This window comes from Pecten maximus, chromosome 12, assembly GCF_902652985.1.
Source record: "Pecten maximus chromosome 12, xPecMax1.1, whole genome shotgun sequence".
Classification (NCBI taxonomy): Eukaryota; Metazoa; Mollusca; class Bivalvia; order Pectinida; family Pectinidae; genus Pecten; species Pecten maximus.
Window position 1 is genome coordinate 10,732,515 of NC_047026.1, and position 144,179 is coordinate 10,876,693.

Sequence of the window (144,179 nt, forward strand, 5' to 3'; positions counted from 1 at the left end):
TCAATTTATGTCCAATACCAACCTCAGCGATATGGGTTTATGGCTTGTTGATCGTTACGATGTATATTGCCAAACGGCGGGACCCTTGCTGTCCTGTCAGTACTCTAGCTAACACAAGTTAATTTGAAATATTTATATTACAGGAGTTAAATTATCAAAAAGCTTAAATGTTTGGAGGTAATCGTGTAAAGTATGTAAAAATCATAACATCCTATTCTTGTTTTTAACAGATCATAATTAGTCTTTTTTTCGTCAATGAAGAATCTTTTATTCTTACATATCAATTGTGTTACTGCTACTAGTGGCATGTTAATCCATTGACAGTCGTAACCAGAATTTTGTTATGAAGTAATTATCACAAAACTAACTGACCGTGTCAATCCATCGGAGGATTCGGTTGGCCTGGCCACCTGGGGTACCTGTAATACACAAGACAAAAGCTAGACCGACTCCTCTCTCCCCGGGCCTTAGGGCATCCTAACAAACAGGTGTTGGTACCTGTAATACACAAGACAAATGGCCTTAGGGCATCCTATAGACAGGTGTTGGTACCTGTAATACACAAGACAAATGGCCTTAGGGCATCCTAACAGACAGGTGTTGGTACCAGTAATACACAAGACAAATGGCCTTAGGGCATCCTATAGACAGGTGTTGGTACCTGTAATACACAAGACAAATGGCCTTAGGGCATCCTAACAGACAGGTGTTGGTACCTGTAATACACAAGACAAATGGCCTTAGGGCATCCTATAGACAGGTGTTGGTACCTGTAATACACAAGACAAAAGCTTGACTGACTCCTCTCTCCCCGGGCCTTAGGGCATCCTGACAGGTACACCTCCGTCGTGTACTTTGGTTTGGTTCATTCGATTTTAACCACATGTTAACGTCCTATTTGCCAACCAGGGCCATTTAAGGATGTGCCAAGTTTTGGAGGTGGAGGAAAGCCTGAGTACCTGGAGAAAAAACCACCGGCCAACGATCAGTACCTGGCAACTGTCCCACGTAGGTTTTGATATTTTGTTTTTTAATTGCTACACGACTTTTAAGAACATTTACGACGACATGTCAAGATTGTGATTAATCAACATTTCAGAGCATCTTACGATCGATTTTTATCCAACTTCAGTTTCATAATAAAAGAAGTTATTGGTACCTTTGGTAATTTTACAAATCTTGTACAAAATAAAGGCAAATCATATCGGTATATGTCAGTTTCAATAAGATTTGTAACAACTTGTGTCTGTAGCTTTATCAACATCATCATACAGTAGCTACAATTCTACAAATGCTTCTGAATTTCCCTCTCGGCCGGCCTGTGTGCTGTGCTGTCGTGGTTGGGGTTGTCACCAAATGAACAATGGAAATATGATGGAAAAGTGATATTGATGGTAGGTCAGAACAGGAGCAAAACAGTCACACAGTAACATTGCTGCGCATGGCAGAAAGGCTGCTTATCTCCTCAATCGTAAGGTAAAGAAGTTTATCTTGAAGGAAAATAGTAAATTATTCATTTTGAATTATGGTTGTGAAGTCTGGGGCTTCAACACAGCGCCACATATTGAAAAGCTGTTTTGGGTGTGAAAAAAGCTGTTAATAGTTCTATGGTTTATTTTGAATTTGATCGTTTTCCATATTATATACAGCGAAAGGTTTTTATTGTTAAATACGGGCTATCATTGTTGAAGACCGATAATTGTATACTGAGGTTTTTTTTATAAGGAATTAGAAGAACTTCATGAAAAAAAGAAAAAAAAAAAAAAGTCAAATTGTAAGGCAAACTGGATTTTTTTTATTTGAAACATGATTTTAATTCGTTTTGGTGACGTATGGTTCGCACAGCTTGTGTTCAATGAAAAATATTTTTGTTGCTGTATAAACAACGGATACATGATATTTTTATACAAGAATTGAGAAATAATTTAGAAAATTCTTCAAAATGTAGTATATATAAACATATTGTTGACCAGTTTGTTACACAGGTCTATCTTAGCAAGCCACTGACTTTGAAATTAAAACATATATTAGCTTTCCTAGGTTGGGTGCACATTCTCTGAACGTTGATACTGGTAGATAGTATCCCTAGGTCTGAAAGGCTATGTACTCTGTGTAAGTAATGAAATTGAAGATGAAACTCATTTTATATTGTTGCGTCCAACTTTTTCCAAATAAAGAGTTAAAATATATCCATCCATAATTTTACCGTCGACCATCGGTTTACAAAATTACGGAACTGTTCTCTAGCAATACTGTTAAAGCTTTAAGGAATTTTGGAGGTAATTAATTCATGTTACGGCTAAGAGGAAATTTCTTTTAAATAGTTAGATACTGTTCATATCTGTCATCTTTATAACGTTTTTTATTGTTTGTCTTGTTGATCACAAGTAAAGGATGCTTGTAAAAAACTTAAGAAGCTCAAGATATAAAAACGAACAGCTTATTTGGTATCTTTTATCATGAATATCAAGAGAACATTATTTCCCCTACTTTACAAGACGTTGTTTTTGTATATTACTTACGGCTTATTTGTATATGATTTGTTTTTTTCTTACGATGACGTCATATTAGTATGACGCATTGAGCTGTATCTTTTTTTTCGGCATAGCCGTATAAGAATCTTTTGTCCCCGGAAATGACGCGACAAGGTGGCGTTACTGGTCAAGATGAAGTATGTGATTGGTCAATGTAGTGGTAACAAAATGCAGATGTGCAGTTAAAAGCGGAACAAAGTTAAGATTGAATGCAGGCTGAATAAGTGGATGCATCTTTTCAAATGACACATTAATAAAATTATATTCCTGATTGAAATGCAGTCGTATTCAGGCGCGTAGCTGTCTATACGCAAATACGCAGTTGCGTACACATCAGTTTTCAACAACAACAAAAAACAAACAAACAAAACAAAGAAAGAAAAAACTCTGTTATTTATATGAGCTTATCTATACACAAACTATGAATGCCGTCCCTAGGCGATGGTTCTAGTCAAACCCACTAATTGATATAACTAGTCATTACGTGGTAGGGAACGCAATCAATCGGTCGGTTAAAGTCGGACAAAGAAAAATCCGAAGACCTGTTTCTTTGGAAGAAATTTGAGCTCGTCCCACAGGAACCATCAGCATCAGAAACAAGTCAAAATGGTACACCTGATGTAACAAAGCTCCCTGGTGGTTGTCAGAATTGCAAAATGCTTACGCTAACATTTAAGAGCATTCAGGACATAAAAGATCAAAGCTTAATTTATGCATTTTATATACGTGTACAAAATTTGCAAGATATATGTATATATGAGAGGTTGAAGCAAATTCTAAATAGAAAACAAAACATAGTTTTGATATCCAACGGTTACACAAAATATGGGGAAAATGAAAATAAATCCAAATGATTTCAAAATTAATTGTCAAATAAAAAATATGCCAGATATATATACTAATATAGAATTAAAAACTTAATATAGACTTAAAAGTGTTTCGATAAGTTTAAAATGAACTTTGTTACAAAAACGTTAAGTCCTAAACATAGAAAACGTAAATTAAAAGAAAAAAATAGAATAATTTAATAATATTTTTTTGTAACTTTACTCTACTAAATGATTATTAACTTGATTCTGGTTTGGCGTCCTCCACCTCTCTTGTCTTGATCAATCAGTCTATTTGGTATTGTACCTTCAAAATAGAGCAAATTATTTTCTGAATTCTCCTAATTTTCTTCTGTTTATCTCTCCTACCATTCCCTTTTACAATACATATTTATGAAACTTGTAGAAAAAAATAATCTGACACTTTCCCAATTAAGAAAAGTAAAATAAGCGCCTATATCATCTATTGTTAAACATACATGTAGTGAATGAGCGAATAGTGAAAATTGGAGATAATATCTCATTTACATATTTAAATTGCTCATTTGAATATGATTTAAAATTTGGACATAGTAACATTTAATTTTGTTTTGGGGTCTGATCTAGCCCCCCATCCTCCCTTTGGTGCCATTCCTATTCCTATAAAGGACTACTTACAACCGGAAACAAGGGTGAAGTTTGATTTACATATTTGTTACTGTTAATCTTAAAATGAATAATAAAACATTAATAAAGGTCCGGAGTTATATATGCGCATAGAGTACAAAATTCACTATTGGAATTTTCTTCACTACATGACAGTTGGTAAGATGCAGAAATTAATCAATACTTTTAAGGAAATCGTTTGCTTTCAAACGTTAGGTGGACGTTACTATACGTATGCTTAGGAATGTTATTGAATATAATGAAACACAGCTTTCTGAACGCAGATAGACACAGAAATCTAAATTTTAAATGTACAAATTTTGATATTTTATATGATCCTTTTGTCTGATCTTCAATGAAATTAATGTATTTTTAAATCATTAGGTTTGCACACCAACGCTGTCACGAGTGTTTTGCCTTATATATGAAGACTGCTAAATAGTGGGATTAACGTCTCCAAACGAGACCAAGTGTGGTTTTCCTGGCTTGCTATTGAATGACGTTTTTATCTGTAAATATTGAATAAAATTTTATGAAACAAAAAAAAAAAAAAAAAAAAAGGCTGGGCCAATTTCTCTACTGAATGTTGATTACAAAATTTTATCGAAGGTTATAACTAATAGATTAAGTAAGGTTATAGACAAGCTGGTCGGTATTGATCAAACTTGTGCTGTTAAAGGAAGGTCTATTTTTGATAACTGTCATTTATTACGTAATATTGTTGATTATGTTAATCAGAAAGACTTGAAGTGCTCATTTATATCCCTAGACCAAGAGAAAGCGTTTGACAGAGTAAATTATAAGTTTTTATTTAAGGTTCTAAATGCATTTAATTTTGGCCCTGATTTCATCAAATGGGTAAGTATTCTATACAATGAGGTAGTTTCCTCTGTTATTGTTAATGGGTTTATCTCTGAACCTTTTTCCATCACTGGTGGGGTAAGACAAGGCTGTAGTTTGTCTCCCCTTTTGTACATTCTGGTTTTGGAACCCTTCGCTAAAAAAGTTCGTGATGACCCCGACATTATTGGTATTAAACTTCCGGGTTCCGCTGAGTCTGCAAAAAATTCCCTTTATGCTGACGATAGTACTGGCATTTGCTGCACCCATTCATCTATTCAAAAACTATTCTTCTGGTGTGATTTGTACGGGAAGGCGTCGGGGGCTAAATTGAATAGGCTAAAATCTAAGGGAATTTGGTTGGGGAAGTGGAAATCTCGTTCTGATCATCCTTTTAGCATAAGCTGGATAGAGAAGCATACAATTTGTGGAGGTTTTGGTAGGTAATAATATTACCCCTGACGAGATTTGGCAGCCGGTTTTCAAGGACCTTAGATTGATGGAAAATGCGAAATTTATCTTTGAAACAAAAATCAATTATTATAAAGGTCCTTGCGTGCAGTAAAATTTGGTATGTTGGTACTATTGTCACAATGCCTAGGCATTATTTGGCACTTTATCAGAGAACGCTGTTTAGATTTCTGTGGAATTCCAGGGCGGAGCCACTTGCGCGCTCCGTAGCTTATGGTTATCCTGCTAGTGGTGGACTCTCTATTGTTAATATTGATGTAAAACTACAAGCTATTCGGCTGAGGCACTGTCAAAAATTTGTTTGTGAACAGTCTGAAGCCAAGTGGAGATTTTTTACTATGTATTGGCTCTCTATTCAGTTTCGTGATTTTTATTCTTTTGATAATAATTTCCCTCATAACCGATGATGATGAGGAGTAAGATGATGATAAAGATGATGATTCTGATATGATGATGATGATGATGTTTGATTATGTATGATGATGATGATGATGATGATGATGATGAATCATGAGTATAGCTACTGTGGGTGTAAGAGTGAGAATGTGTGTGCATATATGTTTCAAATGTTTTGTATTTATGAAAAAAATCTTGAAAAATAAAAAAATTCAAAAAAAAAAAATAATTTCCCTCATAGTGAGTGGTGTCCCCCTTTTTATACTTGTATGTATGAACTGTTCAAAAAGTATAAAACGGATTTTCCGGATAGTAATTTTGAGTTATCGTCGACTAAAGATTTTTATTTACAAATATTGTCTGGCATTGTTAAGGCACCACGTGTTATTAGACTTTTTCCATTAGTTGACTTCAAGTCTGTTTTTCTGAATGTATGCAACAAGTTTTTGGATACCCGCTCTAGAGATGTAGTTTTTAAAATTGTTCGTGAAATATTACCTGTTAATTTTTGCATGTACAAATTTGGTGTGGATGCGTCGAAAAATTGTACATTTTGTGATGGTTTTGAAACCATTTCGCACTTATTTTATGAATGCTCCTTTATTCAACCTTTAGTTGCATTAGTTAATTCTTGGGTACACCAGATTTCAGATGGAAAGGTCCCTACTGATTCAGAGCTTTGGCGTTTTCATGCCCCTGTGGGTCTCACTCTAAAAGTAAAGTCTCTTGTTCTGTATTTAATGGCAGAATCCCTATCATCGATTTTGTTTATCCGTTGTTCCAAGAAATTGTACCAAAAGTCACCTACTTCTAATTCTCTTGTCTGCCATTTTCTTTACAACATCTGTATGCGTATGCAATCTGATTTTTCCCGTTTTCCCCAGATGATTTTCTCTGAGTACTGGTGTACTACAAATATATTTTGCTCCATCCAAGAGGGTAAACTGGTATCCGATCTGTTTCTTTTATAATTACATCGATGGTTTTGTGCTTCATTCATTTATTTAAAATGGGTTTTTTTAAATGAGTTATGTATTGAAAATAATTACAATGTTGATTCCATATTACTTTTCAATTATTGAATGACGTTTTTATCTGTAAATATTGAATAAAATTTTATGAAACTTAAAAAAAGCCTGGGTTGTCACATGAACACAGTTCCCTGGTAGTTAATCTTCTGAACTCTGACCCCTTTCTGAGAGAGTGTCCTGGGCTCGGCTATAACCGGAACAAGGACATTAATCCTCGTCAATCAACCCCTATCCGAGTGTAATGATAATTGTTATAATTCCAACTTTTAACTTAACTCTAGAACACTTGTTATGACCACCGGTACAGTTGAGATATTCATTTAAATCAAATTCAATTCGACTTAAACATAGTTTTCGGAATTTCGGAGATTGTGTGTGGAGTTATCAGAAACAAGACTAGGGAGTAGAGTGTTAAGGTAGCTAGGAGTAAAGTGATTATGTATTTTGTAAAACAGTAGTAGTTTTCTACGAGAACGACGCTGGGATAAAGGTTCCAAATCCGTTCAGTATAAAGAGATTGTCTACTGGCATAAGAGGGTAGAACAGTGGCAATGCGGCCAGCTTCTAGTTGTAATTTTTCTAATCTATCAGCGGCGGCTAAAGAACAGCCACCACAAAGTTCACAACAGTATTCAAGGACAGGAAGAACGAAAGATCTATATATTCTATTCAGTGTTCAAAGGGGTGTTTACAAAATTTTAAACGAAAGGTTCTAATAGTTTAAGAAAGGGGTTATAGAAAAAGGGGTCGGTATTGATAAAAATTGTCTTTTAAAAGAAGGTCTATTTTTGAAAACTGTCATTTATACGTAATATTGTTGATTAGTTAATCGAAGACTTGAAGTGCTCTTTTATACCCCTAACCAAGAGAAAGCTTTTGACAGAGTAATTTAAGTTTTTATTTAAGGTTCTAAATGCATTTAATTTTGGGGCCCTGATTTCATCAAATGGTAAGTATTTCTATACAATGAGGTAGTTTCCTCTGTTATTGTTAATGGTTTATCTCTGAACCTTTTTAATCCTGGTGGGGTAGGACAAGGCTGTAGTTTGTCTCCCCTTTTGTACATTCTGTTTTGGAACCCTTCGCTAAAAAAGTTCGTGATGACCCCGACATTATTGGTATTAAACTTCCGGGTTCCGCTGAGTCTGCAAAAAATTCCCTTTATGCTGACGATAGTACTGGCATTTGCTGCACCCATTCATCTATTCAAAAACTATTCTTCTGGTGTGATTTGTACGGGAAGGCGTCGGGGGCTAAATTGAATAGGCTAAAATCTAAGGGAATTTGGTTGGGGAAGTGGAAATCTCGTTCTGATCATCCTTTTAGCATAAGCTGGATAGAGAAGCATACAATTTGTGGAGGTTTTGGTAGGTAATAATATTACCCCTGACGAGATTTGGCAGCCGGTTTTCAAGGACCTTAGATTGATGGAAAATGCGAAATTTATCTTTGAAACAAAAATCAATTATTTAAAGGTCCTGGCGTGCAGTAAAATTTGGTATGTTGGTACTATTGTCACAATGCCTAGGCATTATTTGGCACTTTATCAGAGAACGCTGTTTAGATTTCTGTGGAATTCCAGGGCGGAGCCACTTGCGCGCTCCGTAGCTTATGGTTATCCTGCTAGTGGTGGACTCTCTATTGTTAATATTAATGTAAAACTACAAGCTATTCGGCTGAGGCACTGTCAAAAATTTGTCTGTGAACAGTCTGAAGCCAAGTGGAGATTTTTTACTATGTATTGGCTCTCTATTCAGTTTCGTGATTTTTATTCTTTTGATAATAATTTCCCTCATAGTGAGTGGTGTCCCCCTTTTTATACTTGTATGTATGAACTGTTCAAAAAGTATAAAACGGATTTTCCGGATAGTAATTTTGAGTTATCGTCGACTAAAGATTTTTATTTACAAATATTGTCTGGCATTGTTAAGGCACCACGTGTTATTAGACTTTTTCCATTAGTCGACTTCAAGTCTGTTTTTCTGAATGTATGCAACAAGTTTTTGGATACCCGCTCTAGGGATGTAGTTTTTAAAATTGTTCATGAAATATTACCTGTTAATTTTCGCATGTACAAATTTGGTGTCGATGCGTCGAAAAATTGTACATTTTGTGATGGTTTTGAAACCACTTCGCACTTATTTTATGAATGCTCCTTTATTCAACCTTTAGTTGCATTAGTTAATTCTTGGGTACACCAGATTTCAGATGGAAAGGTCCCTACTGATTCAGAGCTTTGGCGTTTTCATGCCCCTGTGGGTCTCACTCTAAAAGTAAAGTCTCTTGTTCTGTATTTAATGGCAGAATCCCTATCATCGATTTGGTTTATCCGTTGTTCCAAGAAATTGTACCAAAAGTCACCTACTTCTAATTCTCTTGTCTGCCATTTTCTTAACAACATCTGTATGCGTATGCAATCTGATTTTTCCCGTTTTCCCCAGATGATTTTCTCTGAGTACTGGTGTACTACAAATATATTTTGCTCCATCCAAGAGGGTAAACTGGTATCCGATCTGTTTCTTCTATAATTACATCGATGGTTTTGTGCTTCATTTATTTATTTAAAATGTTTTTTTTTGTTTTTTTTTAAAGGAGTTATGTATTGAAAATAATTACAATGTTGATTCCATATTACTTTTCAATTATTGAATGACGTTTTTATCTGTAAATATTGAATAAAATTTTATGAAACTTAAAAAAAGCCAGGGTTGTCACATGAACACAGTTCTGGTAGTTAATCTTCTGAACTCTGACCCTTATCTGAGAGACTGTCCTAGGCTCGGCTATAACCGGAACAAGGACATTAATCCTCGTCAATCAACCCCTATCCGAGTGTAATGATAATCGTTATAATTCCAACTTTTAACTTAACTCTAGAACACTTGTTATGACCACCGGTACAGTTGAAAGATTCATTTAAATCAAATTCAATTCGACTTAAACATAGTTTTCGGAATTTCTGAGATTGTGTGTGGAGTTATCAGAAACAAGACTAGGGAGTAGAGTGTTAAGGTAGCTAGGAGTAAAGTGATTATGTATTTTGTAAAACAGTAGTAGTTTTCTACGAGAACGACGCTGGGATAAAGGTTCCAAATCCGTTCAGTATAAAGAGATTGTCTACTGGCATAAGAGGGTAGAACAGTGGCAATGCGGCCAGCTTCTAGTTGTAATTTTTCTAATCTATCAGCGGCGGCTAAAGAACAGCCACCACAAAGTTCACAACAGTATTCAAGGACAGGAAGAACGAAAGATCTATATATTCTATTCAGTGTTGTTCTATTTAGTGTATATTTTAGTTTACGGAGGACACCTAATTGTTTAACTACAGTTTTACTTATATTTTCAATATGAGAGCTCCATTTACAATTAGAATCGATGTTTACTCCCAGATGCTTATGACAGTTTACAAAATCAATATGGACACCATTGAATCTAATATCAATTACATAATCTAATTCAGTATTAGAGAAAAGTAACGCCTCAGTTTTAGCCGGATTAAACTTGACCAACCACTTATCAGCCCAAGATTGTATTTTTTATTAATATTTTGTTCAATACGATGAGGGGATTTATCCGAGTATAATGAAAGGTACAACATTTAAATAAATCTTTCGCTATCAACAATACAATTTTGAACATGTTTACAATAGGCTGCGTTTGATTGTATATCTAAGGAATTATCTCCATATAATATGGATTTTTTTAACTCGTTAAAAATATGACGTACCAAAACAGACCCCCCCCCCCCCCCCCCCCCCCCCCCCACCACCACCACCACACCCTTGCCCGCCCCTCCCGTCTCAGGGACACAGTTTTGGTTTAATTAATGGTTTTTATTTCATTTTGTCGTGCCGAATTTTTTTTAATATTTCAAATAAACTCTATAAAGTGTATTTCTAAAATAGAAAATCAGTTAACAATTGACGTAAGTGTCGTTTTAAACATAATGACCTATTTATTATACATATACGTCACAAAACGTGTTTAGATTTCACGTGTTATATACATGTATTATAATTTTTTGTTGTTGTAAAAAAAAGCATGTTAGGTAACAATTGACGTATGTGTCGTTTTAAATAAAATGACATATTGCTATAAGTTTATAGACGTCAGATGATGTATTATTGGAAATGGCTGTGAAACAAGTCTCAACAGAGTAATTATCAACTAAGTTGGAATTATTCTGGCGTTTGATCGACCTTTTATAACGGCTTGACGTCCATTATGCCGGATATAATCATTTGCAGGAAGACTAAACTTCGCATTAATCGTGATAAATTGAATGTGATGATCAACTCGATGATTTACCCTATTTAAACAGTTCTAAATTGTTATGTACTAGTAACAGCTGAACACATGTATAGGACGATGGTCGATTCCAATTTCCAATAGTATTTTTTTCGTAAACATTTTACATAAATTTACATAAATTGGACATAGAATAAAATGGAACTCGTCTTCTACAAAATCCTGGTTACATTGAGTGCATAATCTGTTGGAAAATAAACGAAATTTGGATTTAGATCAGTTTTTATAAAAATCGGTTTTGTAAAATAGTGCTGCGGAGTAAAAAAATCTATCAAAAATGTATACAAGTTATATTTAGATGAACTTTCAACAAACTTATTCCGTCTTTGTATACATTTATCAAAGACGGAATAAGTTTGTTGAAAGTTCATCTAAATGTAACATGTATAATTTTTGATAGATTTTTTTACTCTGCAGCACTATTTGACAACACTAAATTTTTAACTTGGCAACGCCACTTACGGATTTTGTGATAACAGTCCATCACATCTTCAAACACTGACTTTTATCAGGCTTTATTAATTTTAACCAGCACGTTCTGTATTTAATTTTCAGGATAATTTGCAATGATAAACGACCTAGTTCAGAGTATATGATATAAGATGCTGTACTCTTTTTAACATTTAGAATTGAGAAAAAAAATCAAGGTATATTGTTTCTATTTGGTAAGAAGGGTGAAACTCGAAATTTCATAAGTATAGGTAAATAGAAAACACGGTACACGTGTCTATACTTCATCCCTGCTGATTGGTTAGAGTTTTGTCACGTCACGTGATTATTTGTTTCAATCCCAAATAACAGAGTGCAAGATGGGTACTAGAGAAAAGCCCCCCCCCCCCCCCCCCCCCCCCCCCCCCCCCCATTTTATTACTTTACAAATTTGTTACTAACGCATAGCCCATAACTTAGTTGATAATGAAAAATAGAAATTATCAAATATTTTCACGAGAGCAAAAATTCTTCAGGGATGTTGAACGTGGTTAGAAACTTCGTTTTATTTATTTATTCATTTATTTATTTATTAAAGACTAAGCAGAGTAGTCTGACGACGAATGGGGTATTATATAGTTTTGTTTGATAGGGAGAACGAGACATTTGTTTTTCTAGTATGCTAGGGATAATTTTGTACAGATATAACATTATTATGTTTCTGCGAGTTTGAAGGGGTGACAATTTTAGGTTGTTTAGCATGGACCTGATGCTGTCTGTGTAGTTATGTAATGTATAACCCTTCTCTTTTTTAAGTTTCATAAAATTTTATTCAATATTTACAGATAAAAACGTCATATGACATTCTCCCAAGACGCCTTGTTTCACTGGACAGCCGGTAGCCCTGGTATAGTGTAATTACACCTAACAACAGGATGGACAATATCAATTCATTATAACTGTCTATTCAATAAATGAAAAGTAATATGGAATCAACATTGTAATTATTATCAATACATAACTCCTTTAAAAAACACAATTTATATAAATGAAGCACAAAACCATCGATGTAATTATAAAAGAAACAGATCGGATACCAGTTTACCCTCTTGGATGGCTGGATTGCTTCAATTTTTTTGGGGTAGATTTTTGACACGGGTCTCAGATTGTACAACAATATTCTAACTTTGTTCGTAGATATGTTTCATTTAAGCAAAGTCTTCAGTTTTTAATGATTCTGCGTGTAATGTTTTGGTGATATGCTTGTTTCATGAGAAATCAGATGACACGGTTGTGAGATCCAAATATTTTGCTGTTTCTGTGTGCTTGGGTTCTTGACAGTGTTGGCCTGTAGGCGTGATCATCCAGGACGTTTTTGGTTACGGTTAGGTAAGAAGGAGGGGTTATTTCCCTTGCCATACTACTTTTTCTTAAATATTATGATCAAAGAAAATAAAACATGCATATGTCAGAAATGAAGACAACACAACGACCTCCGCCCCCCCCCCCCCCCCCCCCCCAAATGAACACAATATAAAATACATTATGATGCTACAATGATCCGACCAACAAGGATTTTGTTCGTGTTTTTTTGTTTTTTTTTGTTTTTTGTTTTTTGTTTCGGTGAATATCCTTTTGCATTTTTCAATTATATGAAAACCTGAGACCTGAAGTAAATAACCTGAAAAACATACTGTTTTAACTACGGGGCAATTAATTTTCTAATGTTCATGTTCAAAATTTCACCAGACAATATAACTTCAATCCTAAAGGTGTTGCATAAAAAAGAAAGAAAAGAGAACTTCGATATTGAACAACGGCCAGGTTTTGTTCCTGGTGGTTCTACTTTGTTTATCATTAGAAAACAAACATGTGTAGTATCCATTGACATTAGATAGAGTTTGGTGTGATGCCGTAATGAAAAAAATATTACTTTATAGGCAAAAGAGAAAATACTCTATTCAGGTTGGTTCAATTGGTTGAAATACTTCAGAGGTATGAAGGTTTGATTTCTTGATATCAAGAATATGTCGATTAAAATTCTTGATATTAAAAAAAAATCATTATCTGATCCCCCCCCCCCCCCCCCCCAAAAAAAACAACAGCGTTTAGTTTTAACATATTTTATTGCATAAACGTTTACAAATGGACTGGGTACAAGTTACTACAACTTATTAGATCACTCTTTGGAGAGGGAGAGAGAAAGGGATGAGGAGAAACGGAAAGGGAAAAAAAGAAGGGAAGAGAATAAATCTAAATCTTTTTATTATTTGAATCTATTGCTAGTTTTGATGAAAGTATGGACATGCAAGAATATTTCTGAATTACATTCAAACGATAGATCTTCGTTACAGAATAAAAGTAAATCTAAATATATATAGAGAGAGGGTATTGAATTGTTTCCCGTTTAATACGTTTAATAAAACATATATTTCATGAGTAGGACAGAATATCGATATTTCACGAGTGTGAAGCACCAGTGAAAAATTTCAAAATATTCTGTCATACGAAATAACACAGAATTCCCGTCATATTCCAAATTATATTATGATAAAAACGTTTTTTTTCCGGAGAAGTCGTGACGCCTTCGGTTTTAACATTACAAAATCATTCATACCAATCTTTCCAATCTTTGTTCGAAAATGTATTTTTCAATCTTGTCTTTAGAATTCATGCTATTTAATGTGTTTTTGTGAAAAATAACAAAAGCGAACGTAGAAACAAAAATATGAATTGAACAACGTATCGAAACGAGAAATTACGAGAATACATGGGTGGTCTTCCAGCGGAAGCTACAGTGTTGATCAGTTTGGTATTTCATAGGCGAAAGACGGCCATAGACCGAGGTTTGGAATAATGAAACGCCACTAACATGACTCGGCTGGGATTTATTCATGTGACGGGATTTACAATAGAGTTAATCTTATTATCATAAGCAACCATGACCGTCTATCAAAGTGGATAGTAAGTGAATAACAGTGGAAAAATAGTTGGAAATCCGGTGTTTAGAACAGCCCGAATTTTGTAAATTATGGCGAACATGGAGGACCGTGAAAGTATTTACGGTTCCAATTATTCGCAATCGTCGGTTCCAGTGACACCTCCAGGATTAGAGGCGATATATACAGAATGTCGGAGACTTTATCCCGACCAACCTAACCCATTACAAGTGACGGCATTAGTAAAATACTGGTAAGTAGGCTTGTCTATGTGACATGCAAAAAGTTTGTGTATTGCAAGTAAGGTCTTTGTTGTATACACAAACACACTGCCTAGGCCTATCCCAGATTTTTGTATTTTGATCTAATAGTTGTCTATGCCTATGCCTGTGCAAATTAAATTAAGGTGTTAAAATACTATGCACATCGTAGTAGTCAATGTCAACAACTCATTCAAATGACATATATATTTAAATATATATTCTATAGATTTTTGTCGAAACTTGACTCTACTAACATTTTCCAACAATTCAACTTTGGTATGTAAGGTCGAGGTATTTCCACGAATCTCCGACTATGAAATTGTCTATGTGGAAAGTAGCCTCAGATCTAGACCAGACCATACCAAAAAAAGCCCTGTAGAAAATCTATTTCTACAAAAAGATTACCAAAAAAACAAAGAAAATACCAAGGAGACAAAATTATCCTAATCCTAGCCCTTCTTCGGAGAGAAAACAATGGGGGCAATTAACATCTCTGTCCAAACCTCAGGATAATTAATCCCAATAGAACTGAATGAACAATCTGAACAAATTAAAGAACTTAAAACAAATAAGAAGTTATAGACCTATATACTGTACCAAACTAGAATCCATATGAGAAAAAAAAATCTCACAAAATGTTGAAAAATATAAATGATTTAATAAGATAACATGTATGTACAGTCTATAATATATTTTGCTATATATAATGAATAAAAAATTCCAGACATGTTAAAAATAAGATTTTAAAACACTGTCAAAAAGACAACTCAGAGTAGGACCATAAAAATCTAAATGGTCTTCTTACTAACAATTAAAGCAAACAATATGGAAACCACTGTTTCCAGGTGGAAAATGCTAATCTCCCTCAACTTATATATAATTAACCCCAGTAACATACCTAGCCTGATATACCACTTATACACATACCCACACTTTGGGTATAAAAATTGCTTCCGTAAATCACAAATTAAATATTCCTTCAGTTCAATTCCAAGAAAACTGATTCAGAGCATTTTCCTGGTTACATATATATTCTGAAAACGTTCTTTAATAAGTCCTTACAGAATGCACATGGAAAAATTTCCACTGATTTACAACAAGCAAATGTCGTTCGCATTTTTAAAGGAAGGCAATAATAATATTAATATAACTTATAAGTTGGTTAAATATGTAATTGCCTGGCTAGCAAAGTCTATATTTACCTGTCTCTCTCACATGCATTTGTTACAAAATGTTTGAGGACATTAATTATTATTGTTGTTTCCAATATCCTAAATCACTTTGACAAACATAATACTATCTCGTCACGAACTCATCAGCAGTCTGCATAACAGTATCCAAACTGATGTGGTAAAATATCCTTAAGTTCCTTCAGGGCTTTTTCTCACTGGTTTGGGAAGGGTCCTTTTTGTGTCATTTTGGGAGGAAATTGGTGAATTGGGAAAGATTTTTTCAGGAGTAAACTGCAAATTTTCGGAATTTGGCGTAAAAATGAAATAATTCCAATTGGGAATGGGGCCCATTACCGGACCCAGAAAGCCCTCAGAAATAGCGCTAGCCCTGTCCTTATAAAAGGTATTTAACAAGGCGCCTTCCTGCAGTCTTATGAAACTAGTCTCATCAACTGCATGTAGTCAAAAGTACTCCTGCTTTCCTCCACCTCCCAAACCTGTCCATAAATGACCATGGCTGTTGATAGGACATTTAACAACATAAAATAAAAAGTTACGTATCAGAAACTTAAATATTGAGTCTCTGCATGGTTAAAGTCGTGCATCTTTTATTTGAATCATCAGAATGTATGTATATATTTTTGTAAAGAATGGTTGGTTTGATAAATTTAAAACAAACATGACCAGTTGTGTTTACGAAATTGCTAAATAATTAGTTCTGAACATGTCTGCTTTTGAATTATGTGTGATTTCACCCCTTTGGCATTTGCAAAATTACACATCCGACACTTATTGAGATACATGGATAGTGTTTTCACTGGACTCAAATGTAATGCTAATCATCATTGTGACCAGGCGACGATCCTTTCAACTTTACCGTGACACCTGGTGACTTGCCCTGAGCCTGGTGAGCATGAGGGCATGTTTACAGGTAACACACATTGGATGACATTACAAATTAGCATCTTGCACTTATCGCAGATTATACATTGTTGGGGCCAATTAAGTTGCAATTAGTGGTGTTCTGCACAAAGGATTTTCAAAAAAATGTGAAAAGCTAAATCTGGTTGTCACAATTGTGCTGCAATGATCACACATACAACCCATTATCCTAAAAATGTCTGTTGATAAAAGGGCCAACTGCGAGCTTTCAATTACCTGACCACTTAACATGTTTTTGAATTTCTTTTGTTTACACTCAGGACAGACTTGCGTTATATATTTTTTGTTATGTTAAAAGTCATGTATGGTGCACAAATTTCATGTTTAGTTTCACTTGATTCAGCAACAGGGTGTATGAGGCATAATGGGTTATATTTGAGAAATGCCCATAAAATGGTATTTCCTGAGAGAGATTTCCAGTTGAATGTCAGACCTTTGTTTGAGTACAGTTTGTAAAAGTTGAATATCTGTTTGTGAGTGCACATGCTGATACATATGCTGATCAGATGTAGTCAGAAGCAATATCATGTCGGTATGTGACGCCAGGAAAACAACATAACATGATGAAATATAAAGGGAGATTACTCTTATTTGTGTTATAAAAAAACCCAATAATGTGTTATTGTTTTGATTTTCATGGTAAGGTTATGTTTTATTCTTCCATGATCAATATGCTATTTATTATAATCTTTCACTGTAAAAAAGGTTTAAAATATATATATACGATTTCATTCATTACAAAATAGTTTTTTTTGAAAAGATGTTCAAATTTCTATATTTTGGTAAAATGAAAATGTTCCCCAAAATAAAATTCTTACTTGTAGGTTAAGTTTCTGAACTAAATAGGACTCTCAACGTAACCACTTGAGATTTAAAGAGAATTGTGGCAATTTTTCATCCTTATTTTGAAAGAGATGTTTTTTTTTGAAAAATTGCATGTTTTCTCGAAAAAATCCAGATATGCGAAAATTGGCATGGAAAGACATAAAAGTTTTTTGCAGCAAAGTAGATGGCTGTGCAAAGATCACTCGTGTCAATTTTCGGGACAATTGGTTCATTATTTCCTGATCGTGTCATATTCCCCGAGTAATTATCTAGATCTGTTCACAGACTGGAACCAACTTTGACATACATTATTGTATGTGTGACAATATCCTGATAAATTAGTTAATAGTTGAACCAAAATTAATCCTAAGTCGTGAGGTTTTTGTTTTCATATGTAGATCTTTCAATTCTATAATGCGTCCTTGCCCATTTTGAATCACAAGATTGATTCCGTTCTTTCCTTGATCTCTCTTGATTAGTCAACTAAATCAAGTAAAACTTGACTGATCAAAACACCTAAGCCTTATCATCATGAGAATCCACCATCTTTCCTTTTGATTTCTAAAAAACTTTCTTGTAATGCGCATCGGCAATCTCATTGTTTACAATTATCGAAAAGAGCAAGTATGTGAGTTAGAGTTAGGTCACAGGTTTTATGTGTTTTTTTAAAAAGTTTTTCAGCAATTTTTATTGCTAACTTTTGTTATAATACATATATAAATTTATAACAGAATTAAGTGTATAATTCTTAACATAATAACATATAATTACTCATCGTACAACAGGAGGTACTCTTTATATACCTGCAGCAAGTAGCCATTGCGTAGTGTTACATGTAGCCATAATATTTAGTTGAAGGAATGTTTTCCAACTACAAATTCCCTCTATCTTTAATTTACCCAAATTACCCAAACTCAAAATGTTAAGTGAGGTATGTAAAATAGTGCTAATTGAGAAAAGGTTAATTAGGTTTAAAATTTATATGCTAAAATAACTCTTTCCCAGAAATTTTGGTGGAGTGGACACAATTTTTTTTTTGGGGGGGGGGATTTAGTAATAAGGCATTGGCCTGGGATGGGGTCGTTTTGTGCACCCAGTTGTACAGACAGGAAAAACAGTACATATATATATACTGTAATGATACATTTTGTTGATACTGGGTTATTTTTTTTAAGTGGTGTATAACATTTAAATGTTATCAAACAAAATCCAATAACAAGTGATAAATGTAATGTAGTAAATAGTACTAACAGTGTATCAAATAAATTCTTATCCAGGGTTCATAATATACACATACATAGGGTATAAACTTTTTCTCCCCTGCATTGTAAGCAGATTCCATTAAAATGATCTGCTCAAGTAGCTGTGGTTAAGTGGTGGGTTCAGGGTTGGGGTGGGGGTTTGGACAACGCAGAGCTCCCCACTTTCTTGTCTTGATCTAGGAGTACTTAAAATGGATTGAGGAATGCCGACACACAATGGGCCGGTAACAGAGAGGTCTCCATAAGTGGAGCCTAGGAAGGTATTGTGGAGAATCATATTGATTGATCCCTGGAGAGACACCCTTCTGTGAATTACAAAGAAACCTATGGTGATTAAAATTGATACCTGTAAAATGGTAATAAAGCATTTAATTACGACGTGTTACTGGTGGACTAATGTTTTAACAATTAGATTTATTTTGTAATATATTCAGACTCTGATTTTACGACTCATTTCACAGATCTGAAATTATTGCTATGATTGTTAGCACTATTAGTATATATATACGTCAATGACATATCTATCCATCTGTCTTACAAATGAGACTTCCATTTTCTACGTATACCCTGACAGTTAAACATTATATACCACAGGTGGACAGGAAAGGTTATTAAACCAGTTTACCACTATAACAATGCTACATTGTTTTATACCTAGCATACTTTTCTGTTTGTTTTGGTTGCTATATGCTTATTTGTCAAGTACCAGTCGTTTATATTATGGGCGTGATTGTCTTGTTACATTATAAATTATATACAAGTGTACAAAAACAGGGTAACAGGATGTATATATTTAATTTGAGGTATTTCACTCCATTATCTACAGTAGGTATATATATTGTATTGTACTCATTGTTCAACATGTCATTGTCAGAGTAAAACATTCTGTCTACCATATATACAAATGCAACCGACCATTTTGTTTTAGAATTAGTGCTGGCAATAAACAGTTATATGTATGGCGTGTTAGACTTATTGGCTAGCCTACATATGACATGGGACTGTGTTATATAGTATTATATTGATAGGACAGTTGTCTTTATAATTAGGAGTTCTTGTACATGGGCTTGAAAGGTGGGTCCAAAATCCAAAAAAAATCTTCATGGCATAGGTAGAATCCATTATAATTCATGGATTGAAGAGTCTTTACAAAAATTTTGAATTTATATATGACCATAGGGTCTGATGTCCCCTTGTTAATAGGACGTTAAACAAAAACAAACAAAACAAACCCCTGGGGAGGGGGTGAAATTTGCTACATTCTATGTATGGAAATCATATTTTTGACCATCATTGGTTGATTTGCCATTGGTAATAATTCATGCTTGGTCATATAGTAATTATCAGTGTGGAGTGGCAGTTTGATAATCTTGGGTGCCAATAAGGGTCAAATTGACCAAAATTTCAAAAACAATTCATTTCAATACTAAATATGGTAGAATTAGATGCTGTACATATACATATACATGTAGATGGAAGGGTTTTAAAAGGAATTTTATATGAAAAAAAATGAATTTCATTATCTCTTGGTTCCACATCACCCCTGTGGACAGGGTGCATGAAATTACTGTGGTTTATGTCAGAAAATGTTACTTTTGGGTAAATTTTATTGATTTTCAATAAGAAATGATCCCGTCTTGATTGGAATTATAAACCTGAGATGACAGTTTGATACTTTAAACAAAAATTAAGCTTAGGCCCAGTGGCTGTGTGGTGGGGCAAAGTTGAACATGTCTGTTAGTGTTAAATACTGTACATGTGGTCTCCGGATCCCCAAATCCCTCAGATTTTGTGAATCATTCGCATCTTTGATACATAAGCATTATAATACAGTGTTATTTATCAGACCGTTTTAGTTTGCATGATTAGCCAAGTTGCTCCACAACATGTGAATGTTCTGAAACATAAATGAACTGGTTTTATATACCTACACATTTAAGCATTGGACTGCTTTCATTTGGAAGTTATGGGCTGATGAATGCCAACTGGACAAAGGCAAATTTAATGAAGTGCGTTAGCGCTTCATGTTGAATTTGCCTTGGTCCACCTGTACAGGTGGTGGGCAAGGCAATTTCAGGGTCTGTCTGTAGATCTAGATGATTATTGATGCTAATGAATTGTCCAGGTGTCAAATTTAGATATGGCCACTTATAATTATAATTAATTGAGTTAAGGTTGCTGCATACCCCATTACCGAAATAATTTAGGGCAGAAAAAGATATAACAACCAGGATTCAAGTTAGACCCATAATAAACAGGATATTTTTTTAATGTTTTTTTTCCATATTTTTCAATAGGAAAAAAATATTACATTGAAAAACTTATACAATAAGCTGGATATTATATAATATAAGTTTCAAACTAGAGGGAGATAATCTAGTATCAGAATTTAGCTGAGCAATTCTTAACAAAAAACTTATATTAGGGGCTGATGGCCAGTCTGTACTGAAACATGAATGCAGAGAATCGTTAGCTATAGTACTAGTGAGTACATGCGAGTTATGCAGGCCTATTGGGCCTCATGTGCACTGGTGGCACAGCACCATCTGAATAGAAGTTGCTTTGATGACAGAGAAAATTTTAAGTTTGTCTTTGACAATTAGAAGTCTTTTCAATGGACCAGTCAGGTGATTATATAAATATATATATATAGATATATATAGCAATGGAATGTAGTGTTATGTACAGGAAGAACCATGAAAGGAGAAATTTGATTAGCATGTGTGTTCATTGAGAGTTTTGTAGGGCAGCGATGCTATGTGGGAGATCGACCAGGAGAGCGACAGGATAATTACAGCCAGGGGGCCAATGCTCTATGAGGTGGTCTCTATCATTAACAACACAGTATATATGGCTATTGATAGTGAAACAGTTAAGGCAGAATTATTTTCTCACATGTTTGTAAGCCTCTCTTTGTGTGTGTGTGTTTTTATATACATGGTATAAAAAGTCGGAATAAATTTGATCATTTCATGTACTGAACCTGTAACAAGCAGATGTAAAATTGTAGTTTGGTGATGTTGCAATTGTCACATTGTCAACACTTCACTTTTAAAATTTTACATTTTTATCTGTTTCTCAAAAAGTATTATCATAAGCAGTCCAACTTAAACCAAACACAGTACCGGTATATTGTAAGAAGATCACATATAGTTGACATCTAAATATACCCTTAAGATACGAAATATCATCCAGGATGTGTTTAGAATCTGGAATTTGTGTTTAAGCTCAGTTCCAAAAAAAGGATCAGTGTTATTACATACAACCACATCTTGAATATTGTTGCATCTCAACACAACCTGCCTTAGATTTTGAGAAATATATACTGTATAAGATCTTTGTCTTATCAAATTGATTAAGTGATTTTTGGGGTAAAAATTTTGTATTTATAGATGAATTTTGAGAATTCCGTGATTTAAATTTTGATATTTGTTTTGCAATACAATATATATCAGTATATATATAGTCTCTTTAATCTGTACAGGGCACTTCAATACTATCAAGTGGTAGGTTTTCTGGTTATTTTTAGAAAAAATACTGAGAGATTTTCTTGAATTTTATTTTAGCATTTTGATTTAAACTAAATTCAAAATTATTGGGTAAAATATATACAATAAGTTCACACTGTGACTGCTAGTGATCAACAAACATACAGAGGTATGATTATGAGAAAACTTCCCATGTGGTACCCGGTTATAAGCTTTAACTATAAACAGCTGAAGTTTAATCTTTGGACAGAGATCAGAGCCACGCTCGACTTGGCAGATACACTGCAGCACTCATACCAAGACAGGTGAATGCTATCGGCTGCCATTGTTGGTCTGTCAGTAGGGGGTCTATAGGCGTTGCCTCACTGAGCCTCTCAATGAGTGTTGTTGACACTAGTGTATAGGGCCATAGGGGGTATCTCACTTACCTTAGGCCTAGACCTTGGGTGGGCGTAGAAGTCGGCTAAACATGGCAACTATCGGACACTACCAGGCATGTTTACTGGAATGCATTATACAATGTAATATATAAACATACAAGGGGAGACCCTCGCTGGCATTGTTGATGATCATAGTATTAATGTATTAGTGGGGGTAAGGATGGAGTGGTATTCAATATCTGTTTACATTTACATGTTATATTAAATACTCCTAGTAGTAGAGAAACATACATACTGTTGTGTGACAACCAAACTCTAATGTTAAAATTAGTATACCAGGATCTGGGTAAGTTATTGATCGCACAGGTGTAGGTTTTAATTACCACATACATTGTATATAGGAAAGTGTAAATCAATAGCTCATGATCACCTGCCCGATATTATGAATGACCCTGGGGTCTCACATTTCCCCCTGGGGAAGGGGTAAACTTTTTATAGTTTATATAGGGAAATCTTGTTTAGAATTATGTTTGGTATATATATAGCAGTTTGATGGTATGCTCAGGTTGGCCCTGAATGACCCTCACTCATGAGCTTACGGTGGTCCAATAAGGGCCATATATTCACCGAAATATTTGAGAAGTTATGTGACCGTTATGGCCCATGTTTTTTTTTTTTGTCATTGGAAATAAATCAATAACTGGATCCTGGTTAGAGTTATCATTATGGGATAGCAGTTTGATACATATTGGCCCTGATCAGGACTGACCCTCAGGGGTGGAAGGGCGGAACCAAAACGACTGAAATATTTCAGACTCTATGATCAGGTGACCTGGGCCAATGGGACTTTTTTGTGTTTATAAAGATAATATTACACCCTACCCTTCGCTTTAAATCACGCTTTCCGGTGATTTCCTTAAAACATGAATACATGTAGGCATACACACACCATTAGTATTGCAGTTTCTCTGTGTAATTTGGATTTTAGTTATCGGTAGTATAAATAAGTAATATTCTGATGATCAAAACAGACATTTTGTTCAACCTAAGCGGGTTGTGTGAACACAGTGACATTTCTGTTTGGCTGGCGATACTTTATTGGATCTCCTTTCGTTGTCATTTACGATTCAGCTGAAGATGTCGCCTGGATTATTATTATTTTGTTTTGATTGTTAATATGAATATTTGAAATGGGTGACACATGTACAATAGTCAAAAAGTTATATTTATCATTCATGTCATGTCGTTTTAAACATGTCAGTTTGAATAAATTTACTCTTAGGTCTTTGATGCTTGTAGTGAGTTGAGTGGGGTACCGGTTATGTAATTAGTGCAGCTGTTGGTGAGATGATTTTATGAAGATATATACTGTTCGTATACATGACATGCTCATGAGATATGTAAGTTAAAGGTAGGCCAGTGTTATCCAGGGTATTTGAGGGGGAAATCCAATTGTTCAAATTGGGAAAATTTTACATGAAAATTATATTGAAATTTTACATGTTAATAATTGTTCCATGAGTGTAATGCTTTCCATTGTTTTATAATGCAGTGCCAATTGTAACTTTATATTATGACACACTCCAAATTTGACCTTTAACAGTCCTTTTTTCTGATCTATGTTGTGTAATATTAATTGCTGTTACAGTTTTCGGTGCTTTTTGGATATTTTTATCATTGGCAGGATTGGGAATTTTCAATTTCTTTTTGGGTAAAAATAAGGCTAATATGCATTGGGAATGGTGTCGTTTGAGCACCCATGCCAGTTATATATAGGCAGGTTAAAACACTATGTACTCATTATGTAGCTAGTTACAAGCTATCTGATTTATTTTTTCAAATTCAAGAATTACTGGGATTGATCGTCAAAGAATTACAAGCCCCTGCCCACAAAAGGCCACCTTCATTTTCGCAAAATTATCAATTCAAAATAGTAAATTAAAAGTTATTGACAAAATCCCCTCTCCCTAACTTTAATACTAAACTTTTACACTAGGAGAGGGGGCTTACTTGAGGATAAATATGGCGCTTGATTCCATAAGATGCAATTAATGATGTACAAGTAAAAATTGGCATGTCTTTTATAGAAACTAATTTGAAAATTTTCACTTATGTTCTCAAAAATATGAGAATTACTTGTGATTTATGGAATCTTTCACTCGTAAATGTAGAATGTACATCAAAGTTGTTCATCCAAAAGAAAATATGGAGTCATTGGGTGTACATGGTACTAGCTATGGTACTTCATGAGTAGACTGTGACACATTTGACTAGATACATGCACATTTACCTTAGAGAAACCATGCTGGTATTTCAATTCTGACCCTAAATACCAGTACTCATATGGGTACTGTAAGTCTAAACCAAACAAAAACCATCTTACTAAATGTATAATATTTGTTTTTGTTTTCAGGCTGGGTGGTCCCGACCCTCTCGACTACATCAGTATGTATGCTCACCCAGGGGACGAGAACAGGGGAATCCCACCACACTGGCACTACATCAGCTATGGACTGTCCGATCTCCATGGTGATGGGAGAGTCCACGAGTAAGTATTTCCGAAAATAAAAGAGAAGAAGATTTTTACACTTGATGGCACTGTTTTACATGTTAATAATTTGTTAAGCTTTATATCAACGCAGAAGATATATACACTGCATTCGATATCCATCTTCATTCCAAAGTTTTATTTATTTTGCAGTGTTACCTCAAAAAACATCCATAAAAATGACTTAAAATTATGAAAAAGTCATAATATTCCCCTGATAATTGTGAATGATACTTGATACAATGATTGAATCTGTAGGCAGTGTGGTCTTTAATGGAGGGATCTAGATCGGCTGTGTGTGGCTGCCTGTGCCCTCTGCCTGGGTGGCCTGTGTCAATGGCCAGTCAGACAGCCATTAACATCAGCCAGGGGAACCTGTGCTACATGATGAATTATTGAAGAGAACTATAAAATGGCTAGGGTTGACATAAGCAAGTTTTCAGTTCAGAACTTGGCATTGATGGAATCTGTGCGGAATAATTTGACTTTTACTACTCGTATGCCCTAAAGGTGTTCAGTCATGGGTGGCTCTTTTTCGTTGCTCAGTAACACCTGTTTTAGAGCACTTTTACAGGTGTTATTTTTCTAACAGCTGATGTCATCACAAACTTTTGGGACTTTTTTTATACCATGTACCTAATATCTCATTGTTCAACTTTTCACTATTGACAATTATACTATTAATTTAAACTAAAATTGTTTATGTATCGTTATATATATTTGTGTATTTTGTCCCAAAAAATGGGACATACCATGATTTTTCTTCCTTGTTTTGCCATTTATTGTCCATTACATTCTCAAAAACGTGTAAATGATCAGTTAATTATTCACCATTGTAAATGATAGGTATTTCACCATTGTTAATGATGAGGTGATTCACCATTGTAAATGATAGGTAATTCACCATTGTTAATGATAAGGTAATTCACCATTGTTAATGATAGGTAATTCACCATTGTTAATGATAAGGTAATTCACCATTGTTAATGATAGGTAATTCACCATTGTTAATGATAAAGTAATTCACCATTGTTAATGAGGTAATTCACCATTGTTAATGATAGGTAATTCACCATTGTTAATGATAGGTAATTCACCATTGTTAATGATAAGGTAATTCACCATATTGTTAATGATAAGGTAATTCACCATTGTTAATGATAGGTAATTCACCATTGTTAATGATAGGTAATTCACCATTGTTAATGATAAGGTAATTCACCATATTGTTAATGATAAGGTAATTCACCATTGTTAATGATAAGGTAATTCACCATTGTTAATGTTAAATTAATTCACCATTGTTAATGAGGTAATTCACCATTGTTAATGAGGTAATTCACCATTGTTAAGGATAAGGTAATTTACCATTTTTAATGATAAGGTAATTCACCATTGTTAATGATAAAGTAATTCACCATTGTTAATGATAAAGTAATTCACCATTGTTAATGATAAGGTAATTCACCATTAATTCACCATTGTTAATGATAGGTAATTCACCATTGTTAATGATAAGGTAATTCACCATTGTTAATGATAAGGTAATTCACCATTGTTAATGTTAAATTAATTCACCATTGTTAATGATAAATTAATTCACCATTGTTAATGAGGTAATTCACCATTGATAATGAGGTAATTCACCATTGTTAATGATAAAGTAATTCACCATTGTTAATGATAAAGTAATTCACCATTAATTCACCATTGTTAATGATAGGTAATTCACCATTGTTAATGATAAGGTAATTCACCATTGTTAATGATAGGTAATTCACCATTGTTAATGATAGGTAATTCACCATTGTTAATGATAAGGTAATTCACCATATTGTTAATGATAAGGTAATTCACCATTGTTAATGATAGGTAATTCACCATTGTTAATGATAGGTATTTCACCATTATTAATGATAAAGTAATTATATATATATATATAACTCACCATTGTTAATGATAAGGTAATTCACCATTGTTAATGATAAGGTTATTCACCATTGTTAATGATAAGGTAATTCACCATTATTAATGATGAGGTAATTATATATATATATATATATAACTTACCATTGTTAATGATAAGGTAATTCACCATTGTTAATGATAAGGTAATTCACCATTGTTAATGAGGTAATTCACCATTGTTAATGATAAGGTAATTCACCATTGTTAATGATAGGTAATTCACCATTGTTAATGATAAGGTAATTCACCATATTGTTAATGATAAGGTAATTCACCATTGTTAATGATAGGTAATTCACCATTGTTAATGATAGGTAATTCACCATTGTTAATGATAGGTAATTCACCATTGTTAATGATAAGGTAATTCACCATATTGTTAATGATAAGGTAATTCACCATTGTTAATGATAGGTAATTCACCATTGTTAATGATAAGGTAATACACCATATTGTTAATGATCAGGTAATTCACCATTGTTAATGATAAGGTATTTCACCATTATTAATGATAAAGTAATTATATATATATATATAACTCACCATTGTTAATGATAAGGTAATTCACCATTGTTAATGATAAGGTTATTCACCATTGTTAATGATAAGGTAATTCACCATTATTAATGATGAGGTAATTATATATATATATATATAACTTACCATTGTTAATGATAAGGTAATTCACCATTGTTAATGTAACATCAGTGACTTAATATCTTTGGTCTTGTTTCAGTCATTCCTTCCGACTGAACGGTACAGAGGGACCAAGTGGATTTGGGTTCGAGTTAACTTTCAGACTAAAAAGAGAACCAGGGGAGACAAATCCACCAACATGGCCAGCTACATTAATGCAGGCATTATCACGATATGTCTTTCAAACAGGTAAATAATGATGTTTCTAGCTGCTATACTTATTCTGTTATTTCCCCTCGATTAGAAATTTAGAGATAAAGATTAACAAAATTTTATCAAGATATTCATTATTGCACAATCATGCATCAGTTTGACATGCATGGATGTACATTTTATACAGCTTTAGGATATATAAATTTCATATAGGTTTAGAATATCTACGTGTTATATAGGTTAGGATATGTACGTTTTATAGAGGTTTAGGATGTGTACATTTCATACAGGCTTAGGATATTAGGATATGTACATTTTATACAGGTTTAGGATAAGAGATGGCACTTGTCTTATATGTATGTATGTTTGTTTTATTGCAGAAAATGTTCTGTTTCGTGGGGACCACATTCCATGGCACATGCCGCTGGATGGCAGTGAGTCACGAATTCAACACATGTTGATGGCAGAAGATGCACAGCTGTTACCTATCACAACACCTTTAGGGTGTGTCAACTTTGTTCAGGTAACCATTCTTTATAAATGTACAGGTAACCATTCTCTATAACTAATCAGGTACCCATTCTCTATAACTATACAGGTAATTATTCTCTATAACTATACAGGTAACCATTCTCTATAACTATACAGATAACCATTCTATATAACTATACAGGTAACCATTCTGTATAACTATACAGGTAACCATTCTCTATAACTATACAGGTAACCATTCTCTATAACTATACAGGTAACCATTCTATATAACTATAAAGGTAACCATTCTATATAACTATACAGGTAACCATTCTATATAACTATATAATACAGGTAACCATTCTATATAACTATATAATACAGGTAACCATTCTATATAACTATACTGGTAACCATTCTGTATAACTATACAGGTAACCATTCTATATAACTATACAGGTAACCATTCTATATAACTATACTGGTAACCATTCTATATAACTATAATGGTAACCATTCTATATAACTATACAGGTAACCATTCTATATAACTATACAGGTAACCATTCTCTATAACTATACAGGTAACCATTCTATATAACTATATATATCATTCTATATAACTATACAGGTAACCATTCTCTATAACTATACAGGTAACCATTCTCTATAACTATACAGGTAACCATTCTATATAACTATACAGGTAACCATTCTCTATAACTATACAGGTAACCATTCTATATAACTATACAGGTAACCATTCTCTATAACTATACAGGTAACCATTCTATATAACTATACTGGTAACCATTCTAAATAACTATACTGGTAACCATTCTATATAACTATACAGGTAACCATTCTATATAACTATACAGGTAACCATTCTATATAACTATACAGGTAACCATTCTATATAACTATACTGGTAACCATTCTATATAACTATACAGGTAACCATTCTATATAACTATACAGGTAACCATTCTATATAACTATACAGGTAACCATTCTATATAACTATACAGGTAACCATTCTATATAACTATACAGGTAACCATTCTATATAACTATACAGGTAACCATTCTATATAACTATACAGGTAACCATTCTATATAACTATACAGGTAACCATTCTATATAACTATACAGGTAACCATTCTTTATAACTATATGTAACCATTCTATATAACTATACAGGTAACCATTCTATATAACTATACAGGTAACCATTCTATATAACTATACATGTAACCATTCTCTATAACTATACAGGTAACCATTCTATATAACTATACAGGTAACCATTCTATATAACTATACAGGTAACCATTCTATATAACTATACAGGTTACCATTCTATATAACTATATTCTGATATTCATCCTGACATCTGCCTATTTATTGGACAATAACACCATTATCTGATGTACTCCTATAAATTTGTATAATACCAGCAAATAGATCCTTATTTCTATCATAGTATTGTTATCTATTGGTCAAACATGTCTCTATTTCAACATGGGAGGCAGTCACAGTTGATTTAGCAATAATATTTGTGATTTTCTATACAGATTATTGGTGTGTGTGGGGAGGAATTGTGTGCTGCCCAGCACTGGACAGGCCCCGGAGTAATAGAACTCATCCGTTCCATACCATGGTAAGTAATAGTATCAACGATAGCAGAATTCATCTCCTCTGTAGCATCATCTTCAGACAACCTTATTAATCTGTTATTCCATTATGTGAAAAATTGTATTTGTAAAAAGACCTAACATGCTTATAAATTAGGTGCAAGCATCTCACGGAATATTAATTGTAGTACCAATCAAAAGTGAAGACGGCAGTAGTATATCACCGACATGGTTATAAATCCTGATCTCTGACATGCTTAAAAATCCATATTACTGACATGCTTAAAAATCCATATAGGTGACATGCTTAAAAATCCATATAGGTGACATGCTTGAAAATCCATATCACTGATGTGCTTATAAATCCTTATCACCGACATATTACAAATCCATATCACTGACATGCTGATGAGACCAACATTGTTAGGGATTTCTGATAGGAATTTTTTATAGGCCATTTATTGTTCAAGACAACAATGACAATGCAATCTACATATAACTATTGTATTGTAGTGCTGGTGGGCCCTGGCTGATCACAGACATGAGGAGAGGAGAGACGATATTTGAAATAGAGCCACACTTTCAGGTTAGTTAAAGTGCAGTCTGAAAATCTGTAACTTATATGGAACAAGCATACATATGAATTTGTTAATGGGTACTTATAATTACATACTATTAATTTTGATGACTTTTATTCTCAAATATGTAGATTTAGAATGTAAATTTAGTAAAGAATTTGAAATGCTTTCACTGTTCACATCATATAATACTAGGATCGTGTGGACACGGGTATAGAGACGGAAGGCTCCAACCTAAGTGGTGTCAACAGTCGGTGTTCATGGGAGGAGCCAGGCGACGGTGGAGATGACTTCTACAATGAAGATGAAAAGGAAAATCGCATGCTGGAAGAACGACGCAATAGTAACAACGAGGAACGCCCTCAGATATCAGACTTTGGTATGAATATCTGTATTTATGTAGGAGTATAACATTAAAACTAAAGTATTCTACAGATAACTGGTAAAGATTAATGTTAATGATGATCAGTAAATAAATAGGAATCTCTAAATATCTGAAAAACAGAATTTTAATCAGTGACATACAACACCCTCTGTACATTCGATCTGTCTATGAATTATTAACTGACCATCTGTGAGTTGTCTGGTTACATATTATTTATAATGGGCATTGTTTTTATGACAGATTCAGAACAGATCAAGGCAACTTTGAAACGTGGTCTAAATGGCTCCCGACCGGGACACTTCGCACGCAGGGAATTTGAATATGATAACGGGTAAGAATTTTTAAATCGTGGAGACAGAAGAGGTTTACCAGTTTCTTATTACACAATATTTCCATTTTTACTCAAATTACACACCAACTGGGATGTATTCTCTTGAAGTTTAAAAAATAACTTTTTAAAGGTGACTTTAAAGGGATATTATAAAGATTATACAAACATTTATAGAGATGTTCTTATGGAAATTGTAAACTTCAGTTTACCGTATAAACAAACATGATATTTGATTTGAGGAAAATCTTCATAGATCTAGCTAGATTGATTTACACACTTGTGTATTTACCTAACATTTTGTATAAAATCTATGATCACTTGAGCCTTCAGTTTCAAATACCCAGAAGGTCTGTCTGTATTTAGACAGTTCAATCAAATTTAATTGAATTACAATGTAATTTATTCCTCTTAGATATTTAGCTTTCCTCGACCTCCAGAACCAGGCTTGTCCTTAATGACACTCGCTGGTTATAAGACGTTAAATAAAATAAACCAAACAAAACCAAACTGACCTACATTTAGTGGGGGGACTACAATCAACCAAATTGTCACGTTTTTGAAGTGTTCCATGACATTGCTAAAAACATATTTTATTTGCAACAAAATTTCGAAGGTCTTCTGAACCTATTGATATTAAGTCCTGAAGTTTGTGGCTTATAAAGTTATTTGTTCTTTTCTTTGTCACAGTAATCGAATCCAGTCTCGGAAGCAGTCATTTGACAGTACAGCAAGTTCAGACGGCCCCGCAGATCTTCTCAGGACACGTTGTTTGGAATCTGTACATTTGAAGTTTAATTTAGAGGCAGGATCTCTACTGCCACTTGCCCTTAAAGGGCGACTCAAACATGGACGCCATTTTACTTTCATGAGTGCATTGAACGATACAGCAATAACACTAGTGTCAACAAGTGTGAACGGATCTATAGCTGATGAAAACCACCCCTTTGCAGCCCACGGACCCTGGCTACAGGTAGGAATCACTTCTGATGCTGTCCACTCAGCTCTGACCCCTGCGGTGGCCGAGTGGTTAAGGTGTCCCAACACTTTATCACTAGCCCTCCACCTCTGGGTTGCGAGTTCTAAACCTAAGTGGAGCAGTTGCCAGGTACTGATCATAGGCCGGTGGTTTTTCCCCAGGTACCCCGGGTTTCCTCCATCGCCAAAACCTGGCACGTCCTAAAATGACCCTGGCTGTTATAAGGACATTAAAAAAAATATAAATCTGAACCCCAACCACCACATACTTTCCATATTGTTAAAAGTTGATGGGCCTGTGAGATAGTGTGATCTATAATATTAAGAATTGATGGGCCTGTGAGATAGTGTAGCTGTAATTTTTGTTGTATTTTTACAGGTACTGTTAACAGACGACTTCCTCGACGAGATGATCTGTGATATAGAAGAGCTTTGTAACCCTGATGAGGTAAGGAAAGCACCGCCTCATTGTCATGTTGAACAATAATAACTGCTAGCGGTAACATCCAGCGTCAAAAGAAAATATAAACCTATTTCTACCTAGAATGCTATTTTCTCAACCTATTTCAACCTAGAATGCTGTTTTCTGATATTGGCCATTAGGGCTATTCCATTAAAATATCTACCTGACCCAAGGACTCCAAAATAAATCACTTCTATCCATGGTTGGATTTCCTTCCTATTTGATACTTCTATGTAATATATTAAATACATTCTATGGGTGGTACCCCTTAACAAAACCTGGAGTCCTGGGGTGGGATAGATGTTGTCCTGGAATAGCCCTTATGACTAAGTTTTGAGCCTCTTCTATAAATATGTCTTCAATATGGATAACAAATAATATTCTCTCTTCATTCAGATGTTGTGTCCAAAGACGTTCAGCTGGCCTGAAAGGAGGCTTTGTATCACAGTGCTTTCAGACGAGGTGTAGAACCCTCTGGTGTTGGACATGAACACAAACATTTGGTGTAACAGTATGTTGAGACCATGGTGGTGCAATCTCTCCTCGACTCCATTGTGTGTATATAGTAGTGATTGAAGAATTTCAGTCATATAGCACAAACATTGACGGAGCCATGTCCAGTGTTCTTGGTTCAGAAAGGTGTTTGGCAGGGCTGGTGAGATCCTGTTTAATTGTTTCCTGGGATTTTCTGTGGACTTCAGTGAACTTGAAGCTGTTAATCCGGAGATGGATTTATTTAACATGTTCCAGCATTCTGCTACACATGGATTATAAAGGTGTGGTGCCTATGTGTGAGATCTCACTTGTTTCAGGCCAGGACCTCAATTTTTAAAGAGTGTGACCTCACTCCATGCAGTTTGGTCAAGTACTTGACTTCAGACTTTCCAAATGTTCCCAGAGAGGACTATAGATTTGGTACCCCATTTGTAGAAACATGACGAGATTTGATGACAAGTGTCGTCAGCCAATCAGTTGATGGTGAAATCTTGTTATGTACTTTTCATATAAGGAACTTGTCAAAGGAACTGAGAGTATTGTATCCTCTCGCCCACCGCTTGGCCGCGGTGTTAAATTATGAGGTTGTACACTGTAGTAATATCTCATTAGGCCTTCAATGACATACAACAAGGTTTATTTGACCAGCTATAAATTACTTATAGTAGGAAACTTTCAAAATTCTTGTTGAGGTTAATTTCTTTAATTATATCTGGTATATTGACTGTCTACAGATCTGTTGACTCTTTGATTTTGAAGAGACTTAACTAACAAAATATGATCACAAATTTTTAAATTGTTTTTGGCAATACTCCAGTAATTTGATGATTATTTATTTATATTTTTCTCAAATATTGTAATTCAGTTCATGTGAGAGTAAAGGAATGAAACGGGGCCATTACACTTACAAATGATCAGGTTACCAAGGTCTTAGTTTGAGATTTACTCCCGCTTGTCTATTGGACGAATTTGATTTCAGTACATAACATAATGTTAATGTACTAAACTAAGTAATTTTGAAGATCTTTTATTATTTAAATTATATTTCAGCAGAAATGCTTGATCGTTATAACATAATGATGTGGATAAATGATCCCAGAAATTAAGTTATAATTTGTTATGCAGGGACATCATGTAATAAAATATGGGAAAACTTTCTACTTGACACATGAATAGTTTTTAGGGACATCATGTAATAAAATATGGGAAAACTTTCTACTTGACACATGAATAGTTTTTTGCCTCCATATATCAATTTCATTTTTCTCTGACTCTCTGATCATGACTGACTAATGGACGGTATACTGTCGAGCTTGTCCTAGAAAATACTTGCTCTAATATAGTCTTCTCTACAAGCTTTTGTTTGGCAGAGTGATCGTATATCGATAGTAGGGCGACGCCAATCAAGTTTAGAGCTTGAACAAGCTGCTTCTGTCTCTTCTTTCATGTCATTGGAACAATAGAACTATTTTTCTAACTATCTTTGGCTGTTTTCTATTCCACAATTGTTTTCTCTTAATTATTGTGATGCAGCTGTCTTTCCTTGTCACCATTTCTGGACAAAACTAAACTTCAAACTCAAAAGTTTATACCTGCCTCTTCATCAGGTCAAAGGTCATATCATTGTTACTCTAAATTTTCAAAGTTCAAGTGTACCACTCAAACCAACTTCACGCACTGGTCTTCAATCAAAAGGTCGAATGTCACCATTACTGAAAATGGCAAAACATGGACAAGTTCGATTTGAGAAGGATTTCCACAAATATTTGTACAATTGTTTTCAGGACCAATTCATTTATGATAGGGACAATCTTAAACTTACTTTTCATTTGATCAGAAACTTGCCATTTGCTTCAGCGGTGACTACTTTTTAAAACTCTATCGATGGACCCTGCAATCTGTTGTTAGTGGTGTGGAGAGGGGTCTACCTTACCATATTTTGTATGTGTAGTGGGTGTAAACATTACCATGTTTTAAATGGTGGTTTTAATAGATGTTGTCATAATAATATATAGTTATCAAAGGTTTACACGTATGTGTTCATGGAAGGTTTAAATACTTTGTTATTGGTTTGGACTGTTGGTGATTTTCATGAGTACACATGTACACATTGTATTCATAAATTTGCCTGATCAGTTTATTTAGATGTGTGTACTACTGTGGGTATGTAAACTAGTAGACACTTTCACACTCGTACTTGTGGAACATTTGTAATTATGAAATAAGTCGCGTCGTTCTGAGGGATTCTTTTTAGCTTGTAATAACATGGCATATAGTGCCAGCAAAGTTATGGTATGGAGCAGAAGTGGGCGTTCGTCGACTGCCCGTCTATCAACCTGTAACTTCTTCTAGAAAATTATAAGCAACTGGGTATTATATACAATTGTATATAATTATGATAATTAGGTGCAGTTATTCATAATCTTTTCATTGAAGTCGAAGACATGAAATTTCATGTGTGCGCCATCAAAGAAGCAAAACACCATACAAGATATGTAGTGCAAGTTGTGTTTCGGGATTTGTGATTTGTGTCTTGCACTGTAGATTTATGGTTAAAATATATACATGCTGGTCACAACTCTGACCAGTCATGAACTATCACACTCCCATTACAGCTGAGGATGCAGGGATTTTCTATTGATCTGGCAGTCTAGGTCTTCAACAGTTCATTATCTCTGCATACATACACTAAACATTTGATATCAACAAAAATTTTAATCTCTTAACAGTTACAGTAATTACAGGGTCGTGACTTGTGTACAGATTGACTCCATTACACAGACTGTAGTTGGGTGGTAATTATATAATTTTTGAAGATGAGGGACCTGGAGTAGGAGTGTGACAAGCTGAACATAATTAAGATATATGTTCTTTGGGTAGGGGGTGGGGTGGGGTGTCAAGGTGAACCTGATGATCATAAAGTGATTATGAGTGGTATATGGGTGTTTCACAAACCTAAGGTTGACAAACTGGACCTTTCAAATACAAACAGGACATGTACAAGCTATATACATATCTTAGGTTATATTCCAATGACATGGCAGTAATGATGTATAGGATATAGTTTTACTGGTGACATGATGAACTACTTGTGCACATTTCACAAGACATAAAGGTTTCTGCACACTTGTATGTGTATATATTATACAGGTCGTCATGGGCCGGTCTGGCCTATTCAACCTATGGGACAAAACAGATGTTTATCAGTTTAATTAAGATCTGTGAGTGATAATTAATTGGCACTGATTTTGATTGCCAAGATTGGAATGTACATGTATAAAGACTATTTCATGCAGTATATACATTGTTAATTTTTGATCAGCATGTGGTAGCCAAATTCAGCATTATTCATGGTCTTGCAATGTGACAAAGTGATAGTTCGGATGTTTTACTGTTAAATATATACAGTCCTCGTGCCATTTTTTCTATTTTATTAAGTACACTTTTGTTTAAACATTTATGTAGAAATCTTGGCAACACTAGTACTATGGGGAGTGATTCATAATATCTATGTACAAGTGGTGGTTGACTTTACATGTGTCTACATCGTGTTTCCTATTCAATGTCAATCATGTTGATAAAAGTTTGATCATGGCCAAGTGTCTTTGAAAAAAACAAAAAAAATGTATTAAATTTCTTTGTACCTAGGGTAAAGCAAATACTTTCTGTGTCGATTAGGTACCTACACTGTATTTGTTAGATTTTAAGTCTGATATAGATCACCTGAGACTCGGGTGACCTACTCTAATCGCCCTTTGTCCTCTGTCGTGCGTCATTTGTCCATAACAAGTTAAGATTGTCAACTTCTCAGAAACCCCTCAAACTAATTTCAGTGAAATTATGCTGAAACCTTCCATGGGCAAAGGTTAACCTAGATATGGTCCCCATCCCCCGCGGGCCTGAGGGGCGGGGCAAAACGGGGCAGAATTGACGTCTGATATTTCAAATATCCTCTTCTCAAGATCATCATAGAAGGAAGGGTCTTATATAAAGGTTCTTAATTTAGAATTTTCTTGACCCAGGGGAGTTTATATACTGTATAAGGAGATCACTTTTTTGAGCATTTGTTTATTTGCCATTGGAAATAATAATAAAAACTTGGTTAGAATTATCTGTATGAGATGGCAGTTTGATGATACAGCCATTATGTCGAGGTTAGCTCACCTGGCTGTAAGGACAGGAGCTCATGTCATGGTCCGTGGTCTGTCCATTTGTCAAATTTTCCTGAAAATTGCTACTAGTCATGAACCACTATGCAGATCAACCAAATTTGACAGGATCCAATAGAATTATGTATAGGAATTATTTTAAATCCTACTTCTCCTGTAGTAGTTAAAGGATTTGATCTAAAGCATCCCTGGGTGAAGGGGAACCAATTGTACAGTGGGTCTGGCCCAAGGGGCTTAAGGTGCGGGCCAAATGGGGAAAATATGGTAAATTCTTTTATATCCTTCTTTTGTAGGAATGTAGTGTTTCCCCATTTTCACTGCAATATCTGAGTGAGCTGTACAGGCCATCTGGGCCTGTTGTATATTTGCTCTGTTACTTTTGGACAAGCTGTTGTACAGTTATTGCAATGTTCTTTGTAAACTCTTTAAATTAAGAACAATATGAATTGTGATGCAGACTTAAACAGTTGGTTGGATTTCTGTTTATTATGTCGACCAAGTGTGGCTCAGTTTTTGTTGGACATGTAGCTGTGTATAATGGCTGCAACATAGAAAATGATTTAATAATCAGTCATTAATTTATAACTTTAATTTGTTAATCAGTCGGTAACAGATTAATTTATAACCCCAATTTGATAGCCAACTTATATTAATAAGCTCTCCCATTTTACAACTCATTTATTTATTGAATATGACTGAGAATTATATCTTTACCCTAAGTTTTTTTGCACATTGACATGTAGCTACATGGTCATGAGATAGAAGTTGTCTCAAAGCTGTCGGTCTAGGTAAGACTGCATTGTGTATACATTGTATCATATCATTCATCCTAGCTCATTTATATTTTTATCCTTCTCCCCTTCATCAGCATGACAAAGTCTGTGAGTGTAGCAGTTATATGCTGTGAATGTGAGCGAGTTTTGTCTGAGTGTGTTGTCCAAATGTTATGTATTCTGTTGGCTGAATGTTTGTCTTCAAATAAAAATTTGATACAACATTGTACATTATGCTTTAATTGTTTGTAACTGTAGGTTCATGCAAAATCCCAACAACTTGGATGAAATTTCTAGCAACATTTTGTCAGATGAATTTTGTTATAATATCCGTAAATAATTTCAGCTTATCAAAAAAATTCTCAGGCCATGAAAGGCAGGCCCACATGGGATAAAATCTGCTTCAACTGTATTAGCTAATTTAAATTGCCCTTTGTCCGTTGTCTGTCTATAAACCATGACCAATCCTTATTGCTGTATCGCTATTTCTTGAGAGGTGGTGGAAGAATATTTCTGGAACTTCATATATGTAGCTTCTCTGTTGTCCCTAATTTGGCCAATTCATTGATAGAGAAAATAATGGTAGATAGGCAACCCTCTGAAATGTTTTAAGTCACGAAGTCTCAAGTGACCTATTCTAATCACCTTTTGTCTGTTGCTGTCCGTCGTGCATTCGTAACAATTTACATTTTCAGCTTCTCAGAAATTTTGAACCAATTTCAGGGTAATTTTGCAGAAACCTCCCATGGCCAGAGGTCAGCCAAAATTGTGATATTTATGATCCCCATCCCCCCAGGGAAGTGAGGGGTGTGGCAAAAAGGGGTCAAATTAACCGCAATTTTCAAAAATCTTGTCCAAAACCAAGTAAGGTAGAATCAAATACTCTTCGAAGATGGAAGCTGGTCTTCAGGTGTATTTTATGACCCTTGGGGTGTCATTTTTCCTCCTGGCCATGGGAGGAGGGTAAACTTTACTATAGTTCAGGGAAATCAATTAAAATTTTTTCATCATTTGTTGGATTGCCATTGGAAATAATTCAACTTGTTTAGAATTATCAGCATGGGATGGCAGTTGGTATGCACATATTAGCCCTCACTGACTCCAAGGGGCTGATGGGCAGGACCAAAATGGGTCAAATGAACTTGAATTAAAAATCTTCTAAATACCCAGATATAGTAGAATCAAATACACTTTATAGATACAAGGGTCTTTAGGTGCTTTTACAAAATTGTGAATTTCATGACCTTGATTTCTTGTATTTCCTCCTTGAGAGGGGGTCAAATATACTGTAGTTTATATAGGGAAAATCACACTTTTGAGGATCATTTGTTGATTTGCTATTGGAAATAATTTTTCTCGGATTCAATAGCTACCCGTTACATATATTTGCCTACATATTCATACTTCATCACTTAAGCTTACCGGTATTTCGAAGCTTGTGACAAAATGACACCCATAATGCATAATGCATTTTCTCAATCCATAAGAACAGACTTGTGTACTACATATTTATTAAACTGCTATCTTTGAAAACACATTCTAAACTTCTCTCTTTGGGTGTCTTGGTTATTGAGAAGTCCATTTGAACATTTTGGCATATTTGACCCTAGCAGGACGACCCTCTGTTAGATATTGTTCGTACGTCTTCCAGAGCTATGTTATCCCAGTTAATTTTACCCTGGCCTGTGACCTTTAATTGAGGCCAACGCAATTCATTTGCTCAAACTGGGTAGCCCTTCATCAGTTTGTTCGAATTAATGACCTTGACCTACTTTAAAGATCAAAAGGGTTCTATGTGTTAAAATCTTTCAAGTGACAACTTATCATTAACCAAAAGACCCAGTTACCTGATATTGGGCTAATAGAAAGGCTACAAAATTCATTTAATGAATAAACCTATCCTGCTCCTTTACTTATTTGCATAAAGTGGTAATCAGCATATCATCTGCATAAATAGCCCAGATGAATTTCAAAGTTGGATTAGAAGCCTTCACCCAAGCATGCTACAGGTCCAATATCAAGTTTTTGGGCCTCTTGGTTATTGAGAAGAGGTTTGAATGAAAAAGTCGACAATGGACATGCTACTGACACCGGAGTGCGGCATTAGCTCTCTTAGCCCAGGTGAGCTAAAAATGGAACACAACACTTAATGTCACTAAATGTAGGATTTTTATTCTTGATTTAGCAATATCATTAGCAGTACTTTTCTCCCACAATTTCATGACAACATTTGTTAATATTTATTAACAACAGTTCTATTTTTGCAACATGATCTTCCGATGAGTTTGTATGATGTATAAGAATATGGTATAAAAGTGAATGCTAAGCGATGAAAAACGAAGATTAGAATGTTCTATGAAATGTTTTGGTTTGTTTTCCAAGGTAACATTTAATAACAATTATATTTCATTATGATCCTTGGGTTTATAATTACAGCTTCACCAAGACTTCTCATCAACACATACCCTATTAGACTTAATAAGCACACCTGTCTATCAGAGCACTCCCATCTTTTTTCAAGAAGCACTAATTAAAACATGTTAAAAGTTCCTTTCATCACTGACCTGCCAATACGATCTTCAGTCTTTTAACCAAAGACTTGGGATTATTTTTGTAACATGATCATGAGATATATGTAAATGAAAATGGTTATTCTTTCCACCTAGATTTCACATAGAAACTTTTCCCTGTACAGTTTTATTAAGGGGACCCCTTTCACGTTTTTGTAAGCACATGGTGTTGTGTCGAAAACGATAATGCTTAGTTACCTAAGCATGTTTTGACATAATTGTAGCAAATACATTTTCTTAAATATGAAAAATCTCGTACACTGTATATCTGTTCTAGATTTTTCTATCTTGTCCTGTCTGTCGGGCACATTTATTGAAGAATTTGGAGACATGATTCTGACACAGAAAGATTTCAGGACGGCCGGACAAACTTTTTTATGAGGGGTATAATAAAAGAGTTTTGTTTGAGAATGGGAAAAACCTTGGAGTCGAATCTTAACAGCTGTATACAGAAAATGATCAAATCTTTCCAGCTGTATGTATAGTGTGATGAAATCTCTCCAGCCATACACAATGTGATGAAATCTCTCCAGCCGTACACAATGTGATGAAATCTCTCCAGCCGTACACAATATGATGAAATCTCTCCAGCCATATACAATGTGATGAAATCTCTCAAGCCGTACACAATGAAATCTCTCCAGCCATACACAATGTGATGAAATCTCTCCAGCCATACACAATGTGATGAAATCTCTCCAGCCGTACACAATGTGATGAAATCTCTCCAGCACTATTTACACAATGTGATGAAATCTCTCCAGCCATACACAATGTGATGAAATCTCTCCAGCCATACACAATGTGATGAAATCTCTCCAGCCGTACACAATGTGATGAAATCTCTCCAGCACTATTTACACAATGTGATGAAATCTCTCCAGCTATACACAATGTGATGAAATCTCTCCAGCACTATTTACACAATGTGATGAAATCTCTCCAGCCATACACAATGTGATGAAATCTCTCCAGCTGTAGACACAAATTAGTGAAATCTCAAAAAGTCACTAGATTATAATTCCTGCAGGAAATATAAATGTTAGCACAACCATTCAAGTGTCACCCCTGTTCAGCGTTTGACCTTTTTGGTTGTATTGAACCGTGTGGGAGGTGGGGGTGAAGGAGGTCTCTGTCTTCTTGTTTCCCTCTGGATGGGTGGTGGTGAGAAGCGGTCAGGGGCAGTGTGTTTATTGCGTAGTCGTTGTGACATCATTGGAGGTGAGGGAGGACGCTGGCTCCTCAGTGCCCTGGTAGGTGGAATCGCCTCTTCCATATAAGGTGGTGAGACTACTCTTTGTCCTCTGGTCAAAGGCCTGGACGGTGGTGATGAAGGATGGTGACGTTTAGGAAGAGGGGGTGAATCTATGGCTGATGGGGAAACCTGTCCTCTACTCAAAGGTCTAGATGAAGGGGAGGGGGGTCTTTGTCCCCTAAGGGAGAGGTGGGGAGGGGAAGGAGACCTTGGTCCTCTGACAACCTGTCTTAAAGAGGGAGAAGACGGAGATGATGGCCCTCTAGTGACAGGATGGTTCCCTGGTGAGGGAGGTCCCCTTGTAGGTAAGTGCAGAGGTGGAGATGGTGACCTTTGGCCTCTCACAGGCCCCGGGGAGGGAGATGTGGCTCGACGTCCTCGAATTACATGATGGTGGGTAGGAGATACCGATAACTGAGACCTTCTGGTGGGAGATGGAGGATCGTCAAATGAACCTGACGAACTGGAAATGGTTTCAATGCAGTCATCAGGAGATATTGCCCTTTGAATGTGGCCCATAGGTCGTGATGTGGGTGATGGTGACATCTTGCTCCGTGCATGTGGTCTCTTTTGAGGAGGTGAGGGAGACCGGTAATGAGGAGGCGACTCCATACTTGGTCGTCGATAGGCTGGTGACCCTGACCTATAACCTGGTGACCCTGACCTATACACAGGCGACTCTGACCTTTGCCTAGAATAGCCAGGAAGCGGTGGAGTGTCCCGCCCCCGGTAGGGGTAGGGGTAAGGTGGAGACTCTGGCCGAGGTACCCGACGATGTGGAGGGGAGGTATTCTGCCAGCCGTGGGGAGGGGTATCCTCTTTAGAGAATTGGGAGTGGGGTGAGGTTGGTTTTTCAATTGGCATTTGGTGTTCAAATGTGTAAAAGTGTTTCTGTGGACTCTGGGGAGGCGATGTCCCTGATGATCCATCCATGGGAAAACCCCAGGACCCTGTACCATGCCATTGTCCCCTTCCCTGTGGGACTGCTCCTCCTCGTCCTGGGTGACCAGACCTTGTTGGATTTCCACCTCGAGCACGTCCTGGTCTGCAAAATAAGCACAAAAAGACACAATATCATAAAAATTGTCACACATGCCAACAAAATATATCATAGTTTACCAGCCAAATATTTTGAATCTAGGCCTCCAGAGAGCTTTAAGAGGCAATTTACATCAGCCCAAGTGAAAAATCTCAGCACCCATCACCTGAGATCACAAGAATACACCATTAGAATCATAATGGTATGATTAGAACATTGTGATAGGTCTATATTTAGGTTTTTAATGGGTAAAGACATGTTACAAATTCGAAACAACTGTATGACGTCATGTTGACAGTTCACTCATGTCATGTCGACATATTGTCTTGCACTGATGTAACATCAATATTCGATACATACAAGAGTAAACAGGATAAAAGGAAAATATTCATTCATCCCCTTGGGAGTGAGAGATGGGGGTCTCAGGGTAAGATTCTTAAGCTGCCTAACAATCTGTCTTACCACAAAAGGAAAGATTATATTAATCTTACAAATGATTGAGACAGGCGATATCCCTCATTCACAATACCTACCTTTTGCCTTGCTGTTGCACCCAGCGCTCTGCTTCACCAAAGTCAACATTGATCAGACTACTTTTAGCCAACCTAGCTGCCTCACCAAAGTCGACCATGTCAATTGGCATCTTCAGATTCTTCCGTTTTCTTCGCCCAAACTCATCTACAGATGACGACGAGGAGGAACCAGAAACTGATTTTTTGGTAGAGGATTGACTACTTCCTGAGTGTTGACTCCCAGATGAAGATGAAGAGTTTGACCTTGACCTTGACTTAGATTTTGTGTGTGACACCGAGGATGAAAACGAGGCTGATGAAGAGGAAATAGGACTAGTCTGTCCAATTAAAGAAACAGGTGAGTTCGATCTTGAACTTATTGGGCTTGTGTCCAATAACGACTTGGCTTTTTCAGATTTGGACACGTTAACCTGCGCTGGTGAAGAAGTATTACGTCGGGAACTACGAAAGGTCCGATGAGGTTTGTAAAGGTCAGATGTGTCATACCGCTTAGAACTCAATTTCTCTGTGTCTGTCAATCTACAAAAAACAAACATAAATAATAATGATGAATTTAGACGACAGATGTACCTGAAAGACAGCTATAATTGGAGAATACCCCATCTACATATAACATACAAAAAGAAGCATACTGAGTATTGCTGGACCAACACATGTCTCCTACCAGCCTTCACAGCTAAAACGTCCCCTGTGACCTTGAATATAAGTCAAAGTCATTCATTTTCAAAAAACTTTGATTGGTGTCACCCAAGGCACTTACAGATCATATATATACACATGTCTGTGTGAGACAAGTGAGGAGGAATGTCTGTGTGAGACAGGTGAGGAGGAATGTCTGTGTGAGACAGGTGAGGAGGAATGTCTGTGTGAGACAGGTGAGGAGGAATGTCTGTGTGAGACAAGTGAGGAGGAATGTCTGTGTGAGACAGGTGAGGAGGAATGTCTGTGTGAGACAGGTTAGGAGGAATGTCTGTGTGAGACAAGTGAGGAGGAATGTCTGTGTGAGACAGGTTAGGAGGAATGTCTGTGTGGGACAAGTGAGGAGGAATGTCTGTGTGAGACAAGTGAGGAGGAATGTCTGTGTGAGACAAGTGAGGAGGAATGTCTGTGTGAGACAGGTGAGGAGGAATGTCTGTGTGAGACAGGTGAGGAGGAATGTCTGTGTGAGACAGGTGAGGAAGAATGTCTGTGTGAGACAGGTGAGGAGGAATGTCTGTGTGAGACAGGTGAGGAGGAATGTCTGTGTGAGACAGGTGAGGAGGAATGTCTGTGTGGGACAGGTGAGGAGGAATGTCTGTGTGAGACAGGTGAGGAGGAATGTCTGTGTGGGACAGGTGAGGAGGAATGTCTGTGTGAGACAGGTGAGGAGGAATGTCTGTGTGAGACAGGTGAGGAGGAATGTCTGTGTGAGACAGGTTAGGAGGAATGTCTGTGTGAGACAGGTGAGGAGGAATGTCTGTGTGAGACAAGTGAGGTGGAATGTCTGTGTGGGACAAGTGAGGAGGAATGTCTGTGTGAGACAAGTGAGGAGGAATGTCTGTGTGAGACAAGTGAGGAGGAATGTCTGTGTGAGACAGGTGAGGAGGAATGTCTGTGTGAGACAGGTGAGGAGGAATGTCTGTGTGAGACAGGTGAGGAGGAATGTCTGTGAGACAGGTGAGGTGGAATGTCTGTGAGACAGATGAGGAGGAATGTCTGTGTGAGACAGGTGAGGAGGAATGTCTGTGTGAGACAAGTGAGGAGGAATGTCTGTGTGAGACAGGTGAGAAGGAATGTCTGTGTGAGACAGGTGAGGAGGAATGTCTGTGTGAGACAGGTGAGGAGGAATGTCTGTGTGAGACAGGTGAGAAGGAATGTCTGTGTGAGACAGATGAGAAGGAATGTCTGTGTGAGACAGGTGAGGAGGAATGTCTGTGTGAGACAGGTGAGGAGGAATGTCTGTGTGAGACAGGTGAGGAAGAATGTCTGTGTGAGACAGGTGAGGAGGAATGTGTGTGTGAGACAGGTGAGGAGGAATGTGTGTGTGAGACAAGTGAGGAGGAATGTCTGTGTGAGACAGGTGAGAAGGAATGTCTGTGTGAGACAGGTGAGGAGGAATGTCTGTGTGGGACAAGTGAGGAAGAATGTCTGTGTGAGACAGGTGAGGTGGAATGTGTGTGTGAGCCATGTGAGGAGGAATGTCTGTGTGAGACAGGTGAGAAGGAATGTCTGTGTGAGACAGGTGAGAAGGAATGTCTGTGTGGGACAGGTGAGGAGGAGTGTCTGTGTGAGCCAGGTGAGAAGGAATGTCTGTGTGAGACAGGTGAGAAGGAATGTCTGTGTGAGACAGGTGAGGAGGAATGTCTGTGTGAGACAAGTGAGAAGGAATGTCTGTGTGGGACAGGTGAGGAGGAATGTCTGTGTGAGACAGGTGAGAAGGAATGTCTGTGTGAGACAAGTGAGGGGGAATGTGTGCAAACAGGAAGAGGTAAAGAAAGTTTGTGGAGGATGTATTGATTAAGGATGATGTATGTGAACTAGGATGTTTGTCACAGTGTTTTGAGATTGAAAATTAACCAGGATAGCTAAAGTATGACAGTGATAATTACCCCACAGAAGGGCTAGAAGTTTGTAGTGATCATGACTGTTGTCAGTTAAGTCTACTATCACTCTTATCTATGGTCACCAATTGAAACGATTCTCAGTAACAACAGATCTATATATAGTCTACGATCTCATCAATAACACGATTCTGTTACTGTAACAACAGATCTATATATAGTCTACGATCTCAACAATTACACGATTCTGTTACTGTAACAACAGATCTATATATAGTCTACGATCTCAACAATTACACGATTCTGTTACTGTAACAACAGATCTATATATAGTCTACGATCTCAACAATTACACGATTCTGTTACTGTAACAACAGATCTATATATAGTCTACGATCTCATCAATAACACGATTCTGTTACTGTAACAACAGATCTATATATAGTCTACGATCTCAACAATTACACGATTCTGTTACTGTAACAACAGATCTATATATAGTCTACGATCTCAACAATTACACGATTCTGTTACTGTAACAACAGATCTATATATAGTCTACGATCTCATCAATAACATGATTCTGTTACTGTAACAACAGATCTATATATAGTCTACGATCTCAACAATTACACGATTCTGTTACTGTAACAACAGATCTATATATAGTCTACGATCTCATCAATAACACGATTCTGTTACTGTAACAACAGATCTATATATAGTCTGCGATCTCAACAATTACACGATTCTGTTACTGTAACAACAGATCTATATACAGTCTACGATCTCAACAATTACACGATTCTGTTACTGTAACAACAGATCTTTATATAGTCTACGATCTCAACAATTACACGATTCTGTTACTGTAACAACAGATCTTTATATAGTCTACGATCTCATCAATTACACGATACTGTTACTGTAACAACAGATCTATATATAGTCTACGATCTCAACAATTACACGATTCTGTTACTGTAACAACTGCTTCTTATCAAATTACGTTAAGTTAAATTTCTAATAATGGCTGATATGTGGCTCAAAGAAATTGTTAACACAGACGACAGACAACAGAGAGATGCACAGACGATTAGCACTACAGTATGACAAAAACTCATTTTGGTCCATCGGACCAGGTGAGCTAATAATTATGGATGCAGATTGACAAGCATGATATCACGACTGATAGTAATGTAACTTACTTGTTGCCTGCCACATCTTCAGTCTGAGATGGGGAACGTCGGACACGTCCACGCTTGCCTCTTGTTTCTGTGTCAACACTCGGCTGTCTGAAAGTTCATAAAAGCAGAGTAGTCTCGTTGTACACTATGTACTTAATAATATCTAGCAGTAATGACTTACTGAATTTTGACAACAAAGGGAGGTAATCTACCTTCACCAAGTTACAGTGAGAGACGGCCTAAACCTTTTAGGGTTTTCAACCCTATAGACTAAGGATGCTAATACAGTACTATCTGATAATATTTGTTGCTGTTATACCATGGAAATATCAAAAAATGACATTTTTTGTCAAACAGCGGGCCATAACTCAGCCAAATAACATCTGCGTCAAGGGGCCATGACTCAGCCAAATAACATCTGCGTCAAGGGGCCATAACTCAGCCAAATAACATATGCGTCAAGGGGCCATAGCTCAGGCAAATAACATCCGCGAAAAGTAAAAGTACTATCTGATAAGTGTTTTAGGAGCAGATATTGTTTACCAGGGTAGTTGATAGATGGTGGATTGTTCCACCAGATAAACTCCCTGGAAGCTAACAATTGTTGACCAATCAAGGACTATGACTAGTGATTGGAACCTGTTTCACTTTCAGAATTGACAATTGGAAACTCAAAATTGATCGATTATAATTGTTTTTCTAAATTTAGCACAGAAGTGCACTTTTGTATGAAATTTACAAACCTATTAAGCACATTTATTACATGTCTTAGACTTTGTTATCAATATCATTAATACTGGACACAGACAAAGCATTAAACTGTTGTTAATATATTTAGATCTCCTCAATCGTTGTAAACAACCAGTTAATATATCTGTAAAATATAAGATAATCTACTTCTTGGTTCGGTAACATTACAAAAATACATGAAGCCAAAGATTTACAAACACTTTCAGAAATTTTCCATTAATTGTCTTTTCAAAATCGTCATTGGTGATCGTTTAAAATAAAAAATTCCCCGATTACAAAAATTTAAATTATCTTCGATCATCGACCCACCACTAACTGTGACATCTCTTTACCTTTGGCCACTGTCATCTCTCTTTCGTTTACCAGTGCGGCGTCCAGCGTCTGATTTATCAGAGACGTCACTCATAGGGCTGGCTGCACAACCTGATGAAGTGCTGTGAATATCATCGTTGATTTTGCTACGAGACCTTGTCTGGTGGACAGATTGACCTAGTCCTACAGAGGTGGGGTTTACGACCTCAAATATCGGTATAGAGGTGGTATCCTGATTGACAGCCACCTGGTTTTCATTTGCTGTCTCGTCCTGAGTGGGAGTAGCAGGCGATTCAAAACTTTCTTCAAGCGCAACTGTAACACATAAGACATGTTTTAAGACCTGTTTAGATAAAAAAATGGCAACAATTTCTGAAGCAATTTTGCTTTTATTTTCAACAAAATTTAATTGACTTTTAATATATCAAATGGATTGCACGTCAGGCTAAGCCTATGTAAGAGTCATTTCCAAATTATTATAAGCATAAATATATTTACATGTGTTATAATAATAAGGGAGTGAACTCCAGTTATCTTAGACATTTTAGCATGTAGATTCATAAAATAAAAATAAAAAATCTGTAAAATTTACCATATTTTAACCATTGATACAGATTCAATGATAATTTACCATGCATGAGATCTGTGGGAAATAGATCATGAAGTCTAAGTGTATAAACACTTCGACCATTCACCCAACACAGATGCATGGCAATTGCATTCATCAGAAACTCTGTCTGACACAAATTGTTTAGATGAAGGCTAATGTTGGGCAAAACTGATTGGCCAATAAACACCATTAAAAACATAAATACTGCCAAACAATACGGTACTAAGTTTCTTAAAATTGAATTACTTTTGTTTAACTAATTTCACTTCATAAACAAACCTGAACTTAAAGTTGTGTTTGTATTTTTTGCAACATCCTCCCCATGTGGTGTCACTTCTTGTGCTTGTGAGGTCACTTCCTGTGCTTGCGAGGTCATTTCCTGTGCTTGTGAGGTCACTTCCTGTCCTTGAGACAGGTCTATATCAGGAGTGATATCAACCATCATCCCTATAGTAAAATCTGTCTCCACAGTTTCTGTTTCTATTGTTTCCTCCACCGCCATTTCTTCAACGACTAATTCTTCGTAACTCTGACTGGAGAATGGTTGTTTTTTCTCTGTGTAGATAGAGGTGAACTCATCTGATGTGTACCTGATATATCCAAAACCAAAGATAGTCAGCTACATAACTACAGACTTACAACAAGTTCATTGATTTTTTTTTTCAGATATTCAAACAACCTTCAGTAAAATCTAACAAAGATTTTTTTCCAATAAGACAGCGATGGTCAGTTGTGGGTAATTGCATAGTAGGACTACCGTATCTATCTGCAAATTAGCCCCTGTCCACAGGTAAGCCTTTGCTCACAGATAAGCTCCTGCCCACAGGTAAGCCTTTGCCCACAAATAAGCCCCTGCCCACAGACAAGTGCCTGCCTACAAATAAGCCCCCATTTTCATTTTTGCATAATCATAAATTTCAAAATAATGAGCAAAAACCCGAAACTCAATCTAGTCCGAGAAATTATGGTCCTTTATCATTGTGAGAAGTTTGATCAAAATCCCTCAATAAATGAAACCACTGAAGCAAGGACTAACTTTGGCATTACGTACATACACACATACAAATAAGATGGATGAAGAGGAAACCTATATTCCTTCAGCTTTCACTGGTAGGGGACTAATATTATGAAAAAACAATGAAAACAACAGGGATTCCAAAATGGAACATGTTTTTAACGTACCGCCTAGTCCTGGTTCGCTGCCGTCGGAGGGCTTCCTTTTTCTCCTGCACTTTTTGCTTGGTGAGTTCTTCTTTCAATTCTGCTTTAGTCTTTTTCCTCTTTTTTTCTGGAGAATCCGGATACTTATCAATTTGAATATCGGCCTCCTCCTTGCTCAAATCTGTAAATATATACCAAAATGCTGATGAAGAAGTACCAACATATGGCTTAACTCATATAATATTTTCCACACTTTATTTCATCAGCTGAGTGGAAATCTACTGAGTAGGGATTCTTTTTAACATAACAAATAGGAAAGATTTTACAAGAGACCCTAGAGGGATCCTGGCAGCCACCATTGAATGATCTTTATCGGTCCTAAGAAAGACCAATCTTTTCTCTATTTTCCCTTCTTCCTCTTAATAATTAGATAACAGAGGGAACTTTCATATTGAGTCTAAGAGAGACGTAAGAAGACCTTCCTGAGATCCATAGTTTGGTTTGGTTTGTTTTTGTTTAACGTCCTATTAACAGCCAGGGTCATTTAAGGAGGTGCCAGGTTTGGAGGTGGAGGAAAGCCGGAGTACCCGGAGAAAAACCACCGGCCTACGGTCAGTTCCTGGCAACTGCCCCACGTAGGTTTCGAACTCACAACCCAGAGGTGGAGGGCTAGTGATAAAGTGTCGGGACACCTAAACCACATGGCCACCATGGCCCCTGAGATCCATAGATAACAAATTTCATCTGTAGAAATCCTAGATTGCCACCTGTCCACCATTTTGGTTTCAAGACCCGACTCTTAATTGAATGGCCACAACTATAATAGACTAAAGGGAACTTACATATGAAGACTGAAGTATCCCTTGAGTACTTCTCACGAAGCAATTATGATAACAAATTTTCATTACCAAAATACAAGATGGTCACCTGTCGGCCATTTTGTTTGTCATATTAGGCTCAAAATTGAACAGACACAACTAGGGACCAAGGGGAAATGTTTTACATGTGAGTAAAAGAAACATCCAGTACTTTTCTATAAACAGCCATGACCAACATCAGTAAAAATCCAAGATGGCTGCCTGTTGGCCATTTTGTTTTACCAATCAAACTCAGAACTGAAAATGACTAAGGACGATGTCTGTGTAAGTTAAGTGGTCACTGGTACTGTTTATTGTCCATATCACTTAAATTGTCCCAGAAAATGAAAAAAAAAAAATCTGTAGTTACTCATACTGAAGCTACATACCAACATTCACCAACATACCTTGAAGAATGGCTGAGAAAAGTGTGCAAAACTGAGTGGACAGACAGACAGAGAGACAGACAAAGAGGAAACCTGTACAGTAGTCTCCTGGTTTCGCCCATAGGGGGATACAAATGCCTTGTTGGGAAACTATATATCATGCTTTAATATACATATAATGTAGGAACCTATCTCAGGACAAAATTCAAATATTGAAATAAATAATGGGCGATAACTTTAGTCAATCAAAAATAACACCCAGGGAACTACAACTATATATCATGATTATAAAGCCTATCAATTTTCAAAGAAATTGATAATAAATGTAGATCTCTGTACAAACAAAAGATTAATTTCTGCTTGACAGACGGACAAGGCCACACCATAACAAATTTGGCGGGAATATAAAGATGAATCTTCTCTGGTGACCCAAGACATTGCTGACAATACACAACTCATGAAAGACAGGATTGTATCAAAACAAGAACTACATGTAATTATATGTCTGACGTGTCTCTGCTTTTGCATATCATTTAGATTAAATCAACATGCTGTATTTTTTGTATTTATTGTTGTAATAACCTGGATTTTTTTAAAAGACTGATAACTACAACATATTTCTCCAAAGATAAAAAGTGAAAAATAAAGCTCAATCACAAGCTAATTAGAAATTTGAACACAATTGATTAACACAGTCCAATTAACAGTAAATTTTAGGTGAAATTCAAAATCTGAAATATGTGTAAGGATGCCCATGGATAGATGAAAGTACAAACCAGGTTTGGTTATGACAGCACAAATACTTTATGAGAAATTAAACTCGACCCCCAGCTAATCAGAAAACAAAGTCTAATTAACAGTAAATTTTTGTTAAAATCCTGAATCTGAAATGTGCGTTAGGATGTTATATACAAGTATATTCCAGATAAAATTATGATAGCTTATAAACTTAGAGAGAAATTTAGAGTCTAACAGAAATATTGATGCCACTGCCTGAAGAAAAGCAGCATCTAGGTCTCCCTAGTGAATCCGTCACATATGAGACCAAAAGTGTAATGCTTTTAATATAATTTTAAAGAAAAACAATACCTTTGTCTGGTTCTTCTTCTTTCTTGCTTTCCTTGGACTTCTTTCTCTCCTCTCGTAGTTTAGCCTTCTCTTCCTCTCGATCCTTACGTCGGGCTTCCAGTTCAGCCCTCCTCTGTAACCGCTGAACATACCTCTCTTCCTTCTCACGTGCCTGGAGGTAAAATTCCAGAATGAACAGTATATTCAACAAGACACGTATAAGGAAAATGACAATATATATATAGATGCAACTGGAGATTTTTCAGAATAACTTACGATTCTAGCCTTGCGTTCCTCCCTTGTCTCTTCATCATCACTGTCACTGTAGTTGTATTGTAGAGATATAAGACGCCGTGGTTTTCCAGGTGTCACAACCCTGGGTGCTACATCCTCCACCACATCTGTCACCTTAGATAAAACCTTGGAAGATTCTGTGACTTTTGGTGGGCTTACACCCAGAGGAGTTTCTGTAGCATTTGGCGGTACTGTGGCCTCTGCAGATTCTGTGACATTTGGCAAGTTTGCGGTCACAGATGGTTCTGTTGAAGTGGTCATAGATGTTGTTTTGGACTCCAGAGCGACAGCTGTGTCTGTTTCTGACTTGGATGAGGAGGATGTTGTGAGGTCCTCCATTGGTACGGGAGACGAGGCTGGTGATACCTTCAATGGTGATGTGGATGGCTTAGGAGAAATGCTTTGACTGGTGTCCAGTTCACTTTCTTTGATTTCTGCATCAAGCTGGTCTTGTACTGAAACAGAGACAAGATGCCTTTCAACACCAAAACATTAACGGGTTATATTGAGAAACCAACGCTGACCCCGACACCGGCCCCAGGGTGACAACATAAGCTCCATCTTTGTGAGGCAAGCTAAAAATGTATCAGCATTAATATGATATTAGCTATAATAATTACACAAAATCCTTATCTTGGAAGAACTCGGAATGAAGCCGCAGTGACAAAATAAGTCTCCAATATTGCTTAATTTGCAAGTTTGGAATGTAAACTAAGATTAAAATATTTCCTATGACCTACTTGATTGTTGGTCGCCATGATGTGGACTGTAGCATGGTGCAGGTATGTCGTCATCTGACAGGTCACTTGTCAAACTACTTGAGCCACCTTCACTGAACAGTGACAGGTCACTGGTGTGGACAGAACTGACCGACAATTCTGACATCTCATCCACTTCACGATTCCACTCAAACTTATATGGACGCTTTGCTTCACCATCTTCCTTGGAGTGGGCTGTGTTCTGACCAGTGCTGGTATCCTCATCGCCCGTCTTGTAGGTCTAAGGGAGACAAACACGTCCTTAGTTTTTAAAAAGTAATTTCAAAGAAATAAAAAAAAATTAATGTACTTGTCTATGATGTCTTTGATTATGTCTTCCATGATATATTCATTGTTACCATATAATTCTTGACATATGACATGTTTTGCACTCGAAAAATGATGTGCTTTTGGACACCATGTTGGATTTTGTGTGTATCACCTCAAAAACTGATGACAGTTTGAATTGGGTGAGGACACTGTTCTCAAGCACTACACCAACCCTGCAAACGTTCTTGACATTCTGGGAATTTCAGCACAACTTATCTTATACAGTACAACCTAACAGTACAACTAATTTGGGGTGTTTACAGTGTACAATGGGAAGAATAAAAACAGATGGGAAAATATGAAAGGAAGGGAAGGATTCCCACTATACTGAATGAAAACTTACAAACTGTGTGTCCAAACTCTCACTGTCTGTGGTAAACATTGTCAGATCTTGAGAACTCTCATCGCCTGAGGTCTTCAAATCAGAAACGACTGACTCACTATCAGATCTCTTTGCAGGCTGTTTTGTATCCTCCTTTTTCTTGGGTGTGGGAGGCATGGCCGGCAGAGGAATATCCTCAAGGATGTTTTTTTCTTCCTTAAACAGAGACTTGCTGACCTCCTGTTTAGACACGCCTTTGGGGATGGCAGGAGCCTCCTCTGTTCCTGGGGGTGGGGGAGTTTTTGGAATCGGGGGTAAGGGTGGCAGACTTGGTTTTGGTGGCGTAGGGGTATCCACAATGCTAGCATTGAGTGATACTGATGGTGACGATATAGCTAGTGGACTCTGGACAATAGCTGGACTGACCCCAAACTGACCGAGCACCCCAGGGATCGGATGATTCGTGGAAGTCACCGTTGCTTCACTGCCCGCAGAGGAAGGGGTATCAAAACCAGGGGGTTTGGTATAGATATTTGGCATGGTGAATCCACCCCAGGCGTTTGCCATGTATGGAAATGCCTGTGGAGGCATTCCATAAGGCAAAGGCACAGGCATGGCCATAGGAAAGTTCATCATTCCTGGTGGGTAGGAACTCATGGAGGACTGAGGAGTCTGGGGCTGCCACATATTGGCAGCTTGAGGAAATCCTGCCATCAGAGGGGGACTACCGAAGGGAGTGACAGATTGAGGCAGGAGGGGAGTTGGCTGCTGACTTGCTTGCTGCTGTTGAAAATCTGAAACAGATGATGTATTGATTAAAATAACCAAATTCTCACTTTAAGGAAACAAGAGGCCCATGGGCCTTAACGGTCACCTGAGATTTGAAGTATTTCAGTTAATCTAATTGACCCTTTTGAACCCACCCATCAGCCCCTAGGGGTCAGTCAGGGCCAACAGGTGTATACCATTAAGCTGTCATCCAATGCTGATAATGTTAACAAAGTTAGAATGAATTCCAATAGAAACCAAACAAATAATTGTCAAAAATGTGATTTCCCTATATAAACTATAGTAAAATTTACCCCCTCCCCAGGGGCAAACTTGTGACCCCAGGGTCATGAAATTCATAACATTAGTAAAGCACCATAAAACCCTTCCACCTATGAAGAGTATTTGATTCTATCTTAATTGGGTCTTGAAAAGAAGATTTTAAAATTTCAGTCAATTTGACCCTTTTTAGCCCCGCCCATCAGCCCCTGGGGGTCAGTCAGGGCCAACATGTGCATACCATTAAACTGCCATCCACGATCCCAAGCTGAAAATGCTAACCAAATTAGAATGAATTCCAATAGAAATCAAACAAATAATAGTCAAAAATGAGATTTCCCTATATAAACTATAGTAAAGTTTACCCTCTCCCCAGGGGCAATTCACAATTTTGGTAAAGCACCTTAAGACCCTTCAGTCTATGAAGAGTGTTTGATTCCACCATATCTGAGAGTAGAGAAGAAGATTTTTGAAGCTTTAGTCAATTTGACCCTTTTTAGCCCCGCCCATCAGCCCCTGGGGTTCAGTCAGGGCCAACATATGTATACCATCAATCTGTCATCCATAAAAGCTTCCTGCCAAATTTCATTGAATTTGGTCTAGGGGTTTTGGAGAAGAAGTCGAAAATGTAAATTGTTTATGGACGCACGACGGACGACGTACGACGCACGACGACGGACAAAAGGCAATTACAATAGGTCACTTGAGACTTTGTCTCAGGTGACCTAAAAACAGGAGCTTGCTACTGGTAGTGTTGGCAATACAATACCTGTAAATGATTGACATTGAAGGGACGTGATATCTGTATGGCAGTACTACTGACCAGGGGGAGGGACGTGATATCTGTATGTCTGTACTACTGACCAGGAGGAGGGACGTGATATCTGTATGTCTGTACTACTGACCAGGGGGAGGGACGTGATATCTGTATGTCTGTACTACTCACCAGGGGGAGGGACGTGATATCTGTATGTCTGTACTACTGACCAGGGGGAGGGACGTGATATCTGTACTACTGACCAGGGGGAGGGACGTGATATCTGTACTACTGACCAGGGGTAGGGACGAGATATCTGTATGTCTGTACTACTGACCAGGGGGAGGGATGTGATATCAGTATGTCTGTACTACTGACCAGGGGTAGGGACGTGATATCTGTATGTCTGTACTACTGACCAGGGGGAGGGATGTGATATCTGTATGTCTGTACTACTGACCAGGGGGAGGGACGTGATATCTGTACTACTGACCAGGGGTAGGGACAAGATATCTGTATGTCTGTACTACTGACCAGGGGGAGGGACGTGATATCAGTATGTCTGTACTACTGACCAGGGGTAGGGACGTGATATCTGTATGTCTGTACTACTGACCAGGGGGAGGGATGTGATATCTGTATGTCTGTACTACTGACCAGGGGGAGGGACGTGATATCTGTACTACTGACCAGGGGGAGGGACGTGATATCAGTATGTCTGTACTACTGACCAGGGGTAGGGACGTGATATCTGTATGTCTGTACTACTGACCAGGGGTAGGGACGTGATATCTGTATGTCTGTACTACTGACCAGGGGGAGGGACATGATATCTGTACTACTGACCAGGGGGAGGGATGCGATATCTGTATGTCTATACTACTGACCAGGGGGAGGGATGTGATATCTGTAAGTCTGTACTACTGACCAGGGGGAGGGACATGATATCTGTACTACTGACCAGGGGGAGGGATGCGATATCTGTATGTCTATACTACTGACCAGGGGGAGGGATGTGATATCTGTATATCTGTACTACTGACCAGGGGGAGGGATGTGACTTCTGTATGTCTGTACTACTGACCAGGGTAGGGATGTGATATCTGTATGTCTGTACTACTGACCAGGGGGAGGGACGTGATATCTGTACTAGTGACCAGGGGGAGGGATGTGATATCTGTATGTCTGTACTACTGACCTGGGGGAGGGACGTGATATATGTATGTCTGTACTACTGACCAGGGGAAGGGACGTGACATCTGTATGTCTGTACTACTGACCAGGGGGAGGGACGTGATATCTGTACTAGTGACCAGGGGTAGGGACGTGACATCATGTACTACTGACCAGGGGTAGGGACGTGATGTCTGTATGTCTGTACTACTGACCAGGGGGAGGGACGAGATATCTGTATGTCTGTACTACTGACCAGGGGGAGGGACGAGATATCTGTATGTCTGTACTACTGACCTGGGGGAGGGACGTGATATATGTATGTCTGTACTACTGACCAGGGGAAGGGACGTGACATCTGTATGTCTGTACTACTGACCAGGGGGAGGGACGTGATATCTGTACTAGTGACCAGGGGTAGGGACGTGACATCATGTACTACTGACCAGGGGTAGGGACGTGATGTCTGTATGTCTGTACTACTGACCAGGGGGAGGGACGAGATATCTGTATGTCTGTACTACTGACCAGGGGGAGGGACGAGATATCTGTATGTCTGTACTACTGACCAGGGTGAGGGACGAGACATCTGTATGTCTGTATTACATGTACTTACCTGGGGGAGGAACACTCAGGCTCATTAGACTTTGTAAATTCTGTTTCTGCTGATTTTTCTTAAATTCCATTCGTTCTTTCCTCTTGTCAGGATCAATGTTGAGGTGCTGACATGCCACCTCGTCAATCTTTGGTTTGATCACATGAAAGATCTTAGGATTAACCACCTGTTCTATCACTCTTTCCACACCAGTAGCCAGCATTCCTGACCTGTAACATACACAACAAACATCTGAATATACTTCTGAGAGTGAAAGAGTAGAACAGATCATTAATGTATCATTAAAAGGTAAGCTAGCTATATAAGTAATCAGTCCCAATAGATTTAAAATAAAAGTCAGTCCCAATAGATTTGATATAGCTAGTCAGTCCCAATAGATTTGATATAGCTAGTCAGTCTCAATAGATTTGATATAGCCAGTCAGTCCCAATAGATTTGATATAGCTAGTCAGTACCAATGGATTTTATATAGCTAGTCAGTCTCAATAGATTTTATATAGCTAGTCAGTACCAATAGATTTGATATAGCTAGTCAGTCTCAATAGATTTGATACAGCTAGTCAGTCTCAATAGATTTGATATAGCTAGTCAGTCTCAATGGATTTGATATAGCTAGTCAGTCCCAAGAGATTTGATATAGCTAGTCAGTCTCAATAGATTTTATATAGCTAGTCAGTACCAATAGATTTTATATAGCTAGTCAGTCCCAATAGATTTGATATAGCCAGTCAGTCCCAATAGATTTGATATAGCTAGTCAGTTTCAATGGATTTTATACAGCTAATCAGTCCCAATAGATTTGATATAGCAGTCAGTCCCAATAGATTTGATATAGCAGTCAGTCTCAATAGATTTGATATAGCTAGTCAGTCCCAATAGATTTGATATAGCTAGTCAGTCCCAATAGATTTGATATAGCTAGTCAGTCCCAATAGATTTGATATAGCTAGTCAGTACCAACAGTCTTGATATAGCTAGTCAGTACCAATAGATTTGATATAGCTAGTCAGTCCCATGGACATATTACATTGTAATCTTTGTGACTTTGTCACAGCGGAGACAAAATATTCACAGGGTTGGTTCATGCTTTATCTTTAAATATTTATTACATACTTTACTTGTAAATTGTTTATTCAACAGAGCAGATTTGACAGAAATTAGATGAAGATAAACCCATAGGGGATTAGGAGGTTTACACTTATCATAATTAGGTATATATCAGAGAAATCCCCATCTTACCCAAGTACACAATTCTGCACTTTCATGCTAGACAAAGAAGTATAGAAAGTTTCATAAATGTAAGTGACAATTTGATCCAAACTCTTTTATGGCAGCAACAATCTGATTAAAATCAGCTGTCATGTTATACAGCTTAGTTTGCTAAGTAGAGAATATGTTCCAAGAACAGAAAACAAAGCCATATTAACAGCTTAACAGACAATTGACATGGATAATTACTGGTTGATCTGGCGTCGCAAGCTGTCCCTGAGATGGTTCTTGTTGAGGTTTGGACTCCATACTTGGCGTGTCAAGAAGCGTGATACGTAGCCCTCTACCCTTTGTCGCAGATTCTGGAAGGCAGGCTGAAAAAAACAAAAAAACTTTTTTGAAACTTCTAGCAAATTTATCAATTCAAAAAATAAAATGTGCAACTTCCGACCCTGAACATCAGTCCCCTTATGGTCAGTAAGGGCTGATATGTGTGTATACCATCAAACAGCCATCCAATACTGATAATTCTAACTAAGTTAAAATTCATTCTGATGGTTAGTCAACAAATGAGAGTCAAAAATGTGATTTCCCTATTTAAACCATAGTGACGTTTACTCCCTTATATATAAGCTTCCCTGGAGGAAATATCAGACCCTGGGTCATGAAATTCACAAATTTGGTAAAGCAACTCAAAATCCATGTATTAACAGAACTCGATTGATGGAACTCCAGAAGAACTTTGAAAAGTGTTTTCAAAGACAATGGCATCTTGGATTTTCGTGTGACCAAATAAATAACAGTACTTGGTAAAGACCATGAAAATTTCAGGCACGTTGAGCTAAATCCCAGCTGGGGAGCTACTGTACATTATGCAATGATAAAAACAGCATATTTTCCAAACATAAATGGTAGTTATCTGCCTTGATAAACACAAATCATGATCAGAGACATTAATTGTAAAAGGTTAGTATTCTGTACATGTGTACTGCCATTCTAGGCAATGACTGTATGAACCCTTCATATTAAAGTACCTATTATTCTTATTCTACATATGTAACATCAAAATCATGCAGAATTACAGATATGATATGAACTACAGTACCTTTACAAGACCATGAATATATAACAACCGAGGTATGGCTGATATGAGGATTCCAGTACCTGAAAACAGGTTGAATCAGGTTTGACAAGAGGGAAAGGTTAAAAAATTGTACCCGACCATGGCATGGGTACCCATCAAAATACTTGAACTCTCATGATCAACCTCCACTAGTACCAAAGGTCAAAAATGGAGAAAAAAATACAATATCACCAGAGATATACTTTATCAATCTTACTTTATCAATCTATCTGTAATATGTGTAGCAGGCTGGGTTTTAATTGTAAATACTGTACATAGTTGTATGGTCGCCTTCTAGCTTCCGGCTAGGGGGAATTTCCCTTTAGCTCAGTCGGTAGAGCGGCGGACCTGTAAGCCGAGGGTCGTGGGTTCAATCCCGGCTGGCTGCACACTACATATACTACTCCTTGAACTTTTACATTGGTGCCGCAGACCACTCCAAGTGAAAGCAAGAGGCTTCATTGGAGATAGAACCTGAGTTGGTGTGTTCGGGGGCGAACACGTTTGAAGGAGGGAGTAGTGTATATAGCAGGCCGGGTTTTAATTGGTGGACTGTACATAGTTGTATAGTTGTATGGTCGCCTTCTAGCTTCCGGCTAGGGGGAATTTCCCTTTAGCTCAGTCGGTAGAGCGGTGGACCAGTAATATATGCTGAGGGTCATGGGCTCGATGCCGGCTGGCTGCACACTACTTCTCCTTGAACTTTTACATATGTTTAAATGCAATGAAATGTTTTTGCTTTTACATTAACAAATTATATGTAACAGGAGGGAGTAGTGAAACATGTGTAAATAACTATTTTTGATGAGCTTCAGGCCCAGCATCGTTGCAGTTTTGGTACTTGCATCCCTTTTCCATGTTCCGATGGTGGGACAGGAAACTTTACAATTTCTTTATCAGAAAATCTCACTTTCTTTTGTCTGCCTCTTACTGTCTTAAGTCAAACTCATTGAATTGGTTTATAATCTTTTGAACTTTCAATGATATATTGCTGAAACAATTATGGTTTGAAGTATCTTATGTTTACAACTTTAAAATCTAGAAACAATATATCTGTAGCAATCACTGTATTACGTATACCTTTGTGTCAACATCGGCAAGACAGTCTCTGCGAAACTGGTCGAAGAGTCCTTCTGATTTCAGCTTATCGAGGATGTCGCGCACGACCTTTGGATCAGCTTCTGTGTCCTTTCCTGTCGTCGTCGTTGACATTGTGAAAGAGTGGATTTAAGCCTGTACTGTTCAGTTCTTGTAATGAACAGTTATTGCGAGAAAGGCACTCATATTAGTATGAGACTCTCCCATGCCAGAGTAGTGGACGCCATTTTGGTTCCGGTTACAATGTAGGCGCGTTCGATATGAAGGGGTGAATTTGATTCACGCGCACCGAGTTGGACGCCCACAGCCTGAGACCAAGGCCGTTTTTGCGGTCCAAACGGTTGGATGGACAACTTGGACCGGTGTTGTTCGTTTTTGAAATAAAGACGGACCTGGTGATTTTATATTGTTTTCAGACGAGCATTGTCAAAAACTTCCAAGGCTTGTATTAACATTTGCAAGTCCGTCAAGATATATGTTTGAAATCACGTAACCGGGTTACAAAATTTATTTATCTATCTATCTATCTACTTATTCGTTTATTTATTTATTAACTTATATTCTTTCTCTCTTTTTTCTTTTTCTCTCTGTCTTTTTTCCTTGTTCTTTTCTTTTATAAATTAATTATGATAGATGGATTCCATGAGAAAGGGTGAAAGTATTTCCAAGGGTAGACCAGTGTATAGGTTTGTGTGTTCGACAGACAGATATACACCTAAAACAATTCAAATGAAAAGGTGAACGACCAACACGGAATCAAACTGTAATACAAAATAACATGTATCGGTCACAACTCATCCTACAGCTTCATGCACACTGGAGAATGGTTAAAAAAGGGAAAAAATACAAAATAGCCAGAGACAAATGAGCCAATCAAAAATACCAATCTGGACATACATGTAATTCAAAAGCATGTTAACAATGTCACTTTACACACATCTCAGTGTAACTCTGCTATAGTGTTGTCAAGAAACCCTCAATAAAACCACATCTGTACTACTGACCAGGAAGAGGGACGTGATATCTGTATGTCAGTACTACTGACCAGGGGGAGGGACGTGATATCTGTACTACTGACCAGGGGGAGGGACGTGATATCTGAATGTCTGTACTACTGACCAGGGGGAGGAACGAGATATCTGTATGTCTGTACTACTGACCAGGGGGAGGGACGTGATATCTGTATTACTGACCAGGGGTAGGGACGTGATATCTGTATGTCTGTACTACTGACCAGGGGGAGGGACGTGATATCTGTACTACTGACCAGGGGGAGGGACGAGATATCTGTATGTCTGTACTACTGACCAGGGGGAGGGACGTGATATCTGTATTACTGACCAGGGGTAGGGACCTGATATCTGTATGTCTGTACTACTGACCAGGGGGAGGGACGTGATATCTGTACTACTGACCAGGGGTAGGGACGTGATATCTGTATGTCTGTACTAGTACTACTGACCAGGGGGAGGGACGTGATATCTGTACTACTGACCAGGGGTAGGGACGTGATATCTGTATTTCTGTACTACTGACCAGGGGGAGGGATGTAATATCTGTACTAATGACCAGGGGGAGGGACCTGATATCTGTATGTGTTGTGTATACTACTGACCAGGGGAAGGGACGTGATATCTGTACTACTGACCAGGGGTAGGGACGTGATATCTGTATGTCTGTACTACTGACCAGGGGTAGGGACGTGATATCTGTATGTCTGTACTACTGACCAGGGGGAGGGACGTGACATCTGTACTACTGAACAGGGGGAGGGACGTGATATCTGTATGTCTGTACTACTGACCAGGGGGAGGGACGTGATATCTGTACTACTGACCAGGGGGAGTGACGTGATATCTGTATGTCTGTACTTCTGACCAGGGGGAGGGATGTGATATCTGAGTAGTATAGGTGTCCACCTGTATGTCAGTACTACTGACCAGGGGGAGGGATGTGACATCTGTATGTCAGTACTTACCAGGGGGAGGGACGTGATATCTGTATGTCTGTACTACTGACCAGGGGGAGGGACGTGATATCTGTACTACTGACCAGGTGGAGGGACGCGATATCAGTATGTCTGTACTACTGACCGGGGTAGGGACGTGATATCAGTATGTCTGTACTACTGACCAGGGGAAGGGACGTGATATCTGTATGTCTATTCTACTTACCTGGGGGAGGGACGTGACATCTGTATGTCTGTATTACATGTACTTACCTGGGGGAGGGACGTGACATCTGTATGTCTGTATTACATGTACTTACCTGGGGGAGGAACACTCAGGCTCATTAGACTTTGTAAATTCTGTTTCTGCTGATTTTTCTTAAATTCCATTCGTTCTTTCCTCTTGTCAGGATCAATGTTGAGGTGCTGACATGCCACCTCGTCAATCTTTGGTTTGATCACATGAAAGATCTTAGGATTAACCACCTGTTCTATCACTCTTTCCACACCAGTAGCCAGCATTCCTGACCTGTAACATACACAACAAACATCTGAATATACTTCTGAGAGTGAAAGAGTAGAACAGATCATTAATGTATCATTAAAAGGTAAGCTAGCTATATAGGTAGTCAGTCCCGATAGATTTTAAATAAAAGTCAGTCCCAATAGATTTGATATAGCTAGTCAGTCCCAATAGATTTGATATAGCTAGTCAGTCTCAATGGATTTGATATAGCTAGTCAGTCCCAATAGATTTGATATAGCTAGTCAGTCTCAATGGATTTGATATAGCTAGTCAGTACCAATAGATTTTTTATATAGCTAGTCAGTCCCAATAGATTTGATATAGCTAGTCAGTACCAATGGATTTGATATAGCTAGTCAGTACCAATAGATTTGATATAGCAGTCAGTCCCAATAGATTTGATATAGCTAGTCAGTCCCGATAGATTTGATATAGCCAGTCAGTCTCAATAGATTTGATATAGCTAATCAGTCCCAATAGATTTGATATAGCAGTCAGTCCCAATAGATTTGATATAGCTAATCAGTCCCAATAGATTTTATATAGCTAATCAGTCCCAATAGATTTTATACAGCTAATCAGTCCCAATAGATTTGATATAGCAGTCAGTCCCAATAGATTTGATATAGCTAGTCAGTCTCAATGGATTTGATATAGCTAGTCAGTCTCAATGGATTTGATATAGCTAGTCAGTCCCAATAGATTTGATATAGCTAGTCAGTCTCAATGGATTTGATATAGCTAATCAGTACCAATAGATTTGATATTATAGCTAGTCAGTACCAATAGATTTGATATAGCCAGTCAGTCTCAATGGATTTGATATAGCTAATCAGTCCCAATAGATTTGATATAGCTAGTCAGTCCCAATAAATTTGATATAGCTAGTCAGTCAGTACCAATAGATTTGATATAGCTAGTCAGTACCAATAGATTTGATATAGCCAGTCAGTCTCAATGGATTTGATATAGCTAATCAGTCCCAATAGATTTGATATAGCTAGTCAGTCCCAATAAATTTGATATAGCTAGTCAGTCAGTACCAATAGATTTGATATAGCTAGTCAGTACCAATAGATTTGATATAGCCAGTCAGTCCCAATAGATTTTATATAGCTAGTCAGTCCCAATAGATTTGATATAGCTAGTCAGTCTCAATGGATTTGATATAGCTAATCAGTACCAATAGATTTGATATTATAGCTAGTCAGTACCAATAGATTTGATATAGCCAGTCAGTCTCAATGGATTTGATATAGCTAATCAGTCCCAATAGATTTGATATAGCTAGTCAGTCCCAATAAATTTGATATAGCTAGTCAGTCAGTACCAATAGATTTGATATAGCTAGTCAGTACCAATAGATTTGATATAGCCAGTCAGTCTCAATGGATTTGATATAGCTAATCAGTCCCAATAGATTTGATATAGCTAGTCAGTCCCAATAAATTTGATATAGCTAGTCAGTCAGTACCAATAGATTTGATATAGCTAGTCAGTACCAATAGATTTGATATAGCCAGTCAGTCCCAATAGATTTTATATAGCTAGTCAGTCTCAATGGATTTGATATAGCTAGTCAGTCCCAATAGATTTTATATAGCTAATCAGTCCCAATAGATTTGATATAGCAGTCAGTCTCAATAGATTTGATATAGCTAGTCAGTCCCAATGGATTTGATATAGCTAGTCAGTCCCAATAGATTTTATATAGCTAATCAGTCCCAATAGATTTTATATAGCAGTCAGTCTCAATAGATTTGATATAGCTAGTCAGTCTCAATAGATTTGATATAGCTAGTCAGTCTCAATGGATTTGATATAGCTAGTCAGTCTCAATGGATTTGATATAGCTAGTCAGTCCCAATAGATTTGATATAGCTAGTCAGTCCCATGGACATATTACACCGTAGTCTTTGTGACTTTGTCACAGCGGAGACAAAATATTCACAGGGTTGGTTCATGTTTTATCTTTAAATGTTTATTACATACTTTACTTGTAAATTGTTTATTCAACAGAGCAGATTTGACAGAAATTAGATGAAGATAAACCCATAGGGGATTAGGAGGTTTACCTTTAAAAAGTTTTATATTCATAAACAAAAACAGAGGCTTTGATACACAATGGATGAGGAATGATGCTAGACAAAAAGGTGATATAAATAGTTCACCATAAGACTTCGGCTCGAGTGACCTAACAAAAGTCCATACACTTATCATAATTAGGTATATATCAGAGAAATCCCCATCTTACCCAAGTATACAATTCTGCACTTTCATGCTAGACACAGAAGTATAGAAAGTTTCATAAATGTAAGTGACAATTTGATCCAAACTCTTTTATGGCAGCAACAATCTGATTAAAATCAGCTGTCATGTTATACAGCTTAGTTTGCTATGTAGAGAATATGTTCCAAGAAGAGAAAACAAAGCCATATTAACAGCTTAACAGACAATTGACATGGATAATTACTGGTTGATCTGGCGTCGCAAGCTGTCCCTGAGATGGTTCTTGTTGAGGTTTGGACTCCATACTTGGCGTGTCAAGAAGCGTGATACGTAGCCCTCTACCCTTTGTCGCAGATTCTGGAAGGCAGGCTGAAAAAAACAAAAATTTTTTTTGAAACTTCTAGCAAATTTATCAATTCAAAAAATAAAATGTGCAACTTCCGACCCTGAACATCAGTCCCCTTATGGTCAGTAAGGGCTGATATGTGTGTATACCATCAAACAGCCATCCAATACTGATAATTCTAACTAAGTTAAAATTCATTCCGATGGTTAGTCAACAAATGAGAGTCAAAAATGTGATTTCCCTATATAAACCATATTGACTTTTACTCCCTTATATATAAGCTTCCCGGGAGGAAATATCAGACCCAGGGTCATGAAATTCACAAATTTGGTGAAGCAACTCAAAACCCATGTATTAACAGACCTCGATTGATGGAACTCCAGAAGAACTTTGAAAAGTGTTTTCAAAGGCGATGGCATCTTGGATTTTCGTGTGACCAAAAAATAACAGTACTTGGTAAAGACCATGAAAATTTCAGGCAAGGTTGAGCTAAATCCCAGCTGGGGAGCTACTGTACATTATGCAATGATAAAAACAGCACATTGAGCTAAATCCCAGCTGGGGAGCTACTGTACATTATGCAATGATAAAAATAGCATATTTTCCAAACATAAATGGTAGTTATCTCCCTTGATAAACACAAATTAGAGCCATTAATTGTAAAAGGTTAGTATTCTGTACACGTGTACTGCCATTCTAGGCAATGACTGTTGTATGCACCCTTCATATTAAAGTACCTATTATTCTTATTCTACATATGTAACATCAAAATCAAGCAGAATTACAGATATGATATGAACTACAGTACATTTTTACAAGACCATGAATATATATAACAACCAAGGTATGGCTGATATGAAGATCCCAGTACCTGAAAACAGGTTGAATCAGGTTTGATGAGAGCAAAGGTTAAAAAATTGTACCCGACCATGGCATGGGTACCCATCAAAATACTTGAACTCTCATGATCAACCTCCATTAGTACCAAAGGTCAAAAATGGAGAAAAAAATACAATATCCCAGTCATTTACTCTGTTTTCACTTACCAGAGATATACTTTATCAAGCTATCTGTAATATGTGTAGCAGGCCGGGTTTTAATTGTAAATGCTGTACATAGTTGTATGGTCGCCTTCTAGCTTCCGGCTAGGGGGAATTTCCCTTTAGCTCAGTTGGTAGAGCGGCGGACCAGTAAGCCGAGGGTTGCGGGTTCGTTCCCGGCTGGCTGCACACTACTACTCCTTGAACTTTTACATTGGTGCCGCAGACCACTCCAAGTGAAAGCAAGAGGCTTCATTGGAGATAGAACCTGGGTTGGTGTGTTCGGGGGCAAACACGTTTGAAGGAGCTCGAGGGAGTAGTGTAGCAGGCCGGGTTTTAATTGGTGGACTGTACATAGTTGTATGGTCGCCTAGGGGGAATTTCCCTTTAGCTCAGTCGGTAGAGCGGTGGACCAGTAATATAAGCTGAGGGTCGTGGGCTAGATGCCGGCTGGCTGCACACTACTACTCCTTGAACTTTTACATATGTTTAAATGCAACGAAATGTTTATGTTTTTACATAAACAAAATATATGTAACAGGAGGGAGTAGTGAAACATGTGTAAATAACTATTTTTGATGAGCTTCAGGCCCAGCATCGTTGCAGTTTTGGTACTTGCATCCATTTTTTCCATGTTCCGATGGTAGGACAGGAAACTTTACAATTTCTTTATCAGAAAATCTCACTTTCTTTCGTCTGCCTCTTACTGTCTCAAGTCAAACTCATTGAATTGGTTTATAATCTTTTGAACTTTCAATGATATATTGCTGAAACAATTATGGTTTTAAGTATCTAATGTTAACAACTTTAAAATCTACCAGAGAAACAATATATCTGTAGCAATCACTGTACTACGAATACCTTTGTGTCAACATCGGCAAGACAGTCTCTGCGAAACTGGTCGAAGAGTCCTTCTGATTTCAGCTTATCGAGGATGTCGCGCACGACCTTTGGATCAGCTTCTGTGTCCTTTCCTGTCGTCGTCGTTGACATTGTGAAAGAGTGGATTCAAGCCTGTACTGTTCAGTTCTTGTAATGAACAGTTATTGCGAGAAAGACACTCATATTAGTATGAGACTCTCTCATGCCAAAGTAGTGGACGCCATTTTGGTTCCGGTTTACAATTTAGGCGCGTTCGATATAAAGGGGTAAATTTGATTCACGCGCGCCGAATATTAGACGCCCACAGCCTTAGACCAAGGCCGTTTTCGTTTTTGCGGTCCAAACGGTTGGATGGACAACTTGGACCGGTGTTGTTCGTTTTTGAAATAAAGACGGACCTGGTGATTTTATATTGTTTTCAGACGAGCATTGACAAAAACTTCCAAGGCCTGTATTAACATTCGCAGGTCCGTCAAGATATATGTTTGAAATCGAACAGGGCCCCGTTTCACGTAACCGGGTTACAAAAGCTATTTATTTATCTATCTATCTATCTACTTATTCGTTTATTTATTTATTAACTTATATTCTTTCTCCCTTTTTTCTTTTTCTCTCTGTCTTTTTTCCTTGTTCTTTTCTTTAATTTTTTTTTTATGATAGATGGATTCCACAAAAGCTTAAGAGAAAGGGTGAAAGTATTTTCAAGGGTAGACCAGTGTATAGGATTGTGTGTTCGACAAAAATATATACATGTACACCTAAAACAATTAAAATGAAAAGGTGAACGACCAGCACGGAATCAAACTGTAATACAAAATAACATGTATCGGTCACAACTCATCCTACAGCTTCATGCACACCGGAGAATGGTTAAAATAGAAAAAAATACAAATAGCCAGAGACAAATCTAGCCAATCAAAAACACCAATCTGGACATACATGTAATTCAAAAGCATGTTAACAATGTCACTTTACACACATCTCAGTGTAACTCTGCTATAGTGTTGTCAAGAAACCCTCAATAAAACCACACAACTAGGCCAAGCATCAATAACTATGGCAAAGTGCAACGATGGGTTGTGGAAACGAGTGGAAACGAGTGTTAGAGAACGAACAGTTAAAAAAATGTAAACTTTATTTATTTTACAACAATTGCAATAGTTATATCAACGTCTATTAAACAAGCTTGTTGGCTCGGATGGAAGCGCGCGAGGGGTCTTACTGTGAGAAGAAACCGGTGTACCCGGGAAAACCCACGTGGTCGGGCAGGCATCTTTGTTGGGCAGGTGACCACATACCTTTTCACATACGATCGGGGAATCGAACCCCGGCCGCCTAGGTGAAAGACAAGTGTGTTATCACTGTGCCACCCGACCACCCTAACGAACAGTTGTCTGTTGGTATGGAGGAAATATACTATGCAATAGAGAATGAATGTTATCATCGGGATGTACCAGCAGTTACCTAAGTAAGAGATGATGGGAGGAGCAAGAGGACGCGCAAACACTCTATAATGCTCTTGGGTGTGCATGGGTGGCAATTATCATACGGTTAAAAAAATATTATCAAAATCGGCATCAGGAACAAGTACTGTTACATATGTAATAGGGCCGAAACATCAAAGACAACCATTATAGCACACCTGCTTCAACTATTGGGACGAGACCAGTCCGGCCATTGAGAGCGATGTCAACTCGTTTCAACCCGATTATCTGTTGGCACATGCGTGACCACCCTGACGTCAACTGGACAAAGGCAAATTCAACATGAAGCGCTAGCGCGCTTCATTAAATTTGCCTTTGTCCAGTTGGCATTCATCAGCCCATAACTTCCAACTGAAAGCAGTTCAATGCTTAAATTTTTACATTTACACTGAAGCCCAACTAATTTCAGTATGATGAAAAAAAATAAATAAAAGAAACTGGAGCGGAGGCCGGCGTTGACTCCACATTATATTTCATTTTCAGTCTATAGTATCTTTTAATTTCCCATAAATCGGCCGATTTCTGATTGCTTTTCATTTTCCTTTCGTATAGCAAAAGTGATTATTTTCTTAATGGATTTAGCACGAGACTCGTCTGTTCCATCAAATTTAAGTGAACTGTCACCAGCATACTGTGATATTATGATTAGGAAATTGTTTATATTCCTTTCATATTACTGTTCTTTTTATTAATAGAAATGCTAGTATTTCAGCGCAAAAATAAAAATACGAATGGTGGGTGGCCATGACGACATTCGTTTTTTTTTGGAAACGAAAAATTGAGAAAGATTACCTCGTTGGTTTATAACAGAACTATCATTGCAATGGAATTTCTTATGCTATTAACAAAATTAAAAACACTTCATCAATGAATTTCCATGACGCTGAGTGAATTTTTTAAAAATCCTCTTATAGAAGCTCTTTATGCAACACATCACGTTCTGAATGCTAAATGCAATGCAGACTCTTTTCTTGGTAGTTTAGGCTGGTATTCTGGCACGGTTCCATGTCGCAAGTAACATAAAGAGACACATTTAACTATATCTTAGCTAATAAACATTTTTATTTCATTATATTGAAATTTATTTACCTATTTGTGTTTTGTTTTTACATCTGTAGATCCTAGGAGTATCATATTTACAGGTAAAGTACCAACCAATGGACCAAGTTGTTGATATCTATATTTTATATGAGTTTTTTTGTTACATGACTAAGGTATATACATCCTTGCTTTACAAGAAGAATTTCTAGCCGGAAAAACCTCTTGTGGAAAATTTCAACGAAGCCACATAGCTTCAAGGATTTTTGATAATGTGTAATTTTAATCAAAATATCCAATATAATAAATAAGTAATACTTTGCTTATAAATTTTATCGCTGTGGATATCTCTAAATGGCTCTCTCCGAGAGATATCTATTTATATAATTATTATGTATATGACAGTACGATTTCAGAGAGCTTGGTAGGTAGGGACTGTCCCAATCACCTGCTCTCTCGATTGGAATTTGTGATTTTGTGATTGGTTTTATTGATAAAAAAAATGCTACTTTATTATTGTAAGAGTTCTTTTTCAGAATATCAATATTTTATATCTTATCATGGTTAATATGATTTATCCCCGATATTAAACTATGTTTTATACTTTGTAACTATATACTTGTACAATGTAATTGTGATATATGACATTTAAATAACCAAAAATAGTTTATTGAAAAATTGATACGTTGTCGCTGTTTAGAATTATACAATGCCGCCAATACCATGTTATAACACAATTATCTCCCGTGTTAGGTCCTGAAATATTCATTCGCCAGCCAACTTTGGCTAATCTTGTTTGTCGGATGTCATGAGTAATTAATATAAAAACGTTGATGACCAGTGGTCAGTATATAGCTGGGTTATCATAGAGCAAAGAGCATGGACTCAGGTAAGTTGGTACCATACAAATGCGTAGGGTTTGTTTTAAAGTCTTGTTATGGATTTGTGATATATACATTTCGATAAATAAATTAAAATGATAATTATAAATTGAATTAAAATTATAAGCATTTACATCATTGTTGTATCTTTTCATCATATTCCTGGGATGCGCTCATGTTTTGCAACAGTACTAAAACGTTGCATACCTATGGAGTGGATTGTGTTTAAGTATTGTACGTACAGGGTGCTGAGGTAACTAGGTTAAAAAATGTAAGGCTAGAAAATATTTTATAAGGAATGGTTTGTTTGAAGTTAAAAATAAGTTCGGAAAAACATAGAGGGTCCTCTCTTTATTTAAGATTTTAAGAATAGTTTATTTTGTATGATGATATGATGATGAATTAAAAAAAGAATAACGACTCTGTACTCCGCCAGGGGAACTTTGGTTACACTACGGCATATATTTGCACCCGTGTTTAAAAATAAAGGAACAATGGTCGCGACTCTAGTTTAGTATCGTTACGTGTCAGACTACGCAGTATTAGATGCTGCTCCCTCCTCCTTACTCAACACCGGCTCTTAAAAATTTGCAAAAACTTTCAATTTGATACTACCTAAAATCCATTTTACCTGGTGTCGATATTTTCAACACAGATTTATATACCACTACAACGTCTAAGTCTATTCTTAATTGTAGTGATGGCGGTTGAAATAGATTTGATGAGGTCCCATCCCTGCCGTTTGGTTCCGTCTTTTGGCCTCTTTTATAAGGAGTAGAGTGCATTACCTCGTTCGCTGATTTCGTTGGTGAACTACTCATTGACGTGGTACATCTGTTTGGAATGTAGATTCGTCGAAGCCGGTAAATCACTTGAAATGGTATATTATCTGCTATATCCAGATCGTTCTTTATGCAGTCATGAAGTTCAGAGTGAGAAGGCTCCGCAGATGCCGTAGCCGTACTTCATGACTGGCGTTTTAGGAGGATTGAATTGTCAATATTACATATTTTTTCGTCTGATGTTTATTTGATCCAGGTCGTCCAATTTACGGAGTCTGTTGTAAATATCGTTAATGACCAAGTCGATTCAGGGTGCCGACTGAGGAAGGTAGGGTGATGGGGACGAGGCAATTTACAGATGTTATATTCAGTCTCCTTCGAAGCAATGTAAAGCAGAAACTATTTCACGAATGCGGAATCCGTGAATTCATAACGTAGAAAAGTATGAATGTAAATGTCGTTACAAATTTGGAGTCTGGCCCTGCACACACGTCTTTGTCTATCGAGTCCTCACATTGCTTCTATTGCTGATGGTGATGCTGACCACACCCCTTTTGCACCTCTAATATATCACAGACTATTCAACTCTTCAACAGTTGGATAGACATGAATAGAGCTATAGTGGTCACACATGTGAAACTCTTGTTTATTTCACGATTGCAACGGTATGTATGCATGTACATTGAATTGGTCACGTATCACAATCATCTTGTCACCTGGACAACAAGGATTAATCATTAACTGACAGTGACAATGACTTATAACACCAAATGCGTTCAAGAAGGATGCCTCTAGCTCAAGAATCGGCATTGGTACAGTTACTGAGAATATCTTTGAATTGGAATCTTATAATGCACCATTACCATATTTCCCACTTTCTTCTCGGTGGCAGTTCATATGTATGAGGATAAAATACTGTTAAATATTGCAATACAAAATCAGCAAAAGCGTCTTGTGGATCTCATTTCTGAGACAAACTATCTAAAACCAGATTTACATAAAAAAAAGAAAGTTAACAACTTGATATAATCATGTCCGGCAAACATCGATGTGCCGGATGTCAAGCACTGTTTTTCAAAGATGTCAAATATCAGTGTTACAAAAATGGACTCATTCGGCGCGATGCCCGCAACACGTATTAGACAGAGTCACCAGAACAAGTCATCTCTGGAAAGAGATTGGACACCGATCTGATGCTATACGTTCCAATAAACACAACAATTCCTTGCCATGTCTGTCATTGATGATGATCGCGAAACACTCAGAAACAGGAACATCAATGTACATGTGAGTTTTTGCGTTGTTCAATTAAGGATTCTGTTGCTGTCAATATTTTCTGTTGGTATTGCTAAATTATAAAAATGAAGTATTGTCGTTTGACTTTTTTATTGATCTCATTTTCTTTGGTTCCGGACTATGAGCTGGGTATTTGACTATCCATCAATGACATGTTGAATATTCAAATAAATATTAGACAGGGTATTATTGATTAGTAAAACTATTCATCAAAAGTAAACAAAGAATAATGTCACAGATTTTATTTAATGAAACCTAAAAGCCAGGAAATAAAGTCTCTTCGGTCTGAGGGTGAAAGATTAAAAAGTGAAAAGGATCCTTTAAAGAGCAAAAATAACACGCTTCTTGACTCTGAAGAAGAACTTGTTAGACAGATGATCTCTGAAACAAAATATTAATGATATCATTAACACGAGAAAAGACAAAATCAAATTTAAACTAGGTAATTCAGTCTCAGCTGATCTAGGTGATATCATTAAAAATCAATCCCGTTATATATAGCTAATGCTATCGAAGAATTTATTAAATCTAGCACTGAAATGGAATATATAATTGTACCAATACATTAAGACGCGTGATTGGGGAATGCTTACTTGGAACAGCTGAATCAAACTGCATATTTACATTGGTATTTTTACCATCATTAATTGCATATGGCATGACAGATACTAAGTTAAATTTCTATGCCATACGTTAGCCTGTCGTAGCTAAGATAACCTTCAGAATTTCCTTGTCAATGGTATGGAATCCAGCCTATGCACCCAAAGCTTATTAGATAGTTTTTGTCATTGGTAATAATCAAAAAAGGAACTTGAGAACTTGGTCATGTCGAACTTATGACAAATATATTGAAGTATTCTATGAACAAGTCTATTCCGCAATCTGATAATCTACGAAAATTTCGAGAAGCTGTATGGTGTAAACTGATTTATGCATAAATATGTTCCACAAACTCTACCAGGTTTTATAACCTTAGCTACGCCATTTTGAATTTTCTGATTGATGGCGTTTTGAGATATTTTGAGGGAATATCTGTATTTCGGAACGATTTAATTGAGATAGAAAGAAGTGGGTAAGCGGCATAGCTGACGGCGCTAAATGGGAAACAGTTTTTTTTAGATCTATGATTCATGAATTTCTTTCTATTCCCTTATTAGAAAATCAAAGTCGACGATAGTGTAAAGAAAGCGATTCTGAATATGACTGTTTAAATTAATGTTTTTGTACTGCTTGTTTATATTCATCACTTTTGGTTTGTTTTGGTTTATATTTGTTTCACGTCCTGTCAACAGCTAAGGTCATTTAAGGACGGCCTCCCGTGCAAGCAACATACATGCGTGTGGTGAGTGCGTATGTATGTTTGGGAGGCTGTCAATAAAATACAGTTTAAACTGAAAAAGGGCTTGACATTATGAAATTGTTCAAAGACATTTAGAAAAATACACTTCAAATCTAAAGTACACACGAACAATTACCGAATGTGAGAACGAAAGAATAAATCTGGAAAAAGACAAAATTAAACGAAAGTGGAATTGATTGAGAATGTGAGAGTGCTTCCCGGGTGGCTAGAATGAAAGTTGCGAAAAAGGAAATAGAAAAAAAAAAAAAAAAAAAAATAGCAAAACTATATTGCTGCCATTTAAAATAAGGAAGTCAACTTCGTAAGACATACATCTAGAAATCAAATGGATGATATTGTTGTTTTGGTCATTGTTATTGTTTACTGTCTTGCAATATAACTTTTATATTTCATTGTATTGATATAATACATTAATCACCACACCAATAGGAGCCCAGTTTGATACAGAGAACAATTGGCCACTGTATAACATCCCCATCCATTGGAGTCTTGGGAACATGGGTCATTGTATAACTCCATAACTTCCCTATCTATTAGAGTTCAGGGAACATGGGGATCACTATTTAACTTCCTCATCCATTACACTCCAGACAACATGGTCATAACGGATAGTGAGTTTGGTTGATGACCTCATTACATGTACTCGACAGAGTAAATACTTTTTTAGAGAGATTGTTCAAACGTATATAGACCAAGGTTTTCTCCATTTTTTTTATTGATCTCCGTAAGGCATTTGCTGCTGTAAATCACAAGATAATTTTACATTAACTTCCACAGTCAAACCTACAGTTTTTTCAGTAATATCTTTGTGACAGATCAAAAGGTGTCAACTATCAGGGGATACTATCGGAGCTCAAGCCAATCAATTCTGGTGTTCCACAAGGCTAAATACTTGGGCCGCTTTTATTTATGTTCATACAAAGTATTTGACCTATTTTCCTATTTTTATATACTGCAGATGGTACTTACTAACGGTGGAGATATCGAACAAAAGATACATGAAAATATGGACTGTACGTTTAGTTTGATGAGAAATAACAAATGTGTCAATCTAAGTAAAAATCAGTGTATGATGATAGGCCCTGTGTAAAAACTTTTCAGATGTGTATATATTTCTTTGGATTTAATGAAAATGTTATTGAAAAAGTTTGTTGTGCCAAACTTCTTAATGTACTTATAGACGATACTTTATCTTGGGAAGAGCATATTGAAAGTTCCTTATTTAGACTAAAAGATAAAAAATTATCTTTAATCAAGAGTCACTTTTCAACATAGTAATACCTTATTTACTACAGTGAGTGGTGATTCAAACTACGAAATGGAAACACTGTATAACTAATTACAAAAAAAAAAAGAGTTATTAAAGGTACTGTAACTTGGCCTGTGTTTCAAAACATTCTACAGCATAACACTAAGAACGGCGACCAGAAATGCTCGAACAGGGAAGGATGAGGAGAACTAATAACAAAAGTACTAACACGTAATATTGAATGAAGTGTGTGAAAAGATTCATGACCATATGAATGTAACTTCCTTCAGAAAGTTACAGTATCGACTTAATACGGATTTCTAAACAAAATATGCCTGAAAAAGTGTACAGGAAAAATACGAGAAAATGTTTTGCACGTCTGCTTCTAGTTTAATAATAGTGTCCTTTGTTCACCTACAGTAGTTGGTCGCTGAATGATTCTGGGAGACCACATCGGCGATGTATCTGTTGACGTCAATCCTTTGTGTAGCCACGTGTCTGACGTATATTCATGCTGTGACCTTTGACCCAAAACGTAAGTAAACAACGAAGAAAGTAAACAACAAAGAAAAGCACTGTTTTGATTTTGATCTGTATTTCAAATGTGATAAATAGCAGCAATTAACGACATCCTGCTCGATAGCCAGATAATATACAGGTAAAGCTAGCCTACAGGTAAGAAACAAAAGCAAGTTACCATGGAAACTGTCCATAACTTGTGTGGAGATTTCGGTGTCCATCACCTATTTGGCTCTAGTCTCAAATGCACTGGATATAAGGGTCAGGCACACATTCATTGATAATAACCTCAAATCAAAATAGTTTGACAACAGCCTATGGAATTATCGCTCTTTATCGAAAGAACACGACTTTCAGATTTCATTTATTTTTAAAGTGATGAAACTGTCGAACTCAACTGCATTTCTGTTGGTAGATAGTGAGATATGAAGTAAATATTCAGAATATTTTGTATGTCTGGTTGTGTTTTAATATCAATAACGCTGTTTCGTTTTACACATTAACTGATCGGCGGTTGTATTTACTGTTTCCCTTCAATATACATGTATTGATGAGATCTAATAAAACTGATCATTAGTTTATACCCATGTTTTTGTCTGTATTTTCGAATTCACAGTTCATTGATCTGTATTTGTTTTTTCAATTTCGAATAAATAAAACAAATTTACTTATCAATTTTAAAGCCGGAACTTATTGCATTGGTGAAATATGTATAATGGTATAGTACATGCTTTTATGCTTTAGACTTTCAAAGTTGCAATACATATAAAGTCAAATAAATAAATAAAATGGTTTGCTTTATTATGAAATCATGGTTTTTACACTTTCTGATTGGCAAAAATAGTGACACTTTATCAAGTGCAGTGTAAAAAAAAAGAAAAAAAAAAAAAAAAAAAACTGGTAAAAACACTGCTTTACTTGGTGTTTCTAAAAATAGATTAATTATAAATTAATACTGCCCTTGGTATTGGTCAATAGTGTAAAATTGTAAAATATCTTGCCCGCTTTTGAAACATGGCAAGCAATAACTTTGATTGCAAGAATATTTCAATTATCGTAAGAATATGTGCAGTGCATTTTAATGTATTAGATTACTTTTGATTGTGTTGTATTTAAAAGTTATAATGTAATGTTTATGAATGCTTCACAAATCAGTGTTTGTCATAACATGTACAAGCATACTTGCATTGTTTATATTAAAACTCAAGTCAGTCATTCTATAATGAAATTATTATAGCCTTTTGGTTTGGGTCAATACATAGCTTTATGAACCTGCCAAAAGTATCAACCTCAGATTTCCTCCTCGGTCGATATTTTTTCAGGTTAATAAAACCATGTATCGACCTTATCAAAAGGCTATAATTGTATATTAAGAATCAGCACCAATACACCCGATAGCTAGCCTTGACCACCGCTGTCTGGCGTTCTATTAATATCTCCTCCATAATATTATTACCCCGTGTTATACAGAAACATATAAATGCGTTAATAAATAGTTAATATCACATTGTAGTGCGTGTCATCAGCTGTACGCGGAGTAATCTCGTAGTCAAGGTGACTGGGGCGGTGGATGACGGACTTGTTTTTATAAAAGGTCAAGGTGAAGACTGTAAACAGGCGACATCTAGTACGGAAGAATTTTACGAATTCGATTTTGTTTCCTGTAATATTAAATGGGTGAGTCTGGCATTATATTATTATCCCAGATATTGATAGAACCATATAGGTCAGTGTATATACAATGTAATATTGTAAGAGGACGTTTCACAGTCTATAGATTTTGCCGTTGTTGAGCTGTTACCACTAGGGAAAAATGGAATAAAATACTAAACATACAAACTATACAATTTTGTTTCCTTACTCTATTTAACACAGAAACTAAGTCGCAAATAATCCATAAAGATAATTTAATAAAATATAATTTAATAACAATAATACAAAAAAAACGTATTAGAGATGGATAAAATAACTTAGGGTTTAGCAGGACCAGAGAGGTTATTTCATGGCGCAGCATTCAAACTAACAGAATGCCTGAATGCATTTTGACCTTTCTTATGGGCCACGATAGATTTCTTTCGAGTTTTGTTTGAACATTACCTATCATCCTGCGCGATATCTTACGACAAATTTTAACAATTTCTTAAAATTACACCAGGAAAACATTACATATATCATAAGGCAGTATTTTTAATTTTGTGGGCAGGAAATGACATTCCGTATAATCATCCAAAAGTTGCGAGCGTTCCAGACCGGAGCGGACAAGCAGATTCCGGTCATGTGCATAGCAAACACGGATGAAATTGTTGTCAGTAACTTCCTTGGCGCAGCGTAAGTAAAAACATAATTTATCGGCATGGCTTTCTCTGACATTTCTTCTCCCCTTGACTTGGTCTATCATTATTTGTCTGTTCTCGTTGTTTCTGTTGTCGTTGATTTCCTCTGCCAACTGTTTCTTTGTTTCTTTTGCCGTCGTTGGTTCCTATATCTCTCAACCTAAGTGAAAGGAGTCAGTCAGCATCATCCCATCACCAAATGCAGTCTTTGCTTACAAAGACCCCCGAAATAAAAAAAAAAGTGTTTCATTTTGATTTTGAAGACTTCATAGCTGAAACAAGACCAAAACAACGATGAGAAAAATGATGTCTTACCCAAACTTTTTACTAAAACATGAAATCACATTAGAAAAATCGTCAAAATATCAAAGAAAATGAACAGAACAAATTACTTTTCAAGTTATTTGACAATATGGCTGACAATATATTTTTTTCTTACCAAAAACGGAACGTCAATTGTGGGAAAGGGGACTTTCACATCGGTGTATATCGGTGGATACGTCCTGTCCAGGATAAGAGAACATATTTCTAGTATGAGAGAAAATCTCGTCTCCCTACTATCCGTATTATACAAAGGCCGTCTCGAATTTCCTGTCGGACCATTGTGACGAACCCTTAAAAACTAATAATCTCGCACATCATTTATCACTACACAGGGACAAAGCAGATGATACCGGGCTCAACAGGACCACCAAACCAAGGGCCTACTTATCCTTCTACAAAGTGATCACAGGGGAAGAGGTCATAGGGTCAGAGGTCAAACTGACTGATCGCCTGATCATGACGCTTCAGATGGATCAGGAGTTTACCAGTAAGATTGATATTATGCATTTGTACCTGGTTTGATTTATCGCTTTAGATATTATATCTTATGATTTTTTATGTAAACTTAATTAAAATGTAATGATGATCTATGTTTGATACAAAACCTTAGACCTCTTTTATACTTAACCTCTGATTTCAGTGACGCTTGCAAAAGGCAGGCGACATATAGGTATCACTTCGTCGGCGTCGGTCTCGGCGTCGTCGTCCTCACGAAGGTTTCCGTGCCATAACTCGAGTTTCCCTGGGCCGATCAAACTCAAGTTTCATGCAGATCTTCAAGGTCAAAGTCACTGTTACTAAAGATAGAAATTTGTTTCTGTGCGAGAACTCTAGTTCCCTTACACCGATCAAACTCAAACTTCATGCAGATTTTCCTTACCAAAAGTGCTAGCTTGGGATCGATTTTCAGGTTCGAAGGTCAAAGGTCAAGGTCACTGTTACTATAATAGGAAATTCGTTTTCGTGCGATAACTCTCGCGTTACATCCAGTTCTGAGGAATTCTTGTTGACTGGTAGTATATGTCACCCGTGTGTGATTGTCTGCTCTCGAGATGATTTTTCTCCCACACTTTCCTGTCGCTAGATATCGCATATTGTAAAAGTGAAAAACGAAAATGACACGTCATCATTGATTGAGTATGTAGTGCAAGACAAAATTGATGATGCTGTTCTATTGTGCCATGGTTACACTGCATAAAATGATGACGTCAATCCGTTGCGAGTCGTAACGCTTTTAGAACAAAGACATCTTTATATTTCCTATAAAAAACACATGTTGTTATATAAAATGGTCTTATCCTCGGATGGTACGCGTTTTCTCTACAGATATGATCGTGCGACGTCATGTATTTTATTGCAACTTTGTATCTTTACGATGACGTCACGAGCCTGTTGCGATATTCATGACTTATCTGTAATAATGGTAGAACGTGCAAGTTATAATATCAATATATGATTATCTATGTTGCAGATGACTTGGATATAAAAGCAAGATTTTGCCAGGCGTCTGATATAGTTATCATTGAAGATTTGTAAGTATCAAACGACGTATACAAATCACAGGGGCTAGTTACACTAAAACTAATAAAAAGGGTCTAGTTCAATTAGTGAAAATCACAGGGTCTAGCTTTAGGAAGCAGCAGCGAAACTTTAAAAATAGGGGCTAGTTTCATAAGTGAAAATCTCACGGGGATAGTTGTACATAAAAATCAAAGGGCCAATACCGCTAATAAACCCTTAATTGGGTCAACAATTATCATGACAAATCGGGCCAACAAGAGTGCTTAATATAAGTTGGTATAGCTTGTGTCGCAACTGTTGTAAAGAAAAAAAAATCTTAACCAATGTTCATGCTAGTAATGGCATGCACTATATACTTAAGTGGCGTCTATTGTATTTGCCCGTGCAGATATTGCCTATGAGTTCAGGGATACCTATAATCTAGCTTGCTACTTATATTACAGTCAAAACACATATGCTGTTGCCCTCTTGAGAATTCTTCTTTAAAAGTAGAAATTCCCTACTCTATCTGCATCTGATTTAGGACTTCCTTTGTGCCGGTCACACACATATGATTCATGTCCTTTTCATGGTTGCAATTGACAGAAGCTGCAAAAAACCAGTCCGTCACTAATGTTGCCTCAAAGATTTTCCTTGCCATGTCAGCCCCACACCTATTGAGTGGGTAGTGCAGGTGGCCCAGTTCCCCAATATTATGACGATAAAAACTCTTTTAACTGATTTGAAAAAAAACAACAAAAACTCTTTTTTGGTAAAGTTTTTTTGGTGCGTGACCGATTTTCTGTATTTTACAAAAGTAACGCAGCACCTTCGTGCGATTATTACAGGCACACATGCCCGATGTTAGCATGCGTAGTGTATATTTTCAACGCAAGTTTTAGAGTGTATGCCGTATATCCTATTGTGTTTCTGATTTTTTAACTGTTATTTTGAACATATTCTGAATTTTTGTTTGGTATTGGTTGAAATCGGATGTAACTTCCAGCTGTAGATTGATTTTCAATAAGCTGTATGCCGATGTCTATAATGTAATTGTGTTAGCAAGCATAACGTACTTCGAAGTGGGTTGTTTCCCGGCTATTTTGAGGTGTCCTATTCCCATTGTTTGAATGTAGGTTTCCCACCTTTGTGATCTTACGCGGACTTTAGACTTGAATACGTTCTTTAAAGTTAATAGAATATAAAATGATTAACACTTAAAGCACTTAACATTGAAAAGCATTTTTGTGTCAAATATGTAACACTATATCAATTTTCAGCTGCGCAGTAGAGCCAGAACTATTTGGAAACTTCTGGAAAATTAAGCAGGGGACACTTATAAGCGAGTTTGGTGCCTTCCGAACGACTGATTTTGACGGAGGATCAGTGATGATGAACTTCACCTGTATCCTTCAACTCTGTCAAGGACCATGCGTTCCGGTGAGTGAGCATTGATAAATTATCATACAGCAATTATGATAATAGTACTATAGGTATATGTTTGTTTATTCTACAACTTTGTATCACGTTTTATTTAGCCTTTGGGTTTATTGAATTGAAATTGAAATAAAATAGATAAAGAACGAAAATAAAATAAATAAATAAATTAATAAATAAATAAATAAGTAAAGTACTAGAACACGTAAAGCCACTCAATTGATTCCCTTGTTCTTGTACTTTAAGACACATCCGTTTAATTTAAAAGAATGCACTCAACCGTTGAATGTTCTTTCTTTCTTTCTTTCTTTCTTTCTTTCTTTCTTTCTTTCTTATTTATTTATTTATTCAATTAATGAACATAATTTGTTACACAGCTGATAAAGTTTACTTCAGCGACATAGAACATCATCAGTAAGACTTTTCGGACACAGTAAACATTACGTGTATAACATCTCCAATTCAGGAAAAGTGTGACGAAAGTTACACAGGCTGGGGGCGTAAGCGACGTGATGCGGAACAACAAGTGAACGGAAATGGACGGATTCGACGACAGACCGGAAATGATGAAACAATTGATGTCGGCGGATCTGTGAATGTGGTAGAAAAATACTCAAATATAAGTAAGTAGTTAATATATTGAAATATAATGGGTTTATGTGTGAGGTGAGGGGTTGACTTGGGGTGGTGTGGTTGGGGGTTGGGGGTTGCACGGGGTTTGAAGGGGTTGGATGAGTGTGGGTGTGGATGTGGGTGTTATATCATATCGTACTATATGTACTATTAACAGCTAAAGTAATTTAATGATTTAATGATGGTCTCTTGTGTATGTGCGTGATGCATGCGTGTTTTGAAAGTCGTGTGGAATCATCGTATGGCGAGTGTGTGTGTTTTGGAAGTCTATTTTATCTTCGTGTGGAGAATGTGTGTGCTTTGGAAGTCCGTGGTATCTTCGTGTGGTGAGTGGGTGTTTTGAAGGTCTGTTGTATCTCCGTATCGCGAGAGTGTGTGTTTCGGGAGGCTGCGATATCTTCGTGTATGTCTCCTTGTGATAACGCGGATCTGATGTCGACTTATAGTTCTACCTCACTAAAGCATAAGTACTCCGAAGACACCCAGCAGGATTCCCCACCCTGTCACATCATACTGAAAACGGGTGAACCCGTCAGTTCATTCATCCCATTCACAAACTAGGACGTTATACAGCTCTTCTGGAGATAACAGCCGCACCCCGAGCCGTCAGAACTACCAATTTTATAGACTCCGCGATGCCTCTGCCAGAGGACAGAACCCAAAGCCTTCCTCACAGTGGCGAACTTTAAAATAAAGGCTTAAATTGAGACAGTATCAAGGGAGGCATAAGGATGAAGAAAGTTTTCTAGAAGGAAGAGAAAAGATTACAATTTAGTCGCCTCTAACCACCATGTAATTCAACATATTTTAACACTGGCTACTCTACATTTTCATATCATTCATGCGTATTTTGGTATACAAGGATGGCATGTAAGATTGGGCGGGTGTGGTGTGCTTTTGTTTGGTACGTCAGTGGGATTTGTTTATTTTGTTTAATGTCCTATGAACAGCCAGGGTCATTTAAGGACGTGCCAGGTTTTGGAGGTGGAGGAAAGCCGGAGTACCCGGAGAAAAACCACCGGCCTGCGGTCAGTACCAGGCAACTGCCCCACGTGGGTTTCGAACTCGTAATCCAGAGGTGGAGGGCTAGTGATGAAATGTCGAGACACCTTCACCTCTCGGCCCCGTGTCTGAGTGGGAAGGGGTGCCATTATTTTTTTGTATAACAAATCCCCTATAAAAGAAACAAAATCATCAATTTGAGCATATGTTTCAGCAATAATTAGCAATATATGATTTCTTGGAAATTCTGAGCTCATTTTGCTCTGATATCGTACTGACTTCAACGCTTGAAAGACAAATACTTGTGAACTAAGAATTTTTTTTATGTTTGACAGGAATTTTGACGAATGAAGATTTCTGCTGGGACAAATTGGCACTTAGCCTGCTGGTTACAGTCTTATGTTCCTGTATCATAGCGCCATCTGGTGGATGTTTCATACTGTACCGGAAGCTGGTCCGTTGTCGAAAAATGCTCCAGGACGTCACCAAATTCAGCAAGCCGACGTCACAGAAGATGTCGGCCGCAGCTATTCTCCATTAAAATGATGCACAATCGCTGATAAGTGAAAGGCTGTTTCTGTTTGTTTTATATACAGGCATCTTTTACATTGTACAGATGTTATATGACCACAACAAAACGTGTTTGATTGGCCAGTTTATTATCACGTGACATAGAGGTACACTAGAGCCAATCGGATGTGACCACGAAATCCCCCAAACACGTGATAGGCAGTGTCTTTGGCTACGTAAAGGATATCAGCCAGAAATCGTCTACACGCCTCGGACAACGCATCCCTCTTTTTGTTAATATTAGACATATAACTCTTCTGATGAAATGTCAAAATAATGTAATTATAAAGCGTCGAGCATAGTCATTTTGTGGAAATGAGTATTTTCTCAGGGAAGTTATAATCCCTAAAAGATAACCCATTCTAATATAAGCACGGTACGAACATTTCACCCATTTAGATTTTGAAAAGTGGTCATGAATAACCGTTGGGCATTGTTATTACAATAAATGATGTGACTTACATCTAATAGTTTGTGTAAGTGTGATCATTACATATAATGGCCGGTCACCATGATTGAACACGAGCACAAATCTTAAAAAAAAACATACCCGGATTTTCCTAGACGTTTTGGAAATTGTCAGTGAATTCCAGACTCCTAATTTGCCTTATACAAATCGCTATGCTATAGGGGGCGTTGTGACAGGCTCACAAGTAAAAAAGGTCAGAATATTTGGCTGATGGCAAACCAAAATAATAAGAACTTGGCGGTAATATTGTAATGAACGGTTCTGTTTTTAATGTTCATTTCGAAAATATATACAGTCAACATGGCAATAAGATCAATCTGTCATATCAAAATAAAGCTACGTATCATTATAAGGACTGGGCGGTCACATTGTAATGAACGGTTCCGTTTGAAATGTCCATTTCGAAATATACACAGTCAACATGGCAGTCAGTCTTGAGATTTATGAACATGTCTGTAAAGATATGTTATACCGTTCGTAGCTATGATGGCGAGGAACAAAGTTTATATTTGATAGTATGTACTAATGAACCAGATTTAATTCCCTATAAAGGCAAAGAGTATGATACATGTACGTAACGACCCAAGACAAAGGCAAATCAAGTGATTTCTATGAAAACCAACGTGTTTGCCGATGGCAAAAGAGAATCGAATTTCCAGGAGGCATAGGAAGCGAACGGAGAGAGCTAACCATGCCACAGGATGTGATGAACTTTAGAAACAGAGTGTTTTGAAAAGTGAATAGTGTGAACTTCTACTATCGGCATCGGAATAGTTTATTGGAATAGTTTACTTGAATTGTTTATTCATTTGATAATCTATAGTCATAATGATTTTTTTAAATTATATCTTCATTTATATTCATTTAACTCTCTCTCTCTCTCTCTCTCTCTCTCTCTCTCTCTCTCTCTCTCTCTCTCTCTCTCTCTCTCTCTCTCTCTCTCTCTCTCTCTCTCTCTCATATGTAAATGTATGTCATCTTGTAAAAATAAATGTATTATATGTATGTAAAATTATATAGGGAAAGGGCTTAATATAAGTTTGATAACTTGTGCCCAATTCCCATGTATATATTAAGATACAATAAAATATGTTTAAATCAAATAAATCAACCAACGGAGGGCTATTATAGAGCGGAAGGTAATGTTTGTTACCACCCATTTCCATCAAGCCCTATCTGTCTGGTTTGCAAAAAAAAAAAATAAAAAAAAAAAAAAAATAGATAAAATGCTATAAGAAAATAATAAGGTCAGGTAATTGAAAATCCCCATGCTGTTAAGCAGCCTTTGCATGTCTTACATTTTACACATACCGGGATGACACCGCTAAAATCATTTGACCGCAGAAATATTTTAAAATGGAGTATAAGCAGATTTTCATAGATATTTTGGGAACATATTTAGGAATACTTTGTTGGTTATTAGCATGAATTTCTTATGGTATTTCAGGTTACTTAAGGCAAAATTACAGTCGTACATAGTACGACTTATCGTTCTTGGCCCATTATGTTGTCTCAATTTCGAGTATTGCCAAGAATTCTTTTGTTAAAAGACAGCACTACTAGTCTTTCAGATGTTTTGGAAAATATAAGAAAATGTCTTCTTAGAAATTGTCTCCTTCCTCAAGAAAGTATTTGTGGCTTGATATAAGAAATAAACTATATAGAATCGAACAATATTACCTCTGTAAACCTGACGTTAGCTAGCCTCTTCATGGGTGTATAAAACGTGCGAATATACAAAGAAAACTACGCAATGTAAGCCTCGAATCATGTTTCAAAGGAGAACATCTTTCTAAGGAATATTAGGAAAATGCCTGGTTTGAGAAATGTGAAAGTGTCTCGGCCCAATTCATCAAACTTGCTTCAAGCCAGGTTATAATTACTTAGAGATCAGGTGATCAGTCAAACAGCAACAAAAACGCAAATAGATAAATAAATAAATAAACAAATGAAACTGATACAAATGGACATGGATCTTATCCGTATATTGCTAGCCTTTGAAAAATATTGGACGAATGTCTTTTTCATAAAAAATAACAGGCAGTATAAATGTAATAAACAAACTACTTAACAGTGTTTTCAGTAATGGCAAATATTTATTTCACACGTGACATGTAAATGGGATATGACGAGGGTTTATTTTATTGCATTAATAGGCTATTTGAGCACGTAAAATCCATGTATTTACTTTATAGGTTTAAAATTACTTAAACTACACCCACATGGAGGTCGTAAGAAGAATCGATATCCATGTTTTACACGTTTGCACACAATTTAAACAAAAAAGAAACACAGATATATTACCTATGTTTACCACTGCGCAAACATGACTATTACGTAAAGAAAGAAAGTATGTTAATGTCGGTACATGTATAATACATTGTACAGAGATTGGAAATCGAGATCATCAACCTAAAACAAATGTTGTTCTCGTGTAGAAGTCTCGTGAAATTGCTTTAACTACCAGTAGACACCTAGTTATTATAATCTCATGTTTTCCTTCTACTTGTCTTGTTTTTTCGATTTGTATTTATTATTGACAATTAGTAGGCTATGTTACTGATGTTTGTAATGATAACTTAAATAAATTACACGATTCTGTCCACTTGTTGTCATTAAAACGACCAGCGGAAGATCGCATCCCCGTCCACAAAACATGTACATCCTTTTAATGGCTGTGCTTTGGGGACTAACGTATGGCCACACTGCCTTTGTACACACGTAATGAGGATTTGTACTTAACAGTTAATTGAATGATTCACATAAAGATTACCTATTCTTGTTTGGTATTATTTAAAGAGATAAGTACGTATTTTGTCAATTTTATCTACAGCCTATTATCTCTGTTGTCATTAAGGGTCCTCAGCCATTACCAGGAGGTGATAGAAAATGCATTATGTTCCTGGTGTTTCCATAAAAAGATCACATCGATAAGAATTAATCCTTTATGCCGAGAGCCCTTTTCTTATCCGATCTTAATCAGACTGAACGTAGGTACAGATATAAGCATCCAGCCCATATTAATTCCTTAGTTAATAGTCTAGGGAATGTCGCGGCCCTTCCCTCATATCCAACCCTCAGTAAACAGTCCAGGGAATGTGGCGGCCCTTCTCTCATATCCAACCCCCAGTAAACAGTCCAGGAAATGCGGCGTCCCTTCTCTCATATCCAACCCTCAGTAAACAGTCTAGGAAATGCGGCGTCCCTTCTCTCATATCCAACCCTCAGTAAACAGTCCAGAGAATGCGGCGTCCCTTCTCTCATATCCAACCCTCAGTAAACAGTCCAGGAAATGCGGCGTCCCTTCTCTCATATCCAACCCTCAGTAAACAGTCCAGAGAATGCGTCGTCCCTTCCCTCATATCCACCCCCCAGTAAACAGTCCAGGAAATGCGGCGTCCCTTCCCTCATATCCAACCCTCAGTAAACAGTCCAGGAAATGCGGCGGCCCTTCTCTCATATCCAACCCCCAGTAAACAGTCCAGAGAATGCGGCGTCCCTTCCCTCATATCAAACCCTCAGTAAACAGTCCAGAGAATGCGGCGGCCCTTCTCTCATATCCAACCCCCAGTAAACAGTCCAGGAAATGCGGCGTCCCTTCTCTCATATCCGTCCTTCAGTAAACAGTCCAGGAAATGCGGCGTCCCTTCTCTCATATCCATCCTTCAGTAAACAGTCCAGGAAATGCGGCGTCCCTTCTCTCATATCCGTCCTTCAGTAAACAGTCCAGGAAATGCGGCGTCCCTTCTCTTATATCTATCCTTCAATAAACAGTCCAGGAAATGCGGCGTCCCTTCTCTCATATCCAACCCTCAGTAAACAGTCCAGGAAATGCGGCGTCCCTTCTCTTATATCTATCCTTCAGTAAACAGTCCAGGAAATGCGGCGTCCCTTCTCTCATATCCAACCCTCAGTAAACAGTCCAGGAAATGCAGCGTCCCTTCTCTCATATCCAACCCCCAGTAAACAGTCCAGGAAATGCGGCGTCCCTTCTCTCATATCCAACCCCCAGTAAACAGTCCAGAGAATGCGGCGTCCCTTCTCTCATATCCAACCCTCAGTAAACAGTCCAGGAAATGCGGCGTCCCTTCTCTTATATCCAACCCTCAGTAAACAGTCCAGGGAATGTGGCGTCCCTTCTCTCATATCCAACCCTCAGTAAACAGTCCAGGGAATGTGGCGTCCCTTCTCTCATATCAAACCCTCAGTAAACAGTCCAGGGAATGCGGCGTCCCTTCTCTCATATCCAACCCTCAGTAAACAGTCCAGGGAATGTGGCGTCCCTTCTCTCATATCAAACCCTCAGTAAACAGTCCAGGGAATGCGGCGTCCCTTCTCTCATATCCATCCTTCAGTAAACAGCCCAGAGAATGCGGCGTCCCTTCTCTCATATCCAACCTTCAGTAAACAGTCCAGAGAATGCGGCGTCCCTTCTCTCATTTTAACTATCACAACGCATTACATAGTATTGTACAATCATAACTTAGTGTATTATAGTATTAACAGATATGATTCACACCCTTTCTTACTGCATTTAAATGATTACCATAATTAGCTGCATTACGAAAAGTACAACTTAATTACAATATCCGCTGAAAATATTTTGATTAGGTGTTGTAACTGGTGGTAATTTGATGATCAGAAGACTTAGTGTTTTAAGATAAGTGGCATTAAATTGGAACCATTCCATGGATTTTTACAATGGACAAGTATTTGATATAAAGAAACAAGCCATTATAGTGTTTATGTTCCGCGCATGTCTCGCCCACACGGTGTTCGGTGTTCTTTTTCTTTTTCTTTAAATTCAATTCTAAAACGTGCACTTTTGGCGTTGTCTCTACCGAATCATCTCAACAATGGCCAGAGTTCTGCTAAGCACCCAATTTCATTTACACATTACATAATTTCTATCTTTATGATTTAATTTCTTCCTTTCAGTAATAAATGTTGTCTTAGGGATCTTAATAGTCTGAGCGTAGAATGAAAAGAGTCCATATATGTGAATGTGAAATTATTTCAATTTAACGAAATGTTATCAATTAGCTTAACGTCAATTGTGTTATGTAAATGATCGACATTACTGCCAGCTTTACGATTTGGAAATATTATCGGAATCATAAATTATAATTGACAATTAAGATGTCTAAAATGTTTGAAACATTAATGCTGACATTCTGAGGCGTCGATATTTGAAGAAACAATTCCGGAAAGAAGCATTTTATGTGGAAAGGTTTGATACAGGCCGAGATGGTGCTCCAGACCAATATCAAACCGATTGGAACCGGAAGTTTCTTTCAATAAAAAACACCAAAACCTTAATCATCAGACTTGCAAAAAAGTTTTATCCATCAAAAACTTAAAGAAGCAAATAATACAACGGCTGAGAGACGAATAAACAGGAAGTCCCTAAAATGAAATATTTCCCGAAAACAGGAAATCTTTTGCCTGGTAAACAGGAAGTCTGTATCTAGCTTGATACCTTCCCCACGGTAAACAGGAAGTCTGTATCTAGCTTGATACCTTCCCCACGGTAAACAGGAAATCTGTATCTAGCTTGATACCTTCCCCACGGTAAACAGGAAGTCTGTTTCTAGCTTGATACCTTCCCCACGGTAAACAGGAAGTCTGTATCTAGCTTGATACCTTCCCCACGGTAAACAGGAAGTCTGTATCTAGCTTGATACCTTCCCCACGGTAAACAGGAAGTCTGTATCTAGCTTGATACCTTCCCCACGGTAAACAGGAAGTCTGTACCGACACTGATACATCCCCCGGTAAACAGAAAGTCTGTACCTACACTGATGCATGCCCCGGTAAACAGGAAGTCTGTACCTACACTGATGCATGCCCCGGTAAACAGGAAGTCTGTACCTACACTGATACATCCCCCGGTAAACAGGAAGTCAGTACCTACACTGATACATCCCCCGGTAAACAGGAAGTCTGTACCTACACTGATACATCCTCCCCGGTAAACAGAAAGTCTGTACCTACACTGATACATCCCCCGGTAAACAGGAAGTCAGTACCAACACTGATACATCCCCCGGTAAACAGGAAGTCAGAACCTACACTGATACATCACCCGGTAAACAAGAAGTCTGTACCTACACTGATACATCCCCTAGTAAACAGGAAGTCTGTACCTACACTGATACATCCCCCGGTAAACAGGAAGTCAGAACCTACACTGATACATCACCCGGTAAACAGGAAGTCTGTACCTACACTGATACATACCCCGGTAAACAGAAAAGTCTGTACCTACACTGATGCATCCCCCGGTAAACAGGAAGTCAGTACCTACACTGATACATCCCCCTGGTAAACAGGAAGTCTGTACCTACACTGATACATCTCCCGGTAAACAAAAGTCTGTACCTACACTGATGCATCCCCCGGTAAACAGGAAGTCTGTACCTACACTGATACATCCCCCGGTAAACAGGAAGTCAGTACCTACACTGATACATCCGCCGGTAAACAGGAAGTCTATACCTACACTGATACATCCCTCGGTAAACAGGAAGTCTGTACCTACACTGATGCATGCCCCGGTAAACAGAAAGTCTGTACCTACACTGATGCATCCCCCGGTAAACAGGAAGTCAGTACCTACACTGATACATCCCCCCGGTAAACAGGAAGTCTGTACCTACACTGATACATCTCCCGGTAAACAGAAAGTCTGTACCTACACTGATGCATCCCCCGGTAAACAGGAAGTCTGTACCTACACTGATACATCCCCCGGTAAACAGGAAGTCTGTACCTACACTGATACATCCCTCAGTAAACAGGAAGTCTATACCTACACTGACACATCCCTCAGTAAACAGGAAGTCTGTACCTACACTGACACATCCCTCAGTAAACAGGAAGTCTATACCTACACTGATACATCCCCCGATAAACAGGAAGTCTGTACCTACACTGATACATCCCCCGATAAAAAGGAAGTCTGTACCTACACTGATACATCACCCGGTAAACAGGAAGTCTGTACCTACACTTATACAACCCCCGGTAAACAGGAAGTCTATACCTACACTGATACATTCCCCGGTAAACAGGAAGTCTATACCTACACTGATACATTCCCCGGTAAACAGGAAGTCAGTACCTACACTGATACATCCCCCGGTAAACAGGAAGTCTGTACCTACACTGATACATCCTCCCCGGTAAACAGGAAGTCTGTACCTACACTGATACATCCCCCGGTAAACAGGAAGTCAGTACCTACACTGATACATCCCCCGGTAAACAGAAAGTCTATACCTACACTGATACATCTCCTGGTAAACAGGAAGTCAGTACCTACACTGATACATCCCCCGGTAAACAGGAAGTCTGTACCTACACTGATACATTCCCCGATAAACAGGAAGTCTGTACCTACACTGATACATCCCCCGGTAAACAGGAAGTCTGTACCTACACTGATACATCACCCGGTAAACAGGAAGTCTGTACCTACACTTATACAACCCCCGGTAAACAGGAAGTCTATACCTACACTGATACATTCCCCGGTAAACAGGAAGTCTATACCTACACTGATACATCCCCCGGTAAACAGGAAGTCAGTACCTATACTGATACATCCCCCGGTAAACAGGAAGTCTATACCTACACTGATACATCCCCCGGTAAACAGTAAGTCTGTACCTACACTGATACATCCCCCGGTAAACAGGAAGTCTGTACCTACACTGATACATCCCCCGGTAAACAGGAAGTCTATACCTACACTGATACATCCTCCCCGGTAAACAGGAAGTCTGTACCTACACTGATACATCCCCCGGTAAACAGGAAGTCAGTACCTACACGGATACATCCCCCGGTAAACAGGAAGTCTGTACCTACACTGATACATCCTCCCCGGTAAACAGGAAGTCTGTACCTACACTGATACATCCCCCGGTAAACAGGAAGTCAGTACCTACACTGATACATCCCCCGGTAAACAGAAAGTCTATACCTACACTGATACATCTCCCGGTAAACAGGAAGTCAGTACCTACACTGATACATGCGCCGGTAAACAGGAAGTCTATACCTACACTGATACATCCCTCGGTAAACAGGAAGTCTGTACCTACACTGATACATCCCCCGGTAAACAGAAAGCCTGTACCTACACTGATACATCCCCAATAAAAAAATTTGGATGTTTTAACCCGAAACCAACATTTGTTTATAAATTCATAAGTTCAAAATTCAATTTCATCAACACGATTCCTATTTAAACAATTGCTTCAGTCATATGTTAACCGTTGACATTTCGCAAAGCCTAGAATGCGCCTTACATGGCAATTGCCGCTAAATTGAGACACGCGCGCGACTGTTGATGACATCATCATTGACACCGTATTGTCAAGGAGCGGTCAATTACGACATGTAGCGATGTAAATCATTTGTTTATCTCGCGTGAATTGTCACGAGATGTGTGAGATGGACGTGTTGTCAACTCATATCGGCACTGAGCTGATGGACGGCCGACTAAATGGTCGATGTAGGCGATAACACACACGGCTAATATAGTGTTATGTCCCGGCATGCATCTGCATGGCAGTCTCGCTATCGCTAGATTGGCACATTTATGCGACATTGCGACAGAAAATCTATAGAGGTCACGTTATGCTAGTCAAACATTTCCCAATGCTACGTTTTCAAAATACCTTGTGCCCATACATCAAAAAGCCTAATGGATAACGGTCGTCTGCGTTCATTAACAAACACATGTATGTTAATTCATTACTTTCAATGAATAAATATATTTACAAATACAGCAATTTCCGGATGGCAAGGCTTTTTTTTTTCGTTCATTTGAAAGACTTTCATTGAGTCAGGTTCAGCCGACATATTGATCGTGTTCGAACATTGAAGTTTTTTTTCCATTATCATTATTCGTTGTATGAATGTACTGTTGACATAAAGAACGAGAGGCAATAGAACATGCAAAAATAAACAAGACATCGTAGTAAGGTATAACGTTTAACAGAGGGCATTGTATTATAATATTTACAAAACAAACAATGAAGGTCGTATCATGTAAACGCTGTATGACATAAACTCGACAAACAGAGGACGCCTGTATGACATCAACTCGACATTCAGGGGACGCTGTATGACATTAACTCGACAAACAGAGGACACTGTATGACATTAACTCTACAGAGGACGCTGTATGACATCAACTCTACAGGGGACGCTGTATGACATCAACTCTACAGGGGACGCTGTATGACATCAACTCTACAGGGGACGCTGTATGACATCAACTCTACAGGGGACGCTGTATGACATCAACTCTACAGGGGACGCTGTATGACATCAACTCTACAGGGGACGCTGTATGACATTAACTCGACAAACAGAGGACACTGTATGACATTAACTCTACAGAGGACGCTGTATGACATTAACTCGACAAACAGAGGACACTGTATGACATTAACTCTACAGAGGACGCTGTATGACATCAACTCTACAGGGGACGCTGTATGACATCAACTCTACAGGGGACGCTGTATGACATCAACTCTACAGGGGACGCTGTATGACATCAACTCTACAGGGGACGCTGTATGACATCAACTCTACAGGGGACGCTGTATGACATTAACTCGACATACAGGGGACGTTGTATGACATCAACTCTACAGAGGACGCTGTATGACATCAACTCTACAGGGGACGCTGTATGACATCAACTCTACAGGGGACGCTGTATGACATTAACTCGACAAACAGAGGACGCTGTATGACATTAACTCTACAGGGGACGCTGTATGACATCAACTCTACAGGGGACGCTGTATGACATAAACTTGACAAACAGAGGACGCTGTATGACATCAACTCTACAGGGGACGCTGTATGACATCAACTCTACAGGGGACGCTGTATGACATCAACTCTACAGGGGACGCTGTATGACATCAACTCTACAGAGGACGCTGTATGACATTAACTCGACATACAGGGGACGTTGTATGACATCAACTCTACAGAGGACGCTGTATGACATTAACTCGACATACAGGGGACGTTGTATGACATTAACTCGACATACAGGGGACGTTGTATGACATCAACTCTACAGGGGACGCTGTATGACATTAACTCGACATACAGGGGACGTTGTATGACATTAACTCTACAGGGACGTGTATGACATAACTCACAAACAGAGGACGCTTATGACATAACTCGACAAACAAGGACGTGTATGACATACTCACAGGGACGCTGTATGACATACTCGAAAACGAGGACGCTGTATGACATTACTCGACAAACGAGGACGCTGTATGACATTAACTCAAAAGAGGACGCTGTATGACATTAACTCGACAAACAGGGACGCTGTATGACATTAACTCACAAGGACTGTATGACATAACTCGACAAACAGAGGACGCTGTATACATAACTCGACAAACAGGACGCGTATGACATAATCACAATAGGGACGCTGTATGACATAACTCGACAAACAGAGGACCTGTATGACTAACTCGACAAGGACGCTGTATGACATTAACTCGACAACAGAGGACGCTGTATGACATACTCGACAAACAGAGGACGTTGTATGACATAACTCGACAACAGAGGACCTGTATGACATTAACTCGACAAAACAGAGGCGTATCTTAAACGTGTATGACATTAACTCGACAAACAGAGGACGCTGTATGACATTAACTCGACAAACAGAGGACGCTGTATGACATTAACTCGACAAACAGAGGACGCTGTATGACATTAACTCGACAAACAGAGGACGCTGTATGACATTAACTCGACAAACAGAGGACGCTGTATGACATTAACTCTACAGAGGACGCTGTATGACATTAACTCGACAAACAGAGGACGCTGTATATGACATTAACTCGACAAACAGAGGACGCTGTATGACATAACTCGACAAACAGAGGACGCGTATGACATAACTCGACAAACAGAGGACGCTGTTAGACATAACTCGACAAACAGAGGACGCTGTATGACATTAACTCTACAGAGGACGCTGTATGACATTAACTCGACAAACAGAGGACGCTGTATGACATTAACTCGACAAACAGAGGACGCTGTATGACATTAACTCGACAAACAGAGGACGCTGTATGACATTAACTCGAAAAACAGAGGACACTGTATGACATTAACTCGACAAACAGAGGACGCTGTATGACATTAACTCGACACACAGAGGACGCTGTATGACATTACCTCGACAAACAGAGGACGCTGTATGACATTAACTCGACAAACAGAGGACGCTGTATGACATTAACTCGACAAACAGAGGACGCTGTATGACATTAACTCTACAGAGGACGCTGTATGACATTAACTCGACAAACAGAGGACGCTATATGACATTAACTCGACAAACAGAGGACGCTGTATGACATTAACTCGACAAACAGAGGACGCTGTATGACATTAACTCGACAAACAGAGGACGCTGTATGACATTAACTCGACAAACAGAGGACGCTGTATGACATTAACTCTACAGAGGACGCTGTATGACATTAACTCGACAAACAGAGGACGCTGTATGACATTAACTCTACAGAGGACACTGTATGACATTAACTCGACAAACAGAGGACGCTGTATGACAATAACTCGACAAACAGAGGACGCGGTATGACATCAACTCGACAAACAGAGGACGCTGTATGACATCAACTCGACAAACAGAGGACGCTGTATGACATAAACTTGACAAACAGAGGACGTTGTATGATATCAACTCTACAAACAGAGGGCGCTGTATGACATTAACTCGACAAACAGAGGACGCTGTATGACATCAACTCTACAGAGGACGCTGTATGACATTAACTCGACAAACAGAGGACGCTGTATGACATTAACTCGACAAACAGAGGACGTTGTATGACATAAACTCTACAGAGGACGCTGTATGACATCTAAACTGGACAAACAGAGGACGCTGTATGACATCAACTCGACAAACAGAGGACGCTGTATGACATCAACTCTACAGAGGACGCTGTATGACATAAACTCGACAAACAGAGGACGCTGTATGACATTAACTCGACAAACAGAGGACGCTGTATGACATCAACTCTACAGAGGACGCTGTATGACATTAACTCGACAAACAGAGGACGCTGTATGATATCAACTCGACAAACAGAGGACACTGTATTACATAAACTCGACAAACAGAGGACGCTGTATGACATAAACTCGACAAACAGAGGACGCTGTATGACATTACCTCGACAAACAGAGGACGCTGTATGATATCAACTCGACAAACAGAGGACACTGTATGACATAAACTCGACAAACAGAGGACGCTGTATGACATAAACTCGACAAACAGAGGACGCTGTATGACATCAACTCGACAAACAGAGGACGCTGTATGACATAAACTCGACAAACAGAGGACGCTGTATGACATTACCTCGACAAACAGAGGACGCTGTATGACATCATCTCGACAAAGAGAGGACGCTGTATAACATCTACTCTACAGACAGAGGACGTTGTATGACATAAACTTGACAAACAGAGGACGCTATATGACATTAACTCGACAAACAGAGGACGCTGTATGACATTAACTCGACAAACAGAGGGCGCTGTATGACATCAACTCTACAGATGGCGCTGTATGACATTAACTCGACAAACAGAGGACGATGCATGACATCAACTCTACAGAGGACGCTGTATGACATCAACTCGACAAACAGAGGACGCTGTTTGACATCAGCTCTACAGGGGACGCTTTATGACATTAACTCTACTGAGGACGTTGTATGACATCAACTCTACAGAGGACGCTGGATAACATCAACTCGACAAACAGAGGACGCTGTATGACATCAACTCTACAGAGGACGCTGTATGACATTAACTCGACAAACAGAGGACGCTGTATGATATCAACTCGACAAACAGAGGACGTTGTATGACATAAACTTGACAAACAGAGGACGCTGTATGACATCAACTCTACAGAGGACGCTGTATGACATTAACTCGACAAACAGAGGACGCTGTATGATATCAACTCGACAAACAGAGGACGTTGTATGACATCAACTCTACAGATGGCGCTGTATGACATTAACTCGACAAACAGAGGACGCTGTATGACATCAACTCTACAGAGGACGCTGTATGACAAACTCGACAAACAGAGGACGATGCATGACATGAACTCGTCAAACAGAGGGCGCTGTATGACATCAACTCGACATACAGGGGACGCTGTATGACATCAACTCGACAAATAGAGCACGCTGTATGACAATAACTCGACAAACAGAGGACGCTGTATGACATAAACTCTACAGAGGACGCTGTATGACATAAACTCTACAGAGGACGCTGTATGACAATAACTCGACAAACAGAGGACGCTGTATGACATCAACTCGACAAACATGTGACGCTGTATGACATCAACTCGACAAATAGAGCACGCTGTATGACAATAACTCGACAAACAGAGGACGCTGTATGACATAAACTCTACAGAGGACGCTGTATGACAAACTCGACAAACAGAGGACGCTGTATGACATAAACTCTACAGAGGACGCTGTATGACATCAACTCGTCAAACAATGGACGCTGTATGACAATAACTCGACAAACAGAGGACGCTGTATGACATAAACTCTACAGAGGACGCTGTATGACATTAACTCGACAAACAGAGGACGCTGTATGACATAAACTTGACAAACAGAGGACGCTGTATGACATAAACTCGACAAACAGAGGACGCTGTATGACATCTACTCTACAGATGGCGCTGTAAGACATCTACTCTACAGAGGACGCTGTATGACATAAACTCGACAAACAGAGGACGCTGTATGACATTAACTCGACAAACAGAGGACGCTGTATGACATCAACTCTACAGATGACGCTGTATGACATTAACTCTACAGAGGACGATGTATGACATAAGCTCGACAAACAGAGGACGATGTATGACATCAACTCGACAAACAGAGGACGATGTATGACATCAACTCTGCAGAGGACGCTGTAAGACATCTACTCTACAGAGGACGCTGTATGACATTAACTCGACAAACAGAGGACGCTGTATGACATCAACTCTACAGAGGACGCTGTATGACATCAACTCTACAGGGGACGCTGTATGACATAAACTTGACAAACAGAGGACGCTGTATGACATCAACTCTACAGGGGACGCTGTATGACATCAACTCGTCAAACAATGGGCGCTGTATGACATCAACTCTACAGAGGACGCTGTATGACATTAACTCGACAAACAGGGGACGCTGTATGACATCAACTCTACAGAGGACGCTGTATGACATTAACTCGACAAACAGAGGACGCTGTATGACATCAACTCGACAAACAGAGGACGCTGTATGACATCAACTCTACAGAGGACGCTGTATGACATTAACTCGACAAACAGGGGACGCTGTATGACATTAACTCGACAAACAGAGGACGCTGTATGACATCAACAACTCTACAGGGGACGCTGTATGACATTAACTCTACAGAGGACGATGTATGACATAAGCTCGACAAACAGAGGACGATGTATGACATCAACTCGACAAACAGAGGACGCTGTATGACATCAACTCTACAGGGGACGCTGTATGACATCAACTCGTCAAACAATGGGCGCTGTATGACATCAACTCTACAGAGGACGCTGTATGACATTAACTCGACAAACAGAGGACGCTGTATGATATCAACTCTACAAACAGAGGACGCTGTATGACATTAACTCGACAAACAGATGACGCTGTATGACATCAACTCTACAGAGGACGGTGTATGACATCAACTCGACAAACAGAGGACGATGTATGACATCAACTCGACAAACAGAGGACGATGTATGACATCAACTCTGCAGAGGACGCTGTAAGACATCTACTCTACAGAGGACGCTGTATGACATTAACTCGACAAACAGAGGACGCTGTATGACATCAACTCTACAGAGGACGCTGTATGACATTAACTCGACAAACACAGGACGCTGTATGACATCAACTTTACAGAGGACGCTGTATGACATTAACTCGACAAACACAGGACGCTGTATGACATCAACTCTACAGAGGACGCTGTATGACATCAACAACTCTACAGGGGACGCTGTATGACATCAACTCGACAAACAGAGGACGCTATATGACATTAACTCGACAAACAGAGGACGCTGTATGCCATCTACTCTACAGAGGACGCTGTATGACATCAACAACTCTACAGGGGACGCTGTATGACATTAACTCTACAGAGGACGATGTATGACATAAGCTCGACAAACAGAGGACGATGTATGACATCAACTCTACAAACAGAGGACGCTATATGACATTAACTCGACAAACAGAGGACGCTGTATGACATCAACTCTACAGGGGACGCTGTATGACATCAACTCGTCAAACAATGGGCGCTGTATGACATCAACTCTACAGAGGACGCTGTATGACATTAACTCGACAAACAGAGGACGCTGTATGATATCAACTCGACAAACAGAGGACGCTGTATGACATTAACTCGACAAACAGAGGACGCGGTATGACATCAACTCGACAAACAGCGGACGTTGTATGACATTAACTCGACAAACAGGGGACGCTGTATGACATTAACTCAACAAACAGAAGACGTTGTATGACATTAACTCGACAAACAGAGGACGCGGTATGACATCAACTTTACAGGGGACGCTGTATGACATCAACTCGACAAACAGAGGACACTGTATGACATAAACTCGACAAACAGAGGACGCTGTATGACATAAACTCGACAAACAGAGGACGCTGTATGACATTAACTCTACAGAGGACGCTGTATGACATTAACTCAACAAACAGAGGACACTGTATGACATAAACTCGACAAACAGAGGACGCTGTATGACATTAACTCTACAGAGGACGCTGTATGACATTAACTCAACAAACAGAGGACACTGTATGACATTAACTCGACAAACAGGGGACGCTGTATGATATTAACTCGACAAACAGAAGACGCTGTATGACATTAACTCGACAAATAGAGGACGCTGTATGACATCAACTTTACAGGGGACGCTGTATGACATAAACTCGACAAACAGAGGACGATGTATGACATCAACTCGTCAAACAATGGGCGCTGTATGACATCAACTCTACAGAGGACGCTGTATGACATTAACTCGACAAACAGAGGACGCTGTATGATATCAACTCTACAAACAGAGGACGCTGTATGACATCAACTCTACAGAGGACGCTGTATGACAAACTCGACAAACAGAGGAAGATGTATGACATCAACTCGTCAAACAGAGGGCGCTGTATGACATTAACTCGACAAACAGAGGACGCTGTATGACATCAACAACTTTACAGGGGACGCTGTATGACATTAACTCGACAAACAGAGAAAGCTGTATGACAAACTCGACAAACAGAGGACGATGTATGACATCAACTCGACAAACAGAGGACGCGGTATGACATCAACTTTACAGGGGACGCTGTATGACAAACTCTACAAACAGAGGACGATGTATGACATCAACTCGTCAAACAATGGGCGCTGTATGACATTAACTCTACAGAGGACGCTGTATGATATCAACTCTACAAACAGAGGACGCTGTATGACATCAACTCTACAGAGGACGCTGTATGACATTAACTCGACAAACAGAGAACGTTGTATGACATAAACTTGACAAACAGAGGACGCTGTATGACATAAACTCGACAAACAGAGGACGCTGTATGACATTAACTCGACAAACAGTGGACACTGTATGACATTAACTCGACAAACAGAGGACGCTGTATGACATCAACAACTCTACAGGGGACGCTGTATGACATTAACTCGACAAACAGAAGACGATGTATGACATCAACTCGACAAACAGAGGACGCTGTATGACATAAACTTGACAAACAGAGGACGATGTATGGCATCAACTCGACATACAGGGGACGCTGTATGACATTAACTCGACAAACAGAGGACGCTGTATGACATCAACTCGACAAATAGAGCACGCTGTATGACATTAACTCAACATTCTGTTCCGTCTAATGTGATGACATATGCGTATAAACAACAACCAATCACTATCATGCTTCCAAATGGTGACGCTATGCGCATTGTAACTTCTTGTTTATCTAAACATGCGCATTACACGTAACCAAAGCTTCTTCAAGAGTTAGACGCTTGAAGTAGGCAATAGAGTGCTATATTGTGTAAGCTCGACAAAGGACGTTGCGGACGCTGCATCATGTAAACGCGGGATCGTGTGAAGGCGACAATAACAGGGCGTGGTTTGATGTTCGACAAACAAAAGACTCATGTAAACTCGACAAACAGAGGACGCCGTGTCACGAAAACACGACAAACAGAGGACGCCGAGTCACGAAAACACGACAAACAGAAGACGCTGTGTCACGAAAACAAGACAAACAGAGGACGCCATGTCACGAAAACATGACAAACAGAGGACGCCGTGTCACGAAAACACGACAAACAGAGGACGCCGTGTCACGAAAACACGACAAACAGAGGACGCAGTGTCACGAAAACAAGACAAACAGAGGACGCTGTGTTATGTAAACACGACAAACAGAGGACGCCGTGTCACGAAAACACGACAAACAGAGGACGCCGTGTCACGAAAACACGACAAACAGAGGACGCAGTGTCACGTAAACACGACAAACAGAGGACGCAGTGTCACGAAAACACGACAAAACAGGACGCTGTGTCATGTAAACACGACAAACAGAGGACGCTGTGTCATGTAAACACGACAAACAGGACGCCGTGTCATGTAAACGTGATAAACAGGGAGGTCGTGTCATGAAAACACGACGAACAAAGGACGCCGTGTCACGAAAACATGACAAACAAACGACATATAGAAGCGGTGCACAATATATTAATATCTGCAGGATTCAATTTATCATCTCTTTATTCTTGATTTTAAGACAAAAGAGAAGCTCAAATTGTTCGAGGTAAAAGCGTAAAGTGTGTAATTTTCGGTATCGTTGGTGGTGAATTACCACTTTCTATTCGGTAAACCTCTCCTTTGTTTGATATTTGTGATTTCCCATGCTCCTGGATTTCCTAACTGTGTGCCCCTGCAACACTGACTGACGGACTCTTAAATGGTTCTAGTAGTACTTTGTCATTAAAAACATAATTTAAATACTGTGTAGCATTATAAAATAGTATGAAGAATCAATGTTTAAACAGACATATATCCTATTCTATTTGAGGGGAAGGTTACTCAAATCTTGAATGAGAATACTCCTACAATCATGACATCGATTAACCTTCCCGAAAAATGTAGTTCTTCATCCCAGGTTCCACCATATTGTATTTTAATGAAGACAAACGACAATAAGACAGGATTCGTTTGCCTGCGTGTCGATAGTCATCCAATGAACCCGACGTTCCTACTACTTCTATTCATCAAGAGACTACAGAGTAAATACCTCGGTCACCTTGAGCAATTCCGTTAACTACACCAACCAATGTTGTCGGTAAGTCATCTCGTTATATTGTTTAAAGTAGCCCACCGACTTACACGCACATTGATCGTGGAGCGTATACTGTCTCGATGAAATTAAACTAAAATTAGTAAAGGACAGTCAGACCCTTTACTCCGTCATCACTCATATCGAAGGTCTTCATGCTCTGAAGAATCAGTTTCTATTTCTTATTGCAGATTTTTGCAACTGATACCAATGTATGATTTTCAAATGCGGATATACATTCATAAAGGTCTACTCGACTTGTAAATGTCGCATTTAAGGCCAAGAAAGGGGTATAAATGAGATAACATTAAGAATTTTTCGTTTAGAATACTTAAGTTTGGTAGTTCCCACTTTGGAGGAAGAATTTCTTTAAATGTCGCCATTTTTCAAAATCATGTGAGAATTAATTCATGTCATGGTTGGTAGCAGTTTTGTAAGAAAGATGAATATGGTTATAGTTTTCTGAACAAAAAATCTAATTTAGCTGTTTTCCAAATGTTCAAAAATAGCATCCGCAATGAAATTAGAAGATGGTTTCATTTGTACGTCCATAATAGCAATTTACAAAAGAGAAAAAAGGAGTTTATTTCAAGAATATTTCATCCAGAGGATATTCACATCTTGTGATTATTGGAGACTTCAATTACCTAGCTACCAACTCGGTCACTCAAAATGCAAGATGAGAAAAAAATCTACGTACACATTCCTGCAAGCGTATTATCTATATCAACACGTGCAAAATCCAAGATGGAGAGGAAGTGAGAAACCCAAATTGGTAGATCTTATTCTCACAATTAAGGAAAATAATTCAGAATATCAAATCTCGGAAAGAGTGATCATTTTGTGTTGCTGTACTTTAAATTTAATGCGACTATAAATGTAAATATATATTAGAAAAAAAATATTATCAAGCGTAATTTTTTCACCAATGATATCATAAACTAAGACATATTTACGAAAATAAGATATGTCCGGTGTCGTGTTTTTTCAAAATTCCTTGCTAAGTGCAAATTATTACAATTCACTGAACCTACAATAGTGCATTTTTTATCGCTCGTTACTACAACGCTGAACGGACTCGACGTTTGAACCACGTGACTCTGTTCGGCTTTCTCCGTGTAGCTTTCGTTATATATTCTATATACATACATCAATCATTAATTTAGCTCTGTTGACTATAAATAGAAATTGACCTACAAATCAACAGAAATATCGCATATCAGTCACCATATGTTGGTCATGTCAACTCTGGTTTTGGTGAACAGAGTTCCACTCTGGACCACAGGCGCTTGCAAAGAAAATGGGAATTAAAAACAAAAACAACAACAACAACAACAAAAAAACAATGATATCAGTGGTATGTGTACTGTGTAAAAGTGTTGTACTTTACAGAGGACACATACCACTGTCATATAAAAAAAAGAAAATCTATGCAAGCGCCTGTGCTCTTGACATGGATAGCTTGACCCGTCGCTTTAAGTTGCTCCGTAGTTAAGGAAATGTTGTGGGTTGAACATATATCAATAAAAACATTGTAGACAAACTGATATTCACATAAACTTAGGTGTCTAGCTCTATCGGCGCAAAGTGATAAGCACAAAAACGCACACTCTTATACACTACAATTATCAGTTTGCATACAAATGCAATGAAAATATCACGTTTCATGTATCACAGAAGGTATTGCTTTATAATAAAAGCAAGCAACCACATACACACTCTCTTTATATAAATAGTAAAATCTTAAAAGCATGATAAAGGAATCTAAACACAAAAAATGTGACAAAGTATGAAAACAATGCAGTTGGCAGTTGAAGTTCAGCAGAAATATAATATCATGTACAAATTGCACAGTTGAATAGTTTGTCATCCCAGTTACTCAGCAACCCGTAGAAGACTCTGTAATTTTCAGCTTGGCGTATTTCATTAGACAAGCTATTCCACACCTGGGCAGCCTCAAATCTAAATGTTTTGCTATACTTAGTTGTGTTTATCCTACATCCTAAGATTATATGACATCTGATTTCTGTTTATCAAATCACACAAAAAAATGGTGCAATATTGTTCACAATCTTAAAGACGTCCTTGCCTTTCACCTTCTCTTGTAAGATGTTTGCCTAAAATGTTCAAAATTAATATCTGTTTTAAATTCTTTCTACATGAAAGATGTTTGTCAAAATTTTAAGTCGGTGTCGATATCGACTCATATGTGGTTGAAATAGTTTTCATACGGGATTTGGTGATACCAGTCACTAAAAGAGTTTTTTTGCTTGTGTTTTTTTTCTTTCTTTCCAATGCATATAGCTTGAAACTTACCTGGATTTGCCTACATCATTGTCAGAGAACCATTTTAGTAGCAAACTACTCTCAGTTCGTAAGACATCCATGAGGTCTGCTGCAGTGGGTGTTATTCAACTCCCAAGGCATGGAATAATCATTACAACTGTTTAATAACATTCAGTTTACACCACACGTGGAATAAGCTCTTTATGCGTTTTGATTGGTTGACTCACGTGGTTCAATGCAATTTGATTGGCTAACACTTGAAGGCCACTTCACGATGTCCTTGGAAGTGATATTGCATGAGAAGTAGTTCCCAGTTGTTTTGTTATATTCATGAATATGTATATAGATTTATGTCAATTCATTGTTTTGAAAGAATAAACATACCTATTATTTTGTTTTGATTTGTAGAAAATTGTAATATTACCATACATTTCCAAATTTGTCAGTTTTGCATATTAATTAGCGGCATTTCAAACTAGGTCATATCCTTACACCACACCTGATATTGTGAAAAGAACACACGTTGACACAAAACATGTCATTTCATTCTCAGAAAAGCTTTTCTATTGTGGTAGAAACAGGTCACACAAACTCGTAGTTGTTGTATATGGTATTTCTTTCACTCTCGTTAATTATTTTCAAAAGTTACAAAAAACACGAGCATTAGCGAGAAATACCTTTTTTTTTTTTTTTTTTTAATATTTGAATGATTGAGCTTGCTTTGGCGAACGTGGACATCTGTTATCAATGATGCAGCGCTATGTCTTAAACATATTTCACTATTTATATAAAGAAATAAGCGTTTTATGGGTATGAATTCTACCAACTTAGTCGCTTTAAGTGTTAAGGAAACTGTAATCCAAGCCTTTGTTAACAGTAAAAGTACTTTTAAACCGATGATACAGGACTACCGTCACTAAACATGTGAAATATGATGTTCCAGTAGTCAAGCATGTTATTAACACTTAATAACATGTCGTTCTAATGTGGGTTTCCACGCGCCGTCTTAGAAACATCAATTACGGTAACTACTTATTAAGTATCATCACTTAGCTCTTTGTTTTGTACTATTATAATATTTTCAGCACATAGGATAATTGGTAGTTCTCTCAGAAATAAATACAGATGCCGTATTTGCTGGCTATGATGTGACGATGCTGAACCTTTACAGAATTTTTGGGATGCCCATGAACGTGTAGGGGATGTATAACGTAAGTATATGTTGTGTCCGAGATGACAAAATAGGTTGACAATCTGAAGCGGCTTTGTATTCTTTTTTTTTTATCTCATCACTTATGTTACCATTCAATTCTTCAAGATTTTCGAATGGAAATTCCTTTACCAGAGTGATGGTGTGACGCACGAGAAACTGATGAAACAGCCCTTTTCCAATATTTGGATTTTTCATACGGAGTGGGTAGTCTGTGGGGGACGTCCGTGAGAGTAGTCCATGTGGGTAGTCCGTGTGGGTAGTGAGTGTGGGTAGTGAGTGTGGGTAGTCCGTGTGGGTAGTGAGTGTGGGTAGTGAGTGTGGGTGGTGAGTGTGGATAGTGAGTGTGGGTAGTGAGTGTTGGTAGTGAGTGTGGGTAGTCCGTGTGGGAAGTGAGTGTGGGTAGTGAGTGTGGATAGTGAGTGCGGGAAGTCCGTGTGGATAGTGAGTGTGGGTAGTGAGTGTGGGTAGTCCGTGTGGGTAGTGAGTGTGGGTAGTGAGTGTGGGTAGTCCGTGTGGGTAGTCCGTGTGGGTAGTGAGTGTGGTAGTCCGTGTTGGTAGTCAGTGTGGGTAGTGAGTGTGGGTAGTAAGTGTTGGTAGTCAGTGTGGGTAGTGAGTGTGGGTAGTGAGTGTGGGTAGTGAGTGTTGGTAGTGAGTGTGGGTAGTGAGTGTGGATAGTGAGTGTGAGTAGTCCGGTGTGGTAGTGAGTGTGGGTAGTGAGTGTGGGTAGTGAGTGTGGGTAGTCAGTGTGGGTAGTGAGTGTGGGTAGTCCGTGTGGATAGTGAGTGTGGGTAGTGAGTGTGGGAAGTGAGTGTGGGTAGTCAGTGTGGTAGTGAGTGTTGGTAGTCAGTGTGGGTAGTCCGTGTGGGTAGTGAGTTCGGATAGTGAGTGTGGGTAGTGAGTGTGGGTAGTCCGTGTGGGTAGTGAGTGTGGGTAGTGAGTGTGGGTAGTGAGTGTGGGTAGTGAGTGTGGGTAGTGAGTGTGGGTAGTCCGTGTGGGTAGTCCGTGTGGGTAGTGAGTGTGGTAGTCAGTGTGGGTAGTCCGTGTGGGTAGTGAGTGTGGTAGTCCGTGTGGGTAGTCCGTGTGGGTAGTGAGTGTGGTAGTCCGTGTTGGTAGTCAGTGTGGGTAGTGAGGGTGGGTAGTAAGTGTTGGTAGTCAGTGTGGGTAGTGAGTGTGGGTAGTGAGTGTAGGTAGTCCGCGTGGGTAGTGAGTGTGGGTAGTGAGTGTGGATAGTGAGTGTGGGTAGTGAGTGTGGGTAGTGAGTGTGGGTAGTGAGTGTCAGTAGTGAGTGTGAGTAGTGAGTGTGGGTAGTGTGTGTGGTAGTGAGTGTGGTAGTCAGTGTGGTTAGTGAGTGTGGGTAGTGAGTGTGGTAGTGAGTGTGGGTAGTCAGTGTGGGTAGTCCGTGTGGGTAGTGAGTGTGGGTAGTGAGTGTGGGTAGTGAGTGTGGGTAGTGAGTGTGGGTAGTGAGTGTGGGTAGTGAGTGTGGGTAGTGAGTGTGGGTAGTGAGTGTGGGTAGTGAGTGTGGGTAGTCCGTGTGGGTAGTGAGTGTGGGTAGTGAGTGTGGATAGTGAGTGTGGGTAGTGAGTGTGGGTAGTGAGTGTGGGTAGTCCGTGTGGGTAGTGAGTGTGGGTAGTGAGTGTCGGTAGTGAGAGTGTGGGGTAGTCCGTGTGGGTAGTGAGTGTGGGTAGTGAGTGTCGGTAGTGAGTGTGGGTAGTGAGTGTGGGTAGTGAGTGTGGGTAGTGAGTGTTAGTAGTCCGTGTGGTTAGTGAGTGTTGGTAGTGAGTGTTGGTAGTGAGTGTGGGTAGTGAGTGTGGGTAGTGAGTGTGGTAGTGAGTGTGGGTAGTGAGTGTGGGTAGTGAGTGTGGCTAGTGAGTGTGGGTATAAGTGTGGTAGTGAGTGTGGTAGTCAGTGTAGGTAGTCCGCGTGGGTAGTGAGTGTGGGTAGTGAGTGTGGATAGTGAGTGTGGGTAGTGAGTGTGGGTAGTGAGTGTGGGTAGTGAGTGTCAGTAGTGAGTGTCAGTAGTGAGTGTGGGTAGTCCATGTGGGTAGTCCGTGTGGTTAGTGAGTGTGGGTAGTGAGTGTGGGTAGTCAGTGTGGGTAGTCCGTGTGCGTAGTGAGTGTGGATAGTGAATGTGGATAGTGAGTGTGGGTAGTGAGTGTGGGTAGTGAGTGTGGTTAGTCCGTGTAGGTAGTGAGTGTGGGTAGTGAGTGTGGCTAGTGAGTGTGGGTAGTGAGTGTGGGTAGTGAGTGTGGGTAGTGAGTGTTGGTAGTGAGTGTGGGTAGTGAGTGTGGGTAGTCCGTGTGGGTAGTGAGTGTGGGTAGTGAGTGTGGGTAGTGAGTGTGGGTAGTGAGTGTGGGTAGTGAGTGTGGGTAGTGAGTGTGGGTAGTGAGTGTGGGTAGTGAGTGTGGGTAGTGAGTGTGGGTAGTGAGTGTGGGTAGTGAGTGTGGGTTGTGAGTGTGGGTAGTGAGTGTGGATAGTCCGTGTGGGTAGTGAGTGTGGGTAGTGAGTGTGGGTAGTGAGTGTGGATAGTGAGTGTGGGTAGTGAGTGTGGGTAGTGAGTGTGGGTAGTCCGTGTGGGTAGTGAGTGTGGGTAGTGAGTGTCGGTAGTGAGTGTGGGTAGTGAGTGTGGGTAGTGAGTGTGGGAAGTGAGTGTCAGTAGTCCGTGTGGTTAGTGAGTGTTGGTAGTGAGGTGGTTTTAGTGAGTGTTGGTAGTGAGTTAGGGTAGTGAGTGTGGGTAGTGAGTGTGGTAGTGAGTGTGGGTAGTGAGTGTGGGTAGTGAGTGTGGCTAGTGAGTGTGGGTATAAGTGTGGGTAGTGAGTGTGGTAGTCAGTGTAGGTAGTCCGCGTGGGTAGTGAGTGTGGGTAGTGAGTGTGGATAGTGAGTGTGGGTAGTCCGTGTGGGTAGTCCGTGTGGGTAGTGAGTGTGGGTAGTGAATGTCAGTAGTGAGTGTGAGTAGTGAGTGTGGGTAGTCCATGTGGGTAGTCCGTGTGGGTAGTGAGTGTGGGTAGTGAGTGTGGGTAGTCAGTGTGGGTAGTCCGTGTGCGTAGTGAGTGTGGATAGTGAGTGTGGATAGTGAGTGTGGGTAGTGAGTGTGGTTAGTCCGTGTGGGTAGTGAGTGTGGGTAGTGAGTGTGAGTGAGTGTGGGTAGTGAGTGTGGGTAGTCCGTGTGGGTAGTGAGTGTGGGTAGTGAGTGTCAGTAGTCCGTGTGGTTAGTGAGTGTGGGTAGTGAGTGTTGGTAGTGAGTGTGGGTAGTGAGTGTGGGTATAAGTGTGGGTAGTGAGTGTGGGTAGTCAGTGTAGGTAGTCCGCGTGGGTAGTGAGTGTGGGTAGTGAGTGTGGATAGTGAGTGTGGGTAGTCCGTGTGGGTAGTGAGTCAGTGTGGGTAGTGAGTGTGGGTAGTCCGTGGGTAGTGAGTGTGGGTAGTCAGTGTGAGTAGTCCGTGTGGGTAGTGAGTGTGGGTAGTGAGTGTGGGTAGTCGGTGTGGGTAGTCCGCGCCGTTGTGGCGTGGATCACTTCCAATTGTTTTGCTGACGGATTCTGGTAAGGTATCTCGTTATGTGTAGGTTACCTCCCTTTGTTCCGTTAGATTCCTCCTTGTGGTTTACCGGGTTCCCTTTTTGAAGGGTCAATTTGTTAACTCCTACGGTGTGATTTTTTAACTTAATCATTGGCGTGGAATGGGAGGTTTGAATAGAAGTGTGAGGGTGGTGGACAAAAACGTCGTAGTATTGTATGATATTATTTTATTGATCCGAAGAAGTAATAGAAAGTGATTGATGACAATCGCCACAAGTTTCCATGTTTTATACTACTTCAGAATGCCGTGTTCCGGTTTTAATTATGAAACTTTGTATGCACTATAATCATGACATGAAGTTGTCTTTCTGAAAAGAATTCTAATTTAAATATTTTGCAAAAGTTTTTGCCCTTAGTTTATTTTCAGATTTCCTCACTCCTGCATTTTTTGGTTGGTTTCTTTGAAACTTTGTAAGTTTTTTTTTATATAATTATAAATTCCCCTGATTTGACTATTTTTGCAAGAGTTATTGCCCGTTGTTTATTTCTATATCTTTAACCCTGTTTTCTCCTGTGGTACTCTTTTGCCAATAATTTCTGGTATGGACAATTTTTAACTTTGGTACTCTTACCCAAATAATTTCTTGTCTAGGCAATAAGTTTTCCCTGAACAGCGTTTTGATTTGAAGTTATTGTCCTTTGTTTATTTCTTCTACTTTAAGCTTGCTCCAGCCTATGGTACTAATAATTGGTACCCAATAATTTACTGTCCCTACAACTTTCCAGTAACCTTTGAACTCTGTGACCTTCTGTAAATTGAGCAAGATTTATAAACTTTCGTTCTTGTACATACACAGTCTGATATTAAATAAAGGAAGTCATCTTTTTCTTCACAAAACAAATATCTGTTCTTGTTTTTATATCTAAACGCTGATATGAAATAAGGGGAGACACTTTTTTCTTTACAAAACCAAAACTCTGTTCTTGTTTTTATACAGAAAGACTGATATTAAATAAGGGGAGACAACTTTTTCTTAACAAAACCAAAACTCTGTTCTTGTTTTTACATGCTCTCCCATGGTGCCCCAGGATTCCCAGATTAAGCCTGTCTGTTTGATGGTGCGTCTCTTCAGATGAACAATGCAAGGATCGGGCCCAGTGTCACTCGTCAGAGAAAGCACTTTTGTAAATGAAGACAATGAATATTAAAAGAAACAAATGAAAAATACTTGTTCTATTTGAACAAACAGTCATTTTAATTTGACCAGTGTAAAATTTAACTCGTCAGATCAATTCGGAAAATATACCTGGTTTGAGGCAAAAGCAAGCTTTGACAATGTGAAAAGTGCCTGTATACAGGTGCACTTGAAATTTTCTTGGTAAATAAATAGATTAGAAAACAACAAAGAATTTGTTATTTATTATAGATTTTAAGATAATCCCCAACTCGGATTAAATATTTGAGTAATTGCCATTTATTTCAGTAATTTCTGGCATCAGTGGATTTACACACTTAGTTCTACAACATGACAATTCATATCAATGTTGGTGTCATAATTACTTAAATTGATAATGAAGTGGCCGGTTTTGTTTTTCTTTTTACTAACCTATTAAGTTAATTAATCTATACATCAAAACTTGAAAAAAAGTTTGGATAAGCAGGTGAATGAAACGGAGAAAGGGATTGGTCAGTTAGGGGTCACTTAACCATGACTTCAATGAAATAAAATACTTAGAAATCATGTTAATCACTTACCATAATGGTATTTGACCCAGGGGTCTTTACCATGGGGGTCAAAACGTCACACTATACCGGAGCTGAGGGTTGAAATGTAATCAAAATGGGAAAAGCATTTCCATGGTTTTGCCACCATTACTGAAGTATGCACATGAAGGATACAGGCCCCTTCTGCCTCTTGTTAAGAACTCTTGCAGCTAACCAAACCAAATGAATGAAGACAATATTACAATTTCAGAGGTGGTACAGCTACTTTCTCCAGTAATTAATGGAATAGATACTATAAAAAGGATGTACACTCATACTGACAATAGAATGATGTAGACAAAAGGTGAAAAATGTAGGGTTTTTCAAACTTTAATTTGATATACATTTCACATGATTTAAACATCAAGTGAGCAACTGAGGGGATGGAGTAATAACATTGTAAACTATTTAGCTTTGTGAGTCCTGTAATATCTTAGAATGTTATTCAAAATCAATGATGCAAAGTTTCGAAACAAGATATTACTGCTGTAAAGGTTAAAAATGAATATACAGGTAAAGAAACCCTTTTCTTTATCGGCATGAATATAAAATATTAGATCTACGTACAGCTCGTTGGAATTCAAAAAGTGATTTTGCAAAGAGACAGGTGTTGCTTTTCTGGGGGCAATGTCAACATTTTCAAATTTCTTAATTAATAAGCTATCATGACGTCACCTAGAATACTTTTATCTATATATAACCATCCCTGCGCACATTAAAGATTAAGAATTTTAACAAATTTGCTTTTTGACCATGTTGAGCTGAATTTCTCGCTTTTATATATTTGGAGAAAAACATTGTAGCATTTTCCAGTTCCAGTATGCTAATAAAACATTTACAGAACTAGGTGCCTACACAAGTAATTGCATATTTCTGCATTAATTTATGTCATTCTTGATCATTATAAAATACAAAAATATATATTACTAACAGAAAATGGGAGAGGGCTAAATATTAATATTAAATAATATGTCACTAACGTACAGAGATTGAGGTGTAATAAATGAAGCGATAATTCACGACAATAACGTGTGCTGTATGGGCCTTGGCGTTAGGAATCATAAAACTGGGGTTGAGATCGGAAAAAAAACGTTGGGAAACAACACTCTACTGCTTCCACGACCGTGGACAACTTCGTATGTAGCAGGTTTTGCAGATAATCTTAATCTAAATACCACAGGGAAAAGGATTCCATAAAAAACATAGAACCCAGAGGAACTTGGTCAAATACACATTGGATATATCTGGCCTAGAACCAGAACACTGTATGACCATATCTGACTTTAATATAATGGAGGATTTGTTAAACAGATTCCTAAAGGGTATCGGGACAAGACAAGGGCAACTGTATCTTTAATGATTGGCGGAGAATATATTACGATTGTATTACAAGTATGACTGGTTTCTTCAATATCAGTTATTTTTTTTAACTATTATTTGACAAAGACAATCGATTGTATGTACGTCACTAAATTATCAATCTAAAAAAACTCACATCTGCACTGAATGCAACATAGAATGTCGCAACGATGAATGTTAATGACGTCACACCACCAATGGAAGGTGTGACCTCTGCACGTGAAGGAATACGAGACGAAAACAAATATGAATGGTATTGCTGTAACATTTCTGACAGTCTCGAGGAATCGGTAGACTTTCACACCTCAATTTTGGTTAATGCACTTCTTAGGGTTTTTGGTAAAACACTGATAACACAATTATCTCGTGTTTTTAAAACAGCCGATACGTCTTTTATTTATTTCCATTTTGCTGCCCACTAACATTCTAAATACTGGCAAACCATGATTGTTCCTCCCGTTGAAAAATAAATTCTCGGATTTTGCTCATCATCGACTTTATCGCGTTCACCGACTTTTTTTTCTTATTTAAGCATCAAATTGCCTTCCTTGGAAAGTGGTGGTCTTATAATCCTCACAGGATTGCAGACAAATTAATTAGAATGCGCTTTAATTTGTCCGCAGTCCTGTGAGAATTATAAGACCGAAACACACGTCAATGCTTATATCTTCGTTTTGAATTTAACGTTTTCCTATATCCAATCTGTAACAGTGTTATCGCATTCCAAAGTTTCGCGCTGTCAATGGGACCTGTTCTTTTGACCTCACTCCTACAGGCGACCATCCCAACAAAAAATTTAGTTCGTGCATACACATTTTTTGACAAACTCATCAATTCGATTTCAACATTTGAAACAATACATCCAACCGTGAGGATATTCACCTTTTATACAGCAGAACTAATAACTGTTGCGAGTTACATTGATTAATCTTTTCTTTTTGATTCGCGGTACAGTAGCATGCATTTTCGTGACCTCAAAAATATACTAATATGGTGACGGCAGCCAAAACGACGTCATTTAGTGACGACGTCACGAGAATTGTTCTTTATATCACTTCACCATTTGGAGTTATGTGAGAATTATGATCTTTAAGCATTGAACTGCTTTCAGTTGGAAGTTATGGGCTGATGAATGCCAACTGGACAAAGGCAAATTTAATGAAGCGCGCTAGCATTAAGCGTTAAACTGTCTTGATATGGCATCTCTGTTCGATATAAATGACAGAGCTTTGCAGACAAACTGCATTATGACATGTTTGTATGCAAAGCTCTGTCATTTATATCGAACAGAGATGCCATATCAAGACAGTTTAATGCTTATATTTACGTCTGATGAATTGTTTTTATTCAAAAAATATGTTGGTTTCGACTTATAATTTAAATTTCCCGCCTTATCGTCAATCGCGAAATCACCGTTTCAAAACTGGAACAGCCTTTCTTCTCACGTGCAGATTGCCACACAAAATAGTGCATACAAAAACGACAAAAATAATGATATTGGTTTTCAAAATGTTTTATCTATTATCATATTTTCTTTATTTGATGTGTTTTTGTCGATATTATACCATTTAGTTTAGTTGTTTCAAATTTCTTGTGTTTGGTCACTCAGGAGTTCAGAGTTCGATTCACATTGGCCGCCATCTTTGTTTTCATTGTACATGTATTCTTACGCACTGGAATCATGGCATGCTTTGGGTGTCAGTTATACTCTCATAGACAACACTTTGTTTTGGTTAGTTTATTTAGTGGCATTGCCAGGCAAATGTAAATATATGTAAATGTATTACTATCTCTTTTTTTGTGAGGTTATAGAGTAACAATGCAGAGCAAAATTTCTCTTTCTGTCTAGACCATTGAAGAACTATATAAATGAGTCTCTCTCTCATTCCTGACTGATTCCACCTTACAGAACAACTGCAGTAGTTATACGCATTACTTGGCTACCTACGACACCCATCCCATCTCCCCGCGTTTTCCGAGATGAGCCATCCAACATTTCGATGACGTTGGCGGCCTTGACACAGTTAGTTATATCAAGATTGTCATTATTCTGTCAGATCATATGTAGTTTAACTGTTCGCATTATACTGGTATTTTAGTATTCGCACATCAATCAGCATGTAAACGTTACAACAATGTTACAAAAATTTGCAAAATGCCGTAAGCTAGTGCCTTCAAGTCTAGGCGGTATACAGCGAGATCGCCAACGTAAACCGTGTATTCACACGCCATGCAAAAACCGTGTAAGCCAGTCAGAACATTAATCGCGACATGCTGCGATCGGAATCATAACTACGTAGTTTCATGAGGTGAAGCATTGTATCTCCTCCATTTAAAAATGCTCACGACCAAATTAAATAAATAACAATTAGTCGTTTTGGAACAGTAGTTATTCAAAAGAAATATTCACGGACGTCCCAATGACAATGCTGCGCCACGGCAAAAGCTCACTCTAAAATGTCAGCGTCCATCAAACTGACTTGATTGTCTGTAATGTCAATGTATGACCATGTTACATGCTTGTAATCACTAAACACATTTAAATGACATTTTGATTATAGATACATAACAAGCTGAATTATGGCTACCACATAAAATCGCATTTTACAGCAGTCTCGTCCCGATTCGTCAGTATTGCATTCGGCAAAAAAAAAAAAAAACGAGGAAAAATCACAAAGGCCAGGACAATGTTTGAAGGGGAGGTGGATTTACCTGATAAGATTTAATGTTTCTATGCTTTGAATATTTGTTAATATATATGGGGGGAAACATGTGTTTATTCTGAACTGGATCACGATATATGGACATGTGAACCACAGTTAGCATTGCGATATTCCGAAAAGCGCTTCCCGAGAAAATGTTCAACAACATGACTGAACATCAAAATCACCGCCCACGGAAGATATGTTTGGCCCGACCATGGCCTGGTATGATCAACACACAAATATGAAGATTGACTTACCGTTGTATTACATCGTCAAACGATGTGGACTAATGTGATTATCAAAGCAACATATTTTCATTTTCTCTTAATCATTAAAGACTAAAGCAACCTATCAAGGCATTGCAGATGCAATCACGGAGCAGAAGACTTTGATCGTTGATATACGATCTGACGCAATAGAGGCGCATGGCTCGTTGATGGTAATTGGCGGTATTTAGCGTTGTTAGACATCGTAAATCACTCATTTAGATACGAAAAGATCAATAACCGTGAATTGAATATAATAATACATGATAAAATATGATATATTGGGCAGTATATGGTTCTTCTGATCGCGAGATGTTATATAAAATATCGAATAGAAATTAATTTATACGTGAAGAGGATGCTCCTGTGCCTCAATCTTCTTTAACTAATTATATGTTTATTGGTTTTGGATGATTTTTTAGGATTTTGATTACATTGTGTAAGAATAGAAAAAAATCAGCCCTACGTCATGAATATGTATATATTATCAGCAAAATATCAGGATACATTTAGATGTTTTGCCATTTGCATCCCTGATATAAACGAGATTACTTTTCCAAAATGAATGATGAAATCATTGTATACGTTCTTTAAGCCCATCCCTACAAACCCTATACAACTCTCTCTCTCTCACCCCCCCCCCCCCCCCCCCCCCCCCCCCACCACCACCACTACCACACACACACACACTTCATTAACATTTCTTCGCTTCCGTGATACGGATGAAGATATTTGAATCTATAGAAAAGTTAAAAGCCGCTTAAGATGTAAACTTGCTTTGCTTTGTCATTTCAGAGACAATATACGTTACAGTACGTAAACCCAATTCCCTACACGAACAATTCTGGGAACAACGTTAAACCCAGTAAACACGACATTTGTCTTTCCAAGAGTAATGCCAATCATCCTACATGTAGAGAGAAAAAACAAACAAATAAACAAAACAAACAAACATAACAGTACAAATTAAAGTGATAGCTTACGCTACATAATAACATGTTACCGAAATTGGTGTCTTCGTAAGATGGCGCGTGAAAGCCCACATTAGAACGACATATGTTATTAAGCTTTAATAACGTGCTTGGCTACTGGAACATCATATTTCACGTTTGGTATCATCGGGTAAAAGTACTTCTACTGTTAAGCGAAGGCTTGAGTTACAAACAAAATGAACCTCTGTAATAAATAATATTCATTCTATTATTCCTGTGAAATTTATCCGATTGCTAATGTTGATGTAAATATTCAAGAGTTTATTCAGAAAATACAAAGCGCCTGTAGTGAGCCGCCGTACAAAAATAACATGAGCCTTCATGTCCACGCTTACATGTGTTTGCCACAAATCGTCCAGACGAATAAAGAAACCTCCCGTGAAATCAAGGTAGGGGTATGCCGGTCGGGAGGAAGAAAAGCCGTAAGAGTCCCCCCTCCCCCCGCCTTTCTGTTATTTTTTTTTCATGTAACACCGCCGTGCATAAAACTTACACAAACAAATTGAGATGCATAATATGATGCGTCTTGTTTATTTAAAAAAAAATCCCTATCGATAGTCATGCCAAATTCGTGGCAAATCTAAAATATAGCTCTCAGGGGGAAAAACGCCTAAAATTAATACAAATCAGTGAAATCTAACGAAATTACCAGCATCTTTCGAAAACTACCATCGACTGAAGAGTACACACTTTAGCGCTTCAGCCATAAGGTTTTGTGTAGCAATATCAATAGCTGCACTCGGTCCTTTAATAAGCATATTTGCTTTTTGACAACCTGTATGATTATCTATCAATTCAATATTTCCCATCGAGCATTCATAATATGATGCAAGATTACCACTAACATATGTAAAATGTTAATGCAGGGATATATACAAGGTAATCCGAATACCTTATGCAATATGGAGGGGAGCGGGAGGGGAGCGGGAGGGTGTGTGGGGGTGGGGGTCTATTTGTCTATTTACCCTGTAATTAGATCGAATATATATGAGACACTGTTCATAATTTCTTGACGTGGCATGGATGTAATTGGGTAACGAAAACCTAGGTGACTGAAAACCAACATTAGAACAGACGTTATTGTATTCTTAAAGGGGAATTCCTTCGTTCGGACAGCAAAAACAAAATTTCTGTTGATGAAATATAACAATAATGTCCGAACAAGGATTATATGCGTGTTTCTGCTTAATAGTATCGATGAACGCAGAAATGTACAGAAAAAATGATGAATTGTACACAAATACCAGCTGTCTTTGTGTTAATTACTGATACTTCGGGGCGAATTAAGTATTTTTAGGACTTAAAGAACTTCGTTTTACCTTGCCAGTAAAACTACCATATTTATGTAAAGATCATAACTTTTACTATTAAGGAAAAATACAAATTTTTCATCAAGTTCCATTTTGACGACCTAAACTTTATTCAAACGAAGGAATGCCCCTTTAAAGACAAGTTCAACTGCACAGAATACTCAAACATATTTTGAAGGTTAATCATATCTCAACAAAAGAGTAAGGAGACTTGTGCGTGTATGACTAAAAACTAACGAAGTTATCAATGATACATTTGACAATTTGATTCAATCAATTCTGATTTCATGTCTCTGGCAAATGCAGAGAACATCAACGGAGACACGGATCTTGTAATAATCTGCCCTCGAAGTCGCGAATTGGAGACGACCTTCCGTTTAGTCTTCTATGGAACATGGCATATTGTAGAATATAGATGTAATCACGAGCATCAAAAAGTCACAGTTTACGAAAATTCAACATTTAATCTTGATCCCTGTCTCCACTACACCACCACTCTACCACAGTAAACTGTAAAATCATCCCTGTCTCCACTACACCACCAATCTACCACAGTAAACTGTAAAATAATCCCTGTCTCCACTACACCACCAATCTACCACAGTAAAGTGTAAAATCATCCCTGTCTCCACTACACCACCAATCTACCACAGTAACCTGTAAAATCATCCCTGTCTCCACTACACCACCAATCTACCACAGTAAACTGTAAAATCATCCTTGTCTCCACTACACCACCAATCTACCACAGTAAACTGTAAAATAATCCCTGTCTCCACTACACCACCAATCTACCACAGTAAAGTGTAAAATCATCCCTGTCTCCACTACACCACCAATCTACCACAGTAAACTGGAAAATCATCCCTGTGTCGCCTACACCACCAATCTACCACAGTAAACTGTAAAATCATCCCTGTCTCCCCTACACCACCAATCTACCACAGTAAACTGTAAAATCATCCCTGTCTCCCCTACACCACCAATCTACCACAGTAAACTGTAAAATCATCCCTGTCTCCACTACACCACCAATCTACCACAGTAAACTGGAAAATCATCCCTGTCTCCACTACACCACCAATCTACCACAGTAAACTGTAAAATCATCCCTGTCTCCACTAAACCACCAATCTACCACAGTAAACTGTAAAATCATCCCTGTCTCCACTACACCACCAATCTACCACAGTAAACTGTAAAATCATCCCTGTCTCCACTACACCACCAATCTACCACACTAAAGTGTAAAATCATCCCTGTCTCCACTACACCACCAATCTACCACAGTAAACTGGAAAATCATCCCTGTCTCCACTACACCACCAATCTACCACAGTAAACTGTAAAATCATCCCTGTCTCCTCTACACCACCAATCTACCACAGTAAAGTGTAAAATCATCCCTGTCTCCACTACACCACCAATCTACCACAGTAAACTGGAAAATCATCCCTGTCTCCACTACACCACCAATCTACCACAGTAAACTGTAACATCGTCCCTGTCTCCACTACACCACCAATCTACCACAGTAAACTGTAAAATCATCCCTGTCTCCCCTACACCACCAATCTACCACAGTAAACTGTAAAATCATCCCTGTGTCCCCTACACCACCAATCTACCACAGTAAACTGTAAAATCATCCCTGTCTCCACTACACCACCAATCTACCACAGTAAACTGGAAAATCATCCCTGTCTCCCCTACACCACCAATCTACCACAGTAAACTGTAAAATCATCCCTGTCTCCACTACACCACCAATCTACCACAGGAAACTGTAAAATCATCCCTGTCTCCACTACACTACCAATCTACCATTTGTAAAATCATCCCTGTCTCCACTACACCACCAACCTACCACAGTAAACTGTAAAATCATCCCTGTCTCCCCTACACCACCAATCTACCACAGTAAACTGTAAAATCATCCCTGTCTCCACTACACCACCAATCTACCACAGGAAACTGGAAAATCATCCCTGTCTCCCCTACACCACCAATCTACCACAGTAAACTGGAAAACCATCCCTGTCTCCTCTACACCACCAATCCACCACACTAAACTGTAAAATCATCCCTGTGTCCCCTACACCACCAATCTACTACAGTAAACTGTAAAATCATCCCTGTCTCCACTACACCACCAATCTACTACAGTAAACTGGAAAATCATCCCTGTCTCCACTACACCACCAATCTACCACAGTAAACTGGAAAATCATCCCTGTCTCCCCTACACCACCAATCTACCACAGTAAACTGTAAAATCATCCCTGTCTCCTCTACACCACCAATCCACCACACTAAACTGTAAAATCATCCCTGTGTCCCCTACACCACCAATCTACCACAGTAAACTGTAAAATCATCCCTGTCTCCACCCTACACCACCAATCTACCACAGTAAACTGTAAAATCATCCCTGTCTCCACTACACCACCAATCTACCACAGTAAACTGTAAAATCATCCCTGTCTCCTCTACACCACCAATCTACCACAGTAAACTGTAAAATCATCCCTGTCTCTCTACACCACCAATCTACCACAGTAAACTGTAAAATCATCCCTGTCTCCACTACACCACCAATCTACCACAGTAAACTGTAAAATCATCCCTGTCTCCACTACACCACCAATCTACCACAGTAAACTGTAAAATCATCCCTGTCACAACTACACCACCAATCTACCACAGTAAACTGTAAAATCGTCCCTGTCTCCACTACACCACCAATCTACCACAGTTAACTGTAAAATCGTCCCTGTCTCCACTACACCACCAATCTACCACAGTAAAATCCTCCAGTCCAGTTCCGCTACGTACAGTAGTATGATCATCATTTCCTGTAAAATGTATAGATATATTACATATGGTCCGATTTCCCTCAGTTATCATAGACTAAAACATTGTCACGTGGACAAATACTTTGTGATACCCTCTTGATGTTTCTATTTTTTCTATTTAAAGCGAGTCTCAATCTAGTTAAAATTAGAATTGTGATTTCCGCTCCCCTACGATACATTGCAATACATCAATTTTATTGCAGTGTATCGTAGAATATTGTAGAGGAACGGGAATTACAAGTCTAATTTTGATTAGATTGACCGAATCAGTATTGCGCTGATGATGTTATTGTAGTAGTAATTGAAGTTGTTCCCTTGTTTTGGAAAGGGCCTGTTTCCAGTAATGTTAATTCTCTATAGGAGCCTGCCCCCGTATAATTTCTTATCTAGCTCAACTACAGTTTTTTTCTTTTCCGAAAAATAATTTTACACCTTTCCGACACCCAGATTTCATAATGTCAGTGAAAATGTATTTTTATAAAGTTGTCATTTTGAGAATCAAAGACATAAGGTCGTAAATAAAAGAAGGTTATCTCGAAATTGTAATTCGCAACATAGTATAAATTTCTTTTGATAAATATTTCCAAAACATCGTGTTTATTCATAAAACATAAAACAAAAATTTTCTCGGATGAAAATGCACATGCAGAGACACAATTATGAGGAAAAATGCCATAAAATTGCAATTTTCTCCCGTTATATAGTTTTGGATGCAAATTTCCATCACAAAATCGGAGAGAGATTAACTTGTTTCATATGTGTACCAAAAATCAGCTAATTCCATGTGGTGGAACGTTCTCATATCGCCGCCTGAATGTGGTTGTAAATTGAAAGAAAAGGGGAAATGAGTAACAACCTTGTCTGAAACCCTATTATATAGCTTATTAAATACAAAATTTTATATTGAATATCAGAGCAGATATTTTCATGACAGTTTTATGATATCTAACGACTAAATAAACAGTATCGATATAAAGATTTACACTGAGGACACCCTGATACATGAAAACTGTTCTATCTCAAGTTGTCCTCTTTTGAATTTTCTGATCGTGTGGCCTTGTACATTTATCCGTATCTTCTTCTCTTTGTCTATACGTTTACGGAATCATTGACTCGACGCTAGCTATTCTTGTCTCACTTTCCTTGTTTTATTGTCCCATCTCCAAAGCGTTACCTTTGCAATAAATGGAACAAAATCATCAGTCTTACCAAAACGTGCACCTGATCTATTCACAAACCCGCGTCTGCTCCATTCACCTTATTGGTAACGACTTAGATCCGTCTACAGAGGTTGTCCTTGATGGCAGAGGTTTCTTGGAATCTCAGTTACCATCAAAATCGTCCGAAATCATTAATGACCTCCTAGAGGGGTCGCACGTCCTTTCACAGAACCATTCTGCGTTTGCAATAAGCTTTTCTTCTCTTGATGACTCGGCATGCATGGCCTGGACAGGTTGGTCCAAAGATCAGTTCCTCGAAATCCACTCGCACTGTTCCCCATATCTTTCATCTGGTATATATACCAAGACTACACATGATGCTCTATTACTGTTCTGGGTAAAACTGAAAACCAACATTTCCTGGAGTCAGTGTTCTTCTCTTTTTGGAAAATGTTCCACCACTTACATGTTGATGATTTTTCCTCTCATCAATAGCATATTACGTACTGTTTAATAGGATAAAAATTGGTTTGCATCCAACGCCAATAAAAGGGTGTATTCTCTAAAAAACACAGTTTTTGTGTCTAAAATGTTATCATTGAAAATGGCATTTTTGAGATTGTTTCTTCCATAAAACAGCCAAATGGCACGATGGAAACATAATTTTTGTCACAATCATGCCATGAATGTATTCTTTACGGTGACCATCATTTGATTAGATTTTCATTAATATTTTACTTAATATGCACATTTTATCAACACTTAGACAGCTTCTGAAAGGCACAACTTTGAGGAGCCATAAAAAACAAACCAAGTGACCTAAATCTTTATACTTTATAGATTTGTGACCACAACGGCATGGGCAATGCACCACCAACAGGAAATTTGAATCAGAGAAGGGGCCATTTTGAAAACAGGCCCTTTGTTCATAGGAGTCACTAGAATATATCAGTGATGGTATGTTGCTGGGAGTCACAAGAAGACATCAGTGATGGTATAATGTTGGGAGTCACAAGAAGAAATCAGTGATGGTATGTTGCTGGGAGTCACAAGAAGACATCAGTGATGGTATGATGCTGGGTGTCACGAGAAGACATCAGTGATGGTATGATGCTGGGTGTCAACGAAAGACTGCATTGTTGTCGGTTTGCTGTTGTAGTATCGTCGGAAGCTTATATATATATATATATACTTTACATTAACTCCACAGAGCTTTGTTGTCACTATGATACACAGGATATTGACACCTGTATATGAGTTGATGGAGCGCTTAAGAAATATCAAGTGTGAGGTATTTTTTGTTTTTGTTTTTACTTTGAAGAAATAAACATTGCCAACATGCTTTGATGAGGTGTGTGATTAAAAACAAAGAAAATAATCAGCCAGGAAAGCTATTTGTGTTGCGAAACACAACGGGTGAAATTCGTGGAATGGAACTGTTGTTGTATAAAGGTTTACACTATCAGCGTGAATTTTTCGCCATTTAAGATTAAAAGCACATTATCTACGGAGTACGTCATTACCAAAGAAAATAGCAGTGTCGATATCAGAAATGGAGCATTATCAGATTAAATCAAATATCTCTGGTCGAAAGAAATCGAAGAGTTAAAGCCATTTACAAAAGTGTTAGAGTGACGGGGGAACGGAGATTCACTCGAAAGTGCCATTAATTCCGCCTTCTTTACGAAGATAATTAACATGTTTGAAGAATGCTTTTAATGCAGAAAGTCAGACTCACGTTGTTTGTACAGCTTTTAGGAAAAGGAAAATAAACAATGCTGATTTGTAGATTGCATACACACTTTGATATATGGTTGTAAATAACATCTATATGGGGCTGCAGTGCGATAGAAGTGACATTGCATTAGAGCTTTTAATAGCGTTTCTTCTGTTACTTTGAATTGAATCATTTCATCCGTGTACTCTACAAAGTGCTTCAAAGTCCGCGTCAAAAAGTCCGCCGTTAAACACTGACGTAAAATCATGATGAAAGCATATCCATCGACGATAGAGACAGTTTATTAAATATTATTGACATCAAATCACTTTACCTTTTATTTACAGACTGATTTAACTACCGTCATTCTCAAAGCTGATTTTGTAAACACGTTCAGTGTTTAACTGGCATGTTCATATTGATTACAGGTTCTTAACAGTTAATGCTTATTGTTCTGAACATCAAATTGTGAATTAATACTCTTTTATTGTCTCAAATATTATCAATCCAATTTTGGGGAAAAGGACACACGAGCGGTATCACCTTTAAATGTTGATCTAATAACGGATCTAAAGATGGCTAGTGAATGATACAAAACCATCATCAAACAGCGGTTGTGTCTTTCTCGGGCTTGTCAGAAATGCTAGAATGCAAAAATGTTGAATCAAGATTGAGAGTCGGGAGCCAGGAAGGGGTGGGGCAACAACCTCGTAATTTCCCAATCTTTGTTTGATAAATTATATACTGAAAAGCAATGTCGGTATAATATTTTCTGATTTTCAAGTTTTTGGTAAAACACGATCTTTCTGGTAAGTCCCTGCATTTTTCTTGAAATAACGTTGAATTAAGTTGGTACATGTGATTAAGTATGGAAAGACCTACATACTTAACATGCAAAAATATTTGTTTTTGTTTTTGCATATAAAAGAAGAAAAGTGCACACACTGATATCTGCCAGTGTTGGGTATATAAAGGTTCCTGGTATTCCATCAGTAGTGATTTTCGGTGTATATTCTGTAACTAGACATACTTTCATCTAAATGGGAGATGGTCTCAATGAATCCGTGTCTTTTAAAGGGGAGATAACTGATTCTCTCACCCTGGACAGGGATATCCGAAGTTTTACCGGGGTGAGATTTTCTTATCAGGGAAAAGACAAGCTACACGTGCTCTTTGAACGTGCTCTTGTTCTCGATAGTGTGACATCAGTATGACCTGACCCAATGACAATGATAATTTGTTTATTCTCGTAAACAGTACAGTGTAGAGAATAATAATACAGACAAATGGATAATAATAAAACATGGTAAAACAGGATGGACATCAGGATTGTGAATTAATTATAATTATATCAATAATAAATTTAGCCAATGAAATAAGTTCATTTTTAGTAACGTAATTGAATAATGTATGAAATTTAAATGTATTTGGTCTTTCATAATAATATCTAGACATATATTTCCGTCTACTATTGATTATAAATTGCTGATCACAGTTAAATAAATAATGGAATTGGTCGCCTATTTCTCTTAAATTACATAAAGTACATATTCTATGTTCCCGTGGTATATTAGTCCATATATACCCGGAACGTTTGAATGCTAAATATCAATATTATTCACAAAAGAAATTAAAATAAGTATTAATTATCAGAGTTAATTGGTGTTCTTTATGACAAGCTAATCGGAACTATATTTTGTATGAAATCAACATCCTAAGGTGTAAAGCGTCTGCTGCAGTCTTATCACAACTGTCATCCGCCGTCCACGTATTGTTGTTTACATACGTTTGGATTTGATTCACACTTCGATTGGAAAACAGGGTAAGAGAAAAATAATCATTCACCCATTTTTGGGGTGAGATAGGGGGATCTCAACCCTCGGAGGGAGATTGTTAAGTTCCTAAACACTCGGCAAGCCTCGTGTTTGGGAATTTAACAATCTCCGTCCTCGGGTTGAGATCCCCTATCTCACCCTAAAAGGGGTGAAAGATTCTATTAAAAATCACCGAGAAATATGTTTTAGAACCAATCACTGAATTCACGACTGACAAAATATTTGAGAGGGCTAGTGATAAAGTGTTACATTTTAGAGCAACATTCAAAGTCTCATCGTCAATATAAAGGATGATGTGTTTTGTAACATGTTGTAACATGCTATGATTTTATACGAACTGAAGCAGACTGCCTGTACACCTCCTCCTTTAGGAATGGTGATGTTTCTTCCCATTTTGAAACCTAAGCCTCTCGGTAAACAACACTGAAATCCCTCACGAGAGACTGCAGACAGTGCTAAATGTACCTGTTCAGATATCTCCGTGTAATGGAATGTCGTCTGTTGAACTGTCCTGGTTTAATGCACGCGTGATGGAGTAGTCACCTAATAGTTATGTAATGGACACGAGCCGTTGGCCTCCATATCTACATCTTAAATTTAAACTTAGTTGAGTCCTTTTTACCAAGCTTCCCGTATATTGGTGAGTAGAATAATTCTACACATGAAAACAATATTCTCCATCCTATACTACAGTTATTCATTGTTTGTGTTTTGCATTGTCATGCGTTAATTTCCCTTCACCACGGAGGACACTAATTAAAAAAGCCAGTAATGTGCCTTCGATTTTTGCCGTGACATATTATATTATGTGATAAGTTTTACCCTTCGAGTTTCGAGGATGGGTAGTAGATGTTTACCCTAAAAACCGTGAGAACCCCTTAAGTACGCAATACATAGGTCCAATTGGTTTGGTTTATTATTCTTAAATGACCAATCAACAGCTAAGGTCATTTAAGGACAGCCTTCCGTGCGTGCGACGTGCATGCGTGTGTTGAGTACGTATGTGTGTTTTGAGAGGCTGTGGTATGTTCGTATTTAGTCTCCTTGTGATAGGCCGGAATTTTTGCCGAATAGGTGTGCTACCTCACTGAAGCATACTGCCGAAGACACCAAGCAGGACACCCCGCCCGGTCACATTATACTGATAACGGGCCGAACCAGTCGTCCAACTCCAAATATGCTGAGCGCTAAGCAGGAGTAGCAACTACCATTTTTAAAGACTCTAGTATGTCTTGGCTAGGGGACAGAACCCAAAGTCTTCTACATAGGGGTGAACTCTCAGCTAAATGCCAAAGGTGAGGCATTGCCAAGGGAGACATTAGGAAGAAGAAAGAAAGAAGAGAAAAAGTCAGTTAGAATAACTCGTTAAAGTAAACGGAAAGATCAACCGGGTAATTAAGAAAAGAAATACTTATTTATATTGCGCAACATTTTAGGATAAAGAGAATATTTTTCGGAGAGAATTTTGACGAGCAGTTTTATATATACATTAGCTTGGACCAAGGTAGCATTTAAACCATCGACTGCTTATGATGATCCAAATCAAAGAGTAGGAGAAGAAATATGTATGGTAAACTACGTTTTATTGCTAGCTCGATTGTTGTTAAACAATGCCTTTAATATAAGCTTCTTACTGTCATTCTTGGTACAATTAAGTCGTTGCTGCAGTCATTTTGGGATACTATTTATTCCGAAAGTGGAATATGGATTATTTGATACTTTGATTATTTTTTAATATCTGCTCTAAGGAAACGTCTTCTCAATCAAAGAAGTACCATCCTTACTACACCAAACTACAGAGTTCCAATTATCACGCTTTGTCCATGACAGATGTCGATTTCTTATAGAGAAATTGACATTTATATTTCGAGAGATGCAGATTGGTGAAGGCCAAGGGGAAGCTGTATGGACGACATCAGGATCTCATTAAGAGCTATTCTCTTTCCTTACGATATGAAGTCAGACTGGTCCAATGCATGTTGATATGCATAGAGGCTGTATCAACCTTATTCTGAGAATGTGAAGCAACCCGGACACGGCCAAGATATTTTTTGGTGGTGTCGTCGATGATGCAGAAGACACTTGCCCTTTCGGAGTCTTATTGTCCTTGTACTATTCCAAGAACCTTCATGCAAATCTTTATTTTTGTTCATATTTTATTTCTTATTCTCTTGATTTTGAGTTGGATTTGTTTCGTTACTATGTCAATATTTTTTGTTGTTATCATAAACGTTAAAGTCAATTCATGTGACCGGAAGTACCTTTTTCAGGTTTAAAATAATTTTTATTTATCAAAATATGAAAGTACATATAATTGGTGTCCTCGAGCAGGAGGGTATTTATTTGACATACAACTTTGTCATTCATATTCATTTATAGGTATTTTTTTATAATTGATTAATCAGATCTCCTAGTGGATAGACAAACATGAACCTCTCCGCTACAAGAACATTATCAGACAAGTACATTAAATAACTACCTGCCATAAGTATGTCCCAGTTAACACTAATGTAGCGGATATCGGTTGATATTCTTGAGTTCTAAGCTTGCGGGACACAGCCCTGAAATTTGACTGCAGTTGTATGTGTACCTTGATAAAGGACGCAATGTCTCAAACAACTTAGATAATTATTTGCCGGTATAGTATCACAGGTACCCCTAGTATATACAGCCAACAGGATATCGCAAGTGAGGATGTTTTCAAAATATTTAAGGCAGTAAGTTTTCATAATGTCAGTGTATATATTTGTACCATTAATAGCTCGGCCTTATCTATCTTAAATGAGTTCTTAGTTTTAGTCCTCCTCGAGTCCGTCCGATGACAACTTAAAGATATGTAAGTTTTTGTAATACAAATTCAGACAAGGAGAATTTCATAAAAAATCATGAAATTAGTCTCAGTCTAGTTCGACAAAAGAAAACTAGCCTTTGTCAACTTCAATAGCAGCATAATTACAAACTGTTTTCAAGTGCCCTAAGGTGAAAATGAATATCATTTAGCAGGATTCGTGTGTAATTGTTTGTCAAAACATAAAATAGTTTATACACCGTGCAACTGGTGAGAAAATAACTTCTGGTGCTTTTTGTGGTGTGTTAGTATTGTTCTCGTTACGTATGATTTCGGGAGAAAGCAAGGCGTGATATTGTCTGTACTCTTTGATGAATCTTTGGTGTATTTGAACCCTGTTTTATATATAAATACAAGAGATAACGTTTTTACATTTATGTGTTCGAAACAATACTTTTCTTCTTCAAAAAGAAATACAGTTGTAAAATCAATATAAACCAAGAGTTTAGCTCGGGATTAGAATACACCGTGTCGTGATCTCTGGCCATTCTTATCCGGCATGAGATAAAAGCTGTCTATTCTGCACGTGCGCGCGAACAACATGGCCTTACTAAAACTATCTATCTTATATCACATGTCCGCAACAACATTTACAATCGGGTTAAATATCCAACTACATTCTACTTTGTCGTGTTCAGAATATCTAAATTTAAAAGCTTTCTAAGTTTGAAATTAAACGCTGAAAGAGAATAGCTATAGAGTCAGATTGTTTCCCCTGGTGCTAAAATTGTCGTCAACATCGCCTCATCAACACGTTAAATGGAACTGACGCCGTAAAGACAGTGACACCTCTGCGAGAAGTTACGACTTGTCACGTGATATCATTACGTCACAAAGTGATAAATGGAGATGCGAATTCCTAGTGATATACCTATCCCATTATCATGGCGCCCATAGGATGGCCTGAGTATCCTGAACCCATAACTGTATTGAATTAAAATGACCCCATATAGGGACAAGAATCACTTTCTCTGTCAAACATGGAATTGGACTATTATCCTGTTGGGATGAATTCGCTCACCGTCACTTCAAATTATAAGTTAAGTGAGACGTATTGATGTCCCGGGAGACAAACCATGAAATGTGTGGATACCAAATATATACATGTGAAGAGAAGACTTGATAAATCAATAAATTAATTTAGAATATTTGTATGTCACATGGAGCAAAACACAACGAAATGTCACGTGGAGACGTGTCACAATGATATGTCACGTGGGGACGGGTCACAATGAAATGTCACGTGGAGACGTGTCACAATGATATGTCACGTGGGGAAGAACACAATGATATGTGACGTGGGGACGGGTCACAATGATATGTGACGTGGGGACGGGTCACCATGGTATGTCACGTGGGGGCGGGTTACAATGATATGTCACGTGGGGACGGGTCACAATGGTATGTCATGTGGGGAGGGTTCACAATGGTATGTCACGTGGGGAGGGTTCACAATGATATGTCACGTGGGGACGGATCACAATGATATGTCACGTGGGGACGGGTCACAATGATATGTCACGTGGGGACGGATCACAATGATATGTCACGTGGGGACGGGTCACAATGATATGTCACGTGGGGACAGGTCACAATGGTATGTCACGTGGGGACGGGTCACAATGATATGTCACGTGGGGACGGGTCACAATGATATGTCACGTGGGGACGGGTTACAATGATATGTCACGTGGGGACGGGTCGCAATGATATGTCAGGTGGGGACGGGTCACAATGATATGTCAAGTTGGTAAGGAACACAACGATATGCAACACATTAAAAAATCAAGTGAGCACGGAAACAATGTTATCTGGGAACAGAAAATAACACGACACGCAGGAACGGACCACGACAAGGAGACGAAGGCGTTGCATACCTGAATGGGGTCAAGGACTATATTGTGCCATTTTAATCAGTAGATAGACCGGACAGTCTTCCTCAACTTCAAGGTCAAAAGTGAGGCAACAACAAGTGCAACATCAGGAAAACAGATTTGAATAAAAGAAAAAATGAAGGTACTTTGGTCTCTCTCACAATTCCTGCAGTAGGGACAACACATGAACATTTCTTTTGCCCTAAATGTAGTGACACACTTTGAATAACTGTGCCATGTATCCATGAATGTATGTTTAAACGTCTCTTGCGTGACAGCGTGAACAGGATGCGCGGTGTGTTGAACGTTGTGTCATCTGTCACACGATATGGTGATATCTAATTAAATGCCTCTTTATGTAACTTTCATCGCATCACTGAATCATTAGTTCACTTATTTACGAGTTGATCTTTTGAAAATTGTTTCTCCATTAAATATTCCCGTAAAAACGATTGATAGTTTCAAAACACAAAGAAATAAATCAGACTGTGTTTTTGATAACAATTTTACATTAGTTTCAATTGAATTCCACCACAATACAAAATATTCAATTAAGCAGGCTGTATTGATATGTATTCCATAACCGAAGTGATTAAAGTCGCGTGTTTTTGTTATCAAACCTAATGATATTCCCCGTAGACCTTAGTTTTGAAAATAGTCCAATTTACCTCTGAATGGGTGATTTATGCTTTATTCCATTGTGTGGGCAGTCATTCTATGTGATGTAGTCGTTTAGGCATTAAATTCACTCGTACACTATATTTTCTTCATTTTGTAAAAGTAACACGAATTAAAGCTATACTTAGTATTGTAATATACTGAATACCGAAAAAAAAAAACCACTGAATACTCTTAAATGATTTACCACCTCCACCATTAATCGGAATTCGAGTCTATTTCCTTTTCTTCTCTCGCTAAGTTCCAACGAAGCATTTCCTTTCCTAAGGAAATACTCGGGTTTTGCCGATTCCAGTCCCTTTTACGTTTCTTTTTGGTAGAATCTGTCTGTGTTTTGACAGGCTCACGCATTCGCCGTTCCGCCATTTTGTATAGACTGATAACCCGCCCGTTGCATTATGGGACTATATCGCATAGATACTTGGTCTGTCGGACCCAGTTATTATTTTTGGGAAATTCCCGTATACTTTCATAAATACACATTTTCCTCTAGTTATTGATTTGCGATAATTTGTTCGGTATCTATTTAGTCTAAAAACTGTAAAGAGCTCGAAAAGTAAACATTTCTTTGAGAGTATATGGCTTTGACTATTGCTATTTCTCCAATTTACCTCAATAAACATTGTTACTTCGCTCCATTAGCAATTGTTTTTTCTCCATTTCACCCCAATACTATGCCCCTTGAACTACTGTTTTCTCTTCAGTTGATCTAGATAAATATTGTTACTACGCCCCTTTCACCATTGTTTTTTTCTCCAGTTGATCTAGATAAACATTGTTACTACGCCCTTTGAACCATTGTTTTTCTCTAATTGATCAAGATAAACATTGTTACTGCGCCCCTTTCACCATTGTTTTTTTCTCTAATTGATCTAGATAAACATTGTTACTACGCCCCTTGAACCATTGTTTTTTTCTCTAATAGACCCTTTTCACACAGTATGTTTTGTTACCTCCCCTTGGTAGAACTCTTTTGCGTTTCATTATAACCTGACCGGGCACCAAAAGTCTTCTCGTGGATAACTGTACATACTCCTAGAAAAAGTCCATTGAAGAGGTCAACAACGATGAATGAGACTACCACTGGAATCGGTTGTGGATGATTCTGAGATTTTGGATGTTTCTGAAGTACATGTACTGTATTTGGAGTACGTGGTAAGTTTTTAATACCATGATGATTTTTTTTACAGTTTTAGGTAGTACTTAAGTGTCGGGTGGGGGACTGGTTTAAGAATGCAGCATTTATTAGGGATCCATAGAGATCTAAACTAGCTTGAATAATAGTAATAATAATAATGTAAAACTTTTATATACCATTTATCACAACCGTTAGACCAGTTCTAACCTGATCATTGGTCCATTTGCACCAAATAGAAAATTTCTCATATTTCTGGGGAGTATACAGCCGATAACGCACTTTACATTCACATGCCCAGCACTAGTACCACATAGCAATGAAGAGTGGAGTGACTTGCCCTGTCTGGGACTTGAACCTAGGTCCTCTGGTCGGGTTACAAGTCACACTCGCTACCACTATGCCTCATCCCTCCTAAATTTCCAGTACGGAGTAATGTATATATGGAGTTTAGATTTTTTTAGTTTTAAGGATACGAAAATTAAATGTGTAATGAATTAATGCAAACAATATTTATTTTGTTTTAGGAAATTGGAATTCAAGCAGGTCCTGGCACTAGTGATGTAGGCTGCCAGACAGATGATGGTGATGTGATAAATGTCTGTGATCATAACCACTCTAGCAACCACATTCTTGACCACATTTACAGTTTTCATGCCGATGATGATGGCGAGAATGAAATTGAAAATCTACAGATAGAAATTGAAAAACTGTCAACACAAATAAATGATATGGAAGATTGATTGAATGAATATATAGGGAATGGTTTTCCGTTGAAAAAAATAAAAATGACCCAAAAGCAAGGCTTTTTTTATACAGGATTTATTTACTGTTCTGTGTTTGAGTGCATATTAAAATACTTATCTCCAAAAGCAGAAAACTGTTATTGGTGAGGTAAAGGTGAAAACATTGGTCCAAATAATGATGCTAGACAAAATGAAAAACAACATCCAACAAGAAAACATTCAATGGGGAAGGATTTTTTGAAGATTCTTGTTAGACTGAAAGTTGGACTTTTTGTTCCCGACATTGCATATAAATTTGGTATATCGCAGTCTCAGTTTTCTAAAATGTTTACTAAATGGATAATTTTTTTGTATCTTGATCTACCAATGATGTTTCCATTTCCATCACTGGAGCTCGTAAGAAAAAATCTGCCTGATAGTTTTGTTTATGATCCTTAAACGCAAATTATCTTAGATTGTACTGAAATTTATGTCACAGACATGGTCATCCTATAAGCACCATAATACATACAAAGTTCTTGTTGGCATAAGTCCAAATGGGTAATTACATTTGTTTTTGATTTGTTGGGAGGTAGAGTGTCAGACAAACAAATAACAAAAGACAGTGGTGCTCTAACATTGTTAGAATCAGGTGATAATGTTATGTGTGATTGAGGGTTTGAAATCCAAGATATTCTTCCCAAAGGTGTAACTCTGAACATTCGACCTTTCAAACTTAATAGGAAACAGCACACAGCCAAGGAGGTAGAGGACACAATGAAAATAGCTTGTGAAAGAATTCATGTTGAAAGGGAACTTTCACATTCTTGATGGTATTATACCTTTAAGCTTGAAACATGTATCAAACCAGAAATTTATATTCATTTCATACTTAACAATTTGTTTACCGCCTTTGGTTCTCCAGGTACTGGTACAGATGATATTTATAACAGAGAATAAGTAACTCTCCATTACCTGTAGTGTATACTATTTCTTTTGTACAGGTAACTATCAATGAACATTCATGTACATGAAATGTACCGTAAAGATGATGTTCTTTCAGAATTTTGCATATTTGGTACATTTTACAATGTACTGAAAGTACAGATAAATGTTTCCGAAGCATTTTCTAGTTACATAATATATTGTTGGCAAATTATTAGGGCATTCCTAATAGCTATGTTGAATTCCAAAATTTTGATCATACACTGTATTTGTTTGCTCATCTGAGAAAATAAAAACTTTCGAATTTTAATTGGTGTTTTTGGTCATTCATGCACCTCACTTTGAAAACAATATTAAGGTTAAGAGTACCTAAAGCTAGAAATGTACTAAAAGATGTGGGTATAATTATGTAATTATCTTATTAGTCCCCACAACACGTTTTGAATTTTTGTCATTGTAAAATTTTAAAATTACAAGATTATTTTAAGAAATTATGGTAATATTAATTAATAATATAAATCACTGTGCATTATAATTTAACAATATACAATACTAACTTTGGAAAATCTAATGTAACGGGTAATTAAAATGTTGTTTTACATAAAAAAAGTTATCGTATTATTGTTGACATGAAAAACTCTTTTCTCGTTTTAATAAACCTTGGCTGTGGTACTTTTTACCTTAAATTAGAAATAATATAACATATACCATATAACATATATGTAGTTTAATAATTCAAAATATAACACATTGTATTAATTGTATATAATATTTAAAAAATTATTTTCACTATATTTTGTCATTACAAGGGGCCTCGGTACAACACATGAAGTCATGAATCACCGAAATTTATCTTCAACAAGGCTTTTGATAACCTGATTATTAAAGCCCTCTGTAGTAATTTTGACAATAATCAGAATATATTTACTATTCGAACCATGAACAGTTGTCTAACTATTTAACCACTCGGGGGTGTTTATTTAGAAATAACTTCATTTAACTAAATTAACTGCTTAGAAAGTTGTTTTGAAATGAAATGATTATAAAGATCGATGTTGGTATTTCTAGTAAAGGTCTCTATTTTCCCCTTTGATTCTCAATCTTCTTCCAGTCCGTAAGAAGAGGTCATCCCCGCTTTACCGTGTCTGTCCACGATTTACCTTTAGCCACAGGTCAAAACTTAAACTGTCAATATCATGTTATTACCGACATAGGCGCTTTCTAACCGGGATTTCAAAGCAATGGAACGGACACAAGCATATTATTATTTCCGGTAATACTTTCTTGATAATACCGCAATATATTTTTCAGGTCGGGAACTTTCAATTTACGCATATACTTTCGATATCGGTGTCACGAAGTTGCAATTCAACCCCAGCCTCAGCGTCAACAGTTTTGCCGTCGTTAATGTCAACACCGGTCGCCTCGTTTTCGAATCGGAACTCTCCTGTACTCTCGTTTAGAAAGGTGATTGGAAACTAGCGTATTGATCTAGATAAACATTGTTACTACGCCCCTTGAACCATTATGTTTTTCCAGTTGATATTGATAAACATTGTTACTACGCCCCTTTCACCATTGTTATCTCTCCAGTTGGTTTAGGTAAAAATTGTTACTACGCCCTTTGAACCATTGTTTTTCTCTAATTGATCAAGATAAACATTGTAACTTCGCCCCTTGAACCATGTTTTTTTTCTCTCCAGATGATCTAGATATACATTGTTACTACTCCCATTCAGCATTTTATTTTTCCTGTTGATCTAGATAAACTATGTTACTACGCCCCTTGAACCATTGTTATTGCGGTTAATCATGACGATGATAAGTTAGTAAAATATTGAAGGTGACCAAACATTCATTCTATTTAGTAAACTCCATAACGTTGATATCTTCTTTGTTACTGAAACTCATCTTACTCCCAATATTTGAACTCCCGAATTGGATTGACATGCCTTTGTAATTCCCTATTGTTTTCTGTAGACCCCATAGATTCTATTGTCAGATCTAGAGTTACCGTCAGTTGAAGGAGTTTGGTTGCAATTGAATATACGTAGAAAGTGATTTTTATACAGAATATCGTATGGATCCCCGAAGAATCAGTTTCCTCTTGGAATTATATTGATCCTACTACAGAACTTTAACACTGGAATAATTAATTACCGCTGGCGACTTCAATGGTAATCGTCTAGCTTATATTAACAATTGCCTACATCTACGTAACATAGCATATGTTAACCACTTTCAAGATTACCCAATGTGAATATTCATCCTCCCTGTCTGGCATAGTCTGTTCTAGTCAGCATGTGTCATATTGGGGAAGAAATCCTTAATCACACAGCACGATAACACTTTCCTGTTTTCTGTAGTCTTTACAACTCAAAAACAACCAAATCGAGTTTGCAAGACCACTATCATGATAAACTGTCAAACGCTGACCGGATACACATTCTAAGCGACGATAACATTGAATTATTAAAGATTCTATCGGTGATACCGTACATGCATATAACAGCTGCCTCTTCAAGTTCTACAATTAACTTCACTCAGACATGCTTTTCGTTGTCGACCGCATTACTCAGTTTTCAAATTCAGCGGACATGTCTCCGCCATGTGATGTAATACACACCAAATGTCATTTACTGTATAGCTGTTTAATTTCGTGGAGCTATATTTCGCGGTTGTCTTATTTCAAAGTAATTCTGCACTATAAGATTTCACGAAACACGGCCTTCTTAATATTCTCAAGTAAACATATGAACATATATATACATTTCTATGTATGCAATACAGGCATATACTATTCATTCACAAAGAATAAAGTTCTTGGTACAAGTACTCATTGAGAATTATTTTCGCGATAGCATTTATGATCGCGAAACTAACTCCCATGCGAATATTACGTAATATACAGTATACTGACGACAGTTATTCCCAGCGTGGTTGTTGTGAACTTCAAAAAACAACAACCAACAACAAAAAACAACAACAAAAACCAAAACTTTTAGGATAGATGTTTTCCACGGTTCATTTCAAAGGCAGGTGTACTAGGGGCTGGTCCGGCAATTCGGCATTCCTGAGGCTCTCGGAGGTATGTTTCAATTTTCAATAAGAACTAATTTTTCGTATATGATAAGGATTGGCAATGTAAATACATATAGGTATTGAACTGTATTGCGGTTATGATATGCAGTGGACATCCATATTGCTTATGATCATAATCGTAATGGTTTAATGTTTATATTGTTGACAACGATACATTCTTTTATGTCTTGGTCGATTTGCCGTATCAGAGTTCCAATCTGTCCAATTAAAGACAATTTAAAATTGGTCCAGTTCGTTAATTTCAATGTTAATTTCAAGTTCGTTTGTGACAATGACTGCAATTAAAAAGAATTGACGCACCCAATTATCTCTCTTAATCTATAAATAACTCTCTACTATAACGAGCTCTCAGTGCCACAGACATTTTTGGATCTCCGTATCTAATAACGGTATCTGGTCTGGCCATATATTATACAGTTTGATATGAAACTTAAAATTCAATATACCGTAAATAGAAAAATTCTACAGACACTATATTTTACAGTCATATGGCTGGAATATGGCGATGTATTATGAGATATTAAGAAAACATACAGCCCGAAACAGCTAAAATCATGACTGGTACTGCAAAATGAACAGGTCATGATTAATTGGAGACTGGCTGGAAATAAAAAGTTATACAATTTCACGACATTGTCATTGGTCAATGTAACGTTGGAAGAGCGTCGAGTGGTTATATGAGAAATGACAACAATATTGTATATTCAAATTAACAATTTATTTACAACACAAACAAATCACACTCGCTTCCACCCAGGTCTAGACAAATGATGTAAAGCTAAATAAAATCTCTGCTCCGAAACCAAGTAATCGGTCTCTCGCCTAGGGCAATACCATGCGTACGCTTTGATAGCCTATAAACGTAATATAGTAATAGTTCTTACTCGCATTTCCTCTCAGGATATCACCGTATCACAGACGGTACAACAGTACCAAATCAACCAGCACTCTTTAAAGGTTCTTTCAATGGAATGCTCTATAGATCAACACCAAAAAGCAGCACTTTAATAGCACATTTACTAATATAATCCTCATGATTCTTGCTGCACCAAAGTTTATCCAAGTTCTGAAAAAAATTCAGCCAGGACTGCTCAGTAGAGTTGGAATGAACTGTTTTGTTCTGCAGTTTCTTAAAGAATAAAATCGCCTGCTTCACCTTTATTTGGATGTCCGATAGCGAATGGAAAAAAGCCTCGTGTTCTCCTGGGAATGACTTTAAAGGTGAAAGTGCCCTTCGTTTAAGGTCTCTATAATCAATTTCCTGGTAGGAAGTAATGTTTTATCCGTAAAATAAATATATAAATTGTGCGCGGCTATCACTACACCACTGCTGTTTCGTCGGTCAGTACTTCTAAATAAAAACAGTGTAAATACATAAGTAAAGATGACATTTTTCATGAACATGAGCTTTAGATCATCAATTTCTCTGTGCCACGTATTAAAAACTACTGACTGGTGTTTTTTTTTTTTTTAATCATTTTGGCAACATGAAGTATTTAAACATCAACCAGTTCCTCTGCAGACCTGTAACGAAAAATGCACAAGACTTTTTGATGAACACGTTCTTTCTGACAAGAAACTTGTGCTTATAAAGAGTTTAACTCCAACATTTTGGCCAAGTCTGATAATGCCTCTTTCCAATCAAGTTTAAAACACGCCTTGGTCTCGGTAAGGTCGAGTCCAGGTTCTAGATAATTATGTTCTGCAGTCTTGCTTTGTTTTGTATCAATAGGGATCCAAGAAGAAATGGTCAACCATCACATACAACGAGGGTCCATTATCTATTGGTGGGTTGAAGTGCTGCTTCTTGCATATGTTGTAGCATTGATCTGACAGAAATCTTTTTAACACCCCCACCTCCACCCCCGATGTTTTACATTGTCTATCAACGTTGGAATTTGGGTCATCGAATTCATACACGCGGCTCCAAACTGCGCGTGACCTACTGAATGTATCGAAGAATAAAATTCAGAACCCTCTGGTTGAAATCAATAGAATTTATACCATCAATTCACAACTGACTGTAAATATAGCATTTTAATTGCGGTCGACACATGGTTACATCGACCCAAGACAAAATATTGACCTTGGACCTTGGATATTTTCCACAGAGAGGTCCTGATTGTTGTGATAACCATCCTCTAATTTGCTGAAGTTTATCTAGATTCAATGCATATTTTCTTCAGCTGGCTTTCGATCAATGTAAATCGATAATGTAATTGCACTGTCATACACATACGTGTACTGTCGTGGTCGACCTTTTCTGTTTTTTACGATGGATGGCGGATATTATTACCTCCATCCCTAGGGGCTCCGTAAGCGTTATAAAATCCCATTACAGACATTTTCATAACATTTCGCGACAGGTTTGTAGTTGTACCTGCAGGTAGAACATCTAATAACTTGATCTTCGTCTGTAAACACTAGAACGGATTTTATTGACAAAAGGAACTAGGCTCGCTAGATATTTCTAAAGACGAACTTCTGAGCAGCTATCCTTCAGTAAGACAATCTGTGAAAACGCCGGCTAATGAGAAGGATGTTTATCTACCTAAAGATATTGGATTCCAGGACTTCATAAGAATTCTGATTAATATTTTTTTTATTGCAGGCTCGAGAAGTTAGTCAACCTTTATCCAAACCTCTTGCTGCAATTTCAAGTACAATTAAATCATGACTGGGTCGTATTGGAATACTGTTTATTCCAGAAGTGACATTAATAGATTGAAGATCTCCAAAGAGTTTTTTAATCAATCTGGAGAACCCGCCTTCTAATGATATAACACGTCTGATTTTTGTACTTTTTACCTTACCATTCCCCATTCCAAACTTAAGGAACAGCTTCATTCTCTTGTGACGAAAGGCATTTTTTTCGAAGAAAAGCGAACTGCGTTTTACGTTAGTAAGTACATATTTATGAAATATACTGGAGTGTATTTTAACCATGTGGATTGGATTAAACCCTATAAAACCTGAAATCAAGGACACTACATATTCAACACCAGCCGCTGACCTCAATCTTAACTTACAATAAATCGGATTAAAATCATATCTTAATCTACGCTCTCGTCCGTTAACAACACTCGTAAGACGATGGGGGATATCGTATAGCGAACCGGAGCGCAGATAAAGATATGATTTTAATCAGATTGAAACTTACAACGAAACCAGCAGGACAGCGTACAACTAGGCTGTGTGATAAAAGTGGTGATTGCAATGTTTATTTTCCATTTCTAGATAGTAACATTCATACTTCCCCTGTCAACATTGTTTACATGTCCCAATGGATATCCATAGACATGTTCCCATTATCACTAATTTTCACGACAGATCTCGACTACTGACGGATAAATTACAACACGTGGTTTCTAGAGACGAAGGTTGATGAAGGTCATGGGGATATGCCTAGTGGTTTCGTTGAGAATGTGACTTTATCATAATTTGACATAGATTTGCTTGGCGGGTGTCGTCGAAAAGGACGCTAGTCCTTCTGGAACACTGGTCTAATTCTCCCAGTATTTTCCAAGGGTTAATTCATTTCAACAGATTTTATTTACATGATGTTCTGGTCAAATGAATTGAATAATGACTAGGCCTGCACGAGTTCTTTCCATAGGCAGCTATAGTGTTGCAAGAATATCATACAACTTAAGCTAAATATGTTTTAAAGATATTTTCTATTGAAAATACATCAATGTAAACGATGAGTAATTATAGGGAGATAACTCACTTTTGTTTACACAAGATACGCACAACACTGCATAGGACACACACACGCCAACACCCGCACACACATATATTTTATATATTTATTGATAATCATAATTACACGTGTATAGATGTAATATTTAATCTACTGTTTAAATATACAGATTTATGTATACTTATCAAAAGTATAAGTAAAACATTGTTTATAGGAAGTAAAAAAATAAATGAAAATATTCATTCGATATTCACCGAACAAATGTACAACTATTTTGAACTAGATTCACACATCACCAAGGGTTTTATTGGAAATTGAAATTAAATTCTTTAAAGAAAATTACAGTTTTAGTTAATGGCTTTCCAGATCTATTAAACATTAAAACGTTTGGATTTCTGTATGAAGCAATGTATATTAGTCTATTTGTATTACCGCAATAACTACCAAAGTAAAAGTAAAATAAATAAATAAATGAAAATAAAAAAAAAGTAATAATTGAAATAAATGAAAATGTCAATGTCGACATGGTTATAGTCAAAGAAATAAATACTGAGAGAATTAAACATACAAATTATTATAAAGATGACATTCTAGACATTTTTCCTGCGAATCTGTATTTGTTATTCTTTTTTATCCTCGTTTTATCGATCCTAAGTTAGATTTACGGTTTCGCTATTATGTCGATATCTTTGTTTCTTTTCATATAGGATTTTATTTTATAATTGTAATCTAATTTTAGTTTAAACTTAGAGATTAGCCAACCCAGGATAGTTACACAGCTGTTTTGTCACTGCGTTTTCGGACGAACTTCTTGATAATTACATTTAATGTTTACAAGATCATGACGTTTGATCTCTGTCGTTACGGACGAAATACTCGATATATTTACAGACACGATTTTGAATCTGTCGTCACGGAAGAATTATTACATAATTACTGACATGACAATCGGTCTCTGTCTTTACGAGCGAACTACATGTACTTGAATTATAGACACGACGTCTGTCCTCTGTCGATACGGACATACTACTCTATATTTACAGACACGATATCTGTTTTGTCGTTACGGACGAACAACTCGATAATTACACGACGCCTGTAATGCTGGCGCTTTCATAGTTGGTCCAGGTATAATAGTAAATGCGAAATGTCATTGAACATTCAACTCGATCGATACTTTAAATCGATCACACTTGAACAAAAACCTTGCTATGTTGCGTTGCATTAGAAAGTTGTCTCATAACTCTCATTGACTCTGTGTGTGGTCTACCTATTCAACTGTGTGCACGCACGGATCAAATACTTGCATTCGATGTCCAAGCGTGCAACGAGACATGCATAATCTGGCACGGTAAGTATTGTCTTTCATACTTCTGTATCATGCACGTACATGTACATACTGGCGGCAAAGAATTTGCATAAATGACAGTTTTAACGCTTTCCCGGGTACCTGTAGCCTCACAGGGATGATTGGTACCCGAGCACATGTACAATACATGAGGTCATATGAATACAAAAATTGTTGGTACTTGATTCGTAAATTAATTGTTGTAGACTATCAGGACACAGTTTCATCAACGTTCTTGAACTTAAGACCAATCCTTAACTTAGAATTGCTCGTTGGAAATGAACATTTAAAAAAATATGTAATGCTTTCCGGTTGGAAGTTTTATGGCAAGGAATACCTCTAGGTTGAGGAATGTTGATGAAACTGGACAAAAAAGAGACCATTGATAAAGATTTTAGGCCTTATACTATTAAAACGACTGGAACACGTGGTCCTAAGAAGCGTGATATGTCCGTATCTACAGATTGGATCACGTGACCCTGACGTGAGGATTCCATAACTACAGATGGGATCACGTGACCCTAACGTGAGAAGTCTATAACTACAGATTGGATCACGTGGCCCTAACGTGAGGAGTCCATAACTACAGATTGGATCACGTGGCCCTAACGTGAGAAGTCCATAACTACAGATTGGATCACGTGGCCCTAACGTGAGGAGTCCATAACTACAGATTGGATCACGTGGCCCTAACGTGAGGAGTCTATAACTACAGATTGGATCACGTGGCCCTAACGTGAGGAGTCTATAACTACAGATTGGATCACGTGACCCTAACGTGAGGAGTCCCTAACTACATATTGGATCACGTGGCCCTAACGTGAGGAGTCAATATCTACAGATTGGATCACGTGGCCCTAACGTGAGGAGTCCATAACTACATATTGGATCACGTGGTCCTAACGTGAGGAGTCCATATCTACAGATTGGATCACGTGGCCCTAACGTGAGGAGTCGATAACTACAGTTGGATCACGTGGCCCTAACGTGAGAA

The 144,179-nt window shown here is 37.8% G+C and overlaps 4 protein-coding genes and 1 long non-coding RNA gene across 5 annotated transcripts; 3 read left to right on the plus strand and 2 right to left on the minus strand.

Moving 5' to 3' along the window:
* Window positions 1-14,262: 14,262 nt before the first annotated feature.
* LOC117339731 (suppressor of fused homolog) lies at window positions 14,263-38,627 on the plus strand. Its single transcript, XM_033901446.1, has 11 exons — window positions 14,263-14,673; window positions 25,166-25,300; window positions 28,005-28,153; window positions 28,498-28,640; window positions 30,170-30,255; window positions 30,743-30,815; window positions 31,003-31,186; window positions 31,433-31,523; window positions 32,211-32,493; window positions 32,878-32,946; window positions 33,358-38,627. The coding sequence occupies exons 1-11, from the start codon at window positions 14,513-14,515 to the stop codon at window positions 33,427-33,429; spliced, it is 1,446 nt and encodes a 481-aa protein (XP_033757337.1). The 5' UTR covers window positions 14,263-14,512; the 3' UTR covers window positions 33,430-38,627.
* Window positions 38,628-40,548: 1,921 nt separating this feature from the next.
* LOC117339732 (serine/arginine repetitive matrix protein 2-like) lies at window positions 40,549-61,619 on the minus strand. Its single transcript, XM_033901447.1, has 13 exons — window positions 61,376-61,619; window positions 59,422-59,546; window positions 57,964-58,172; window positions 54,392-55,164; window positions 53,701-53,959; window positions 52,943-53,415; window positions 52,688-52,838; window positions 50,377-50,536; window positions 49,474-49,784; window positions 48,605-48,899; window positions 47,544-47,630; window positions 43,796-44,314; window positions 40,549-43,268 (listed from the first exon to the last, which is right to left on the minus strand). Exons 1-13 carry the CDS (start codon window positions 61,505-61,507, stop codon window positions 42,041-42,043), a joined length of 4,722 nt encoding a protein of 1,573 aa, XP_033757338.1. The 5' UTR covers window positions 61,508-61,619; the 3' UTR covers window positions 40,549-42,040.
* Window positions 61,620-62,149: 530 nt separating this feature from the next.
* On the minus strand, window positions 62,150-68,587 carry LOC117339801 (biorientation of chromosomes in cell division protein 1-like). The gene is made up of 4 exons (XM_033901512.1): window positions 68,344-68,587; window positions 66,341-66,465; window positions 63,662-63,870; window positions 62,150-62,154 (listed from the first exon to the last, which is right to left on the minus strand). The coding sequence occupies exons 1-4, from the start codon at window positions 68,473-68,475 to the stop codon at window positions 62,150-62,152; spliced, it is 471 nt and encodes a 156-aa protein (XP_033757403.1). The 5' UTR covers window positions 68,476-68,587.
* Window positions 68,588-71,740: 3,153 nt separating this feature from the next.
* On the plus strand, window positions 71,741-85,240 carry LOC117339733. Its single transcript, XM_033901448.1, has 9 exons — window positions 71,741-71,775; window positions 76,875-76,989; window positions 78,487-78,650; window positions 79,177-79,301; window positions 79,963-80,117; window positions 81,102-81,162; window positions 82,411-82,570; window positions 83,034-83,190; window positions 84,538-85,240. Exons 2-9 carry the CDS (start codon window positions 76,914-76,916, stop codon window positions 84,741-84,743), a joined length of 1,104 nt encoding a protein of 367 aa, XP_033757339.1. The 5' UTR covers window positions 71,741-71,775; window positions 76,875-76,913; the 3' UTR covers window positions 84,744-85,240.
* A 47,984-nt stretch (window positions 85,241-133,224) lies between these two features.
* LOC117339734 lies at window positions 133,225-135,342 on the plus strand. The gene is made up of 2 exons (XR_004535303.1): window positions 133,225-133,382; window positions 133,890-135,342. It is a non-coding gene; the product is annotated as an uncharacterized LOC117339734 (long non-coding RNA).
* Window positions 135,343-144,179: the final 8,837 nt, after the last annotated feature.

Bases quoted from the DNA above. Each gene is read 5' to 3' on its own strand.
- LOC117339733 (XM_033901448.1), top strand. From the start codon at position 76,914: ATGTATCTGTTGACGTCAATCCTTTGTGTAGCCACGTGTCTGACGTAT. The intron at 80,118-81,101 runs GTAAGATTGATA...TCTATGTTGCAG, and splicing joins GATGGATCAGGAGTTTACCA to ATGACTTGGATATAAAAGCA. The intron at 81,163-82,410 runs GTAAGTATCAAA...ATCAATTTTCAG, and splicing joins ATAGTTATCATTGAAGATTT to CTGCGCAGTAGAGCCAGAAC.
- LOC117339732 (XM_033901447.1), bottom strand. From the start codon at position 61,507: ATGTCAACGACGACGACAGGAAAGGACACAGAAGCTGATCCAAAGGTC. The intron at 53,960-54,391 runs GTAAGTTTTCAT...TGTCTCCCTTAG, and splicing joins AGAGTTTGGACACACAGTTT to ACCTACAAGACGGGCGATGA. The intron at 53,416-53,700 runs GTAGGTCATAGG...TCTCTGTTTCAG, and splicing joins TCATGGCGACCAACAATCAA to TACAAGACCAGCTTGATGCA.
- LOC117339801 (XM_033901512.1), bottom strand. From the start codon at position 68,475: ATGTCAACGACGACGACAGGAAAGGACACAGAAGCTGATCCAAAGGTC. The intron at 66,466-68,343 runs GTATTCGTAGTA...TGTTTTTTTCAG, and splicing joins TTGCCGATGTTGACACAAAG to CCTGCCTTCCAGAATCTGCG. The intron at 63,871-66,340 runs GTAATTATCCAT...TGTATGTTACAG, and splicing joins TTGCGACGCCAGATCAACCA to GTCAGGAATGCTGGCTACTG.
- LOC117339731 (XM_033901446.1), top strand. From the start codon at position 14,513: ATGGCGAACATGGAGGACCGTGAAAGTATTTACGGTTCCAATTATTCG. The intron at 14,674-25,165 runs GTAAGTAGGCTT...TTTTGTTTTCAG, and splicing joins ACGGCATTAGTAAAATACTG to GCTGGGTGGTCCCGACCCTC. The intron at 30,816-31,002 runs GTTAGTTAAAGT...ATATAATACTAG, and splicing joins AAATAGAGCCACACTTTCAG to GATCGTGTGGACACGGGTAT.